This window comes from Schistocerca nitens, chromosome 3 (assembly GCF_023898315.1).
Source record: "Schistocerca nitens isolate TAMUIC-IGC-003100 chromosome 3, iqSchNite1.1, whole genome shotgun sequence".
Taxonomy (NCBI): Eukaryota; Metazoa; Arthropoda; class Insecta; order Orthoptera; family Acrididae; genus Schistocerca; species Schistocerca nitens.
This window is the reverse complement of record NC_064616.1, coordinates 72,481,329-72,625,507: the sequence shown is the minus strand read 5'-3', so window position 1 is coordinate 72,625,507 and position 144,179 is coordinate 72,481,329.

Genomic DNA, 144,179 nt, shown 5'->3' with positions numbered 1-144,179 from the left:
GCGTTCGCATTCCGTCGTCCAGACGAACGGAACACTTTTAGGGCGTAAGCGATGAAGCGGAGCTGAAATGGAAGAGGCGTGTGGAACATATCGGTGATAATAGTAGATTTTTCCCAGCACTCTGTAGCTGCTTCAAATTCTGCGGCGAAGGCAAGTCTTGTCAGGCACGGAGGTGCTCGGGACTAGGATGTATGCCTTGGGCATTGAGTAAATGTCCTAGATAGGGCAAGTCACGAGCAAAAAACACACATTTGTCCTTCCGCAAGCGAAGATCATTATGTCGCAAGACCTGAAATAATGTTCTCAGATTGGCTAAATGTTCTTCTTCCGTCTGTCTGGAGATCACTATATCGTCCAGATAGTTTGCTGCAGTAGGGACAGACTCACAAACAGTTTGCAGATATTGCTGAAACAATGCAGGGGCGGATGCACACCCGAATGGCAGTCGTTTGAATCGATACAAACCAAGATGCGTGTTAACCACCAAAACGCGCTGGGATTCTTCGTCCACCGGTATTTGCAAGTACGCATCTGCTAGGTCCAACTTCGAAAAATAATAAAGATCTTCCGTGCGGGGTAAAGGAAAAGTTGCAATCACTAGTTGTGGATTCACTGTTGCCTTGAAGTCCACACAAAGTCTCAATTTTCCGGAAGGTTTTGGCAAAATTACTAAGGGTGATGCCCAGAGAGAAACCTGCACACGTTCAATCACACCTTGTGATTATAAATCGTGTAATGTTCTTGCGACCTCATCACGCAATGCGTGGGGAACATTGCGCATTCTGAAAAATTTCGGTTGCGCGTTTACTTTCAGTTCCAAATGTGCTTTATAAGTCTTAGTGCAACCAAGGCCCGGTGCAAAAATGTCTGCAAACTCTTCACATAGACGAGAAACTCTGTCTAAAGGCACAGTCTGGTTCACTGATAGGACCTGATTGACTATAGATAAATTAAACAACTGAAATAAATCGAAACCAAACAAGTTCACTGCAGAAGAAGAACGAAGGACGTACAATGACAAGTTTGGCTTGTCCTTTGTATGTTGCAAGCAGGCTGCACTGTCCTAACACAGGGATATGCTGACCGGAATAGCTACTTATCTGAACATTTGCGGCGCGCAACGGAGGTGTGCCCAGCTGTTTGTACGTGTCTTGATTGATCAGTGAAACTGCAGCTCCGGTATCGAGCTGGAACGGTATCACTTTGCCGTTAATGTCCAAGTCTCCAAAAATTTGTCCTGTTGATGACAAGAGCGACTGTCTCGTGCAACGTGAACTGACACTGGTCTGTACATTCTTTACAATATCAATAGCAACTGATAATGGCGCCTTGCTAGGTCGTAGCAAATGACGTAGCTGAAGGCTATGCTAACTATCGTCTCGGCAAATGAGAACGTATTTTGTCAATGAACCATCGCTAGCAAAGTCGGTTGTACAACTGGAACGAATGCTAGGAAATCTGTCTAGACCTGCCGTGTGGCGGCGCTCGGTCTGCAATCACTGATAGTGGCGACACGCGGGTCCGACGTATTCTAATGGACCGCGGCCGATTTAAAGGCTACCACCTAGCAAGTGTGGTGTCTGGCGGTGACACCACACTTAGCATGTGTTATCCGTTTTATTGAACACTGATGAATTTTGAAATAAACATGAAAGTTTAAACTTATTTTACTTTTCTTGAATCTAATTTTCCCCATCATCTGTTTACTTAAAATAATAATAAAATGATAAAAAAGAGCGGATAGTGTGGGTAACTATTGAATAGATATAAAATTTATAACAGTAATAAGAATTTGTATATCAGTCACCCACGCATACTTTCCACCCTAAGTTCGGAAGGTTTTAAAAACACTAGGCTCATTATAACGCTTCTGAGCCGTACAGGACAACTGGGAGTATAAGCTGGCCCCATAGAAGAGGTCTGCGTTCCACTGTTAATACTTCACATTTCAGGGAAGAATAAAATCGGAAAGAAAGTGTGCAACCTTTGTTTCCAACTTTTGAGATACATTTATTCCAGATAAGTCGTCGATCAATTTCCAAGCCTAAATATGTTACCGAGTTATGCTAAGAGGAATTCCAATGGCCAATTGACAGTTGGCTGTCACAGAGTGGTCGGTGAAATAAATAGCTTAGCATTTTGTCAGATCAGTTTTCACCTTCCAAATGGTGTACCACTGAGTAAGTTTGTCAAGGTCCAGGTCTCGTGTAAATTCCGATGGTTGTAACAACTCTGGTATACAGTGTGATTCATCTGCATCACTCACAACATGCAAACTACACTCCTGGAAATGGAAAAAAGAACACATTGACACCGGTGTGTCAGACCCACCATACTTGCTCCGGACGCTGCGAGAGGGCTGTACAAGCAATGATCACACGCACGGCACAGCGGACACACCAGGAACCGCGGTGTTGGCCGTCGAATGGCGCTAGCTGCGCAGCATTTGTGCACCGCCGCCGTCAGTGTCAGCCAGTTTGCCGTGGCATACAGAGCTCCATCGCAGTCTTTAACACTGGTAGCATGCCGCGACAGCGTGGACGTGAACCGTATGTGCAGTTGACGGACTTTGAGCGAGGGCGTATAGTGGGCATGCGGGAGGCCGGGTGGACGTACCGCCGAATTGCTCAACACGTGGGGCGTGAGGTCTCCACAGTACATCGATGTTGTCGCCAGTGGTCGGCGGAAGGTGCACGTGCCCGTCGACCTGGGACCGGACCGCAGCGACGCACGGATGCACGCCAAGACCGTAGGATCCTACGCAGTGCCGTAGGGGACCGCACCGCCACTTCCCAGCAAATTAGGGACACTGTTGCTCCTGGGGTATCGGCGAGGACCATTCGCAACCGTCTCCATGAAGCTGGGCTACGGTCCCGCACACCGTTAGGCCGTCTTCCGCTCACGCCCCAACATCGTGCAGCCCGCCTCCAGTGGTGTCGCGACAGGCGTGAATGGAGGGACGAATGGAGACGTGTCGTCTTCAGCGATGAGAGTCGCTTCTGCCTTGGTGCCAATGATAGTCGTATGCGTGTTTGGCGCCGTGCAGGTGAGCGCCACAATCAGGACTGCATACGACCGAGGCACACAGGGCCAACACCCGGCATCATGGTGTGGGGAGCGATCTCCTACACTGGCCGTACACCACTGGTGATCGTCGAGGGGACACTGAATAGTGCACGGTACATCCAAACCGTCATCGAACCCATCGTTCTACCATTCGTAGACCGGCAAGGGAACTTGCTGTTCCAACAGGACAATGCACGTCCGCATGTATCCCGTGCCACCCAACGTGCTCTAGAAGGTGTAAGTCAACTACCCTGGCCAGCAAGATCTCCGTATCTGTCCCCCATTGAGCATGTTTGGGACTGGATGAAGCGTCGTCTCACGCGGTCTGCACGTCCAGCACGAACGCTGGTCCAACTGAGGCGCCAGGTGGAAATGGCATGGCAAGCCGTTCCACAGGACTACATCCAGCATCTCTACGATCGTCTCCATGGGAGAATAGCAGCCTGCATTGCTGCGAAAGGTGGATATACACTGTACTAGTGCCGACATTGTGCATGCTCTGTTGCCTGTGTCTATGTGCCTGTGGTTCTGTCAGTGTGATCATGTGATGTATCTGACCCCAGGAATGTGTCAATAAAGTTTCCCCTTCCTGGGACAATGAATTCACGGTGTTCTTATTTCAATTTCCAGGAGTGTATTAGTCCTCCAGAAAAAATGAACACAACATTTACGTAGGAAATTTAATGTAGTTAAATTTAGTACTGGGATACGTTTTCGCTAGAGGCTGCAGTTTTCAATTATTCAAGAAAAACATACAAAAGTGACGCTCAAATGCGTTTTTCGTGAATAACTCGAAAACCTTGGCCTCCAGCGAAAATTTATCCCAGTACAAAATCTGACGATATTAACTTTCCTATAAAAAGGTCCCTTTTCCTGTAGGACTAATAGTTTGCAAGTACCGAGCGAGAGAATATGAAAATCTCGCGCGTAATTTTTGAAGGCGTTGCGGGTTGCAAAAAAAGCCATAGGTAGGGGAGGTGAATTACCCTGGGTTGTCGTCGTAGAGGACTGCGTCACCGTCGACCTGTTTTGGAATGTCGTTTATGTACATTGCCTTGTTGTCGCTCTGTGGGCAACTTTGATCACGCTCTAGAGACCACGGGATCTCGTCACATGACGTGAGGTGGCCCGTTGCTGTGTTCTCGCTGCCTGCTGCGCGTATGAGGCGAACAACTAGTCACTGGCTACACCAGTAAAAATGAGGAATGCTAACTTTCGCCAGTATGTGGTGCGCGAGTCTATGTTTTCCTTTCTTTATAGTTAAGTTTTCCAATTAATAAATGTATAAACGACAGATTCATGTTGACAGGAAAATAAAGCTAACGAATTACGTTTTATGGGCAGCCGGCGCCAGCGCTAGCGATCCTGTTTATGCTGCAAAGTTTGTGGAAAGACTTGCTCTGCCGAGACGCCCCTTCACTGCGAAGCTGTGTGCTGATACGGCTCGCGGCCCGCATACAGAAGGCATGAATATTCAGTGCAATCCTCACAGGGCCGCCCTGGATTAACGGTGCACAAGAACCAAATGTTGAAGCGTCGTGGCTGCTGTTCCACGGCTGTAACCTGCATGTCATTAGGCCGTCGCCTGCCTGGACGAGGCTCTGGAATTTAAAGAACAGTGCGCAGAGTGAAACATACGGCACCGTTGTTAGTTACAGTCCTTAAATTTTGCCTCGAATCGGACATAAAGACTATATTTCCTAAAACAGAACTATAACTCTATTCCACCACTCTTGCAGGATGATCCTGGCTTTCTTGCTGCTATACTGTTCACGAGACCGCTGGACTTATTAAACGCGTTGGTATTGCTTACACCAGGTAGATTCCTAAAATGTACAGTCCCACGTGATTCTTCGCCTCTTCTTCGTTGCCTGGGAGGGGGGGGGGGGACTCTACACCCATTGCACTAGAAATATACCGTGGTGAGCTGCTGTATCAGGATGGTCTACTGAAAACTAGTCTGTATTCGAGGATGTTGATTTGAGAAACCGTCAGTGACGTAGTCCACACAGGAGGATTAAAGCTTAAACTTGCGTATTGTTATGGCAGACATACCCCAGAGGTAAAGCTCACTGAATATACTAGGCCAGTTCATTACTGCCAATCGCGATTCGTTACCCTTCGAAATGTTCTAAGTGCGTCAGACCACGAACAAGGTCAGTCACCTTCAAGCAACACTGTGTCATTCGCCGACGACAAGAGATCGCTCAGCATTTAAGAGAAGACCGATATGACACTTATCGAAGGTCACAATCAAGAAGTTGACACCCCTGTAAGTAAAGCAGAATCAAGTAGTATGGAACATCTTGACATGGTGTAAATGTTACAGTAAGGTATATTTCAAAGCGCTTGTACACTGAAGAGCCAAAGAAACTGGTACATCTGCCTAATACTGTGCAAGGCCCCCGAAGTGCCGCAACACGACATGGCATAGACTCAGCTAATGTCTGAAGTAGTGCTGTAGGGAAATAACACCATGAGCCTGAAGGGCTGTCCATAAATCCGTAAGAGTACGAGGGGCTGGAGATCTCTTCTGAACAGCACGTTGCAAGGCATCTCAGATCTGCTCATGTCTGGGGAGTTTGGTGGGTAGCGGAAGTTTTCAAAGTCAGAAGAGTGCTACTGGAGCCACTCTGTAGCAGTTCTGTACGTGTGGGGTGTTGCATTGTCCTTCTGGAATTGCCCACATGTAATGTCAGAGGGACCATCATGAATCGCGGTGACTCCAGTGTAATTATTGTCTTTGAACGAAAGTGTCAGTTATGTTCCTTTCATTGCGTATTTACTTCCTCACCTTCTGTGCTATACTATAGCAGTTCTTTTTATGTATGGTCATACTTTCATTAAGCTATGTTACTTGACAGTGACACATGATGGGTCCTTATGTTTTGCAAACCAGGATGTAGGTCATATTTCACGTTACTTTCCCACTCTCTAAATAGTATTGTAGGGATTGTAGAGTATATATGGTTCTTGTGTTACTTTTCTGCTATTTGTTATTGTGTGGTATTGTACACCCACGTGGTCCACGAGAGGACATTTGTGTCTGCGGCTCATGAATTTTCCTGTCTGTTTTCTGAATAATAACTGATGTTAACTCAAAACCTCTCACGTTTTATTTTCCTCCTGGAGTTATTTGTCAATTCTACAAGTTTTCGTGCTAATTGGCACATTTACTCACTTATCCTTCGTTCACACTAGCTGGAGGTGAGACAACAAAGTACTTAAATGCCTTCAGTTGCAGTTATATCTGCATGGCACGCGTATTTTCTAGAATGAGAGATGAATTTATGGTGATGGGTTATATTAAGATGGTTAAAGATCCTATTTGAAATTTATCTTCCATTAATTTATGTAAGAGGCCCCTTTATAAGTTTCTCTGGGCTACGAAACTTCGCCTACTACCTCATATATCATTAACTGTAGTCAGATGCATGGGTCAAATTTCATTCAGAGGGGAATATTTTCAGGACGTTAATACCGGAGTCATTAAATTATAACAGATGGCGGCGGCTTTCAAGTTGGCTGGTGCAAAATGCAAGCATTGATAAACATGTATCTCAAACAAATTGCTTATTCAAGATCTTGCATCGCCTGAAATATGTGTTCCAGTCTGTTGTTTGCTGATCACAAAATACTCAGTTTAGGATCGTCTACCGTCTGTATAGAAGCGTGAGACATACTCTAGACGGATATTTCTGCAAATTATAACCTGGCTACGGTATCTTAAAAATGTAATTTATTTAGAAGAAACAAACGCGAGTAACTTTGCAAATTTGCTGTAGCGTAAGAGGGTATGAAACAAGACTTTACCTGGTTCTTGTATAGTGAAATCAAAATGTGTGTGCTGATTCTACCATGTGAATGGCACGAAGCAAGACCCCCCCCCCACCATCCAACTTGTACTGAACTAAGGCGGCCAATTTTTTCAAATCCCAATGCGAAACGTTTCGAGGATGTGGATGGAGACTATGAACACGTGACTCAGTGTGTCGGTTATTCTGAAACTAGGAAAGAAATGTAGGCGACAAAAGAAATCATTTAAAATAATAGATATAACATAAATAGCGTTCTATTTTTAATTCTAGATCTTTATTACAGTTTCATTAATATTTTCGCAAGGGCCTACGTTAAATTTTTGAGTCTGGCAATTTTTGAATGGTTTTTGCTTAAGACGGCCAAGGTCAATGTAGCACGTTTTGTGCATGGGGATGGAAATTGAGGGTAAGTGACCATGTATCCTGACTGTGCTAAAATTAGAAATGAAACATAATTTATTCATTTTTCATCTATTTTTAAAATCATGTTTCTGACATGAGTGACATCTTTTTAGTAAATCTTGGTTTTCATTTAAAATTTCATAAAAATTTTCACAAGTTCCCGCATTGAATTTTACAATCAGCGTTTCATGTAGTGTTTCAACTTTAAGTGAAGTTTTTTCCAATGTCCACGTAGTACTCATCAACGAAAATACTCGTTCTGAAGGTACGTTCGTCCCTGGTACGCCAGAGTATATTGGACGATGGCCAGGCAGTTTATATGTGGTATGTGGTGTTCATTAAGTTTGTTGAACACATCTAACCACCGTTCCTCCGTGCTGCTCTTCATATCGTCCCATCTCTTCAGAACGTCGTGACTGACGTAATCTGAAATGTAGTTTACCTCGTCAAACAATCTATCTTTAGCTACTAAAGCTGCCGTCGTTGACATCTCCACAATTAATTGTTGATATGTATGCTCCACATCAGCCAATTTCGGACTATTTTCTAACTGAATACAGTCATATGCTTTGAATACATTGTACTGATGCATATTCTTCTGTAGGTACTTGATGCAGCTATCATTGAAGTTACGTGTATGTCCCATAAAATAGTTTTTGTCGATTTTTCCACTCTCCACAAGATTTCTTAACTTATTTCGTATGCTCAGGGGAATATAATCGTTTTCTAAGCGCATTGTGTACTTGTTTCTGAGATAAACAAGTGTGTAACTTCCGTAAAGGAAATTTTATCTCCTTACATCATCTTCACAGAGTCATTAAATAAAGCGGCAAATTTTAACCAAAGCTCCGAAAATTCATTAGAAAAGAAGCAGAGCTGGTCATTTTTCTTGGGACAGAAAGTAAGATTTCAGTGGTACATGCATTTGCAGGGCCGACCGTTGTGGCCGAGCGGTTCTAGGCGCTACAGTCTGGAACCCCGCGACCGCTACGGTCGCAGGTTCGAATCCTGCCTCGGGCATGGATGTGTGTGATGTCTTTAGGTTGGTTAGGTTTAAGTAGTTCTAAGTTCTAGGGGACTGATGACCTCAGAAGTTAAGTCCCATAGTGCTCAGAGCCATTTGAACCATTTTTTTGCATTTGCAGGACTCTCTCTACTGCAAGCAAAAGTGCAAGCCATCGTGTTTCACTGAATCCCAGGATTCTTTTGTATTGCATTTCCGCTTCTTCGCAAAAATGTTTGAGAGCCTCTACGCGCACTGTGTAAATATAAAAGTACGAATAAATCTTCGTAACAGTATATTCGACGTCCACTGGTAACAGATCTGCTGATGTTTGTGTAGCGTTGTGTGCAAAATGCGCCGCGCACTGCACTCCAGATATTTTTCTCCATAAGCCCTCTTGAAGATTGAAGAAAACATTACATTGTCCTTCACGTTGAACTCCACCAAAATTTGTATTTACATTATCTGCACAAATGGCTTTCTCCCTACGCCCATGTTTTTCCAGAATGTCCATTAAAGAATTATATATAATAACTGCAGTTTCACCAGTTAAATGCAGTATATCTAATATTTTTACATTAATTCCAGTCTTTGGATGAAAGTACCGCAGTAGTATTGCAAATATTTTGAGGTCTTTGTGGTTAAAAACGTCTGTACGGATACGGATAAATGGAACGTCGTTAAGTTCTGTCTGTAGGTTATGTAAAGACAAAGGCGCAATCACATTCTATATTATTGCTTCGCACTTAGTTTTCCCGCAGCGTAACTTCTTTTGAAACACTTTTTGAATCAATTTAGAAGTGCATGCCATCGATCTCAAACTCTGATTGTGACTAACCGTGTGGAAAGCCACAAACATGCTCTTGCAAGTTCTTCGTATTCAGCGAAGTTTTCCTGACGGAAATAACCTGAGAGTGATGATGTACTTGCAGTAGTCTGCGCCCTTTTATGTTTTTCAGGTGTCAAATGACATTGTATATCGTGTTTATCGCCGTGAGCAACGGAGAACACCCCATTACACTTTTTGCACCGCACTTCTGAAGGTGTTGTACACTTCAGCAAAAAAGGGAATTCCTTTTGCAAGTCCTTCGTAAATTGACAACTTCGCTTTTTAACAGTCAGCGGCATTGCTAAGTATAACAAGCGAATTTGTTCACGGACCTCAGCAAGGCACGCGAACACAAATCAACAGTGTCGAGTCTCCGCGCGGACTAATTCACAACCTAAACAATCGCCCGTTGAACTTCGGCATTACCCGGAATGCTTCGTCTGGAACCTATTGTTGGAAAAAAATTGGAAATTTGTGGTAAGGTCTTATGGGACCAAACTGCTGAGGTAATCGGTCCCTAAGCTTACACACTACTGAATCTAACTTAAACTAACTTACGCTAAGGGTGACACACACACCCAAGCCCGAGGGAGGACTCGAACCTCCGACGACGAAGCCGCGCGGACGGTGACAAAACTCCCTAGACCGCTCGGCTACCGCGTGCGGCGAATCTATTGCCAACGTCAGAGAACTAAGAGTGGTCACGCCGGGCTAACAGCAAGTGGTGCTTCACCCATTCGCGCTATATATTAATTTCTTTTTTTATTTAAACTGCACAACGAAAGGTACTGCACATAATCACACTAATAAATCCTAAGGTCTTATCCTGATTCGTAGTGCTTACGATACGTGGGAATAATCTGCAGTTGGTGGAATCTGAAAGTTACCGGAATGAGGGACAAATTAAGCATTTTGCGGAACACTTTTATTAAGTCTTTCAATGCGGGACAGTGCTGCAGAATCCGGGACGGTCTCGCGGAATCCGGGACGGTTGGTCGCCTTATACTAATCATCCAGAAATGTCACAGTTTAGCTAGTGAGTCCGTAGAGGACGGTAGAAGAGGCACAGTACGACTGACCGTGCTGTTCCATCACAGTTTTGTGCAAATTAAGACACTCCGTCCTTGGACTATCTTAGCGAGTCGTTGTGTAGGATTCTTTCTGCCTGTTTCGCCGAGAAGCTCTCTAAGTTTATGTGCCTCGCAGAAGCAGTAGCAGCGCCTTCGGGTTCTTTGTGAAGTGCAATTCTACGGGAAACTACATTATTTGGAATAACGTTCAAAAGGGATGCCATTATGTTGCATTTACTTACTAAACACCACAAACTGATAATATCAGCACAATTGATAATGATAAACTGAAAACTAACAATTTCCTGAGGACACGAACTTACGACAGAACTATAATAGATCGGAAGGTATCCCATCGCCTACTGACGACTATGCCGCACAGCCTATACCTCGTAATTACACTTGTCATGCCTAGTAGCCTTTCGTGCTTCAAAGTAATATTACTATTTCTAACGAACAGGTTTCTGTACGGTGTCACTCCTGATACCCCGGGGCTCTATTACTACAATTACGTTCATTAGTGATATCAATTTATAGGTCCACACTGAACTACTTACGTCTAAATATGATGCCTTTGACATTAAAATTTAAAAGCATGTGCTTTCTTACGATGGCAAAGTGCGTAATTGACGTTATATTCAAACTCTAATTGCCTGCAGGCTCGTCTGAAAATGAAAGAAGTATACAAAACATACGAGAATCCCAAGGCCAAACGCTATTACCCAGTTCAATTATTTTATGGGTAGAGTAGATAGATTTGACAGGGTTTTAGGGAAGATGCAATGAGAGGGAGAATAAAAAAGTGGACAGTGAGGATAATATTTCATTTTATGAACTTTTCTTTAGCTACTGCATGGATAGAATACAGACAGGATGCTATCCAAAATAAATGAGCAAGAAGGCATATAATGCAGTATTACGCATTTAAACTTGATATTGCTCAAAATATGATCTACTGCAAGAGGCCTGCTGAACAAAATGACTGCAGTTCAGAAGCAGATGATGGAAAGCTAGAGTCTAAACGTGCGAGTGTACCTCAGGCGGTGCCACCAGTTCAGTCTTGGTCATCAGACGCTTTACACTTGCCAGAGATGAGAAATTCTCACTGGAAGTGCAGATCCAAATGCAGGTTCACAGGATGTAAGGGTCTCTTACCTTCATTCGTTGTACAGAATGCGAGGTATTTTTATGCATCAAAAGTGAACGCAACTGTTTCTTGATGTTTTACAGCATGTAATAAAAAAACTTCATTAGTTGAAGATTATGCTTGAATTTGTATAGTAAGAACATAATGCGTATTTTTTCCTTTCATCTATATTATGTAATAGAGTCACCCAGGTATCAAATTTTTTATTAAAATAAAAGTAAAAAAAAAACACATATTTTGTGCCGATTTACGCATGCAGTAGCCCAGAAGAAGACTTTCATTAAAACAAGGGATTATAAGTGCCTTCAGGACACAGGAGGATATCGCAATGTCGTAGAGCAGAAGTTACGCCAACTTAAGTGGGAGACACTCGAGCACCCGCTCTATACACCTGGTCTATCCTCATGCGATTACCACGCCTTCGGTCCCAAAAAGGTCTGCAAATGTCGATGATTCCAGTCCGACGACGATGTGCAGCATGCAATTACGGACTCCTTCACGCAGCAGGACACGATGTTTTACCAAACGGGTACCTTCAAACTGGTGCGTTGGTGGGATGGTTGCCTTAACGCTCACGGCGATTTTGCCTGATCGGCATACCGATTCTGGACTGTACGGCCTTCGAACTGAATTTTTTGATCGCCCCATAATTACTGACTGAAAAAAATCGCCACACCAAGGAGTAGTTTTGCGACATAAACGAATGTTTGTAGGCTTGTTTTTACATCAAAAGATAATGTATATTCAGATTTCACACCAGTCGCTTAAAAGTGGCGCTAGTACCGCTACTGTGAGGATGCAAATCATGTTTGCTTTAAATACACGCTGTAACCGTCGTGAGCGTTACTTACCTATGAGGTTGGACGTGGTGAGTTGATGTTAGTCAAGAATGTATTTAAGGCGATAAAGACGCCATTATCAACAACCCACTGAGTTTGAAGGAGGTCGTGTAACAGGGATACTTGAAGCTGGATGTTCCTGCTGTGATATTGCAGAAAGATTTGGCACGAATGAAGCCACAGTACATGATCGTTGGCAGCAGTGCTCACGAGAATGTACGGTCGAAAGAAGACTGGGCTCCGGACGGCCACGGCCACGTGCCACTGCCGAGAGGGAAGACCATAGTGTTTTGTCCACCACGCTGACACAGTGAACTGTTACAAATCGGTTACTTCAAGGATGGCTCGGAGCCAGACGCCCTGTAGCATGTATTCCACTGGCACCGACCCACAGCCATTTTCGACAGTGGGGTCGAGCGAGAGCTCATTGGAGGGCATCTACATCTACATCTACATTTATACTCCGCAAGCCACCCAACGGTGTGTGGCGAAGGGCACTTTACGTGCCACTGTCATTACCTCCCTTTTCTATTCCAGTCGCGTATGGTTCGCGGGAAGAACGACTCTCTGAAAGCCTCCGTTCCCGCTCGAATCTCTCTAATTTTACATTCGTGATCTCCTCGGGAGGTATAAGTAGGGGCAAGCAATATATTCGATACCTCATCCAGAAACTCACCCTCTCGAAATCTGGACAGCAAGCTACACCGCGATGCAGAGCGCCTCTGTTGTAGAGTCTGCCACTTGAGTTTGCTAAACATCTCCGTAACGCTATCACGGTTACCAAATAACCCTGTGACGAAACGCGCCGCTCTTCTTTGGATCTTCTCTATCTCCTCCGTCAAGCCGATCTGGTACGGATCCCACACTGTTGAGCAATACTCAAGTATAGGTCGAACGAGTGTTTTGTAAGCCACCTCCTTTGTTGATGGACTACATTTTCTAAGGACTCTCCCAATGAATCTCAACCTGGTACCCGCCTTACTAACAATTAATTTTATATGATCATTCCACTTCAAATCGTTCCGCACGCATATTCCCAGATATTTTACAGAAGTAACTGCTACCAGTGTTTGTTCCGCTATCATATAATCATACAATAAAGGATCCTTCTTTCTATGTATTCGCAATACATTACATTTGTCTATGTTAAGGGTCAGTTGCCACTCCCTGCACCAATTGCCTATCCGCTGCAGGTCTTCCTGCATTTCGCTACAATTTTCTAATGCTGCAACTTATCTGTATACTACAGCATCATCCGCGAAAAGCCGCATGGAACTTCCGACACTATCTACTAGGTCATTTATATATATTGTGAAAAGCAATGGTCCCATAACACTCCCCTGTGGCACGCCAGAGGTTACTTTAACGTCTGTAGACGTCTCTCCATTGAGAACAACATGCTGTGTTCTGTTTGCCAAAAACTCTTCAATCCAGCCACACAGCTGGTCTGATATTCCGTAGGCTCTTACTTTGTTTATCAGGCGACAGTGCGGAACTGTATCGAACGCCTTCCGGAAGTCAAGAAAAATAGCATTTACCTGGGAGCCTGTATCTAATACTTTCTGGGTCTCCCGAACAAACAAAGCGAGTTGGGTCTCACACGATCGCTGTTTCCGGGATCCATGTTGATTCCTACATAGTAGATTCTGGGTTTCCAAAAACGACATGATACTCGAGCAAAAAACTTGTTCTAAAATTCTACAACAGATAGACGTCAGAGATATAGGTCTATAGTTTTGCGCATCTGCTCGACGACCCTTCTTGAAGACTGGGACTACCTGTGCTCTTTTCCAATCATTTGGAACCTTCCGTTCCTCTAGAGACTTGCGGTACACGGCTGTCAGAAGGGGGGCAAGTTCTTTCGCGTACTCTGTGTAGAAACGAATTGGTATCCCGTCAGGTCCAGTGGACTTTCCTCTGTTGAGTGATTCCAGTTGCTTTTCTATTCCTTGGACACTTATTTCGATGTCAGCCATTTTTTCGTTTGTGCGAGGATTTAGAGAAGGAACTGCAGTGCGGTCTTCCTCTGTGAAACAGCTTTGGAAAAAGGTGTTTAGTATTTCAGCTCACCGCGTGTCATCCTCTGTTTCAATGCCATCATCATCCCGCAGTGACTGGATATGCTGTTTCGAGCCACTTACTGATTTAACGTAAGACCAGAACTTCCTAGGATTTTCTGTTAAGTCGGTACATAGAATTTTACTTTCGAATTCACTGAACGCTTCACGCATAGCCCTCCTTACGCTAACTTTGACATCGTTTAGGTTCTGTTTGTCTGAGAGGTTTTGGCTGCGTTTAAACTTGGAGTGAAGCTCTCTTTGCTTTCGCAGTAGCTTCCTAACTTTGTTGTTGAACCACGGTGGGTTTTTCTCGTCCCTCACAGTTTTACTCGGCACGTACCTGTCTAAACCGCATTTTACAATTGCCTTAAACTTTTTCCATAAACACTCAACATTTTCAGTACTGGAACAGAAATTTTCGTTTTGATCTGTTAGGTAGTCTGAAATCTGCCTTCTATTACTCTTGCTAAACAGATAAACCTTCCTCCCTTTTTTTATATTCCTATTAACTTCCATATTCAGGGATGCTGCAACGGCCTTATGATCACTGATTCCCTGTTTTGCACTTACAAAGTCGAAAAGTTCGGGTCTGTTTGTTATCGGTAGGTCCAAGATGTTATCTCCACGAGTCGGTTCTCTGTTTAATTGCTCGAGGTAATTTTCGGATAGCGCCCGTCCTAAACATCTGAGTGTCCCAGTCTATATCTGGTAAATTGTAATCTCCACCTAAGACTATAATATGCTGAGAAAATTTATGTGAAATGTATTCCAAATTTTCTCTCAGTTGTTCTGCAACTAATGCTGCTGAGTCGGGAGGTCGGTAAAAGGAGCCAATTATTAACCTAGCTCGATTGTTGAGTGTAACCTCCACCCATAATATTTCACAGGAACTATCCACTTCTACTAAACTACAGGATAAACTACTACTAACAGCGACAAACACGCCACCACCGGTTGCATGCAATCTATCCTTTCTAAACACCGTCTGTGCCTTTGTAAAAATTTCGGCAGAATTTATCTCTGGCTTCAGCCAGCTTTCCGTACCTATAACGATTTCAGTTTCGGTGCTTTCTATCAGCGCTTGAAGTTCCGGTACTTTACCAATGCAGCTTCGACAGTTTACAATTACAATACCGATTGCTGCTTGGTCCCCGCATGTCCTGACTTTGCCCCGCACCCTTTGAGGTTGTTGCCCTTTCTGTACTTGCCCGAGGCCATCTAACCTAAAAAACCGCCCAGTCCACGCCACACAACCCCTGCTACCCGTGTAGCCGCTTGCTGCGTGTAGTGGACTCCTGACCTATCCAGCGGAACCCGAAACCCGACCACCCTATGGCGCAAGTCGAGGAATCTGCAGCCCACACGGTCGCAGAACCGTCTCAGCCTCTGATTCAGACCCTCCACTCGGCTCTGTACCAAAGGTCCGCAGTCAGTCCTGTCGACGATGCTGCAGATGGTGAGCTCTGCTTTCATCCCGCTAGCGAGACTGGCAGTCTTCACCAAATTAGATAGCCGCCGGAAGCCAGAGAGGATTTCCTCAGATCCATAACGACACACATCATTGGTGCCGACATGAGCGACCACCCGCAGATGGGTGCACCCTGTACCCTTCATGGCATCCGGAAGGACCCTTTCCACATCTGGATTGACTCCCCCCGGTATGCACACGGAGTTCACATTGGTTTTCTTCCCCTCTCTTGCTGCCATATCCCTAAGGGGCCCCATTACGCGCCTGACGTTGTAGCTCCCAACTACCAGTAAGCCCACCCTCTGCGACTGCCCGGATCTTGCAGACTGAGGGGCAACGTCTGGAACAGGACAAGCAGCCATCTCCGGCCGAGCATCAGTATCAGCCGGAGACAGAGCCTGAAACCGGTTCGTCAGACGAACTGGAGAGGCCTTCCGTTCAGCCCTCCGGAATGTCTTTCGCCCCCTGCCACACCTCGCGATGACCTCCCACTCTACCACAGGTGAGGGATCAGCCTCAATGTGGGCAGTATCCCGGGCAGCCACATTCGTAGTCCGACTAGAGCTCGGAGGATCGCGCTCAGTTCTAACTAAGCGCGATCCGCTGGAAAAAAGGCAGGAAGTGGGGCAACGCCCTTCCGGCGTGCGCTGATTGGCCCGCTTGGACAGGGCAGGGTGAAGGTCTGTTGTGTTTTCTGATGAAAGCTGGTTCCACCCCGGTGCCAGTGATGGACGTGTGTTGGAGGCCAGTTGAGGGCCTTCAAGCAACCTGTCTACGTGCAGACACGCTGGGCCTGCGTCTGGAGTGATGGCGGGGTGTGCGATTTCACGTGACAGCAGGAGCACCCTCATGGTTATCCCACACACACGGACTGCAAATTTATACGTCAGTCTGGTGATTCGACCTGTTATGCTGCCATTCGTGAGCAGCATTCCGGGCATTGTTTTCCAACAGGATAACACTGGACCATATACCGCTGTTGTAACTCAACACGATATGCAGAGTGTCGACATGTTGCTTTGGCCTGCTCGATTACCAAATCTGTCCCCAGCCGAGCACGTGTGAGACATCATCAGACGACAACTCCGGCGTCATCCACAAACAACATTAACCGTTCCTGTACTGATCGACCAAGTGCAACATGGATGGAGCTCCATCCCAAAAAAAATGGTTCAAATGGCTCTGAGCACTATGCGACTTAACTTCTGAGGTCATCAGTCGCCTAGAACTTAGAACTAATTAAACCTAACTCACCTAAGGACATCACACATATCCATGCCCTAGGCAGGATTCGAACCTGCGACCGTAGCGGTCGCTCGGTTCCAGACTGTAGCGCCTAGAACCGAATGACCACTCCGGCCGGCGCTCCATCTCACAAACTGACATCCGGCACCAGTACAACACAATGCTTGCACGTTTGCATGCTTGCATGCAACATTCTGGCAGCTTCACCAGTTATTAATGTACCAGCATTTACCACTTCCAATGGCTTATCACGTGCTGCCATTAACCTGCGAACTGGCAATGTTAATCACTTAAATATACTACCTAGACAAATGTATTCCCAAAATTTCATTACTCTGCATTAATTATTGTTTGGTGTTGCGATATTTTTTCCGTCGGTGTAGTATCAGACCAGATTTATGACTTGAGTTCGGGATTTTCCAAGAGATTGAACTCAGCATGTAATTCTTAGCGAGATGAAATCGACAAATGTAAGGAAACATCTGAGGTAACGATATTGTTGTAGTGTCATTACTGCTTACAGTGTACATAAATGATCACGTGGATAACGTCGGAAACTCCATGAGGGTTCTTGCAGATGATGCTGCTGTACAGGTAGGCGGTGACGCCAGAAAACTGTAGCGAGATGCAGGTAGACCTGTGAAGGATCGATGATTGGTGCTGCGCCTGACAATTGAGCAAGAACGTAAATAAATGTAACTTAGTGCTCGTAAATAGGAGAAGAGATTCATTTCTGTTAGACTAAGCTGTTGCTGAAAACTAGCTGCAAACAGCAACAACCGTAAAATACCTTGGAGTAACCGTCCGGCCGGCCGGCGTCGCCGTGCGGTTCTAGGTGCTTCAGTCTGGAACCGCGTGACCGCTACGGTCGCAGGTTCGAATCCTGCCTCGGGCATGGATGTGTGTGATGTCCTTAGGTTAGTTAGGTTTAAGTAGTTCTAAGTTCTAGGGGACTGATGACCACAGATGTTAAGTCCCATAGTGCTCAGAGCCATTTGAACCAGTAACCGTCCGGAACGACGTCAAGTGATAAGGTCACAGAGTTAATTGTAAGAAAAACAGATGTCAGACTGAAATTCATTGGATGAATCTTAAGCAAATGTAAGTCAGCCACAAAGGAAGTGCTTTACAAGACACTCGTTCGACCGAATGGAAAGTATTGTTCATCAGCCTGAGATCCTTCCAACGTAGGACTAACAGAAAATAGCGTTATTCGACGCGAGAACGTTGCAGAAACACTCGAGAAACTCTAGTGCCAGTCATTAAAAGAGAGGCGTTGTGTATCAAGAAGAGGGCCAATGTTGAAGCTCGTACGTTCGAAGAAGGATCAGCTAACGTTACTTCTTCCCATTTATGTCCCTCTAAATGACTGTGAACAGAAAATTGCGGAAATTAGTGCCCATATGGAAGTTTACCGACAGTCGTTCTCTCCACGCACCACTTAAGAAAAGAGTAGGAAAGGGGGAAATGATAGTGTTAACAGAGGTACTCCCGTCACACATGCGGTAAGGAGTAAAGAGATACGAGGGCTTTTCCTTTTTTTTTAAGTCCGACCGGTCGCAAAATGGAAACCACAGTGAAAATCAAAAATGTTTCATTTGCAACATTTAACAACACTTTCCAGCCACTTCCCTACATGGTGGCCACTCCGATTTCGACTTTTTCGTAGGATGGTACCAACTATCCAATACCCTCGTCACAAAAGGCAGCCGCCTGTGCTTCCCTCCAATTCTCTGCAGCTCGTTGTGCCAAAATGTTGTCCTCATTGACAGCAGTTCACGTGAGCGAAGAGATAAAAATCGGAGGGAGCCAAGTCCGGGCTGCATGGTGGGTGATCACACACTTCCCAGCGAAAGCGCCGCTCGAGCGTCTGTGTTGTAGCTGCGATGTGCGGCCGAGTATGTCATGGAGAAGGATAATGTCCAATGACAACATTCCTCTTCGCTTCTTACGAATTGCACTAGTGGACATTAATATGGTCTGTTTCCACACCTCACCTCGAACTGTGCTGGGGACGCTTTCAATGTGGGGCCTGAAAGGCAGCCCATTGACGAATTCTTCTCGGGTTATCAGCCGCGTGGTGGCGTCGTCTTGTCGCAACGTGTCAATGAGTTCCGTACCCATCATCTTCTGACTTCGCCAGAAGACAATGGGTACGAAACTCATTGAAACGTTGCGACAAGACGACGCCACCACGTGGCTGATAACCCGAGAAGAATTCGTCAGTGGAATACGCCGAGAAAGACTGAAATCGCATATAGGCAGCCCATTGTTCCACAAGCCCGAAACCAGAGAACGTAATGATGACAGATACTGGTGTCTGGAGTGAAGTCGGTGTTCTAATTCCTCCCAGAGATATTCTAGTGTGTTCAGATAGGGGCTCTGTTTTAGACCAGTAGATTGTAGGAATGTTATTGTCTGCAAACCATTTCCTAAAGAGATGCTGCTTTATGATAAGGTGCTGATACAATCATCGTCTCCGAAATGTTCGTCTACTGCGCGCATTACACAGTGGTGCAAAATGTGTTCATATTTTTACGCATTTAGCGTTTTCGTAAGCACAGAAAGGGAACCTCACAATAACCACATAAAAAGCTCTCCGACTGTAACACCACATCCTCCGTCGGTGCTTCAGTGTTGGCATAACATTCTCTGCGCATTCACCAAACCGAAACTTTTCTGCCAGATTGCCACAGTCACTCCAAATAATTCGTTTCCTGTCATCTAGTGTCCGGTGGCGTGGCTCTTGATACCACCTCAACTGTAGTTTAACTGTGACTACACAAGTCAGTGGCTTATGTGCAGCTGCTCGGCCATTCTTCTTAACTCCCTACACACAGTCATTGTGCTAGCTGGAATTCTGGTAGCACTTTGGAATGTACCGTTTACTAGGTTCTTTCTTACACTTGTATTTCACTTTTATCTTTTAACTCATCATACGCATTGAAATTTATTAGGTTAACATGTTTCTCAGTGTTTAATTTCATTGATTATTTCTATGTTATGATGGTAGAATTTCCTTAATGCTGTATCAGTGTACTAGCCAATAACTGCACATCGTGTTGTATCGTAACTGGTCTTTTACATGTAGCTACATGATATTTATTCTCTACGTTTTCTTAACTGTGCTGGGAGAACGGACAGATGTAGTGACTGTTGGCAACAAGTTACAGTATATTTCTCTCGAGTGAGACAGCTGAGGCGAGGCAGCGTAGTCCCCGAGAGGGCTGGTCGCTTCGCAACACAGCATCTTTTCCCTAAGCTTCTCAGGGGATGCGAAATTCCGAGAACTCACAGAATGCCTGTGCCCGACTTTGTCGGCAAGACAGAGCGCGCTCTTCGAAGTCAGAAGTCAGGAAGCACTGGTGAGTCCAGAAAGTGTTCGCAAGCGTGACCAGTCCGGTCTGAAGTGCGCGACGTCTCCATTTTTTACTTCCACCGCGTGAGAACTTTTCGTATTCTGGGAGCTCCATCAGTCACCCGCCACTATTTTTGGTTTACCCAATGAGCGACGAGACAGCAATCGGTGTGCCAACTTTCAGACAACTAAGGAATACACAGTGGGCGCTATTCGGAGAATTTTAGCAGTTTCTCTCCTGCGATTTGTGCTGGAAAGAGAAATCCTGAATTATCGTGATATACTTTTCCTTCGAGAACGTTGTGTTCTGGAGCGAGTGTGTGTGGTGGTAGAGCGACGCGTGTGTCCGTGAGGTCCGAGGCGCTGGTCTGCAGCCTTGCGTAAGTATGTGTCACAGTTTCGCAGCAGTGCAGTCCTATTACTTCTGAGAAACTCGCAACTTGCGTGTCCTTTAAATCGCGATTTGTGTTGCATTTGTATTAATTCAGAGATGGACTTAGTATTCAACAGTTTCCTTTAGTCGCATTTGTGAGCTACTCAGATCTGTTGGAACGCCACCTGAACTTCTGCTAGCAGTCTTTCTTGTTATTAATTTCAATTAATTGTTAATAATTGGGGTATTGTCCGTGCTGATTTGTGTGTTATTCAAACAATCACAATCAATTGTTTGGTTTGATAAATTGATATTCTTTGTGAAGAGTCTTTGTTAATAATTACTTTAACAGTATTGCACACATAAGTTTGTAACTCTTCGAACATTTTGTGGATAGTTAAGGTTCCACGATTTTTAATTTCAAGCTAGTTTTTCCTTCTTATACCACTCTTACAACAAATTTTATTTTATATGAGTATCGTTGTGCTCAGATTATACTGTATATTCTACATCAACGAAATAAACTAGCACAATTAAAAGTGATTTGTGTATGAATGATTATACGAATAGAGATCTCATGTTTTTTTAGACGTGAAATCGCCTTGAGGGTATTCCTTTGTTTTGCTGAGTTCGTGTTCGTGAGAGTGGCAGGCAGGTTGTACGAATTGCTGCCGAACCCCTGAACACCTCATTGGAAATAAAACCGACGTAAAAAGGGTAAGTCAAGGAGAGAAAATGGGCATTTCAACGTGACTACGTATGCAATATGTTCACCATTACACTCTTAGTATTTTTACGTTAGTTTTATATCATTCACATCACTGATGACAAACTGCATCTCGTGGCGCTGGGTAGGTGTGGGTTTCATTATGTTTTGATTTTATATGTGTCACCTTCGGTGGTGTTTGTAATATTATACTAATTTTCATTTTTATATCCTCTTTTTCCTTATACAACTTAGACCTGAAGGCAATGTGCAGCGCATATCGAAACCGGTACTCGTTAATAAAAGAAACTAATCCAGACGGTGTTTTGTCATTTATTATAACAGCTGAAGTCACGGATTATAAGACATGACGTCAATAAAGACTTTCGGATCTCTTTCGGATACGTTTTCTAATGGTAAGTAGTGGTTCTGTCTTCGCCTGTGTGTACTGCACAATCATAAAACTGTGATGACGTTAAAGACTGCTAAGCAGATAGCAAGTGATATTAAAAATTAACGGCCCTTGCCCACTGAGTTATTGTGTCTTCAGAATCAGATTACCTTAGCACTGGCTTATAAGTTGTGAATATCTCATGGCTTAGACACGCTTTAATTGTTTCATTGGGCAGCATGTTAGATGCTGTGATGATGTGGGACTGGTTCGTAAGTATGTCATTTCACAGGTAATGTACATTCCTTCAAAAAATCGTATTAGGTGACCTTGCAGTGAGGTGGCAAAAGTCATGGGATACCGCCTAATGCAGTGTCGGACCTCCTTTTGTCCGGCGTAGTGCCGCACCTCGGCGTGGCGTGGGCTCAACCAAGTCCCCTGCACAAATACTGAACCATGTTGCACTTATAGCCTTCCATAATTGCACAATTTTGTACACGAACTGACCTGTCACATAAATGTTCGGTGGGGTTCGTGTCGGACGATCTCGGTGGCCAAATCATTCTCTCGAAGTGTCCAGAATGTTCTTCAAAACAGTCGCGAACAATTGTGGCCCAGTGACATGGCGCATTGTCTTTCTTTAAGACAATTCTCAGCTGCATTCTGCAGGGGCAATGAAGGTGCTTCTACGTTTTCACTGGGAAGTGACTGATCACCCACGATACAGCCCTTAATTGGTTCACTCTAAGTTTCATCTTTGCTCACATGAACCACTGGCTACGAAGACAACATTTTGGCATGGAGAACGAACTGTAGAGTAGTGTAAATAACTGGTGGAAAGCACAGGCGGCTGCCTTCTGTGATGAGGTTACTGCAACACCACGACAAGGCGGAGCGGCGACTACTGACAGAGGTAGCTGGAAGGTACGGCTAACTGTTGCGAATAAAAGATTTTTGATTTTCTCCGTGGTTTCCATTTCGCGACCGATCGGACCTTACTTTCCGAACAGCCCTCGTAAATGGATAAGCCAGTTCCGACAGAGGGACGTCAGCAGGCTCCCTGAACTGGCTTTAAACAACGTATCCGTAATGAAAAGAGCCGTTACCCGATCAACGGAGAGATCAGTAGCATCCGCCACAGACATTACTGTTTAATGCTAGAAGGAGAATATCATCATCATCATTATTATCATCAGGAGCGAGTGTTGGTTCAAATGGTTCAAATGGCTCCGAGCACTATGGGACTTAACATCTATGGTCATCAGTCCCCTAGAACTTAGAACTACTTAAACCTAACTAACCTAAGGACAGCACACAACACCCAGTCATCACGAGGCAGAGAAAATCCCTGACCCCGCCGGGAATCGAACCCGGGAACCCGGGCGCGGGAAGCGAGAACGCTACCGCACGACCACGAGCTGCGGACCGAGTGTTGGAAATTAAGGTCTGATTTATTAGAGGAGTGCGAACACTGAAAGAAATGACCTATAGCCACAACTAAGGAAGAGCAAGCATCGAAAACCTGTACAGCATGCGGGCATTTAAAAACCTGCTTCGTCCGAACAGTCTAAAGTTGAACCCTATTCCTGTCGAATAAATAGTTCTAATAATGCGTCATGTGGCCCAGGCGGCAAAAGGAACTCTTTTAGGGAAACTAACCTAATTTTTCTCCATGTTTTGTGCATAAATGAAATGAGAGCACAGTGGCTAATGCTGTAATCTGACGAAATTAAATACCGTTTCGTATAGAAAATCATTTTTTAACGTACTAGAGTATGCTGAAGCGGGAATCTAAACCGGAGCTTCCTCTTTGGTGAGAAAATCTCGAATCAACTACGTTATCTAGACACGACTCGCGACCCGCCGTCACAGCTTCAAATCTTGGTAGTCCTTTAAGGTAAGGAAATGAGTATCTGTGACCCTTAGAAAGTAGGAGGCAGGCACTGGCACAAGTGAAGATGTGAGAGCGGGTCGTCAGACCACTTGTCCGCCAAAGGCAAACTTTCTGGTTCGGGTTCTGGACCCGTGTGCAGTTTTGGCATGCCAAGAAGTTGAAAAGGCGCAAACTTCGCTAAAGACTGAAAAATATTTTTCAATATACCATAACCCGATGGCCGAGACGTCTACAAATACATGTCGAATTAAGAAAGCGAAAAAAAGAGAGAGAAATAATCGATACACATTAATTTTTCCTTGCTATAGCGCAATAAAGCAAAACATCATACGAAGGAACGGGAAGAAATTCGTAAACAAGAAACAATTTAAACACAATTATGTAAGTCAGCGGCGAGTTGATTCGCAATAACTTAAAAACTACAGTAAATGCAGTGGAAACTAGTGGAATACAGACAGCCAGATAGAAGTGTAACTGTGGTCATTTCTTGCGTACGCCTTTATACCTGACGATGAAATACAGTCGAAGATGTAGAGTACGTGATGTGTTCGATCTCCGTTTTTGCCGACGTCCCTCATTTCGTTAAAGATATGTATACAAGATCTTGGTGAAATTAAATTTAGAATTGTGCAGTACGTCGTACGTTTACTAAAATTTTCTGGTGTCTCTCGTTCAGTTGACTACAAAAAGCGTCCTTCACTTTTGCAACGACTTCTGTAACGGGTTTCACGCATGCCGTATCTTATTCATTTGTGTTCATAAGTATTGCGTCCCCAGCCGTCATGCACTCACAATACCGCTGGAACAACAATGGAGCTGGTCGTGAATCAGAGAATGGCGGCGCCAGGCACTTGCGTATCGACGCTGAGGCAGGACGCACAGCAAGGGGATGGTCTAAATCACGCAGCCCGGAAAACAACGGTGCTTCTGGTGGTTGCCTGGAGGCTTTATTGATTGCTTTTGGCTGCGCGTGGCGGACGCTGATCTGACCCCGGCTCGCTGTCTGTGCCTCTCACCCGCTAGTTCTCGTTTTTGACGTCTGCGTCACAGATACCAGTCTGCACTGAGGCCGGAAGTTTAACTGCACGACGAACTATAGCACGTCTGCCCTGTAATCGCAGCCATTCCGGTGACAGAAATCTCAATAAAATACCTAAGTTTCAAATGGTATTGTTTAAAAAAGTACAGGGCGCTTCAAAACGGTTCATCTGATATCGCAAGATTGTTGTTGTGTTCACCAAACACTCTGGGCGTCAAACATAAATGTGGCACGAAGATAATGCCCTACCACCATATGTAGTTCCTGCTATTCAGTTGGCTTCCCTGCACGCAGAAACTATACAGCCTCGTCACAATGCCAAATAGGTTAAGGCAAACTACGGCAAAACTTAAGACAACACAAAGAAGCAACAAGTTACAATAATTTATTAGTGTAACGTGTGACGCCCTCTCCGTGTACGGTTGTCTCTCTTATCTCTGGAGGACACAACTGCTATCTTCTGCGTGAATGAAGACAGACACTTGGGGTAAATTTTAACCTACTCATAGGATTACAGAGCTTTTATGTTCAAGAGAACCATCTGACTTCACGAGAGTGTATCTTTTACATTCAGGCATATACATCTGTGGGTATTTTTTACGATTATTTGTAGGATGAAAGTTTTCATTTGGGTAGTAAAATGTTCAATGAGCCCTCTACCCAACTTTCGATAAACATCCAGACGATAGTTTAACACGTCCTACACATTTGAATTTCTGGAGTTACTGCATTCACTGCTATTGCCATGCAGCGTCAAAGTTTACCCAAGGTTTTTGCTAGGTGAGGCACATAAACTGATCTTTCACAAATCTCCACAGAAAGGAATCGCGTACCACGAGATGAGGTGACGTTTCAGTGCGAGGTGCTACGGTCGTACCATCGTCGTTAAGAAACGCTCTTACGTGCAGGTGCCAGTGCGGTGCTGCTCCGTCCTGTCCGAAAATGAAAACTCCGACGCGGTCTCGCAGCTGAGTAAAAGTTAGATCTCTAACGTATCCCGGCACGTGATTCCTGTAATCACCTCCTTAAAAAAAAGGATCGTAAATGTTTTCTAGAGAAATGGTGAAAAAGACATGAAGCTTTGGAGAGTCCCTAGCATTCGACTATGATATACACTGATCAGCCAGAACATTACGATCACCGACCTGCTATCGATATAAACCCGTCCAGGCGATAATAGCGTCACCTGACGAGGAATGACTGCTAGTAAGACACGCGCACTGTGCGTGTAGTATCAGTGAGCTTGCTGTGCGTGCATGGAATGGGGAAGTCTCAGTTTGTCCGAGGGCGAATTTTGGTGGCCCCGAAGCTCGACACGAGAATTTCGGCAACTGCACGAGTTGTTGGGTGTTCGAGGAGTGTTGTGGTGAGTGTGGCTGTACCAAGGTAAAACCAAGTCCACACGTCGTGCGGTTGGGCGGCCACCCCTAATTACAAATGTCGGACTTCGTAGGCTGGGCAGACTAGTAAAACAGGACAGGCAGCGAACTTTGGCGGAACAAACACCAGACTTTAATGCTGGGCAGAGTCGAGGCTGTCTGAATACACAGTGCACCGAACACTCCTAACGATGGGCGTCCGCAGCCGACAACCCGTGCATGTGCCAATGTTAACTTCACGACATCGGCAACTACGTTTGAAATGGGCACGTGACCGTCGTCACTGGACGTTGGCGCAATGGCAGAGCGTCGTGTGGTCTCATGAATCCCGATACCTTCTTCATCATTTCGATGGGACGGCGCCAATCCGTCGTGTTCCAGGGGAACAGAATCTTGCACCCGTACTGCGATACGGAGACGAGCTGGCAGCGGCTCCATTATCCTCTGGGGAACATTCGCGTGGGCACCCACGGGTGCAGTGGAGGTCGTGCGAGGCACCGTGACGGCCAAGGCGTATCGTCCACTGGTTGCAGACCTCTTACACCCCTTCGTGACAATCATGTTTCCCGACGGTGGTGGCACTTTTAACAAGATAATTAGTCATGTCACAAGGCCAGGAGTTTGATGGAGTGGTTCGAGGAACACAGTGGCGAGTTCCAATTGATGTGCTGCTCCCCCAACTCGCCAAATGTGAACCCGATCGATCACATCTGTGATGTGATTGAAGGTGGCGTCAGAACTCATCGTCCCTCTCCCCGGAATTTACGGGAAATAGGTGACTTGTGTGCTCAGATGTGCTACCAAATCACTCCAGCGATCTAATAGGGCCTCAGTGCTTTCATGCCGAGACGCATCGCCGCTGTTATTCGTGCTAAAGGTGGACGTACCGGCTATTAGGTAGGTGGTCGCAAAGTTCGGGCTGATCAGTATATGCCTGCTGTTTTCTCTGTATTCTTACGTTGTGGCATTTCACATTTGCACTTAAAAGGAACACAGCCTCATCACTTAATACTGAAAGAAAAAGGAAACTGTTATTTTCCATCCGTACGCATAGAATGAATTCGCAGAACTTGGCATGTAGGTGTTTACTACCACCGTGAACGCCCAACAGCAAGTGAAACATGTTTGATTTAAAACAAAATCTTTGCTGCAGAACACTAGGGAGACACACGAGGAACGGTTCTCTGCTAGCATGACGAGTAGCCTTCCGTAGATTAAGTGCAAAAAACTCTCGAATGCGCTCTGTGTTTTGAACGAGCACTCGAGGGGATTTCCGCTTGCATAAATAACCGACGTCAGGAAACTGCTGGTGCCACAGTCTAATGCTTTGAGCTGTAGAAGGTGCAGCGCTCTACTCTCGACGAAAATTGCTCCACACAATTGTAACTGAATTACTCCTGTTGAAACGGAAAACGCAAAACGCCTTTTGTTGCTGTTTTATTGGCAACACTAGGTCCAGACTCGATCTGACGTAGTTCAAATCGTCGCCAGCAGAGGAGGCTACTCCTGGCGCCACTGGTCCAGCGGCCACTCGGACCACGCGGGTAAAGCGGTGAACATATGTTTTGCTCGTACCAACCTGCCGATTCTGACGTCACAACGGTAGGTTGTGTATTCGTCCCTCTCACACGTTTCGCGCCAAAATTTTCGCCTGAGAGAGGAATCTTCCCCCAGCGTCACAACGGTCGGTTAGCGATCCACCACGTGGTTTCGTGGCGGACAAAGAATACACTTGGCACCAAAGTTGTTTGGTGGAGAGTGGAAACTGCCCTGGTTTCACACAACCGCCGGTCCATCACGTGGCGTGCTCGACAAAGAACGCTCTCTCTAAGTTAACTGACTCGAGATCGTCTGCTCTCTGGCGCACGCGTTATAACCGGACACGCGCCGCGCCGCCGCCCCGCGGGCGTTCGACGCTTAATTGCATTTCCATTTTAATATTATTATATAATTCAATTTACAATTTCATATAAGTATGAAAAGCGGTTCACTTATCTAATTTCAACTACTTTCAAGGTCCAGACCACCACCTTTTCCTAGGAACCAGCGCCGAGTTTGTATTCTGGCAGTAAAGAATGGTCACTTGCGCTTTCTGCACCAACCTAAGAAAACTGTTGGAAAGAAAGCACACTTCGACTAACCTCAGCCACCTGACCGTCACTTCCTCCTAGGAACCAGTGCCAAGTTTGAATTCTTCCAGTAAAGAAAGGTCACTTGCGCTTCCGCCACCAACCTAAGAAAATTGTTGCAAACCGAGCTCATCACGACTAACCGAAACCTCCAGGATGCAGCCTCTTCCTATGGGTTTTTGGTGAAAGGACTCAGCCTGCACTAGGCTCATGGATGGAGGAGCGAATGTACTTTATTTACGGATGGAATATATGTATCACAGAACACATGCACTGACATGTCCCACACAATACAGACCTGCAAACCACTCCTACATAACTCATTTATTGTGCTCCTGACACATGTTTGCTAGTTATAAACAGTTAAAAATAATGCATAGCACAGCCTACTGGCATGCGAACCGCTCATAAATAATGCAAAACATTTACGTTCAAATAGTCAAACAACTCCTAATTTTCCGAAATAATTTCAGTGCAGACATGCAAACTGCTCCTAAATAATACAACACAATGATGTGTAGACACGCTAAGTACTCATAAACTATTTAAATAGCGCATATCAAGGCCTACAGACCCGCTCCCGAAATAATGCAATCAATGCGCGCTAGCACAGTCCACAGCCTGAGGATTCCTGTCCATTGAGTACACAGAAGGTAGTGATAAGTGACGTATACCTCAGATGTCAAACCGCGCACAGCCCCTGCTCGGCTTCCGCAAGCACGAGGTTGCGCCACCTCTCATTCGTACGTAACACCTGAGAAATTCGTATCCAAATACGTGTTCACCTACACACACGTACTGACGTGATCGGGCGGGAGCGCAACCACGAGCTGAAACAGAACGCAGGCCAAAGTGGTATGCAGGCGCCGTCAATGACCGGGCGTTTATTTAGACACAACGCGCACTCCAAGCAGAGCCGCGCGCATTTGGCCTTCCTCGCTACCCTCACTCTAACTGCGGTCGGCCGAAGACGCTTCAGAATTCCATTCCACAATAGCAGAACCTGCTTTTCCCCCTTAGCCACTCTAACGGACCGAAAGTGACGATTGACTGACGCTTCACCGTGCGTGCCACAACCCCCGCAAAGTGAGGCAGCCACATCTCGGGCCCCGCACGCTAAGTCGCAGCCGCCAGTCGCCGCCACCGAACACCCGTGAAAGTTGCATTCCAAGCAGCGCTCTCGCCAGTCTCATATTCGTGGCATCTCCAGTTGCCGCTTGTCTCTGCAGGGCGTGTTGACACACACACACACACACACACACACACACACACACACACACACTTAACTACCCAACACCGCTCTCGCCTCGCCACGAAACGCTTGCATGACGACTCGCCATCTAAAACGTTCTCAACATTATTCTTACGTCAGATCTCTCTGCAAAAAATAAGAGCCAAGTCGAACTTTCGAGGACTGTATAGTGTCCCAGAAATAGTTAACACTTGCTTTCTTCATGCCTCAGCTTGTATGCACGGAAATTCTTCCCATAACAGAACCTGTTTACCAAAATATCGCCTAATCCAGTCTTCCTCCTGGACATAACGTGGTAGCCTTCCTGCTCGCAACATACGCAAATCTTCTCACCACTCCTATATCACATCACAATCAATCGAGCATTCTCATTAGCTCTTGTCGAATTTACCAGTCTCATTACTAACGCCGTCGCTATCGAAGCACCATCCACCTTTTCTTTCTGGGGCTCTCTCTCGTTATTTTGCAAAGATTGCTAATTTGCACGGACAATTCCCTCAATCTATACACCGCCAACCTTTTCTTTCTTTCTACAGAAGCTACACTCAATGGTAATAAACAATTTTACACTGATCACCATTTTTTTCACAGACAACTAAACATCGCAAATGCAATTAAGTAGGCCTACTTAGGCAATTGATAGGTTAGATGCAAGATGTGGGTGTTAGCATATTTACAGAAGACTGAGTCCGGCACATGTATGGAGGCGGCGGCGCGGCGCGTGTCCGGTTATAACGCGTGTGCCAGAGAGCAGACGATCTCGAGTCAGTTAACTTAGAGAGAGCGTTCTTTGTCGAGCACGCCACGTGATGGACCGGCAGTTGTGTGACGCCAGGGCAGATTCCACTTTCCACCAAACAACTTTGGCGCCAAGCGTATTCTTTGTCCGCCACAAAACCGTGTGGTGGATCGTTAACCGACCGTTGTGACGTTGGGGGAAGATTCCTCTCTCAGGCGAACAATTTTGGTGCGAAACGTGTGGGAGGGACGAATACACGTAGTGAACGGACAACCTACCGTTGTGACGTCAGAATCGGCAGGTTCAAATGAGCAAAACATGTTTACGCCGCTGGACCCGCGTGGTCCGAGCGGCCGCTTGACAAGCGACGAGCTACTACTGACCGGCGACGCCAGAGGTAGGCTCCTCTGCTGGCGACGATTTGAACTAAGTCAGATGGAGTCTGGACCTAGTGGCTAGTGCACTGCGTGTCGCCATCTCGAAGATGTGTACTAAGTCTGTTGGAGAAAAAGTGGTGACTGTACTGCTTCAAATAAAGACTTCAGTCCTTTTTCCTTGCAAAATCAAACGATGTGAATTAGGTTAGTACAAGTGCAGTTTATTATTTGACGCGATTTTGATAGGTTTGCAGTGAAAAAGCATAAGTGACAAACAAAGTTCGTAGGATGTGGACTTTGATACGTGTGATCGATTATGGTGTTGGAATTTGAACTTGTGAGAGATTTTTGTTATGGATGTAACGCAAATGGCTTTCTTCCCACCGAAATCAGACATCTCGAATAGATAATAAATGATAATAATAATAAATAGAAGTACAGTTTTCGAGACATTATCGTGTTGGGATTTGAATTTGGCACAATTTTCTAGTGGAGGTAGACCAATAATAATAATAATAATAATAATAATAATAATAGAAGATACAAAAAAGTGAAAATAGAAGGAAACAAAACCAAACATTCAACACAAACCAAAATAAATTTTACCAGACAATAGATAACACACACATTAAAATAGACAATCCACAAAACATAACAGACATGGAACACTTCTGGAGCAACATATGGTCTCACTCGATACAACATAACAGGCATGCACGGTGGATACAAGCAGAAACAGATACATACAAGATGATACCACAAATGCCTGAAGTGATAATTTTGCAACATGAAGTCACCTAAGCAATTAATTCTACTCACAATTGTAAAGCCCCTGGAAAACATAAAATAGCAAATTTCTGGCTAAAGAAGTTCACCTCAACACATTCACATCTATCTAAATTATTTAACAGTTACATTGCAGACCCATACACATTCCCTGATACACTTACACATGGAATAACTTATCTGAAACCTAAAGATCAAGCAGACACAGCAAACCCAGCTAAATATCGCCCTATAACATGCCTACCAACAATATACAAAATATTAACTTCAGTCATTACACAGAAATTAATGACACATACAACACAGAACAAAATTATAAATGAAGAACAAAAAGGCTCTTGCAAAGGAGCACGAGGATGTAAAGAGCAACTGATAATAGATGCAGAGGTGACATAGCAAGCTAAAACTAAACAAAGGTCGCTACACTACGCATAAATTGATTACCAAAAAGCTTTTGATAGTGTACCCCACTCATGGTTACTACAAATATTGGAAATATACAAAGCAGATCCTAAATTGATACAGTTCCTAAACATAGTAATGAAAAATTGGAAAACCACACTTAATATCCAAACAAATTCAAATAATATCACATCACAGCCAATACAGATTAAGCGTGGAATATACCAAGGAGACTCATTAAGTCCTTTCTGGTTCTGCCTTGCTCTGAATCCACTATCCAACATGCTAAATAATACAAATTATGGATACAATATTACTGGAACATACCCACACAAAATCACACATTTACTATACATGGATGATCTAAAACTACTGGCAGCAACAAATCAACAACTCAACCAATTACTAAAGATAACAGAATTATTCAGCAATGATATAAATATGGCTTTTGGAACAGACAAATGTAAGAAAAATTGCATAGCCAAGGGAAAACACACTAAACAAAAAGATTACATATTGCATAACCACAGCGACTGCATAGAAGCGATGGAAAAAACTGATGCCTATAAATATCTAGGATACAGACAAAAAATAGGAATAGGTAATACAAATATTAAAGAAGAAATAAAAGAAAAATATACACAAAGATTAGCAACAATCCTGAAAACAGAATTGACAGCAAGAAACAAGACAAATGCTATAAATACTTATGCTATACCAATATTGACCTACTCATTTGGAGTAGTGAAATGGAGTAACACAGACCCAGAAGCACTCAATACACTTACACGATCACAATGCCACAAATATAGAATACATCACATACATTCAGCAACAGAAAGATTCACATTAAGCAGAAAGGAAGGAGGAAGGGAATTTATCGACATAAAAAACCTACACTATGGACAGGTAGACAATTTAAGAAAATTTTTTCTAGAACGAGCAGAAACTAGCAAAATACACAAAGCAATCACTCACATAAATACATCGGCTACACCACTGCGATTTCATAACCACTTCTACAACCCTTTAGATCACATAACATCAACAGATACAAAGAAAGTAAATTGGAAAAAGAAAACACTACATGGCAAGCACCCGTATCATCTAACACAGCCACACATCAATCAAGACGCATCCAACGCATGGCTAAGAAAAGGCAATATATACAGTGAGACAGAAGGAATCATGATTGCAATACAGGATCAAACAATAAACACCAGATATTACAGCAAGCATATTATTAAAGATCCCAATACCACAACAGATAAATGCAGACTTTGCACACAACAAATAGAAACAGTAGATCACATCACAAGCGGATGTACAATACTAGCAAACACAGAATACCCCAGAAGACATGACAATGTAGCAAAAATAATACATCAACAGCTTGCCTTACAACATACTCTTATAAAACAACACGTTCCCACATACAAGTATGCACCACAAAATGTACTGGAGAATGATGAATACAAATTATACTGGAACAGAACCATTATAACAGATAAAACAACACCACATAAGAAACCTGACAGCATACTCACCAATAAAAAGAAGAAATTAACACAACTAATCGAAATATCCATAACCAATACAACAAATATACAAAAGAAAACAGGAGAAAAAATGGAAAAATACATCCAACTGGCTGAGGAAGTCAAGGACATGTGGTATCAGGATAAATTTGACATTATACCAATTATACTATCAACTACAGGAGTCATACCGCACAATATCCACCAGTAAATCAATGCAATACAGCTACATCCAAACTTATATATACAACTACAGAAATCCATAATGATTGATACATGTTCAAATACCCGAAAGTTCCTAAATGCAATATAACATATACCGTACAGTTAAAAGGAAGTCACGCTTGCTCAAGGTCCGCATCACTTTCAATTTTTGACCAGACATAACGTCTGAGAAAAGAAAGAATAATAAATGATAATAAATGATAATGATTGATAATAAATGATAATAAATAATAATGAATAATAATAAAGACAACTACAGTTTTGCTGGCATTATCGTGTTGGTATTTGAATTTGGGGCAATTTCTAGTGGAGGTAGGCCAATAATAATAAATAATAATAAATGATAATAAATGATAATGAATGATAATTAATAATATTAAAGATAAGTACGGTTTTGCAGCCATTATCGTGTTGGAATTTAAATTTGGTGCTAATTTTTTCTGGAGTGTTAGGTTAGTGAACATACGACAATTGTCCTATTTTCTGTCCAAAATTCAAATTGCGTGCCAATTTTCTGGGGGTTAGGTTAGTGGAGGTTGCGCAATTGGCCTATTTTCCCCACCAAAATCCGCCATCTTGAATAACGTCACAGTGGCACTCTCTGGTGACAGGGGTATGAACTAACACAGTTGGACTCTGGACCTCGTAGCGAACACATGTGCATGGTATAAATAATAATCATAAATAAAATGGCAAGACCTGTTTTGAGACATTATCCTGTTGGAATTTGAATTTCGTGCCAATTTTTTCTGGAGGGTCAGGTTAGTGGACATAGCCCAATTGACACTATTTTCCCGCCGAAATTCCATTTTCCCGCCATTTTTATGGGGGTTAGCTTAGTAGACATAGCCCAATTGACCTATTTTCCCACTTAAATCTGCCATCTTGAATGACATCATGCACTGTTGCCAAGTCTACAAGCCGCCATCTTGGATAACGTCATCGCCACCATCTTGAATAAATTTGGCATCAATGCAGAGTGCACCCATACACAGGTAGTTCCACTACTTAGTGGAAGTCGTAGGGGTTTCTCCCGATTGTTTTCGGAGTTTCCAACTTCCTCCGAGGATGTGCGGGAGGTTCCAAAACTTGGACTGAATTAATTGCCCTCTGCTTCCGTCAGATATTTGATACATTTAGATACAAGAGAGTGCTTTAGAGGGATTAGAAATGAAGAAAAGAAGAAAATTGTAAAAAAAGTCTACTGAAGCTTTTCCAGTGCACAAACACAAAATGTGGTAATTCAAGATAATGAACCATATATAAAGCTGACATTCTTAAGTTAGATATAAGCTGATATTGTTTACTAAGAGGATGAAGAATATGGAAAACGCTGAAGATCGCAACAGAATTTAATATAAAAATACTGTAAATTTTGACGTGGAAAGTAGGAAAAATAATATCAATGACATATATATTTTTTAATCCAAATAATTTTTGGCTCTCCACAGTTCTACATCTACATTTACATAGATACTCCGCAAGCCACCGTATGGTGCGTGGCGGAGGGTTTCCTGTACCACTACTAAGTCATTTCCTTTCCGGTGCCACTTGTAAATAGAGCGAGGGGAAACAACTGTCCACATACCTGCGTACGAGCCCTGATTTGTCGAATGTTATCGTCGTGGTCCTTGCGCGCTATGTATGTTGGCGGCAGTAGAATTGTTCGGCACTCAGCTTCAAATGACGGTTCTCTAAATTTTCTGAATAATGTTCGTCGAAAAGAACGTCGCCTGCCCGCCAGGGATTTCCATTTAAGTTCCCGAAGTATCTCTGTAACACGTGTTGGTCGAACCTACCAGTAACAAACCTAGCAGCCCATCGCTGAACTGCTTCGATGTCTTCCTTCAGTCCGACCTGGTAAGGATCCCAAACACTCGAGCAGTACTCAATAACAGAGCGCATCAGCGTCCTATATGCGGTCTGCTTCACAAATGGCTCTGAGCACTATGGGACTCAACTGCTGAGGTTATTAGTCCCCTAGAACTTAGAACTAGTTAAACCTAACTAACCTAAGGACATCACACACATCCATGCCCGAGGCAGGATTCGAACCTGCGACCGTAGCGGTCTCGCGGTTCCAGACTGCAGCGCCAGAACCGCGCGGCCACTTCGACCGGCGGTCTGCTTCACAGACGAACCACACTTTCCTGAAATTTTCCCGTCAATCTGAAGTCGAGCATTCGCCTTCCTACCACAGTTCTCACATGCTCGTTCCATTTCTTACCGCTTTGCAACGTTATGCTCAGATATTTAAATAACTTGACTGTGTCAAGCAGGACACTACTAATACTGTATCCGAACATTACAGGTTTGTTCTTCCTAGTCATGCCCACTAACTTACATTTTTTTCCACATTCAGAGCTAGCTGCCACGTTACCTTAAAGCAAAACACATTACATTACATTAAAACAAAACGCACCATCGCAGAACATGAAATAATGACCATTTCAGCACAAAGAAAAGTTTTGGTTCTCCGCCCTTAAAACAAATGCTACAGAGCGTATCTTCGTTTTGACATTGAAAAAAACGCTGTCTATTGAGCAGTCCACGTGTGTACTGTCGGTTCATAGTGTCCAATGGGCACAATATTTCGACGATGAGACATGCTATCGTCAGGTGCACTGACGAACTGAGGTGAGGGCGCGCCGCCTGCTAATATCTCCTGCCCCCACGCGGCACTCCCTTCGTTGTCCGCGGCCGCGTGTCGGCGTGTCGGCGTCTGTCACAGCCTTCATGTAATTTAATAAAACGTGACCTCGCGACCTGGGTGGATAGAGGACCTACACACTGAAGCGACAAAGAAACTGGCATAGGTATGCGTATTCGAGTACAGAGATTCCAGTGATATTTAAACAGGCTGAAGACAACGCTGCGGCCAGCAACGCCTATTAAAGACAACAAGTGTCTGACGTAGTTGTTACATCGGTCACTACTGCCACAATGGCAGGTTATCAAGATTTACGTGAGTTTGAACTTGGTGTTATAGTCGACGCACGAGCAATGGGACACAGCATCTCCGAGGTAGTGATGAAATGGGGATTTTCCTGTACGACCATTTCACGAGTGTACCGTAAATAAACATCAAATCTCCGACATCGCAGCGGCCGAAAAAAGATCCGGCAAGAATGGGACCAACGACGACTGCGGAGAATCGTTGACCGTGACATAGTCAACCCTTCCGGAAATTGCTGCAGATTTCAATGCTGCGACATCGAAAAGTGTCAGCGTGCGAATCATTCGACGAAATATCATCGACATGGGCTTTCGGAGTCGTAGGCCCACTCGTGTACCCTTGATGACTGCACGACACAAAGCTTTAGCCCTCACCTGGACCCATCAACACCGACATTGGAAACATGTTGAGATTAGAAACATGTTGCCTGGTCGGACGAGTCTCATTTCAAATTGTGCGGATGGACGTGTACGGGTCTGGAGACAGCCTCGTGAATCCGTGTACCCTGCATGTCAGCAGGGGACTGTTCAAGTTGGTGGAGGCTCAGTAATGTTGTGGGGCATGTGCAGTTGGAGTGATATGGTTCCTCTGATACGCCTAGATACGACTCTGATAGGCGACGCATACGTAAGCATCCTGTGTGATCACCAGCAGCCCTTCATGCCCATTGTGCATTCCGATGGACTTAGACAATTCCAGCAGGACAATGCGACACCCAACACGTCCAGAATTGCTACAGAGTGGCTCTAGGTGCACTGTTCTGAGTTTAAACACTTCCGCTGGCCACCAAACTCCCCAGACACGAACATTATTGAGCGTATCGGGGATGCCTTGCAACGTGTTGTTCAGAAGGGATCTCCACCCCCTCGAACTCTTACGGATTTATGGACAGCCCATCGGGATTCGTGGTATCAATTCCCTCCGGCACTACTCCAGACATTAATCGTGTCGATGCCACGTCGTGTTGCGGCACTTCTGCGTGCTCGCGGGGCCCCTAAACGATGTTAGGCACGTGTACCAGTTTGTTTGGCTCTTCAGTGTACCAGCCGCCGGCGTGCGGCAGCGGAGAGAGCTGCTCGAGGGGCGCGGGGCCAGTGGATGTGAGTAGGCCGCGCGCCCTCAGGTGCTCAACGTACCTGACGATGGCGACATGTCTCATCTCCGAAATATTGTGCCTGTTGGGCGCTACGAGGCAGAAATACACACACGGACCGTTCGATCAAAAAATACGCCGGAAGAAACTGAAGAATCACATCAGAAAACGCTGTCTTCACCCCTGTATCATTGTCACAGCCGAAGGAAGCAAAAAGCAACAAGAAAAATACTAGGACAAAATGGAGGTTGAACCCTAGTCCTTTAGATTAGGCTTTTGATTTCAAGACGATGACCACATCATATGTGTTTCCGGCTGAATAGCTACGGTCACATATCTTAATGTGTTAAGTACATTAGTTCGGTGAGAACTTCAGCGAAAGGGTACACTTTCTTCATTTTATGTAAGAACTTCACATAATTGATACTTGTGCTCGTACGTACAACGGCTATGCGAAGCTCTTTTAGATTCGCAATCGTGTGCTGCTGTTTGTCACACTCCTGTGCGTATCGTAAACGTGCTGTTGGCGTAACAACTTTGGTTGTGATGTAACTTCATAAAGCCTAAAGGGTAGAAATGAGCTCATAAAATGTGTCCAGTTGTTATTGATTACAGAGATACAGCTGGTTACAAACATAAATTTTGATTTCACGCGTTGGTGCTCCAGTTGCTATGGGGTTATTTATCGACTGTCTTTTTTTTAAGTTCGAGACGTGAAACTGTGCTTGTAGCTGTGATTGTGACTGTTGGTCAAATCTTCTGTATTGTTTAAGCATGCCGCACGTATTTCAAATGCTAAATATACCAATGTGGTACTTGTATAGGAGTTTTGTAACGAAAATCTGTTGGCTCCCAGTTTACGGAAGGTATGAGGACGCCGGTTGATACTGTTGTTGCGTAAAACAACTACTGATTCTCTTTACTTTGAAATTAATTCCAAATAGTTATAGTTGATGATGTTCATTTATTACGATAGATTTCGAAGCTCTGATGTCTTCACGGTCCGGTACATGTCGTGGCAATCAAATTGCTGCGTATCCGCATGTATACATCTGCACAATCATGGCACGCCATTACGTGTAGATTCACTTTACCTTTGTCAGGTAATTACGAGTTGATCGGCAAGACATTTACCCGATGATAAAGCCATCTGAGGTTCGAAATCGATCGTAAAAAATGAACATCAAATGCAGCTCTTTGGAATTAATTTCAAAATGAAGAGCAGAAATAGTTATTCGACAAAACATCTGTAATGGAAACGCTACTGCTGCTTGTAGACAACACGGTAGACCGTTTCCTATCGCAGTTACTTTCACTAAGATTGATGTGAGACTGGCGCAATGTCCAGGAGTAATATTTCATCTGAGCGTGGAAATTAATAGTGTGTGGGTGAAGTAAAACACTTTATTCGGTTGGTAGAACGTAGTCCTTCAACAAGCACACACAAAATTTCTACATGTATCGATGTTCCACATACAAAAAAATGGCGAACATCTTCGAGGATTAGTTGAAGAGAGACGACTAGAATTTTGTCGTTAGTTAATTGCAAATTCCTTACTGGTGAAGCCATTTTCACTCGTGACAGTATCAATAACACTCTTTAACTCGCATCGGTGACGTGTCTTTGTGGAGACATTCTCAAGGACGCTTCTCTGTAAATGTGTGGAGGTGGGTGAGGACTCTGACACATGTCAAACACTATACGATGATTAACTCGAGTGAGCCTACCGTGCTACCACAGCTTCTTACAGGGAACCGTTGTCTACACTCTCTTGAAAACGAGTTGAAATATTTTCCTTTGGCTGCAAGGACGTGTATGTTCTTCCAGCACAACGGGACTGTCGCACATTCTCGTCGCCAGATATAATGTAAACCTAACATTGCCCAGAAGAGGGCTCGGCACCAAAGGTCACGTTTCATGGCCACCGAGGTCCCCGGACATTACCCATTTCGATTTTTGTCCGTGGAGATGACTGAAAGGCGTAATCTACAAAGAAATAGTAATCACATGACAAGAATTAACCTTCGGATGATGAATAGTGCTCCATCTATAAAAGGCGACATCTGAAGAGCTACACGTGGTGTTGTCACGAGAGTTCGAAATTGCACTGAAATTGGAGCTGTAATTTATGAAAATCAGCTTTGAACTTAATCATTTGCCTTTGCTTAACACTTTCTGTGAGTACTTTTTCTATTACATTCTAACAGATGTGTCTCCTTGTCGAATAAAAACGGGACACGTGTTGCATGAAAAATACTGTGACCCTTTGTGTAACGAGGTGGATGAGGACTCTAAAACATGTCAAACACTATACGATGATTAAAAAATAAATGTATTTATTTACAATACATACTTAACTTTGTATCCTTGTATCTCTCTGCAGCCTCTCACTGTGTTACAAAATTCACTAACAGTCGGAGTAGCAGCAGCGTCGTTTATGTTCGTTAAGTGTCACTGCACTGTTTTCCATAAGCTTAGCGTGATCTGAGGCTTAAAAATACGCGCAGTCCAATCATTATTGCAGGCACTGAAGTGATTCGAAATCGGCGTCCTGTGACGGCATGTGTAGCGCCGGCTATAGTGGCGGCTCGCGGCAGCCGGTTTAAATGTCTTCTGCCGGGATGCGAGTGGCGCATTGTGCTACCTACGAACACTCCGTCGATACTGTATGTTTAGTTTATGTTTTGATGTACCGTTGTGTTTAGCCGCGCGGGGTAGCCGCGTGGTCTATGACGCCTTGACACATTTCGCGCAACTCCCCCCATTGGAGGATCGAGTCCTCCCTCGGGCATGGGGGTGTGTGTTGTCCTTAGCGTAAATTAGTTTTAAGTTAGATTACGTAGTGTGTAAGCCTAGGGACCGATGACCTCAGCAGTTTGGTCCCATAGGAACTTACCACAGCCGTTGTGTATATGTAATGCTTAGGACCCTTCTCAAGCAGGATTAATTCTTGTTCAGATAAATTCATGCCTATTAGATTAATGATTCTTTTACGAAAAGAGTGTTCATTATATTGATTTGTAATCGGTTAGCCTTTGTGTGATTTATGAAATGTTCAAATGTGTGTGAACTTCTAAGGGACCAAACTGCTGAGGTCATCGATCCCTAGTCTTACACACTACTTAAACTAACTTATACTAAGAACAACACACATACCCATACCCGAGGGAGGACTCGAACCTCCGGCGGGAGGGGCCGTGTGATTTATCATTCTCGTGTGTTCTAACAAATATTTAAGGCTATTTTTCTATGTACGGTACAGTTCAGTATTTAATGCTTGTGTTTTGGAATGAAGAAACCGGATTTCTTGCCTTATCCACATGATTTCAGCTTTACGTTTTCTGTGATGTGCTGCAGATGACATGTTCTTTACAGTTCTGATTACACAGCTGGGAATTATTTTATGGGGCTAAACATACTTTGTTTAATTTTATATTAAATATGACTTTTTGAAGTCTGACGGTTTTGTTCTGGAATTTGTTGAAGAGATGCGAGGCTTGGCGTAGAGATAATCACCTTTTGCATGTTGTAGCTCCTCTTATTTTTGTGCTTGCTAGGAAAAAACTGGTGAGGAATTCCGCCATAGGTAAGATACCTTTTATAATTTTGTTTTACCCAGACATTTCCGTGCTTTATCAATTATCTCCAGCGGGAGTATGTGTTAATTTACATTGTGAAAAGATTAATTTAATTTGACACGATTTCCACGTAAGCACAAATTCCAACAGAAGAAGCAATCAACACCATAGAAATAAAAAAAATGTTCAGATGTGTGTGAAACCTTATGGGACTTAACTGCTAAGGTCATCAGGCCCTAAGCTTACACATTACTTAACCTAAGACAAACACACACACCCATGCCCGAGGGAGGACTCGAACCTCCGCCGGGACCAGCCGCACAGTCCTTGACTGCAGCGCCCTAGACCGCTCGGCTAATCCCGCGCGGCCATAGAAATCTGCATGAGCAAGGGAACACACCTACAAAAAACATACAAGAAATATCAGCCATACTCAAACTCATCATAGAACGAAGGTACTTTAGATTCAACAAAAATTTTCATTCTCAACAAGAAGGACTACCTGTGCGATCCATTGGTGGTCTCCTAGCTCAGATATTCATGTATCACACAGGAAATCACATCTGCGACACAATTGTAAAACGGAAAGAGTACAAAATAAAATATTGGTATCGAGATGTGGACAAGATATTCTGCCTAGCAGATGAATCACACAATCGAATAAAAGAACTTCACGAAGACATAAACACTATCCACACATTAATTCAGTTCGCCATTGAGACATAGACAGATGAAAGAATCAGTCTCTTTGACCTCACCATGCATAAGAGAAACAGCAAACACGAGTTCACAACTTATAGGAAATGAAGAGCCCAGTTATTTCCAACCTGTCGAATCAATCAGTAACCCATAAACAAGCCAGTTTCACATACTTACAACACAGACTGAGCAGAACACCTATGTACAAACACGACTACATAGAAGGACTAAACACAATAAAGTAAACAGCACAGGAGAATGGCTGCGATGCAAGGACAGTAACTAAAATAAATAACAAAATACAGACACAGGCAACACATAGTCACGAAAGAGACACACAGACAGATACAATACAACACGCAACAAATCAGCAGACAGCAAGCAAAAACTGGTAATAATGACATACAATAACAAAGTTGCGGGCAACCCGCACGAAAAAGAAAAAAAAAACATATACAGACAAACAAATGATTACAACTTCAGAAAAGTTAGATGATTTATTCGAGAAAAAGAGCTTCACGAATTGAGCAAGTCAATAACGCGTTGGCCCACCTCTGCCACTTACACGAGTGGTTATTCGGCTTGACATTGATTGACAGAGGTGTTGGATGTCCTTTGTGTCAAATTCTGTTCTATCGGTGTGTTAGATCGTCAACATCCCGAGACTGTTGGAGGGCCTTGCCCATTATGCTGAAAATGTTCTCAATTGAGAGAGATCCGGTGACCTTGCTGAAGGCGGTGTTTGGCAAGCATGAAGACAAGCGGTAGAAAATCATGCCGTGGTCGGGGGGGGGGGGGGGGACATTGTCTTCTCGAAATGTAAGCCCAGGATAAGATTCCATGAAGGGTAATAAAACGGGGTGTAGAATATCGTCGACGTACCCCTGTGCTATAAGGGTGCCGCGGATGACTGTTATGAAAAGAAATGGCACCACAGTTAGGTTGGTACCCCACCTCAGTTCGTGGCGTCTCCACAGTCCACACACGTCACCGGGGCTCAGTTCGAAGCGTTTTACTGCACTAAATGAGATTACAGGCCGATACCGTGTCTGGAGATGCCCCGGACAGTAGATGGAGGCCATCCTGACTGTCGTCTGCCATACCGCCAGACAACGAGGAGTGATAGTGTGGGGTGGCATCTCTTTTCATAGCGGGACCTCGTTGGTTGTTACCTGCGGCACCCTTGTAGCACAGCGGTACGTCGACGATATTCTACGCCCCGTTTTGTTGCCATCCTGGGCCTACATTTCAGCACGACAATGCTCGCCCGCACACGGCTTGTCTTCGTGCTTGCCAAACGCTGCCTCGGCCAGGATGGTCGCCGAATGTATCCCCAACTGACAGCGTTTGGAGCATTACAGTCAGGGCCCTCACGACCATCTCTGGAGTTTGACGACCTAACGCGCCAATTGGACAAAATTTGGCAGGATATCCCTAAGGAGGACATCCGACAACTCTATCGAGCAACGTCAAGCCTAATAACTGCTTACGTAAATGCCAGGGGTAGACAAACGCGTAATTGACTTGCTCAATTTTTGAAGCTCTTTCTTTTGAATAAATCATGCAGTTTTTATGAACCTGTAATCATTTGTTTGTCTTTACATGCACATAACTTCTGCCAATTTCTACCCCAATCAGATAATTTCTTCGTGGTGCGTCATTTTTTTGTCTTAGAGTGTATTAAAGACACTCAACACAGTAAACAAAGACTCAACATAGATTACCGAACTAACTATACAATTCAGAACAGACTTGGAGGACTTGCGACCGACACGGAAAAATATAGCTACTCAGGTAAATACCAGTTAATCTGTAAGGGTTGGAAATCTGTGTACATGGGTTATGCATGTACGAGTTTCAGTACCAGAAATAGAGAATATTTCAGAGCACTGAAAAGTAATAGCCAACACTCAACACTTTCTGATCACATAATAGCACAGAATCACCACCGAACATCTATAACATAAATTAACAATAGAAGAAAATCATCACATCTAAGAATAAACAACTGAAGGGAAGAAGGTACTGAATGATTACACTGTACTGCGAAATAACACACTCACTGGGACAGCAGAAGAGGGGTATAAATAGCTCATCCCCCCAAACAGCATATGGTCATCCTCTAAAACCTAATTGTCTCCACACCACACACTCTAACTGTCTCTCCACAATTCCGTCGCTCCCTCTCGCTGTTTCCCGCCTCACTCTCCCCTCCTCTTTCTTTCTTTCTCTCCCTATGGGCCCCTTTCTCTCTCCCCTCCCCCCTCTCTCTCTCACACATACACACACACACAAGCTAAACATCTCAAACGTCAACAACAAATATTCCAAATAAACATGAAACGAAGCCAATGAACACCACAGAAGAACAACAACACGGGAAATGGCGACAGAAACTTTGTGTTTGACTTACAAATTGCACAAAATGCGTATTTGACAGCCAGAAATCAGAAAAGAGAGAGAAATAAATACTTTTAGACAACGCAAGCAGTTGAGGCAACACCACAACATAAAAAAACCGTAAGCAACATGTAAAATAACGTGAAATTTTGCGATTCTCATTAGGAAATGAACGACAAACGGAAGTGAAAAAAGGTTTCGTTGTTGGCAGATGACAAGCTGTGGAATATATGGTAGATTTAAGGCTACCATCGTACACAAGTTACAGTGTAATAAAAAGTGTGTAAATAAATATATTGCAGCACCGCAGAATCGTATAATTGGTGATGTGTTGGTAATTGAGGTGGGCAAGAAAGACAATGAGACGTGTACAAAAAGGTAATACTTTAATAAGTTTATTTGGAATATGTTCACTTAATAAGTGAAATATGTAAAGAATTGCTATGAATTCTTCTGCGATGTTAAGTTATACTTAAAGAGAGGAATGTTCTTAATAGTAACAAATAGTCTCGAATGCGGATATAATATGATATACTGTGACTAGTAGAAATGCTTAGTAAAATCGTGTACGTTGATGTTATTTTCTTACTACAGTCTCCTCTACTAACAAGAGAAACTCCCCATCGTAAAATAGAAACAGTGAACGGTCCAAGCTCAATATGTGCAACATCGAGCGACCAGTAAGACCTACGGCGTCGTGGTTGCGTGGTCACGGTGTCGGACTGCAAAGCGGGATGTCCGTGTTCAAATCTCCCTCGTGCCCTTCTCCTTTTTCCTTTTTTTTTCACAAATTTATGAATTGTCTTTCCGGTCATTGGAGTGTCTTTTCTCCTTCTCTAGTTGAGGCAATTTTCATACTATACATTGGTTATAGAATGTGAGTCATGTGGTACGAAAATATTACCGTCACAAGTACATGTGATAAATAGTGAGAGCAGGCGAGATGCCTCATAGACCTCTCACAGAAATGAAAACGACAAATAAACGGGTGGGAACTATGTTACAACGAGAGAATTCGAGAGTCAAAACTTCCACACCGGAAAGCAAGAGGCACAACATGCGGTACTTGTGTACAACAAGTAGGAGGTACGTACGGCTGGAGGTCCCTTCGTTACACGTCGCTGTTGCAAACGGACTTTACACCACGCTACAGGCACAAATTTGAATACGGCGAACAGACACGTCAATGACCAGACGGAGCGTTCACAATTTTGTGAGAAGAAGAAAACACGAGGGATATCCGAACCCGGATATTTTTCTGTTTTGCTTATTTTTTCACGGTTCAGCACACGTTCTTCCTGTTTTCATGCTCGATCCTCGATCAGATTTTGACGTGTTATACAATACGGCATTTTACCACTAAATCTGACGGGGGTGCGATGGGAGAGTCTCTTGTAAGGTTGATACAAGTCTGCAGATCCAATGAATCTACTGTGAAGATCTGAATGCGCTGTTGAAGAAGGCTGGCCAGTCAGATGTCGAGGCAGCGAGGTCATACGAATTTAGTGTCCTCTAGTGGCGCCCCCCGTAGGAGACAGCGAACGATGGAAGAGTGAGCTCACCGGAAATGTGCCGTCTCCTGTGCAGCACGACGGCTACAATCGACGAAGACGCCGTCAGTACCACATTCCTGTCCCAAAATTATGAAGTCGTCGCACGGTGTGCTTGCGAGCGGCCTGTGCTTGTGCTGACAGTACTGGCCGTGCCGCAGTGGCAGATGGTGCCAACCGACCTGATCTTGCGAAACGTCGGAAACATCTGCTGAAAAATCGGAGGTAGTGTAAGGCGTCGGATTTTCTGGACGTCTTACATGAAGTAATTAGAACACCACTTGCATTTTAATTGCGGTGAGAGGTCGAGTACAAGTTATTTAGAACACTGACATAAGTGGGGAATGAGGATGACGTTACTAATCGAGTCAGATTGTGGCACAATGTTTTTCCTGAGAAACGGCAGGAAACTAGGACAGGCTGTGCCTTGCGTAGCAGGGACGGAACAGCTTCCTCAGTGTGGTGTCGCTGCGGGCGGCCCGTTCCGGAGTCAGTGGAACAGCAGGGATGCATGCCTGCCAGCTGAAAGCCATCTCTAGCAGTACACGTTTATACAGGCTCGGGCGCTGGCATTTTGTGGAAGGTGGGGTGGAAAGCGAAACTTGCTGCGGCGAAATAGCTCCAGCTCAGCCGCAGTACAACAGCTGCAGGATGTGAAAAAACCGGCAACCGTTGGCTCTTCTGAAAAACTAGACTAGAGTGGGAGTTTTGCTGGAAATTTCCACTCAGCTGCTGTGTAGACTAGTACGGGATTGGTGGAAGACTGTACGACTCGAAGTAGGGAGGGAGGCACACGTTTAGAGGCGAGCCCTGTGATTGGACGGGGAAGTGTGGTCCTTCTGCTGTTCTTTTGCAACGGCGGAGCTGTTAATTCTGAATAAAGGGCAGTCGGGCCTGAGCCTTCTCCGCGAGCGGAGAGGACGTGTCTCTGTATGCGGCCTCTTGCGCACAATAGAGAGGCACTTAGACTCCGACTTATTATCGAGCAGATGTACCAACGCGTCTGTCTGAGTTGTATATTCGTCTCTCTGTAAGAGCATTAATTTTCCACCCCCCTTCCAGTAAGACGTCAATCTAACGACACACAGGTGAGTACAGCATTGGCGCCGCTGAGGACGCAGAAGGTTGTCCGACTCGTGCCGGTTCGATGTCCGACTGCCGTCGCTGCAAACGGCGATGGGTGTGGTGCGTGCAGCAGTGGCTGCGGAGGTGGCAGGGCTGCGTCGATCTCCGTGGCAGATTCGTCAGAAGAGACGTGGGCGTAGATGCCAGACACCGGGGCCAGCAGGCTGGGTTCCAGGCAGCGTGCCTAAAAAATGGAAATCTATGGCAGGATAACTATAATCACGAAAACGAATTTGGTTTTGGTGCCGTCGACAGGTGTCCAATGCAAAGCGAATGGTATAATGAGCACTGCCAGATGGCTTAGGATTCCGAGTTGTGAGGCTTAATCCAGACTCTTTGTCCTTCGAGCGGAAATGGCTGCGAAGTTAGCACAGGAAACAGAGTGACATGGAGGCTACCATGTAAGAGTTCTGCTGGCGAAGCACAATGCGATAGGTACTCAGAAACAACAACCTCTTGTGTGTAGCAGGAAGTTTGAACATCTGAGCCTTGAAAATGTGACCAAAACGTTCGGCTTCACCATTCGCTTGAGGAGAGGATGGTGCCATTTGGATACAGTTAATTCGATTTGTTGGCAAAATTTCTCAAATTCAGATGAAGAAAATTGCAAACCATTGTCTGAAACAATTGTTTATGGTAAAGTTTCTAAAACAAAACAGAAAATCGAGTGCTTTAATAATGTTAGCACCAGTAGTCGAATGCATGGGTCGAGTCAATTTAAAAACTTCTTGGCGCGATGGTGCCTGGTTATCCGTGAACGCACGGCAGTGCTTCGACACATGTTGTTGTAAGGATGTAGGTTTCATGTTTGCTCATTAGTAGAATGCAATAAAACTGCACCATTCTAAAGAAAAGAGCTGTTGCCTTGTGCATGGTATTTGTGAAATACTGCATCTGAGATTCATTTTAGATTATGAATCCAACCCATCAGAATGTAATACTTGAGTAATTGTACTAACTAATCATGTAAGGGTTGTGTGTGCAGATTCTACCTACCTACAAGAAACTATCTGTCCAGGCTACGTTAGATTATTTAATATTTCTCATAAGTAACAGAACAGCACTAAGGATTCTATAAGTTATTTACCTCTCAAAAGAGCATCTGAATATTGACAATCAACTTCAAACAGCGTAAGAAAAGGTCATGGTAGGCTGGGATTAGGCCATAAGGAAAACTGGTAGGCTGGACGAAAGATATCACTTTAATTGAATTTGACCAAAAAACTACAGGACAAAAACAAATGCTTTGACAATATTAGGCTATACACCACAATAGTAATGGGACAACCTATGTTCTGACACACTCGGCATTGTTGCCAGAAGTATCCAATATGGGGGCGATGACGTCATCCAAGATGGCGGCGTGTAGACTTGGCAACAGTGGATGACATCATCCAAGATGGCGGCTGTGACGTCATTCAAGATGGCGGATTTTGGCAGGAAGATAGGTAAACTGGGCAACCTCCACTAACCTAATGCCCTCTGCTCCCCTGTCCCAGAAAAATGGCGGGAAGTTCAAATTCCAATAGGATAATGCATCACACTATGGTTATCTCTACTAACCTAAGAAAGTCGTGGGAAGATAGATCACTTGGGCTACCTCCACTAACCTAAGTCATCCGACTGCCACATTGTCGTAGGGATTGATGAGAAATCTGAACTATGGTGGTAAAGAAAGGCCACTTGGGCTATCTCTACTAACCTAAGAAAATGGCGGGAAAGAAAGGGCATTTGGACTACCTCCATTAACCTAAGTCGCGTGACCGCCACCTCTTCCTAGGAATTGGCAGCAAATTGGCTCAGCCTGAGCTGGACTGCTGGAGAGAGAAAGGAGTGTACTTTATTTATTTTCGAAAAATTTCCTTAGGGATGGATTTTGAAAGATAGTATATTTGTCACACGCTCTTACATGCCACACAACCGACAGATCTGTAAAAATCTTGTAAATAATCCAGAGAGCCAAACAACTTGTAAATCATCAAAATAATAATCCATCTAAAAGACTCTGCAAACATACTTGCTAATTGTCAACTATCAAAATCATGCACTACTCTTTATTTAAGCATTTAGAGGCACTACCACCATCCAGTGCATTAACCATGAGGTCCAGAGTCCAACTGACTTAGTACACAGTACCACCACCAGAGGACACTGTCATCCATTCCATGACGTAATCCAAGATGACGCCCATGATATCAGCTGATGATGGAAACACTGTTATCCAAGATGGAGGGAAACAGTGTGTCCACCATGAGGTCTGGACCTAGTACACATTACTGCCACCAGAGACCACAGTCGTCCATTCTGTGACATAACCCAAGACATTGGGAAAATGGCGGAAATCAGTGTAGTCACAGCAAGGTCTGGACCTAGTACACAGTACTGTCACCAGAGCGTGCTGTCATCTGTTCAGCGACATAACCCAAGATAACTGTCTGGAGGGGGAAATGACAGCCTGCACTCGGCTGTTGGAGAGAGGAAGTAGTGTACTTTATTTATTTTGGAAGAATTTGTTTAGGGACTTTTATCACACTGATACAAAACACACACTGTGACGTGCTTGGGGTAACACCACACAGCCCACAGACTGTAAACTACACCTAAATAACGCTCTGCAGACGCACAAACAACTCCGAAATCACCAAAATAATTTCAGTACAGACATGCAAACACCTGTTAAATAATGCAGTACACAGATGTGCAGACACGAAATCAATTCTTAAACTGGCCAAATAACGCATAGCACAGCCTACAGACCTGTGCGCAAAATAATCCAACAGACACGCGAACAATGTATGCAGGCACCACCCGCCATCCCCTGTCGAGTGTACCGCACAGGAACTGTGGTGTCACCGCCAGACACCACACTTGCTAGGTGGTAGCCTTTAAATCGGCCGCGGTCCGGTAGTATACGTTGGACCCGCATGTCGCCACTGTCAGTGATTGCAGACCGAGCGCCGCCACATGGCAGGTCTAGAGAGACGTCCTAGCACTCGCCCCAGTTGTAGAGCCGACTTTGCTAGCAATGGTTCACTGACAAATTACGCTCTCATTTGCCGAGACGATAGTTAGCATAGCCATCAGCTACGTCATTTGCTACGACCTACCAAGGCGCCATTATCCTTTGTTATTTATCTTGGGATGCATGTACAGTCAGACCCATGTTCACCAATTATGGATTAAAGTTAAGTATTTCACCATCTGCATCCATTTTTCTAAGTTCTAATATCCTTGTCATTTTCCAGACCTCACGCCAGCCTGCGTGAGGTTAAACGCGTGCCTTTCGGCTTCCTCCAAACCCCGTGAATTGGCTCCTGCCAATTCACAACATATGACGACGAGTATTTTGCGTTCGTATTGATATTCCTATTTTACTTGTGTCATGGCTTCGCCACAATCTCCAGATATACTGTCCGAATTTTATCGCTTGCAGAATCAGCAGACACAGGCCTTATTGGAAGCCCTTGGACAGCTCGTCCAGGGTCAGCGTGCAATGCAAAACGATGCGGCGGCCGCCGCTCCACCGCTACCACAGCCACAACACGCTGTTGCACCACCTTTTCGTCCTTTTGATGCGGCACTGGAAAGCTGGACGGAGTGGTCACGCCAATTTGGATTCCATCTCGCCGCCTACAGAATTCAAGGTAATGAGCGGCAGCCTTTTCTCCTTTCCACCGTAGGCGTCCAGACGTACCGTGTGATAGTGAAATTATTTCCCCGACGCGACGTAGCAACGCTGTCCTACGACGAAATTTTGTCTGCATTAGATGCATATTTTAAAGAATCAGTCAATGTAGTTGCAAAAAGGTATACCTTCTTTCGTACAAAACGTACGGCAGGTCAAACTAATGGGGAGTGGGTTGCAACTTTGCAAGGCCTTACTAGGGATTGTGCTTTTGAGTGTGAATGTGGACTCCCTTATTCAGATACTATGGTATGTGATGCAATTGCACAGAACGTTTCTGATGTTCGTATACGGGAACAGATTTTGAAACTAGTCAATCCCTCCCTTCAACAAGTGATGGGCATATTGGATCGGCAGGACGCACTTGACTTTGCACAGGCATCATTTGAAACTTCACCGGCCGTGTGTCACGTTAACCGGCCCGCCGGGCGCGCTGTACGGAACAGTAAACAGTCCTCGCGCCCGTCCGCGCAGCTGCCGCCAAGCTGTCCGCCACGTGTGCCGCGCAAGCAAGCAAATGCAGTGCTAAATTCATGCCCGCGGTGTGCTACTAGACATTCGCGTGAAAATTGCCCATCACGCCAGGCTGTTGCTTTTTCTGTAATAAAAAAAAGGACATGTTCAAAGTGTTTGCCAGAAAAAGATCAGATCGGACACCCGCAACCATTCCAGGCCCCCTTTGCTTCGCGCCGGAATCGAACCAAGAATACTCAGGCTCGTGAACCTTCGCCCATGGAAATTCATGTAGTTCATTCCACTCCGCCCAGTGCCACTCTCACTAACAGTGACAGTGTTCGTCCCACAAATAGTGTGCATCGACATCGCCAGAAATCCCGTCAAGTCGCAAGTGATTCTGTACCAGTGTCAGTTCACGTTGCACGAGACAGTCGCTCTTGTCGTCAGCAGGACAATAAACTTTTTGTAGATTTGGACATAAACAGCAAAGTGATAACATTCCAGCTCGATACCGAAGCTGCAGTTTCCTTGATCAATCAAGACACATACAAACAACTGGGCACACCTCCGTTGCGTGCCGCAAATGTTAAGTAGTTATTCAGGACAAGCAATCCCTGTGTTAGGACAGTGCAGCCTTCTTGCGACGTACAAGGGACAAACAAAACTTGTGTCATTGTACGTCCTTCGTTCTTCTTCTGCAGTGAACTTGTTTAGTTTCGATTTATTTCAGTTGTTTAACTTGTCTATAGTCAATCAGGTCCTATCAGTGAACGAGACTGTGCCTTCAGCCAGTGTTTCTCGTCTATGTGAAGAATTTGCAGACATTTTTGCACCGGGCCTTGGTTGCGCTAAGAACTATGAAGCACATTTGGAACTGAAAGTAAACGCGCAACCGAAATTTTTCAGAGCGCGCAATGTTCCCCATTGCGTGATGAGGTCGCAAGAACGTCACACGATTTGGAATCACAAGGTGTAATTGAACGTGTGCAGGCTTCTCTCTGGGCCTCACCCTTAGTAATTTTGCCAAAACCTTCCGGAAAATTGAGACTTTGTGTGGACTTCAAGGCAACGGTGAATCCACAACTAGTGATTGCAACTTATCCTTTACCCCGCCTGGAAGATCTTTTTGACAAACTGTGCCTGGGTAAATATTGGACCTAGCAGATGCGTACTTGCAAATACCGGTGGACGAAGAATCCCAGCGCGTTTTGGTGGTTAACACGCATTTTGGTTTGTATCGATTCAAACGACTGCCATTCAGGTGTGCATCCGCCCCTTCATTGTTTCAGCAATATCTACAAACTGTTTGTGCGTCGGTCCCTACTGCAGCAAACTATGTGGACGATATAGTGATCTCCAGACAGACGGAAGAAGAACATTTAGCCAATCTCAGATCATTATTTCAGGTTTTGCGACAAAATGGTCTTCGCTTGCGGAAGGACAAATGTGTGTTTTTTGCTCGTGACTTACCCTACCTGGGACATGTACTCAATGCCCAAGGCATACATCCTAGTCCCGAGCACCTCCGTGCCATACAAGACTTGCCTTCGCCGCAGAATTTGAAGCAGCTACAGAGTGTGCTGGGAAAAATGAATTATTATCATCGCTATGTGCTCCACGCCTCTTCCATTTCAGCTCCGCTTCATCGCTTACGCCGTAAAGGTGTTCCGTTCTTCTGGACGACGGAATGCGAACGCGCCTTTCGCCAGTTGAAATCGGCGTTGCTTTCCAATACTTGCCTTACGCCATTCGATCCCCAGAAGCCCCTTTTGTTGATGGTAGATGCATCGGATTTCAGGATTGGTGCTGTGCTTGCGCAAAAGATGGATCGCACGATCGCCCTATTGCCTTTGCGTCCAAATTGCTCTCGTCTGCGCAAAGAAATTATTCACAGATCGAGAAAGGAGCTTTGGCTCTCGTATTTGGTGTTACAAAGTTTCATCATTTCTTGTATGGTCGTCACTTTACCATCATCACAGACCACAAGCCTTTGACATCGCTTTTTCATCCGAACAAGCCTGTACCTCCACGTACAGCACAGAAATTCATTCGCTGGTCTATTTTCCTCTCGCAGTACCGCTACGATATCTTGTATCGGTCCACTGCTAAGCACGGCATCGCCGATGCATTGTTCCGTTTGCCTGTTGCTGAGGATAGAGCATTTGATTCCTCCGAACTTGCTTGCATGTTCATTGATTCGTAAACTGATGACGTGGTCGAATCGTTTTCGATTGATTTTCGTCGTGTAGCTCTTCTTGTCCTCGTATCGCTCTCAGCCCCGAGATGGTCGCTCGCCGGCTGAGTTGCTCCACAGTCGTCCTCATCGAACCTTGATGTCTTTGCTACATCCGCCACATCAGGTTCCTGTGCAGCGGCAGACGCCTGCTTTTGCTCCAGGCGACGTTGTATACTATCGCAACTATCGAGGTTCACGGCGTTGGCTCGCAGGGCGCATTCTTCGCTGCCTCGGCCGCGCTATGTATCTGGTTTTGGGGGCCTCTGGTGAGGTGCTTCGGCATCTCAATCAGCTGCGCCTCTGTCGTCGCACGGGATCTGCCGCTCCCCGTCAGCGCCCTGGGGACCCATCTACTGGCTCGCCTCAGCCCCAGGTGTTACCGACGCTGCCTTCCATTTTGCCCCAAGGAGACTCATTAAGTCCTTTCTGGTTCTGCCTTGCTCTGAACCCACTATCCAACATGCTAAATAATACAAATTATGGATACAATATTACTGGAACATACCCACACAAAATCACACATTTGCTATACATGGATGATCTAAAACTACTGGCAGCAACAAATCAACAACTCAACCAATTACTAAAGATAACAGAAGTATTCAGCAATGATATAAATATGGCTTTTGGAACAGACAAATGTAAGAAAAATAGCATAGTCAAGGGAAAACACACTAAACAAGAAGATTACATATTGGATAACCACAGCAACTGCAAAGAAGCGATGGAAAAAACAGATGCCTATAAATATCTAGGATACAGACAAAAAATATGAATAGATAATACAAATATTAAAGAAGAACTAATAGAAAAATATAGACAAAGACTAACAAAAATCCTGAAAACAGAATTGACAGCAAGAAACAAGACAAAAGGTATAAATACTTATGCTATACCAATATTGACCTACTCATTTGGAGTAATGAAATGGAGTAAAACAGACCTAGAAGCACTCAATACACTTACACGATCACAATGCCACAAATATAGAACACATCACATACATTCAGCAACAGAAAGATTCACATTAAGCAGAAAGGAAGGAGGAAGGGAATTTATCGACATGAAAAACCTACACTATGGACAGGTAGACAATTTAAGAAAATTCTTTCTAGAACGAGCAGAAACTAGCAAAATACACAAAGCAATCACTCATATAAATACAGGGCTATTACAAATGGATGAAGCGATTTCATAAATTCACTGTAGCTCCATTCATTGACATATGGTCACGACACACTACAGATACGTAGAAAAACTCATAAAGTTTTGTTCGGCTGAAGCCGCACTTTAGGTTTCTGCCACCAGAACGCTCGAGAGCGCAGTGAGACAAAATGGCGACAGGAGCCGAGAAAGCGTATGTCGTGCTTGAAATGCACAAACATCAGTCAGTCATAACAGTGCAACGACACTTCAGGACGAAGTTCAACAAAGATCCACCAACTGCTAACTCCATTCAGCGATGGTATGCGCAGTTTAAAGCTTCTGGATGCCTCTGTAAGGGGAAATCAACGGGTCGGCCTGCAGTGAGCGAAGAAACGGTTGAACGCGGGCGGGCAAGTTTCACGCGTAGCCCGCGGAAGTCGACGAATAAAGCAAGCAGGGAGCTAAACGTACCACAGCCGACGGTTTGGAAAATCTTACGGAAAAGGCTAAAGCAGAAGCCTTACCGTTGACAATTGCTACAAGCCCTGACACCCGATGACAAAGTCAAACGCTTTGAATTTTCGGCGCGGTTGCAACAGCTCATGGAAGGGGATGCGTTCACTGCGAAACTTGTTTTCAGTGGTGAAGCAACATTTTTTCTTAATGGTGAAGTGAACAGACACAATGTGCGAATCTGGGCGGTAGAGAATCCTCACGCATTCGTGCAGCAAATTCGCAATTCACCAAAAGTTAACATGTTTTGTGCAATTTCACGGTTTAACGTTTACGGCCCCTTTTTCTTCTGCGAAAAAAACGTTACAGGACACGTGTATCTGGACACGCTGGAAAATTGGCTCATGCCACAACTGGAGACCGACAGCGCCGTCTTCATCTTTCAACAGGATTGTGCTCCACCGCACTTCCATCATGATGTTCGGCATTTCTTAAACAGGAGTTTGGAAAACCAATGGTGGTGGAGATCATGATCAGCAATTCATGTCATGGCCTCCATGCTCTCCCGACTTAACCCCATGCGATTTCTTTCTGTGGGGTAATGTGAAAAAATCAGTGTTTAAATCTCCTCTATCAAGAAACGTGCCAGAACTGCGAGCTCGCATCAACGATGCTTTCGAACTCATTGGTGGGGACATGCTGCGCCGAGTGTGGGAGGAACTTGATTATCGGCTTGATGTCTGCCGAATCACTAAAGGGGCACATATCGAACATTTGTGAATGCCTAAAAAAACTTTTTGAGTTTTTGTATGTGTGTGCAAAGCATTGTGAACATATCTCAAGTAATAAAGTTATTGTAGAGCTGTGAAATCGCTTCAATCATTTGTAATAACCCTGTACATCGGCTACACCACTGCAGCCAGCAACGGTGGCCGAGCGGTTCTAGGCGCTTCAGTACGGAGCCGCGCGACTGCTACGGTCGCAGGTTCGAATCCTGCCTCGGGCATGGATGTGTGTGATGTCCTTAGGTTAGTTAGGTTTAAGTAGTTCTAAGTTTTAGGGGACTTATGACCTAAGATGTTGAGTCCCATAGTGCTCAGAGCCATTTGAACCATTTGAACACCACTGCAATTTCATAACCACTTCTACAACCCTTTAGATCACATAACATCAACAGATACGAAGAAAGTAAATTGGAAAAAGAAAACACTACATGGCAAGCACACGTATTATCTAACACAGCCGCACATCGATCAAGACGCATCCAACACGTGGCTAAGAAAAGGCAATATATACAGTGAGAGGGAAGGATTCATGATTGCAATACAGGATCAAACAATGAACACCAGATATTACCGCAAGCATATTATTAAAGATCCCAATACCACAACAGATAAATGCAGACTTTGCAAACAACAAATAGAAACAGTAGATCACATCACAAGCGGATGTACAATACTAGCAAATACAGAATACCCCAGAAGACATGACAATGTAGCAAAAATAATATATCAACAGCTTGCCTTACAACATAAACTTATAAAGCAACACGTTCCCACATACAAGTATGCACCACAAAATGTACTGGAGAATGATGAATACAAATTATACTGGAACAGAACCATTATAACAGATAAAACAACACCACATAACAAACCTGACAGCATACTCACCAATAAAAAGAAGAAATTAACACAACTAATCGAAATATCCATACCCAATACAACAAATATACAAAAGAAAACAGGAGAAAAAATGGAAAAATACATCCAACTGGCTGAGGAAGTCAAGGACATGTGGCATCAGGATAAATTTGACATTATACCAATTATACTATCAACTACAGGAGTCATACCACACAATATCCACCAGTACATCAATGCAATACAGCTACATCCAAACTTATAAATACAACTACAGAAATCCGTAATTATTGATACATGTTCAATTACCCGAAAGTTCCTAAATGCAATATAACATATACCGTACAGTACGCTTGATCAAGGTCCGTGTCACCTTCCATTTTTGACCAGACATAACGTCTGAGAAAAGAAAGAAATAATAATAATAATAATATGCATAACTTATCTGACAAAATAAAGAATTATGTTATAGAATTTTGTTGTTATGTACATAATTAAGTACAGTTTAGGGCCATAACGAAATGATGTTTATGCCTTCGCAACTGTCCATTTCGCATTTTTGTGCTTTTCTATTTGTTTGGACAAATGTACAAGGCCCTAACATATGTGTTATTCCAAGAATTTACTTCCGGGTAGAAAATCAGATATTCTTACGCTGCAGCCACAGAGCTTGTGCTAGCTGTACACTTGCTCGTTAAATGTTTGCTTGTAGTCACACTTACGTGATTTCGTCACTCTCTCATTCACAGGATCTGTTCTCGGAGGCCGTAGTTCCTTTGCGGCTAGCTTTTCTTAGTAATTTACTCTTCTGTTCCCAGAAGTAGATTTTCACTCAGCAGCAGAGTGTGCGCTAATATGAAACTTCCTGGCAGATTAAAGCTGTTTGCCGACCGAGACTCGAACTCGGGACCTTTGCCAATTGCCGGCAAGTGCTGTACCGACTGAGCTACCCAAGCACGACTCACAGCTTCACTTTTCTGTTAGCATTTTTAAAAAATTCAGCATTGTTCACGTTTACACTGCCCATGAAACCCTATTCCGCGCAGTAAACAACTAGCTCCAAACACGAAGTGTCGTTTGTCGAAATAATTAAATTCATGTAGTTATGTCTACCAACATGGTCACTTGACTAGAGTACAAATTAGCGCTGAGATCCATAAGGGTCTAAAGCACACTGCCGTCGATTCCACATGTAAGTCAATTGCAGAGAAACCAGTGATACAGCATTTCGTGAAATTTCATTTATACAATGTTGGTCTACAGCACAGATAAACCTGACTCACCATAAGATCAACAGATTTGAGAAGCATGAATAAATGCTGCAATATCACAATCGATGGTGATGTGCTTTATGCCCTTATGATTCTCAGCGCCTCAAATGGATTACTGTAAGATAAAATTCATGACTTAATGTACGGTACCATAACTCATTCAGAGAACCACAAAATAGCTTCACTGTGACTACGACTTAAACTGACGTCCGATATAAGTTTACTATAGTTCGCTTCACGTAGAAGGCGGCCCAATTTTCAACCATTTTGCGCATTCCCCTCCATTAACTGCAAGCAGCCAATAAGATTCATTCTTCCAACAGCGGCTAACTACGAGTTACAGACTGCGAGAATCTTTGTCCCGCATAATGCGCTGTTGTACTTTGCGACAATGCAGTTTCATGCAAAGAGCGACCGAATTATTCATTCGCTGTCGATGTTACTTTCTTGTAGTAGGATAACTGTAAATGTGTCTGTGCAAATGTTTTAGAGATATTTCCAAATAAATACGTCAGGTGACAGCAATAAACGTGAGGTGCTTCACAAGCAGGCGATTAGGTTTATTTACCGCTTTTACAATTTTTTCAAACAGGGATCTGAGAGCGGGACTCCTACTTTTGACATTTTGAAAACACAATAACGAGCTGCAGAAGCATGTGTCAGCAAGAGAACTGTACAAAAAATAGCAAACGGAATTGTGAAAGCTGTAGAAATCTCAGAAAGACTTGGTTTCGTGCCGCCTGGAAAGCATCAAAATCGCAAGAAACCTGTAACACAAAGGGATGGTTTTGGCAACGATATTTTAAAGCGCTCTGTTTTTGAAATGTGTATGAGTAGTGGATACCCGACATCGCAAAAATTTGTTACGACTATGCATGAGAAAATTGGCCTCAAATGTGGCCCTTCGTTAACACAAAGAATTTTAAAAGACATTGGTTCCAAATATGTTAAGAAGAGAGTTTTTGACTGAAAGGAGTGACATCGGTGCAAGCGCACCACATCTCTTATAAAGATGCACGATACAAGAGAAGGAGGCAGCTCAAAAGTGTATTATCTTGATGAAATATCGGTGAATCAGAAGTGCTCCATGAATACCTGCTGGAAAATGAGTGGTAGTACTGGCGGTTTTAAAGTTCCCTTAGGAAACGGTTCTCAGATAATTATTCTCTTCTTGTGGTTTTGTTATTGAGAGTAAACTTGTAATTGGGTGAAAGAACAAGAGTATTGACTACCATTCGGAAACGAACGCTGTCAGTTTCAAGAAGTGGTTCACTGAACGATTGTTGCCATACGTTTCTTCGAAGTCGGTCATTATAATTATCATGCGTTATCATTCAGCTGTTACAGATAAAACATGAAGTACAAACACCAGGAAAGCGGATATTGTACCCCGGCTTAAAAATAAAAATACTGCGCGTAGTATAAGCCAGACTCGTGCCGAGCTTTTGCCGCTCGTTAATTTATACAAGTCACACGACAAAACGTACAAATTTGACTTAATTGCACGTGAATATGGTCACACTGTTTTACGTTCACCCACATATGATTGACAGTATAATCCGATAGAATTAATTCGCGCACAGATTAAAAGACATTTGTGGGAAAAGAAATAACACATTCAAGATAAATGTGGTCTCTCGCTGTAAAGTCAGTTTACACTCCTGCCAATTTTTACGATGATCTCTTGCACTAGTCTTTGCGACAGTTGTCAAGCATATATAATGCTTTAGATTTGAATTTAAAGTCAATTTTCTTGTGTATTATATTTTCACTTATAATACAGTCCAAATCACAATAAATGGCAATTATTGCAACCAGTTTCCATTATCTTGTGAGACAACCGTCATTTTGTGAAAATTGTACTTGACGTCTTCCCAAAGCTGCGCCAGCTTTTCTAGCTTTCCGACGTCACGCAGACTAAAGCCTAGTTTACACGACGACACTACGTTGCAGGCGACTGCGCCACCGGCCACTGCGCATGCGCGCCGCGCGTTTGCGCAGCTCGTTGGTGAAACTAACCCCCCTCAGATTTAGTTATAAGTTGGCACAGTGGATAGGCCTTGAGAAACTGAACACAGATCAATGGAGAAAACAGGAAGAAGTTGTATGGAACTAGGAAAAAAATAAGCATAACATACAAAGTGAGTAGTCCATGTGGAAGATATGCAGCATAGAGGATAAAGTGAGCAGAGGAGCGCCGTGGTCCCGTGGTTAGCGCGAGCAGCTGCAGAACGAGATCTCCTTGGTTCAAGTCTTCCCTGCAGTGAAAACTTTAATTTTTTATTTTCAGACAATTATCAAAGTTCAGGCACTCACACAAAATCAACTTCACTCTCCAACATTCCAGGACATGTTCAGATTTGCTTGGACATATGGAGGATTTGACGGTCTACACACGGAAAAATTTGAAAACGTTAAAAACATATGTTTTGACAGAGCACAGGGAAAACTGAGCGACTGTGAAACTGTTGCATTCATTTGTTGCAGTTTAAGTGACAAACACTTACGTTTTCATCACTTTTTTGGGAGTGATTATCACATCCACAAGAAAACCTAAATCGGGCAAGGTAGAAGAATCTTTTAACCTATTCGCAAAGTGTACAAGTTAGGTGGGTCGACAACATATTCCTGTCATGTGACGCACATGCCGTCACCAGTGTCGTATAGAATATATCAGACGTGTTTTCCTGTGGAGGAATCGGTTGTCCTATGACCCTGCGATCAAATGTTTTCGGTTCCCATTGGAGGAGCACGTCCTTTCGTCTACTTATCGCACGGTTTTGCGGTGCGGTCGCAAAACAGAGACACTAAACTTATTATAGTGAATACAGACGTCAATGAACGAACGGACAGATCATAACTTTGCGAAAATAAAGAAAGTAAAATTTTCACTCGAGGCAAGACTAGAACCAAGAACCTTTTGTTCTGCAGCTGCCCACGCTAACCACGGGACCACGGCGACACTGAGCTCATCTCTCCTAGATGTTGCGTATCTTGCAGATGGACTAGTCAGTCTGTACATTTTGCTTATTTTCTTCATAGTTCCATACAACTTCTTCCTGTTTTCTCGAGTGAACTGTGTTCAGTGTTTCAAGGATTATCCACTGTGCCAACTTATAACTAAATCTGAGGGGGGTGCGATGGGGAGGTTCCCCCGTAAGCACTTTCGGCGTGTTCCAACTTTGGCAACTTTAGTTGCATGAGTTTTGAGGTTATGTGTGTTTATAGAGTGTAGATAATCTGAAATATGAAGTTGGAACCGAAAATAATGTTCGCTTTTTGGATATCTATCCTTTGCATAGGTGTTTGTGGGATTTCAGTGATGCTGATTACAAAAACAAGCAACATATTGCTGCCGCTGAGACCGTCATGTGCGGTCGTAACATAGATGGTTTGACAATATCTGAGCTGCACGGCAAAATTTATTGAGTTAGGAGCACATATGCAACTGAATTAAGAAAATAACAACCAAGTGTAATTCTAGCTGTGGCAATGTTTTCGTCTACAAGACTAAAATCCCATCGTTCGATTTGGCCAACTCTTTGTTAAGTAATATTGTTGACAGGAGGGAAGGCTATACAAATTCAAGAAGCTGCATTCTTTATTCAGTATTCATCTATTTAAAACGTCGCTGCAGTGCTCCCCATTCACATCTGTTAGAATTTTGAAATATTCCCACTGTACAGATCTATCTTCAAGAGAGTAGTTTGCAAACCATTCTCTTCTCAATGCGGCCTGCTTCGAATAATTATTGTTGCTAATGTTAATAATTATTTCTGCTTAATGTTAATAATTATTGATGTTAATAAAATAGCGTCATCACCAACTAAAACCGTATCTTATGGCATGCCGAGTGTTCTCAATTGCAATGCACCTAATATGATATGTAATTTCAGTTTTGGTGACAGTGCTTCATGCATTACAGTACCTTTATTCCTTATCGCATAATTAACTGTATTTAGAGGAAATGTGAACAGTTCTGGTGACATTATAAGATAATTAAAAGAACTTCTTGGGTCTCCCATTATAAATTATTTCAGCAAGGATGCTGAGCAACCGAGCTGACGTCTTTTCTTTATCCAGTCGCGAATCAAAACACGTTTCTTATTTCTTCTTATCCAGCGATTCCACAAAACAAGCTTTCACTCCATCACAATTCGTGCGACGTGCAGCTGCCAAAAGTTTCATTTCAGACACGACTCAGGAACCCACAAAACGACGAAACTGATGTGTATACTGGTTTTGCCGTGTCTTCAGTCAAATATGAAACTATTTGCGTGCAACTCATTCCACGCAATGAGTGGCGCAACCTAATGTCGTCGTGTAAACTAGGCTTAACGTTGTGGAGCAGTGGATGCAACGTCGAGACGTGAAGTAAGATTTCTGTCTTGTATACCATTGATCGAAATCGCTTTTAAAATGTATTCCTCCCTTCATTGATTTGAACGTATAATACAATGTACCACAGGCAAATGAACCTGATTGTTGATCGCAGCAGTGCACTTTGGCAACGCGGACTGCCGCCACAGATGTTCAGACCTCAGCCCCTTAGGCTAATGCCACGCTTGGCGATTTTCTCCTCTGAAGGTTAACGATTTTTGCCGCGGGAAATGGAACTCCATGTTGCAAAGGGAAGGTGCCACACTGGGCTCTATTTGTCACTCCGTTAAGTTCGAGTGGGTGACTGTTGCTGTCGAATGGGCCCCGGCCCATTTGTGGTGCGGCAGTAGTCGTCGGCATCCCTGCCACACTAGACTGTTATTATTGCCAGTCATGCAGCAGCCACGAGGATGCTGCAAGCAATTCTGTTTCGTCTGTGTGTGACAATGTGCGAAAACTCTGTAAATGTCATTCCAATGGATCATTTGGACAGTGAACTGTTAATAACTGAGGTGGAGAAATATCCCTGTCTCTACAACATAAAATCGCAAGATTATAAAGATCGTCTGCTGAAGACAGAATCATGAAAAAAGGTGTGTGCAGATGTTGTTGGGGCTGAGAAGTGGAACTCATTATCACTGGATGCACAAAATGCAATAGGTATGTGATATATGTACATACATGTATATAGGTGCATGCAAAGTTTCATGACAATCGGCGTAACTTTCACCTAGACAACTACTAAAAAAGTAATTTAATTTTTATTTTTCCTTTTCCCCATAATAGCTTGAAATGCACACAGCCTGTTGTGCCAAAACAATTTAATTAATTGTGTTGAAACATTGCATGATTTCATATTATGTTTTAGAGATATTTTCAGACTATTTTCAGTATTTTAAAAAAAATCTGAAAAATAAATACTCTTAATTTGTACAAATTTTTGTTACCAATATCTTAATCCAGTGTTACCTAAGGTAAAAAAACTGTTATGAGGATCGAGTTGAAAAGAATCCAAAACTTAAGGTTTTATGAAATAAGTTATTTCAAAAGTTAAAAGGGAAATCACAAAGCATTGTTTGAAAGAATGGTATTCGTAGCATTATGTATTTAAGTCATAAACCAAATAGTGTAACATGACAAAGTGAACATGAAATGTAGCAACTGTTAATACAACTAAGTACAGCTTACGTCAACAATGACATCCTCATCTGCAGACGTCTAGTTATCTTTGACGACAATGTATGCATTATGCCAAGGAACTGTTCCTTTTACAGAGCAGAAGTAGTTGCAAAACGTTTCTCTAACGTCACAACCATGGCTGCTACCTCTTAGTTCTACGTTTTCAACAGATTCCAGAGAATAGATTAAAGTATCTTCAAACCGATAGTCATCATGCTCCCACACAAAGTTATGCAGCATGCAACAAATTTTTATAATACTTTCAGCCAAGTTCATATTAACATCTACGGCCCTGTGGGAAATTCACCACTTGTTAGCAAGAATGCCAAACGAACATTCTACTACACGCCTTGCTCTACTCAATCTATAATTAAACACTCTCCTCGAGAGTGTGAGTGATTTTCTTGCAAAAGGCTGCGCCAAGGGTTTATCAAAAGCAAAACCTTTGTCATCTAGAAATACGAGAGACACATTTTTATTGTTTTGTTCATTAGTCAAAGGTTTCGCGTCTGGAAAAGGAAACCTTCCAATATAAAGTGCTCTTCTGAAGTTTCTTTTAAAATGTTTGAATCACCATCATGTCCATATCCTCCTATATCATTGTATTGGAAGTGATAGTCACTATCCACAACTGCCATAAGCACTACGGAATGGAACTGTTTATGACAAAAAAATTCACTTCCACTACTCCAGGGCTTCACCAACTGCACATGCTTATCACCCTTGGCACATATGCAGTGAGGAAAATTTGTAATTTTCTCAAAATTCAGAGCTATTTCTTGTAAGACATCATGGAGCATCCAGTTCCAAGGTACCTGTTATAGGTATGTAGAGTATAAAACACAATATCAGGTTGTAGAAATTAATTAATTTCAATGAGCAGGTGTAAGGATAATTATTTTTAACGTTCCTACAGGAAAAGAAATAAAAAGACCGTGGAAAAATATAAGCCTGAAAGAATTACAAGAAAATAAAAAGAGTGGCAGGGCAACAACTACAAAAACCATATGTCTACTACAGACAGATGTCCTTCCTGCAAGAAGCCATGGATTGAGGTAGTAAATAAATACTTTCTTCTGCAATTTTGTAACATTTAAATGTATTTCCAATGGATATGGTTGTTAATTACCTACTCAGTACCGGCTTACTATATACTTATCACATAACACACATTTGCACAGTACAAAATGGCATGTGGGTTTTTCCAAAAATGTTTCTTTTAATTTCAGGACCTTAGGAAATATGAATGATACCTCTATTCTTGAGGATGCTGAAGCGGAAAAGCATCATGAAGACAGTGCACCGCCACTTAACACTGCTGCTAAGCCTTCCACTGCTAAAGCAAATAAAATAAAACTTCAGGACCCATTTGCAGAGAGTTGACAAGAGTTAAGACACATAGTTCAACTTGTGCTGTGTCACAAAGTGATCCTAATGAGTTGTTTTTGACGTCTCTTTTGCCTTACTTAAAAGAAATGACTACTGACAATAAAATAGACTTTCAAATAAAAACATTACAATTAATAAAATCTTACAGCCGAAAGACTGTAGAGAGCAGAGCTACTACCGACTCCTTCATAAATATTGCAGTGTCAGGTCCGTCGACATCGACAAGCACACAGTGCTCTATATCAGAGAGTCCAGTCACTTCTTTTTCACCAGTTACTCGGCTGCCGCATGAAGACTCGATCTTGACGTTTGAAGACTATTACAAGTGATTAGACAACTGACACGAACTTGTCATGTAAACTCTTTCATTGGAACCTAGTATACGTTAACGTTATGTTAAGTGTATGTTCATGTCCACAAATTACTTACTCTATTTAATTAAAAACGTACCTCAATGTTACTGCAAGTTTTTGTTTTGCACCAACACAGTCATGTAACATGGTATTCTTCTTTTGTAAGTTAGTTTCTATATTCGAGAGCAGTAAGTCGAAATATGTTACGGACATGCGGTAATAACCAAAGAATTTCTCTGCAAAACTCCCAAGTTCCTTGTGTAACAACACAAACTTTCCTTCACTTTGACGATTCATAATAATAGGATGAATCCACTATTTTCGTTGGCGGTTGCGCCTTCTGCGACGTCGAACTACATATAATGCTACTGCAGCTAAATATTTCAGTTTTGAATGATAGGTCATTGTGCATGGTGTATCTCGTGTCTGGTTGCAACAAAACTGCAGAATCCAGCGATTTTTGCCGCTAGTGTGGCACCCAGTGTCGTCGGCGCGTTTATAATCGTTAGAGGTGTGGCAGCCTAGGCGACTATTTCAGCGGCGATTATTACCGAGGGGAGAAAATCGCCTAGTGTGGCATTAGCTACGCTTGCCTATCGCTCCGCCTCTATTCGCAGAAACGCCGTCCTACTTGATGCGGGATAGATGGTGAGCGAATTAGCATATCTGAGAATCATGCTATCATGTAGCAGGATATATGCTTAGTGAACGGGGATAAAAGTCTTGCGCAGTGTGCTACCACCTGGTGGCATCGTCGTAAACTTCTAGTTAAGCGACAAGGACTAGCCATTCAGTTTGAGAATCGCGCACATTGTTTATCAAATCCGTATGTATTTGGCCCGCAAGGCAATTACGACACGTGAGTTGCGCATGCGCAGAAGCTCCTTAAAACGTGCACAACTGAAGGTGTGCTCGTGACCCTGTTGCCAAGTTTCACGGAGTCTAAAGGAGCAGTACCGCGATAGATTTAAGTGCAGTATCTTTCAGACTACAGCATCTCTCTTACGTTTAACAGCATTCAGAGAAAAATATCCAATAAAGCTGCAAGGTATCGAAAGTTAGGGTGTTCACGTGCTCTTGTGCTCTTACACAGCAGCTGCCACTGCCCAGATACATTTAGCCTCTCCTAAAAAAACGCGTAGCTTGCTTTGTTCAGTCAAAGTCTTGCAACAACTGGTGCAAGTGAAGCGAAAGAAATGGGAAGCTGCTGTTCCCTTCCACATGAAATATAGTGAGTGGGCAGCTAGATTTTACCGCCAATGAATGTATAAGTACAATGTTTACCGAACTGTGTAGCGCCACTTAGTTATGTCAATAAATATTTTGTAAGCATAGGAAAGCGACCACTAGCGTCGTCTTGCCACACACTAGCTTTGTCGAGAATAAGGGCCTCGTTTCCTATTATACAGATTAGCGCGTGACGAAGGAAGCATCTGCCCAAAAAGGAGACATGTCTCTACTAACTGCTGCCCTGACACCAGCAAGTCACTAGACTCACAGCTCCTAGATTTGCAACTGACTTGTCCCCAGTCATATAAAACGGAAAGACGTGTCTCACTGTAGCATCTTGCGCTACCATGGCATCGACTCGCCACGCCACGAAGAGTCGTTGCATTTCGCCTTTCTTTTTTTTCCTCCAGCGTTGAAGATGCAATCAACGTTTTGTGAACATGCAACAAAAGGGGGGATCCCCACCATTTCCGGCTGTGTTCGAAAAAAGGAAGGGGTTCCACTCAATAAGTATGCACCGATACCAAATTATAAGAAGAGAGTGAGAAACTATTTACTTCATGATCGATTAAAATCACTCAGTAATGCTTTCACGGAGAGTGGGATGTTGCAAGGGATTACTCATCGATCTCGTGCAATTGTTTATGTTATTTGTGATGACTGTTCTCATTTTCCCTCTACCATGGCGGCGTAAGTAGCATAATATGAAACCACTTAGTCAGTTAATTGAAAAAATCTAACTGACCAACTTCTTTCTATCCTGCTGATTAGCCTGTACGATCTGTTGATTAGCCTGTGCGATCTGTCGAGAATCAATGGGAAAACCTTGTAGAGCTTGTGAATCGGAACTGTCAGTTTGAGGACAAGAGACTTCTGGTGCGTCGGAATCCGATTCATTTCCTATAGGGAAGCTAGACAGTGACTGTGTTTGCATACTGTGCCACAGGGTGATAAAGAACTTCATACTGATGGTCGTAAAGAAGTAGTGACAAATGTTGCAGCTTTTGCACTGTACGATCAGGTACATCTTGTACTGGGTGAAAAAGAGCTGTCAGCAACATATGATGAATCACAAGAAAAAAATTTCTACCATGCAGATATTGATAAAATTTGGATATTGATGAAATTTGGTGACACCACAAATTATGGCTAAAGCTTCCTTTTCGAGTTGACTGGAGTTGACTTGGACCTCATTCAATGTATTAGGTGTGAATGCTGCCGGGCATTCCATGTTGCCGACAACTGAGATTAAACTCCCCCTATGTCATATGATGATTCATCAACTGCAATCACTTCTGATTCTTGCAGATCAAAATTCATAATACATGGATGACTAAGCAATGCATGTTTTAGTTTCTCAAAAGATTGTTCGTATTCTCCAGTCCATTTAATGCCACCTTTTTAAGGCCAGAGGCGATGGAAAGAAGAGGAGTAGTAACTGGGTCACATGAGCGCAGTTGCAGATAATTTAATGATGTTTTTTATTTTCTTATAAACTTTTTTCTTATAAACTATTTTCTTATAAACTTTCTTCCCGCATACACATGCCAATTACTTACTAAATTTTTTTATAAATGGATGCAAGCCATAAAAAACAAAAATTTTTAAAAAATTTCAACTAAAATTCTATGCTGTGAATCTTATGTCAAATTCTTTTTACCATACATTACTACATACATAAATGTATCTTTCCGAATTTTATCATTAAAATTTACACAGTTTCATTGTAGTTTTCTGAGTAGCTAACACATTCATTCTTCTAGACATATTTATAACATAGACAGGATAATTTTCAATAGAGCTGAATGGACTCACATTAACATCACCATTCAGTTGTGTAGTTCTCTTAAGATCTAAGAAAGCATCATAAGCTTTTAAATAATTATTTGGCAGATCTAGATTTCACATTTCTTGAGAAAAATCTTGTTTCTTCCATTTTTAATATAGATATTCTGTAATTTAACATCATCTAATAAGGAAGAGTCAACTAACTGATTATTTTTCCTTTTTGTCTGGAAAACAATGAAGATGAAATACAGCATATCAAATTCTGCAGAGTTATAGAAATTTGTAATATCTAACTCAAATTTTTTTATCTAATCCAGCAATCTCAACAGTCTTTGGCTCAAAGAAAGATATGGGAATTTTTGGATTTTTAATTCTATCTTGCCCTAATTCTAGCGAATATTCTGGTTCAAATTTAACAGGAACACGAATTTCCATTGATTCTACAACAATTTTACCTTCTTTTGGAAGTGTAAATACATCTTCAACTCCAGCTTGGTTACGATCTGACCAACGAAAAATAGAGTCTCCAGCACTTGATGACCATGTAAAAATAACTGTTAAATCTCCTTCCCACATTGATTCTTTATAATCTTTAAAAATCCACCAAATAATTCTAATGGGTAAAGTACTTCATTTTTCTTACTGTTTATCTTTACATTATTAAGAATATGACCTTCCATGCTTAACTCATTTGTATAGTCGAAGTCAATAGAAGAAGAACTGATGAGGAAATAAATAGGAATTCCATTCCAGACAAAATATTGTTACCTTTCTTTATTGTGATAACATCAAACAGCTTTGCTACATAATTATCAATTAATTTTTTATTAGATTTTCCATTATAATTTGGATAATCTGTACCATCAGTTCCAATAATACTGAAATTTATGTACAATTGAGTATGATTTGGATGAACCCAACCATCCCAATAAATATATTAATCTCCATGTTCTTCTTTGGGAGATTCAAATTATTTTTAGTCTTCTCATTCACAGGGAATGAGTAAAACCGATAAATTTCGACTTTGCTATGATTTATTTAAGAATAAAAAATATTAGCATCAGCAAAGCAGACCTTAGTCTGCGACTATAAAATTTCTAAAATAACTATTACACAAGCACAATTTGACTTTAATTGTGCTTGTGTAATGGTTTTCATCAGTTACAGTAATTTCTAAGTCTTGAATTGAATAAAGAATAATAATATTTACAGGATAATTTTCGTTCATGAATTATTGTTTCACCAAATTGTGCATTAGGTTTGAATGAAGCCATAATATTAGTTTCTCTGTGAAAATGCTGAGTATGCTTTACAAACATTCAATCAGCAAGGTGAATTTATATTGATTAATTAAAAAAGAAATATTTTAGGAAAATCTTTAGCTACAACTTTTACTTTAGCTTGAACAGCTTGATTACTAAATCCAAGTAAACTTCCAATACTAACTGCTATATCCATAAACAATGTTACATCACTTCAATAACAATTCTGTTTAAAATTTCGTCTGTTTTAATGTGAATATTGGCTTTTTCAAATGAATAAATTTTTCTAAATTTTTCAAAATATACTAACCTACAGGAATTTCTATCGTTTGTCCATCACAGTAAAGTTTATTATTTTTGATGTAATATTTGGAGTTATGAAACTAGAATAAAAACCAACCAATGATACACTACAAAAACTGTCCCGTATTGGAACAGTTAATCGTTTTCTCAAAGCAGATGATTTATCACTTAATTGAAGGAATCTACTCTTTTACAATTAAATTTTTTTGTTAATAAACGATTGAAACAGATTGGGAACCAAAAGTAAGAATTCCAGAAAAGAAGTCGAAAAACAAACATGGTAATCTTTTACAAAATTCTATTAGATGTGTGATAATTGGACCACGTGGATGTGGCAAAACAACATTAATGATTGATAATTATATTTTGGCTTCAGGATGGCTGAATTGGAATAAAATTAATCATTTGTATGTTTATTCAAAAAGTTTAGATTAACCAAAATATCACAATTTGCAAAAAGATATGAAAAAATTAAAGATTTGTATAGTGAAAAAATAGCTACATTCATTGGAAATAATGAAGAAATAGTCCCATTAAATCAATGCCTAGATAATTCAGTTGTTGTATTTGATGAATTCATTCTAGAAATCAAGATATTGTTAGAAATTATTTTACTAGAAGTAGAAACAAAGGAAAGATTGTTTTTACTTAGCTGAAACTTATTCAAAAATACCAAAACAGTTAGTTAGAGGCAATTTAAATTTTTAAAATATTTTTAGACAAGATGATACAAATTTAAATCATATTTACCATGAGTTTGTTGGTGGAGATTTAAAGTTTGATAATTTTAAAGAAATGTGTTGTAAATGTTGGAATGATGACTTTGGATTTTCCACAGTAGATATGTCTAGAAAATGAGGTAAGTTTAGAAATAAAATACAACATTTTGCAACATGATAAATATTTTAATTTATGTTTTTTATTCTTAAAGAAATGTTTAAAAATACGATCCAGAAATCGTTAAAAAAGCTAGACAGAACAGGAGAGTAAAAGAACAGTTAAAAGAAGAATTTAAAAAATGGAAAAAGCCTCGAAGAACAGAGTATGAAAAATTTAAAAAAGAAGATCAACCAGTTATCGATGCCATTCAACAAGTAAAACAAGGAATTGAAGGATTAGGTGACAATGTTCTGAAAGCTATTGAAGAAAATAGAGAAGTTGAAAAACAAATGATTCCATATCATCATCATATAGAAGATTTTGGAGATTTATCACCAATGAAACAATTACATGCTTGATCTAATGATACTCCAAAACAATATGACTACACACTAAGTGAATCTGAAATTCGAGATGCATTTAACAAATATGAAATAGAGAACAAATCTATAAAGGATAGAGATGTTAAGAAAATAAATATAAGTGAAAGAATGCTAAAATATATAAACCATAGTGAAGATACTACTTCTGGATGAAGAGCTGTTGGTATCTTTAAATACATAGGAAGATTACCAGTAACACTTGAAGGAGATAATTTAAAAATTGGCGAAAAGACATATGAAGGAACTGGTGGATTAATGAGTCTTTTAACTGAAAAAGAAATTACTATGGATGGCATGGGAGAAAAGTTTGATGGAGTAGATTTATCAAATTATGCAGATATATTACACAATTCATGAGCATTGAATTCTGATAATAATCCAAATAAAATAAGATCAAGTAGAGGTAAGAAATATAGATATCTGATACAGCAAATTGTTGATGACTATTTTCCAAGCTTAAGAAGACTAACTGTAGATTCTAGATCACCTGAGAAAAAAAGGTGAAGGCTTAGTTAAAAAATATACAGAACAGTCAATTGAATATGTCTGGATGAATGACGTTAGACAATTAATTGAGATATTAGCAGTAATCCAAGGTGAAGAACTAGCTGGAAATAAAAATTTTTCATATTGAAAAAGTCGGAATAATGCAAATGTTGAGAAATAAATTTAGTGACTTTCTCATCAACAATCCAAAAGGAATTCCATACTTAATTAGAATTTTGAATAATCTTCCTTATACATTTTGGAAGAGCGAAAAACATGGTAAAGGAGTAGTCAATTGGGTTTTAAATAATGTTTCAATGCCTGAGATGCATCTACCAGGATTTCATTACTGAGGAGCATTCACTAAACTTGTAGAACGACTAGGAAGAGGAGATAAAGGTATAAATCCATTAGATGAAGCTTGTAAAAACATGACATTGCTTATCATGATCATAAATATTTGTAAAAAAGACATGAAGGTGATAAAGAACTTCAGTTAGTTGATAAAGGAAGAATGCATGTAAGTGATGCTTCTTTAGGTGAAAAAGTTGCAGCAACAGCAGTTAGAGGAATAGTGTATGGAAAACGAAAATTAGGAATGGGGTTAGGTGTGGATGACAATGGATGGGGAGTATAAAAGTATAATCTTTATTAATTTTTTAATCTATATAAATGAACAATTTTACAATTGATTATACTTTGCTATGTAGTGGCAAGACTAAACCAAAATCAATTAAATTAAAGTTGAATAATGAACAATTAAATGCAATTGAACCATTTTTAACAGATGTTCAAAAAAGAAAGAAAGAATAGAAAGTTGGCGGAAATTTACTTATCACATTAGGTATTCCTGTCATGAAAAAAATTATTGAATATCTAACAAAAAATGAAGAAGGTGCTGCATTAACACAACATAAGGTGGATTTCTTCAATTATTATTAGCTGCATTACCATATTTAGCATCAATTGGTTCACTTGCTGGAGGATCTGCAGCAATGCAAATACAGTAATAAACAAGAAAAAAGTTCTGATGTAATTCTTCATGCTTTCCCAGCGATCTGTTGACATCTGGGATATTCGGGAATCCAGCCGGATGTTCGCGTCGTTCTCGCACGATATTTCAACAGCGTGCCTCGCTGTCTTCTTCAGGTGCTACCTTGGGTCGATCGAGTCCAGTATTTATGCCTGGAAGCAGCTGGGCGTTCCCTAATCGATCCGCGCCGAGTCGAGTGTTCAATCTGTGGTCCGCGCCCGCCAGACTCGGCTTCAACGGACCCCTCCAGTCGCGGATGTTCCGACCGCCGTCGCGCCCGTTTTGGCCGTCCTCAACGGTTGTGGTTGTCATCTGAGGTGTGTCAGACCCGATCTGAGATGTTGGGTACTGTATCTCATGACTGTTACTATGATTTCCACTTCTGCTTCGTGCTGGGCGCTCCCTAATCGGCCCGCGCCGCGTCGTGTGTTCCGTCTGAGGTCCGCGCCCGCCAGACGCGGCTACATTGTCCCTCTCTGGCCGCCGGTGTTCCCTCCGCCGTCCGCGCCCGGCCTGGCCGTCTTCTGAAGTCGAGTTCATGATCTGGGGTGTGTCAGATCTGGTCTCTAAAGTCCGACACCTTGTCTCACGGCTGTTCTCTCGGTCTCCACTTCTATTTCTTGTAGAATCCCGGAGTGTCCTGCGTTGAGTTTTCACAAGCTCAAGCGCTGGATTCCAGGCAGTGCTGATTTGGTATCCCGAGTCACGGTGGTGGCCAACCTATTTATGGAAAGGTTTGAAGAGGAGGGCACTCTCTTCAGCCACATATCAACCCAAGTGCTTTTTCAGGTATGTGGATGATACTGATCTAGTTGAAATGGATTCAGACAAGTTAAAAGGAATTTAAAAAATAAACAAAGAATATAAATATTTATTGACTGTTATTCATGTCTTTTCGAAATTTGCTTGTGCTCTTCCGGTTAAAGGTAAAACATGTAAGAATGTGGCTGATGCATTCGAAAAAATTTTCATAGTTAGAAAACCAAATAATGGTAAAGAATTCTATAATAAAGATTTTAAAGAATTAATGAAAAATATAACATTAATCATTATCCAACTTTTTCAGAATTAAAAGCATCTGTTGTTGAACAATTTAGCAGAACACTTAAAGAAAAGATGTGGAAGAAGTTTGCTTCACAAGGAAATTATAAATGGTTAAATTTAATTAGAAATCTAATTGATTAACACAGTAAGACAAAACATTGTACAATGTAGAATGAAACCAATAGAAGTTACTGAAAATTTTTTAAAATTAAGTAATGTTTTATATAATGAAAAAGCTAAATTTAATAAAGGTGATAAAGTGAGAATTAGTAAGTTTAATGGTCTTTTTGGAAAACGATATCAGCTAATTGGTCAACCGAAATTTTCGAAATTAAAGATGTTATTCAGTCTAAATCCAGTCACATATAAATTGAAAGATATCGAAGATACTTTTTATGGACAAGAGCTACAGAAAACGAAATATCCAGATATATACTTAGTTGACAAAGTTTTGAGAAAGAAAGGAGATAAAGTTTATGTTAAATGGTTAGGTTTTGGTAATTCACACAACAGTTGGGTAAATGAAGAAAAAGTAATAGTCAGTTGACCACAAATCCATTAAACATTTCTTCTGTATAAATGTACCAAACAGTACGAATGAGGAAAGTGACACTTTTATTCTTTCTATCTGTATGTTATTGTGATGATGATGAAGAAGATATAATCTCTACATTCATAAATCAATTAACTGATGAAATTGTGAATTATTTATATGATCTCAGTGGAGATGAAATTTGTATGGTTTATAAATACTTTAAAAAACAGCACTGACTTACATTAATTCAATTTGATGAAGAAGTTTCATTACATCATCAATTAATTCTTTTTGTGTATAGTTATCCAAAGTGTTATAATAATTTCCATAGCAAACAATTCTCAAATTTTCTTTCATTCAATGATATAAATTTATTGAATTTGGCACATAATCAATTTTTAAAATTTGTCCATTGTTTTGGTGCATATTTCTAATTATATTCATTTGTGTTTGTACATTTTTAAGTTGCACTCAGATGACATAGTATTCATATTTAAAATTATATAATCTTAAAAAAACAAATCTGGTCTTATATTTTCATTAGTTGTTTGAGGAACAACATGTGGTAATAGTTTATCTATTTCTCTACTTCTTTTGTTTATTACATCAAAATTGTTTCCCTCAAATTTTCAATATGTTTTTATCCAATTCATGTATGTCGTGTAAATGTTTCATTTGGTATTTATAAGTGTCAATCATCTCCTTTCTAATCTTATATTCGCCATGTCCGCGAATTGCTGGTGAAACCACATGTGTAATCCATTTTCTAAATTTTTTTGCTTCTTCTTTTTTAGAAGCTAATATTACTGAATATTATCCTGATTCATTGATAAATATAGTGTTATTTTATTATATGTTAGACAGTCTTCTGAGGACAGTCTAAGATTTATTAATATGTTTTTAAGATCTTCATCATCAAGTTTATAAGCTTTATGGATTTGTGAATATTCTAATATTTCTTTTGCTTTAAACCATGGATTATTATTTTCATCAGTAATTACTAAAATGTTTTGGTTGTTATAAGTGGGCTTATTATTCTTTAGATCAATAAGTGCCTCCATTTATATAGAATTAAAATACATTAGTAAATTAAAATTCTACAGCAGGTACAGTTAAAATTTCATCATAAATATTTTTCCTCTCTTCATTTACTTCATCAACAATATTGTAGGATTGGTCACATAATTTCTCAGTGAAGTAAGGTAAGGTGTTGAAGTGTATATTGTATGTTTCTTTTCTTTTACCTACTCTGTGTACACAAATAATAAATATTAAGCTTTTGCTCTATTACTTTGTAATCTGTACATTTATATTTTCTAACATAAAATATTTTATCATCTTTAGGTCTTCACTATTATAGCTTGATAATGTTTTAAAAAGATGATTTTCAGATAATACGCCACCAACTTTAAAATTATTGCTCTTGGCATACTGCTCGGATGTGGCAATGTATATAATTTGTTTTTTCTTCATCTCCAGTACATCAGATATTATATCTTTTAATTGTAGACATTCTTTTTACTTGTCTTCCAACTCTTTCTCTTTTATTTTTAATTGATTTTTTAAGTTGAGTGCAAGTTGTTCCTTTTCTTTAACCATCATTTGTAGTTTGTATTCTCCATATTTTCTAATTGAGGGAAGAACTTCATCACAAACCCAATCTTGAAATTTTCAGCTTCTTTCATTTTTAATTTCATGATTAAAGAATATAATTCATGTTCACTAATAAAAATGGAAGCTTTTTTATTGCCTCAAGGTGAACATTCATTCAGGTTAAAATTTTCGAAAGATTTGCGATATTTTTCCCTAACTTGATCACAAATTGCTTTTTGAGGATTAGTAAATTCTAATATTTCAGCAACTTCTTTAGCTTTCAACCATGGATTATTTTCTTGATCAGGAATAGCAGAAACTTCTTTATTCTTATAAACAACCTTGTTCCTTTTTGAATGAGATCAAAAATATTAAGCATAGATGATTCGATTTCCATGTAATATACAATGAAAATACATTAGTAAATTAATTTGTTTAAAATTTTCGTTATTATTCAGACATCTACAATGTCTTTAAAAGTGTGTCATTAAAGATAACAATTTCCTTCTTGTGAAATGTGTATTGTACTAGAAACTCATAAATGAAATAAAAAACACACAGTAAAAATACTAGAGATAGAAGGAAAATTAACAGTGTAAATACTTTATCTATACACTTATCAAGCCCACAGCAATATGAAAGACGATTCATTTATTATAGAACAAATTTAATTATTAATGAAAATTTGATCTCAATAAATGGAAGCACACAAGAAGTGTAAAAATGTGATGTAGAGAAGTCAGTTGATAACTTTTATTCACACAAATACTCAAAGGATACACTTTCATATAAGTGTAAAGACTGTCATAAAATGATTACAAAAAGCTTATAATAAGAAAAAATAATGTTTTCAACAGTTTATATTTAATTATAAGAGTCCTTTGGCAATGTTTAAGGATATTAAAGATTTTCTTTCTTTTAACAAACAATAACAACAACAGTTAAAACATTTAAAAATGTATTGGCTGTCAAGAAATTAAAGTTCTTGGATGTTTTTAGTTAAGTCATACATCTAGGGATAAGCTTGCAAGTAGATGTATGATTTCTCAACTAGAATATATAGACGAAAAAGAAAAATAGTGTGTGAGTGTGGAAAAGAAATAGTTACAAGCGATCTCAAAAACATTTTCAGACAAATAGACACATTAAAAATGAGAATTCTTGTTTTTTGCAAAGCTAATGGTTTTTATTCCTTAATAAATGGAAACCTCTCTGAGAGATTTTACAGTTGCTCAACTTCGTGATTATTGCAGAAGGAATAATTTATACAGTGCATTTAGAAACAATGGCCTTATCAACTTAATTAATTCAAAAAATTGCCTCTTCTCACAAGAACTCTCGAAAAATTGAAAGTAAGTGAAGTTAAAGCTAGAGCTAAAAATCTTGGTGTTAAAGGACACAGTACATTAAAGAAACCAGAGTTAATTAATGACATTGTATTACAAGAGTTTAAATTTCATCCAGATGTACTTCAAAAAACTAGATTATGACCAAAGAGTGTACCAATATAAATTAATTTTACAGATTTGATGATGATATTTGAAAAGTCCCATCCACCTAGAGAGAAAAAAATAGTAAGGTTAGGTCAAATTAACCCATTTAGTAGTAAAATTTTTGATAAAGAAAAGGAAGCTGAGCCATCTGAAAAGCATTTATTTCAGATTAAAGAAATTAAATCTAGATTTAATGAAAATTTTAAAGCTTGGTCTGTTGACTATAAAATTGTCTTTAATGATGCTAACATTGCTAAACTCGATACCGTTAGTGACAAAACAGATTATATAACGAAAGCACTCAATTCTGTGGTAAATGTAGCTAAAAAGAGGAGTAATTTCAGAAAAGGAGATAAGCTGAATATAACAGTCAATAACCCAAAAATGTTTATCCGATTTCTACATGTTATAATGCATCGAATAATACTCGAGTATCTGTTAAAGTCTTATGCAGTAAAATGAGGGACATCTTACCATCTGATGAAATAGTGGATACAGCAGAAACATCGTGTAATATTCAGATGATAGCAATTCCCAGAGGTAGTGGACATAAAGAAATAATAAATCTAGCTGAAGACAAAATGACAAAGAGATGCGTCACAAGAATTAAAAATGATGATTATCTTTGCTGTCCTATAGCTGTAATTGTGGCTTTGACATACCAAACAAATAATATTTTGGGAAGAGAATTACCTACAAACGAAATTAAGAAAATCAGAGAAGGAGATAAATACAAATTACAGAAAGAGTTAACTGATATATTATGTAGTCAGTTGGGTGAATACAATGAAGAAGGATTTACTTTAGATGATATTAAAAATGTTGAAGAATTGTTAGATATCCAAATAAATGTTATATGTGCTGAAAATTTCAATGCAGCTATCTATAGTGGTGTTGAGAAAGATATAAAGATTTATCTGTACAAAGATCACAATCATTTTGATGTAATTAACATTATGGCTGCTTTCTTGGGATCTTCATATTTCTGTGATAAATGCAAGAAAGCTTATCACAACAAGGATGCTCACAGATGTAAAATAGACAGAAAAGTGTGCATATTGTGCGAAAGTTCAAAACATGAAAGTGAAGAAAACAAGATTTATTGTGAGAAATAAAATAGACACTGTTATAATGAAGGATTACCAAGAAGTTCGTGATACAGCGTACAAGTGTGAAGGATGTTAAAAGATTTGTTTAAGATCTAAAGAACATAAATGTGGCTTTGAACTTTGTAGAAATTGTAAACAAGTAGCGAAAATTGGAAATCATGAGATATGTCTTAATTCATTATGGGAGAAATTTGGGCAAAGAAAAAATATGAGTCAAACTGAGAATGTAACCGATTTACAGCGCTTTTATGAGATACTGTTGGATGATCGATTAGATAACTTAGATGTAAATTTTATTGCGGAGCAGATGGTTGAGATGAGGTACAATTTCAATGATTATTATGTGGAAAACAATGCAACTACAAATATTTTCATAGCAGCATTCACTACATCAAATTCTAGGCTCAGATTGTATGATATATTGGATAAACTAGGAGAAACTGTAGCATATTTTGATACTAATTCTGTCGTATATATTGATAATGGTAAAAATACTATGGAAACAGGTTGTATGTTAGGTGATTGGACTAATGAATTAGGAAATAATTGGATTACAGATTGGGCATCCACAGGTCCAAAAAGTTACTATTATGAGAAAAATGATAAAAAGACAGAAATTAAGGTAAAGGGCTTCACTTTAAATTACAAAAATATTCAAAATTTGAATAGCGAATCGATGATAAGGCTAATAGAAAGTGAAGTGAAAGAAAAGATACAGTTAGAATACTATCAGATAACCAGAGATGTTGATACTAAAAATCTGGTCAACAAACAAGTTAAGAAAGAATTTTCATTTCAGTATGACAAAAGAGCAGTTTTAGAAAATTGTGATACAGTGCCTTATGGATGTTAAAAATTAAATAATTTATCTATATCTTCTAATGTAAAGAAACAATTCATACCACATGGCGTATACAAATAGAATAAATTATTTAGTGGCATTTTGTTGTGTCATACACTGTCTAACTTTTTGGTAATAGAATGATTAACTTCTAAATAACGAATAGGCTCTAATGTAATTTTGTAATTTGGTAGGTAAATTATTAATTGGCAAATTCGAATTCGCTATTTGCTTTATGGTCATAGAAAAGAGAGAATTGGAGTTTTCTATTTCCTCCAATATTTCTATATCTGCTTCCTCACAGCTATCAAAATACTTTTCATATTCTTCTCTGTAAATTCTCTTTAATGCACTAACACGTGTGGTATGATCCTGACTTCTCAAGTGTTCTATAATTAATGATGGTTTAAAATATTCTTTGCAAGTATTACACTCAACTTGTTTCTCTCTTAGATTATTACTTCTTTCGTCAAGGATGTCAAATTGAAATTCATCCCATACATTAGTCATATTTATAAGGATTAAAAATTTAAAAGATTATTAAAATTTTGTTCTGTATAAATGGACACTACTGAAGAAGCTCAATAATGCAAGCAATTATAATCTGTTTAAAAAGATTAGTGAGCTTGAGGTAATTGAGTATTACATTACTGATTGTGAATGTTTAAAAACTAGGTATGGTGAGAAAATTTCTCTCGAGCTCAATAATAGTTTTAAAGTATTATTTGCCAGAAAGGTTCAATAAAATAATAGATAACTGGGACTTACAAATTTTTAAAGATGGTGAAATTAAACTAAAATATAAAGGAATGAAAATAACTAAAAGTAATGATAACGAATTTCATGATCTGGAGTTTTTTGTGTAGCTGCAGAATCTGATATGCCTTATTTAATCTTCGTTGTTTTCCAGATGACAAGGATAAATAATCAGTTAGTTGACTCTTCCTTATTCGATGATGTTAAATTACAGAATATCTACATTAAAAATGGAAGAAACGAGATTTTTCTCAAGAAATGTGGAATCTAGATCTGCCAAATAATTATTAAAAAGCTTATGATGCTTTCTTAGATTTTAAGAGAACTACGCAATTGAATGGTGATGTTAATGTAAGTCCATTCAGCTTTATTGAAAATTATCCTGTGTATGTTATAAATATGCCTAGAAGAATGAATGTGTTACCTACTCAGAAAACTACAATGAACTATGTGCAAATTTTAATGATAAAATTCGCAAAGATACCCTTATGTATGCAGTAATGCATGGTAAAAAGAATTTGACATATGATTCACAGTATAGAATTTTAGTTGAATTTTTTTTAAAAATTTTATTTTTTACGGCTTGCATCCACTTATAAAAAAATTTAGTAAGTAAGTGACTTGTGTGTGCAGAAAGAAAGTTTATAAGAAAATAGTTTATAAGAAAAAAGTTTATAAGAAAATAAAAAACATCATTAAATTATCTGCAACTCTGCTCAAGTGACCCAGTTATTACTTAGAGGCTATTGGCGCTCTGGTCGTAATTAATTTGTAGTATTTCAGTTGCGAAGAACAGTTTGGAGTTCTCATACATTTATAAGAAAAGATAATCTCTCTATGGTCTCTAAGTGCTTAGTCGAAGGACGAGCACCTCGTTCGTCAATGACATGTCCCAAATGTTCAATTTCAGTGTTGAAAAATGAACATTTCTGTAAACTACACTTGAGTCCTGCATCAGATAAAATTGAGAAAGAAACTCCAAGTTTCTGAGATGCTTTTTCGCTGTTAAATCGGAGACAATGATGTAATCTAAATAATTTGAACGGGACTGGACTTTTGGCATCAATCGTTCAAGAAAGCGTTGATCTACGTAAGAGAAGAGGCACTTCTGAAGGGAAGGTGCTGGTATCGATATTTACCTGCGAACCACCATAAAGTTTTTCGTTTCCTCATCCAGGGGAAATTGAAGATGAGCATCGGCTAAATCAGTGTTTCAAAAGAATTGTTCATCTGCTACACGATCCGTAAGTTCGTCATTATGCAGATGCGGGAAAGGACTCAATCATTGTTTCAGTGTTAACTGCAGGTTTAAAGTCGGTACAAATTCTGATCTACCCGTTCGATTTTCTTTTGATCACAGCGGGAGATGCCTATAGGTTTCAAAACTTCGGTTTGTCCTAATTTGTTAATTTGAGAAACAATTTCATCGAGAATGGCTTGAGGTCCTCAACAAGCGTGGTAAAACTTCGGTTTTAGATTTACCTGAACGAAATGTGTGCGTGAAAATTCCTCTGCTGTTCCAGTGTGTCACTGAACAGATGTCCATATTTTTCACTGAAGTGATGAATACCTGTATAGGAAAGTTGCGTTTCAATGGCATGCACGTTGTCATGGATATCTAAACCACATGAATCAAAAGCATCCATGTCAAAAGTATTAGGACTATAACCCGTTCATCATAAGAATAAACCTGATGTAAACATCGCACATTGCACTATGTACTCTCCCGCGTTTATTGGATCCTCACTGGATTTCCGTTTCACGTGGGACTGCAGCCAAGCTGTCTCGAGAACTGTCAAGTACGATAATAAGAGTACGTTTTATGCTGTGCGTTACGCGCACATCGACTGGGCGGTAATACGTGACAACACCTTAACCGGCACTTTTAACTTTGAAAGCACTGGCCGGTCAGCTGGTACAGCTAGCCTGCAGTGACGTTGCCGGCTGCAGTTCACACGTAAAAATAATTTTTAAGCAGAATGAAATAATGCACTGCAAATATCCCACAATATGCTCCTTGCGACTAGATGAAAACCGCAACACGTTATCGTTTTTAGCTAACGTACTATTGTAATTAAAAACAAGAATTATGAAAATTCCTGACTTAATCACAGGGTAATTTTTCTGCATAAGCTGTGTGTAACATAAGAGAGTACTGAAGGATTTCACCGTATAGTTAAATACTGAAGCCACTGAAGATGTTACTTAGTCAGTCGTCTGGTAATCTCTTAGCTCCTTCCTTGTCCGAATCCGAGAAATACATTTCAGTTCTGGAAGTGTCACCTGCTACGTTGATATCGACAACAGAATCCACGAAGGCAACCAGGCGCAGCATTTTCCCTTTTTCTTTTATGACGAGCCGTTCTATATCGCGCCAGCGATCGGCAGTGACGTGTGAAGAAGCGGCGTGCGTTAGTTCCAGTACGTCTGGCAGCTTAACAGTCTTGTTACTTCTCGGGTCAAATCCCGCAGCTTGGCTCCAGATCAGTTCTGTTGGATTCGTGTTGTAATGGTACAGTTGCAAATGTAAAAATGCAGCATTTGTATGATGTGCTCGATTCTGTGAAAATGATTGTTTTTCATGTTTCTACGATACTTATATACCCCTGTGGTATAAAACGATGGACATAGTCCAAATAAAAAGGATTTGGTTTTTCATTTTTGCCTTAAAAAATTAAACTGTTATGTTTTCTTAATTTAAACAACTTCTATGAACAGTCCTTAATAAAACATTGATAATTAAGAATTTGTATTTGAAATGGAAACAAGAATTTCGCGTCCAATATGTAATTAGAAACAAGAAGACGTGCATTATTCCTTAAAAAAATGATGATGAGTTTTATAATTACGATATGCAGGTATTTCACATTGAGCGTGAAAAAACATGATACTGTGGAGACATGAAACAACGCACAAATAACGGCAATTGGTTCACATTCCATTACGCTACAGACTGCACTACACGTCCAGTGTGTTTTAGATAATGAACTGCATTATATAGAACGCTGGGCAAACTTCAAAACCGACTATCTCCGTAAATTTATGAAAAACATTAAGAACAGTCTATTTCTCGGCTCTTCTTAACCGTGTTCCACGCGCGTGTTTCACTACGGAACAGAAAGTAGCCTCAGACATTTTCATACTGCGCATTAACAGCGCGATAATCAGAGCACAACGCTACAGAGGATGTGATGGAACACGATTTTTGAAATAAAAACTACGCAGCTAAAGCGTGATTAAGAAAAACGTTGATGACTGTTAGTACATTTGAATATCTTAAGTTTCGTTTAACGTAACTTAGTAATAAGATATCTAATACATAAGTAGGACCTACTTCCAAGAGCGTAACAACACCAGGGTATGTGTGATACGGCTTCTGGCCAATCATAGCATTTGTGTTTGTTTACACTAGGTTTATTCTTATGATGAAAGGATTATAGCAGTGCGAATGGCACTGACGTACACATGTTTCTGTATTCCGCTTGCAAATTGCACCTTCCAACAACAGAAACGTACTGACTTGCAGAAGACTGTCTGAGTCTGATTTGTAATTCACGAAGCATTTAGCTGTACGTCTATGAGAGGAGAACTGGTTAGAATGAGGCAAGTTTTACACTTTCGTCCACGGTTCCTAGGTGGGTTGCCAGGAGGAGCGGGTACAGACTCACAATGAGAGAGCATATTTATTTAAATTTTATCAACCTTTTGCATGCACACTTGCTGTGTGTGTTCTAATCTATGGCAGTGTCAGCATTCCACGAGGTGGAGAAAGCAGTTTCTGCAGTCATATGTTACAGAACATTTCACACAAGACTTTGGAACGTTTGAACTAGGCGAGTTTATGCCGTATTTATGATGTTGGCTGTAAAAATGGGGCTTCTGGAAGCTATCCATGGTCAGCGTTGCAGTAACAGGCACATTCGAGACAATTTAAGCAAAGTGTTGTAGTTCCTGAGCTTTGATTACCTTTAATCAGCTCACTGAGTCCAGGGTTCTGATGCTTTAGAATCTCAGCCCGTATCCTGTTATCAGCAAGGTTTTGAATAATGACATCGCGAAGCATTTCGTCTGGAAATGATGTTCCCCAAGAGCAGTTAAATTTACAGTTCCCAGTCGTGCCCTTGAGTTCACTGGTACATTCCTTGTAAGACTGATGATCAAGATGACATGTACGAAGAAAACTGAAACAAGCAGCAGCGAAAAGGATCTGAGCTTTTAAGTTGTTAACAATGTCTTCTCAGTGTAAGGCTCGAACTGAGGGAATAACTTCCTATACAACCGAGAAATATAGGGGGGGGGGGGGGTCACGTAAGACGTAACACCCCTTTTGTTTCGGGAACGGTTACCCATATCGAAACGCGGTTTACAGCAAATGTTAGAGCGTCGAGGGGAACGTATGCTTTTGTTTGATTAATGTTTTTAGCGCTAGTATCAACTGAGATATTTAAATAATTACGTTTTATAAATGGAACAGTTTACATTTTATAACTGCATTCGATAGCAACTGAGAAGACAATTACAGTGATATAGCGTCTGTTAACGTTGACATTCAAATATGTCATTAAAAATTTGAGAAATGTCGTAGAATTTGAGAGCACAGTGGCCAGAATCGGCATTAGCAGTGCAAACACTGCAGAGCTCTCCTACTACGATGTGTCACAGTGTCAACACATTTGCCTGTTTACTTGTCTGCACTGCAGGCTGCTCATTTCTACTTCAACATTCTTTGCGTGCCGACATGTACACCAATGAGGAGAAGTTGTATGTACTACTTTTATACGGTGAATGTAAAAGAAATGCTGTAAAAACAGTATAGCGGTACAGGGCTATCAATCCGGATCGCCAATGTCCGACGCGCCAGGCAATTGTACGAATTATTAAGACGCTAGTGCGGACCGCCTGCTCGAACGTCAAAAAGAGGGCAAGAAAGAAGACTGCAGCTGGCAGAGAACATGAAAGAGCTGTTCTGGCTACGACGCTAATGAATCTGCACAGTGGTACGAGACGTTCCACGGAATGTGGAATCATTCAGAGGAGTGTCACTGGCATCCTGCATCGACAGAATTTCCATCCCTATCATCTGTCACTACATCAGCCACTCGACGACCGTGATTTCGAACGTCGTACAGAATTTCGTCGATTCGCCCTTAAGCAACTGAGAGAAGACTCCACGTTTTCCCAGTGTGAGCTCTTTACCGATGAAGCCACGATTATTAACCACGTTCATATAAATTTGCATAACATTCACTACTAGGCAGCCGAAAACCCACACTGGCTTCGTCAGGTGCAGCATCAACGGCCTTGGAGGGTGAACGGACGGTGTGGCATCATAGGAAATTACACTGTGGGACCTTACTTCGTGTCATGCGTTCTAAATGGACATTCGTACGCACACTTTGTGACGAACATTCTGCCGGTTCTTCTAGAAGAGGCACCACTGGATGTTCGGCAGTGTATGTGGCTGCAACACGACGGTCGTCCAGCTCACTCGTCACGTGTTGCATCGCAATTATTGAATGAGAACTTTCCTGGACGTTGGATCTCTGGTTCCTCTTCCTTTACGAAACCCAGCTTGTTCTTCCAGTAGTTCTGGCTCTAGACACTGCCTAAGTCTATTTTCTGAGATTTTCAGCGTGACTTTGCTCTTATGTTAGATAAGTGCGATTGTTCGGTGATATGAGCATTCCTTACAAATTCCCTTCTTTGGGATCGGGATGAATACTGATGTCTTCCAATCTTCTGGCCACTGTTACGTGCTCTATATTTTCTGACATATTGAATGCAGCACTTTCACTGCATTCTTTCCAATGACTTCGAACAATTCTGCTGGAATTCCATCATGTAAGTAGAGACAATTGTCCGGCGCATACATTTTACCTCTAGGAGGCACATAACCACGTACGGGAAAAGGTAGGTCCTTCCTTCTTTTTGCAGCGTATAAGGCATACTTATTTTTGAAGAATGAAAAATTGACTTTTCTGCTTCAGCTCACGTAAATCTGGGAAGATACACAAACGTGAAATAGTTTTTCTAAGCCCTTTATGATACGCTAGATTGTAGCCTATGTGGTATTTCCATGTACAACATTCGTATATACGGTGTACAAGTATGCAGCTTGGTCCGAGACGCCTGCTTGGATGTGTTTGTACAGCAAATGCCGTTACCGATCACCATGCTCTCACATTCTAGGACATTTCTCGAATTTTTTACAACAGGTTTCAACGTCAGCATTTACAAACGCTATATCACTGTAACTGTCTTCTCAAGAGCTATCGAATGCAGTTATAAAAAGTATACCGTTCCATTTGAAAAAACGTTCTTATTTCAATATCTCAGTTGATGGCAGCGCTAAAAACATTAACCAAAAAAAAAAAACATACTTCCCCCGTAACCCGTTTCGATATGTGTAACCGTTCATGAAATAAAAGGGGTGTTACGTAGTATGTGTCTCATCCTTATACATTCCCACACACGAAAAAAAGAAAGAGCGTAGTGATTCACCTGATATATTGTATGCTGAAAAATGCTCCTCGAGCTGAAGGTGATGGTAAATCCATCTCCTTGTTTCACATCAAATGCGCGCAAGGGAGGAGGCAGCACCTGGTCGCTGGAATCCTGTGCTTCAGTCATTGTTGTTTGCTATGTTTGTTGTGCTTCCAGCAATTTGCCAACAGTTGCAGCAACGAGTTGGTTTGCTGCCTCTGAAACTGAATGCGGGCAGTGAGTGATTGCTCTCCAGAAGTTGCCACTTGTAACGGGACATCCTCCTCTAGCATTACTTTTTCTTATCAGTAGCTGTCGATAACAGTATTATGTTTCGAATTATGGACAGATTAATATTATCTCAGTTGCTTTTCTGAAAACTTTAATATAATTTTATTCACAGTATGTTACATGCCAAGCTAAAATTTATGAAAACGAAATACTTTATAAAATATTTTAGTTTGGATGTTATAATCGATAATTACTAGTTTTGAATGTACAGTTAATTTTTTTTATTAGAAACGTTTGGAATTACAAATTATTTGCACACTTAAAATTTATGTTATTAATTACGCAATCCTGTTCTGTTTACAATGTTTATTTCTGTATTCATTTATGAAATAATAATTAAAATTAATAATTTAACAAAAACTAATAGGAATTCATGTGCGAAGAAAAATTGTAAACCGTTTTGAATATTGTTATTTCCACAGAGTGTGAGAGTCGTACGCTTGCCTCTGATGTGATCTGACGTAGTTTTGTGTAACAGATGCGAACAATGTAGTTTCAGCTTTGTTAATGTGAAAAATTAAAATACTGTATGATATACAAAAATGTGAGAAAATCAGTGGAAAATATATTTATGTAAAAAAAATCTGCAACAACAACCTTCCAATTTATTTAGTTCAAACCAACTGTGAGGACCAGATGTTAGATTTTCAATTTCAAGAATTAGACCCCTAGACAAGAAGAACTGGAGTCATCTCAACATGACAAGCTAAGAGAACTTGAACGTTTATTGTAATCTTTGTTCCTCTCAAATCTTCATAAAAGACTTTGCATATTAATTACTTGGGTCGGGCATTGTTTAATGTGGACAGTAGATAGAAGAAGGAAGGGAGGGGGGGGGGTAGATTACAAACTGCATACACATATTAAACACACTGAAAAATATATTCGACACAAAAATTTGACGAATTTCCGACAGGTACCATACTTAGGCACCAGACTTGTCGCCAGTGGATGTCTACGTGCCGGTAATGATGTGTTCCATAATAACCATCAGAAATTTTCAAAAAGGTGACATATTGATAAGTTTATCTGTAATATGCACACTTAATAATTGAGTTACACATGACTTTGAATTGCTGTGGATTCTTCTGCAGTGTTGCTTTATACACAAGAAGATTAATGATTTCGCAGAAACGCAAAGTCTTGAATGCTGATGTAATCCTATAGTCTCTGATAGTAGAAATGCTCAGTAGCGTCGTGCTGCCTTGATGTAGTTTTGAACTGCTGTCTTCCGTACTTAGGTTGATACTCGTCTGAAGATCCGCTGAATCTCAGGCAAAGCTCTGAGTGCAGCTGTTTAAAAAGACGCGCCGGTCAGAGTGACAAACAGTGAAGTCATGTGAATTCTGCGTCCGCTGGTAGCACGTATGCGTGACACCTCCTATCGGAGACATCGAGCGATGGAAAAGCAATCTCGCTGCCGGTGCGCTGGTGGGAGGTTCAGATGTGCAAAACCTGCATAGCTGTGAGTGGCCCGCCAGGTGCAGTCGACGAAGACGACGTCGATTTACACTTGGCTGCCAGACAAAATTAGAACTCTTCGCTGGTGACGTAAGAGGCAGGGCAAAACATCCCAATTGCCCGGCGGAATTCCAACGAGGAGGAACAGCTGATGTTGCAGCCAATACAGAAGTTATTTCTACAATCCGTAAGAGTTGACTGCCCAAGCCAGCAATGCAGCAGAATGACATCATTGTCAGACAGATTCTGTCATAATGGTGACCACACAAAGCGGCAATAGAAAGTCTAAGTCAGATGCAATAGTATCTATTCACTACACTGACATGACAGAAAGAGTGTCTGAAGGTAAAGTTGTGAAATCCAGAAGTGTCCAAGAAAGTTGACCAGATGACAAAAGCAGGACAAGTGATGCCATTGCTGCCTCACAGTAGCATAACAAACATGGGCCAACCTCACACAAATACTGCTCAGTCTGCAGCCAACCAGCCTGGAGGAGGAAGTTATACTAGACTGCCGACTACTCATCTAACTGTCTACAAGCTCCCACAGAAGAGCACGTCCGACTCTGGGGACTCTGATACTGCCATTTTTAGCATTATCATCCATGCTGAGACCGATGGGAAGAACTTCCTGTAGGCACCTTCGAACTGTGAGCCGTGTGGAGGGCTCAACTATAATTGCTGCTGCCTTCCACCCTGAAGATCTCCGGTGTTGAGCAAGTGCTCGTGACGCTTAAGGTATGCATTTTAGAGTTCATCTTTACTTGACCATTCGTTCTTGGTTTGGTCCATACTGTCTCCTCCAAAACACAGAAACAAAATAGCATGCAGCAGAAGAGGCGTGTTTCACAGTATCGAAGATGAAGAAGTGCCCACAGCTCTTAAGGTATGAGGTTTAGAGCCCGTATTTACTATACACTTTCTTCTTCTTTTGATCCGCCGGCCGAAGTGGCCGTGTGGTTCTAGGCGCTGCAGTCTGGAACCGCGAGACCGCTACTGTCGCAGGTTCGAATCCTGCCTCGGGCATGGATGTGTGTGATGTCCTTAGGTTAGTTAGGTTTAACTAGTTCTAAGTTCTAGGGGACTAATGACCTCAGAAGTTGAGTCCCATAGTGCTCAGAGCCATTTGAACCATTTCTTTTGATCCATACTACACCTTCTGAAAGCTGCCTACCTTAAAGTCTTAGCAACAACAGTGCAGGCACATCTCTTCCACTGTCAGAGATATCAGAGCTACTTTCGCTTATAACTTTATACTTGGCCGTTTACTGACCATGGTCTCTTACCTCAAACTGATACATTTACCCTTATCCATCATTCCTGAAAGCTTGTAACATCATCACGGAATCACACTGCATAATGTCTCAACTCAGTTAGAATTGAGTTACCTTCTAACATGGTGTGGTATTTTCATCTCTAACGAATTTTTTACATTTTCAAAAATACCAATGCAATAAAAAATTTTAATCAGTGAATCAATAACAAAGAAATGATCTTAAGTGTTCTCTTTCACAACTCATAAGAAATTTAAGACTATGAACTTTCCTTTATCTCGTTGACATATGACTGACTACTGTACAAAAAAGAGTAATGCACCGCAAGTCAGAGATGAATATACCATTCTCGGTGCTCCTTAAAAGTAAGTTACGAATTAATCCTGTGAGTAAAATGCGGTATAGAAACGGAAACAATTTTTCACGACTGTTGTTCAATTCAAGAGTTCAGTATTTATCTGATTTCACTGCATCCTTGAACACTACACCGAGATGACCTTTCAGAATACTGTTAATTCCTTAACAACAGCAGTTCCACAATTGTTCCTTTTCTTTAGTCTTCCAACTCACCAGATTCGGATTCTTCTTCAGCGTTCTGTAGCCACTCGACAAATTTTTCATTTGGTCCGGAAGCATCATCTTTCCTTTCACTGAGTGATCTTCCTTATACCATTTCAGAATTACACCCTCTGACAATAAATCAGTCTTGTAGAATAACAGGATAATTTTCTGGAAACTCTGATGAAGTTTATGTTGCCATAGCAATACTGTTGCGCTTTGAGCGTCAGTGCCAGTTCAGAGCGTACTGTGGTTCTGAGAGCTTCGAACAAAGGCGTATACTGTTTTAAATGTTTTAGTGCCTCTCCAGCTACTAGTTCTTCTTTTTTATTCCATTCCATTTGTGACATAACTGTTGTGCACACCGATGTAATTGTATCATGCTCGGGTATTCCACTTTTTGCTGCCATTTCCTTTATATCTGCGATAATTTCTTTGATGAGCGACATGTCTCAACTGTACACTCATGCAAAATATTTGGTATATAATGATTGCTTCTTTTTCAAATGTAAACACTTTTGAGCCCAAATTCAGGTACCCTACCCAAGAGATTACCACATAATAATATTTTTTCAGAAATAAAATAAAAGTAAGTCCCACTGAAGTGCTTTAGCAAGTCTGTATGAAACAAAACTATAAAAAGGTGTCTTGTATAAGGTGGAATTCCTCTCCAGGTTTTCCTTAGCAAGCACAGAAATAAGAAGAGATAAAACATCCAAAAGATAATAATATTTACATTGCCTGCCAAAATATCTGAAGCATGCGGAAGGGCTGGAGGACTCGAAATTAAACTTCGCGGTTCAGAAGGTTATCCAATGTTATTTCAGTATCGACAATGTCGAGTCAAATATACAGAGAGCTTTGCAATATGAACACACTTATCAGTAAGGCACTGCACCCCATCTGGCCTGCATGTATGCAATGATTCTGTTGGGATGGGTGTTGTAAAGTCGTTGTGTCCTCTCGTGAGGCAACCTGGTCCACAATTGTTGTAACTGGTCCTCGACATCCTGGACTGAGCTGACGTCTGAGTGATTCCCTAAAAGTTTTATCAGGAACAGATCTGTGGATCTTTCTGGCCATAGGATTACCTCAACATCACGCAGATAATTCGTAAGTGCATTTTCGATATGATGACAAGTATTGTCCTTTTGAAAAATGACACCACGATACTATCGCACGAGACGTAATACATGAAGACGTGGGAATTCAGTGACGTACCACGGTGCCGTCAGAGTCACTACCAGCCGTGACCTGAAATCATGCCCAATCGCTCCCCACACAACACCGTTGTGCCTCTCCAAAACATTGCAAGTATGGGACCTCTACCCTGGTCGTGTTCATACTCTCCTCTGATGATCAACTAGCGTAGTGCAGAATCGCGATTCTTTGCTGAATATAATTCGACGAGATTCATCAACAGTCCGTGCTTCCCAGTTACAGCACCACTCCCCGCTCCAAACACAGCCGTTTGCTCGGTACACTGTATGGTGATCCTCCCTTGTGGAGTTCAGATGTGGTCGACGGGAACCTTGACGATGAGTATGTCTGCCCTCAAGTTCCCACACAGTCCAACACCGGCCCACTGTCAAATCCGAATGCCCCACAGGTCTGGATTGCATGATTCGACCAGTAAGCCAAATGGAGACCCACAATGAGGCTCCTTTCAAACTCTGACAGGTGCTGATAGTGCTGTCTAACATGAGTACGCGGTATTTGTTTGTCCTTCCCAGTGATCATTCAACATTTGACGTTGTTCACTTCCTTCATATATCCTACTAGGTCTGGTAACCACACTGAATACAGAGAATTGCAATTCTAATTATTTACAGACGTGACGTGTACGTGAGGCAGTGCCTCTGTGAGGTTGCCACCGACTCTTCTTGAAAGATAAAAGAACGAAGACGTAAGGTATGTAGGACAGGAAAGGTCATATAATACAGAAACAAGAAAAATAATAAAGACTCGGAAGAAGCAAAAATAGACGCAGGAAATAAAAATACACTCCTGGAAATTGAAATAAGAACACCGTGAATTCATTGTCCCAGGAAGGGGAAACTTTATTGACACATTCCTGGGGTCAGATACATCACATGATCACACACTGACAGAACCACAGGCACATAGACACAGGCAACAGAGCATCCACAATGTCGGCACTAGTACAGTGTATATCCACCTTTCGCAGCAATGCAGGCTGCTATTCTCCCATGGAGACGATCGTAGAGATGCTGGATGTAGTCCTGTGGAACGGCTTGCCATGCCATTTCCACCCGGCGCCTCAGTTGGACCAGCGTTCGTGCTGGACGTGCAGACCGCGTGAGACGACGCTTCATCCAGTCCCAAACATGCTCAATGGGGGACAGATCCGGAGATCTTGCTGGCCAGGGTAGTTGACTTACACCTTCTAGAGCACGTTGGGTGGCACGGGATACATGCGGACGTGCATTGTCCTGTTGGAACAGCAAGTTCCCTTGCCGGTCTAGGAATGGTAGAACGATGGGTTCGATGACGGTTTGGATGTACCGTGCACTATTCAGTGTCCCCTCGACGATCACCAGTGGTGTACGGCCAGTGTAGGAGATCGCTCCCCACACCATGATGCCGGGTGTTGGCCCTGTGTGCCTCGGTCGTATGCAGTCCTGATTGTGGCGCTCACCTGCACAGCGCCAAACACGCATACGACCATCATTGGCACCAAGGCAGAAGCGACTCTCATCGCTGAAGACGACACGTCTCCATTCGTCCCTCCATTCACGCCTGTCGCGACACCACTGGAGGCGGGCTGCACGATGTTGGGGCGTGAGCGGAAGACGGCCTAACGGTGTGCGGGACCGTAGCCCAGCTTCATGGAGACGGTTGCGAATGGTCCTCGCCGATACCCCAGGAGCAACAGTGTCCCTAATTTGCTGGGAAGTGGCGGTGCGGTCCCCTACGGCACTGCGTAGGATCCTACGGTCTTGGCGTGCATCCGTGCGTCGCTGCGGTCCGGTCCCAGGTCGACGGGCACGTGCACCTTCCGCCGACCACTGGCGACAACATCGATGTACTGTGGAGACCTCACGCCCCACGTGTTGAGCAATTCGGTGGTACGTCCACCCGGCCTCCCGCATGCCCACTATACGCCCTCGCTCAAAGTCCGTCAACTGCACATACGGTTCACGTCCACGCTGTCGCGGCATGCTACCAGTGTTAAAGACTGCGATGGAGCTCCGTATGCCACGGCAAACTGGCTGACACTGACGGCGGCGGTGCACAAATGCTGCGCAGCTAGCGCCATTCGACGGCCAACACCGCGGTTCCTGGTGTGTCCACTGTGCCGTGCGTGTGATCATTGCTTGTACAGCCCTCTCGCAGTGTCCGGAGCAAGTATGGTGGGTCTGACACACCGGTGTCAATGTGTTCTTTTTTCCATTTCCAGGAGTGTAGACAGAAACTCGAAAATGCCTACGGAAGAACAACGAGCGTCGGGTGTGCATGGAAACACAGCTCAACTGTTATGCTTTTTGTTTGACACACAATACTGAAAGTTTGACGGAATACAGGATGGTTATAATCAAACTTAAACTACTTAAGCCAGAGTAGATGGAAAAATATTTACCATATGGCTACCCAACTTTATAAGAATGATGTACAGACTGTGCGCTGCAGGATTTGCGTTGTTAGTAGTGTTGTGCCATGACTTGCCACTACGCGCCGGTACTGGTTCGGTGACGTAGGAGGAACTCGAACCCCAAAGACCGAGAACATGAAGAGTGAATGTCACACGTCACTGTGATCTGCTTCGCCAACATGTGATCCCTGCTCTTCGGGAGAGACCTGCTTTCGACTCAACTGTTGTGATGCACGGTGCAGCTCCACTTCACACTGCTCGTAAGGTGACCCGTTTACTCTGTTACCCTTGCTCACGATCGCCCTAAGCTTCCACAACAAGGAGCGCGTACACAGCCGCACGGACAGGCTCGTAGATATGTAACCAGGCCTGTGATTTTAGTGAAGCCTTTCCCTAGATGTTTTGCTCGCCATAAAAGACAGGATTGACCATCACGTGACGCAACGTATTACACGTGTGGAAAAGAAGGTCATGTCCAAGCAGTTTGTTTGAAACGGCACAAAAACGCCAATGTTGCCCACTCCCAGAATAATCGGGCTCGTGCATATGCAGTGAACGCTGTGTTTTCAAAACCTACAACTGATTCTGACAAACGTACGATTGAGGTTGTGCCTCCTTCTCGCCCTAGTGCTGTGGAACGTCGTTCTAACAAACTATTTGTCTCATTACGAATTACTGTGTCGTCGTGTGAACTTTCAATTATACACAGGTGCCTCAGTAACTTGGTTTAATCGTGCCACGTACGAAGAATTAGGCTCACCCGCCTTTCTAAATCTTGCAAGCTCCTCACTGCTTACAACAGACAGGAAATTATACTGCTTCGACAGTGTAGTTTGTGCACACTAGAACAGTGAATTTTACTGTGTTGAAATCAAAAGACAGTGGGAACATATTCGGTTTAGGTGCCTTTCATTTGTTCGGCCTTAGCATCTAAGGCATTTACTTTCAGTATCAGCTTTTGATCCAAAAGACAATGCTCGGTTTAAGAATTTCCTGAACTATTTTCAGAAGGAATGGGAAAAACCAATAACCTTGCAGCGCATGTTACATTCAAAGACAATGCACAGCTTAAGTTTTTTCCGGCCTGCCCAGTTCCAATTGCTTTAAGATACAAAGTATCCAGTGAATTGGAAGAATCGCAAGATAATGGTGTAATTGCTCCCATTCAAGCTAGACAATTGGCAGGTCCTTTCCTTTTGTCTCCTAAGCTTTCTGGTCGCATTTGCATTTGTGTTGAATTCAAGTCTTAAAACGTATTCATATGTGAGTGAATTCCTAAGGGACCAAACTACTAAGGTCATCGGTCCCTAGTCTTACACACTACTTAGACCAACTTAGACTAACTTACGCTAAGAGCAACATACACACCCATGCCTGAGGGAGGACTCGAACCTCGGACGGGGGCAGCCGCAGGAACCGTGGCAAGATGCCCAAGACCACGCGGCTACGCAGCGTGGCACATCAAATCTACAGTCAACCCACAGACAGTAGTTGACACTTACCCGTTACCTCGCCCTGAGGAACTCATGGACTTTTCTAAGATAGATTTGCGTGATACCTACTTGCAAATTCCACTGGGTGAAGAATCATAGAAAGTGTTTGTTGTAAATACACACTTAGGACTGTTCAAGTATTTGCGTTTGACCTTCGGCAGTGCTTGCGTACAGGCCATTTTTCAACGTTACTTGGAACAGCAGGCTGCAAAAGTGCCATTTTGTTCTAGCTTCCTTGACGATACTGTCGTCCCAGGTCGTACACCAGAGGAACACGTTGCCAGTTTGTGTACTCTTTTTCGAGTGTTGTCAGAATCAGGACTCAAGCGTCGTCTCGAAAAGTGTAGCTTTACAAACTGAACTACAGTACTTAGGTCGTGTGATAAACAGTCAGTGTGTGCACCCCCTCAATCTAATTTGCTTGCAATCCGTGGCGTCCTTGTTCCTCGCAATGTGTCTGAACTGCAGTCAGTACTAGGCAAGATGGCATACTACACTCCTGGAAATTGAAATAAGAACACCGTGAATTCATTGTCCCAGGAAAGGGAAACTTTATTGACACATTCCTGGGGTCAGATACATCACATGATCACACTGACAGAACCACAGGCACATAGACACAGGCAACAAAGCATGCACAATGTCGGCACTAGTACAGTGTATATCCACCTTTCGCAGCAATGCAGGCTGCTATTCTCCCATGGAGACGATCGTAGAGATGCTGGATGTAGTCCTGTGGAACGGCTTGCCATGCCATTTCCACCTGGCGCCTCAGTTGGACCAGCGTTCGTGCTGGACGTGCAGACCGCGTGAGACGACGCTTCATCCAGTCCCAAACATGCTCAATGGGGGACAGATCCGGAGATCTTGCTGGCCAGGGTAGTTGACTTACACCTTCTAGAGCACGTTGGGTGGCAGGGGATACATGCGGACGTGCATTGTCCTGTTGGAACAGCAAGTTCCCTTGCCGGTCTAGGAATGGTAGAACGATGGGTTCGATGACGGTTTGGATGTACCGTGCACTATTCAGTGTCCCCTCGACGATCACCAGTGGTGTACGGCCAGTGTAGGAGATCGCTCCCCACACCATGATGCCGGGTGTTGGCCCTGTGTGCCTCGGTCGTATGCAGTCCTGATTGTGGCGCTCACCTGCACGGCGCCAAACACGCATACGACCATCAGTAGCACCAAGGCAGAAGCGACTCTCATTGCTGAAGACGACACGTCTCCATTCGTCCCTCCATTCACGCCTGTCGCGACACCACTGGAGGCGGGCTGCACGATGTTGGGGCGTGAGCGGAAGACGGCCTAACGGTGTGCGGGACCGTAGCCCAGCTTCATGGAGACGGTTGCGAATGGTCCTCGCCGATACCCCAGGAGCAACAGTGTCCCTAATTTGCTGGGAAGTGGCGGTGCGGTCCCCTACGGCACTGCGTAGGATCCTACGGTCTTTGCGTGCATCCGTGCGTCGCTGCGGTCCGGTCCCAGGTCGACGGGCACGTGCACCTTCCGCCGACCACTGGCGACAACATCGATGTACTGTGGAGACCTCACGCCCCACGTGTTGAGCAATTCGGTGGTACGTCCACCCGGCCTCCCGCATGCCCACTATACGCCCTCGCTCAAAGTCCGTCAACTGCACATACGGTTCACGTCCACGCTGTCGCGGCATGCTACCAGTGTTAAAGACTGCGATGGAGCTCCGTATGCCACGGCAAACTGGCTGACACTGACGGCGGCGGTACACAAATGCTGCGCAGCTAGCGCCATTCGACGGCCAACACCGCGGTTCCTGGTGTGTCCGCTGTGCCGTGCGTGTGATCATTGCTTGTACAGCCCTCTCGCAGTGTCCGGAGCAAGTATGGTGGGTCTGACACACCGGTGTCAATGTGTTCTTTTTTCCATTTCCTGGAGTGTATATTCGGCTCATACCGAATGCCGCTCATATCGCGGCTGCGGAGCATCGCTTGCGTCGCAAAAATATACCTTTTGTGTGGACTAAAGACTGTCGGAAAAACGAATTACAGAAACTCAAAAATGCTTTGCTTAGTGACAGATGTTTAGTGTACTTTGACCCTGCCAAACCAGTAGTTTTGCAAGTCGACACTTATTCCTACGGAATCGGCGCTAGGCTTTCGCACAGGACTGGTTCACAAGACAGACTTATTGCTTTTGCCTCAAAGTTGTTAATTCAGTCTCAGTGCAATTATTCTCAAATAGAAAAAGAGGCTCTAGTTATTCAGTATGGTGTTACCAAATCCCATCACTATTTGTATGGTCGCAAGTTCTGTTTATTAACAGATAACAAGCCTTTGCAGTCCTTGTTTCATCCGTCAAAGCTGGTTGCTATACGCACTGCTCCAAAATTGTTGGGCTTAGTTGCTTTCGCAGTGTCGGTAAGAAATTATATACATACTTACGGCAAAGCATGGCAATGCAGATGCCCTATCTCGTCTTCCGATTGGTCCAGACTCGGATTTTGATGCATCTACCGCCTCTTTTTGCCAAATCGATGCGCAGGACTATGAATTGCTCGAACCTTTTCCCTTGCACTACAAAAAAATTGCGCAGGCCACGGAAGCAGACCCAGAGCTCAAAATTTTGGTACATTACATTTGCACATCTTGGTCTAGTTCATTGAACAGTTTCCAGAAGTCAGTTGTGCTCCGATATTTTGCACGTCAGCATAACCTTGCAATTCAACAGGGTGTGATTCTAGTTCAAAATGACAGTGGAAAATCGCGTGTGCATATTCCCAAAGTATTGCAAAGGGATGTGTTGAGATTGCTCCACCAAGGACATTGCGGAATTGTTCGCACTAAGCAGTTAGCGCGACGGCACTGTACTTGGCAGGGCATGGACGCCCACTTCGAACAAATGACGTCACAGTGTCGCGCATGCGCGGAGAACCAATCCGCTCCACCACAGACATTCTCAGCTTGGCCTAACACTCAATCGCCATGGCAACGAGTGCACACTGACTTTGCAGGATCATTTTGGAACACTTGTTGGCCCATAGTGGTAGACTCTTTTAGTACTTGGGGGGGGGGGGGGGAGATGTGCTGGCGTAAGCTGTTGCCAGAACACCAGTTGGCAGAGATGTAGCAAGAAGATCGATAGCAGGCGCTGGATCAATCTCGCTTATCAGGAGAGAGACCAAGACAGAGACGCAAGCAACAGGCCGCCAATGCCCTCAAGTATTTAGATCGCCTCCACTGACTGGAGTCAGTCAGCCAGTCTCAGTCCCAGGCACTAGCGCAGTCGCTGAGTCACTAGCTCAGTCACTGACACACCAACTCTCACTCCAATTTGGCGTCTGTCATTCATCGCATAGCGGGACTTGTACTTCACTGGCAGTGAGGATAACGAGGACTAATATTCAAGAGCTTGTACCACAACACATGGATGCTGTTAAAGTTAAGTTGCAGCTGTCTGTTTAAGTAAATAAAAAACCCTGTTAATACATGTGTGCAGTTGTGTTGTTGATCGAGGATACCAGCCACCAGACAACATCCTCTCTCTCGAATCCTGTGGTACAAGACTCTACTGTGGCAAGGAGGACACAACAGTGGCGACGAGAATACAACAGACAGCACATATTTACTTTGAGTGAGGACGATCAATTGATCACTTCAGTGCAGATGCACACCACGCTCTAACTCCTAGGGGTATCTGCGAAATGCCACGAGTAACGAAGACAATAAGCAAATAGCATTACATTGATAGTGTGTGAGAATTTAGGTGTGACGGGAGGCATGCTAGGGTAGCCTGTGCAGTTGCGATCACCTCTGTGTTCGGATGCCGCAATGATTACCGCATCTGCCTAGTAAACACGAGATCCAGGTTCGGCAAAAAATTTCAACTGTCTCCATTGATTCGCTCTTTTAAGGTCTTCCATTACCGGTCGTGCACTAGAAACAAACAATACAATATCACTGGATAAAAACTCCTAAGTTAAATTGCCGCATCGTACTGGGATCAACTCCAAAGCTTTCGATGACTGCCTCCATCGGCGGCATCATTATCCTAGTCTCATTTATTTTATTTTTCAGTCTGAGTATTATTACAATCTGTTTATTTTCTAACAATAATAGCCCATGACTACCAATTAATTCCGAGTAAACCCCACATCAATAGCACTTTTATTTTCCGCAATATTTGCGGTGCAAGTTTTCGGTGATTACCTTGTATAATGGAAATAGTGCCAAGACGTAAGAGGTCCACTTCTTGCCCCTCATACCCTCTGTCTAGCGTTACGTTGTACGAGCAGTAGTGCTTAAACGTGAAGCCGTATGCCATTTTTGCCTGCGAAGCGACCAAGTGTTTATTCAACCGCCTGATAGGGAAGGCTTTTCATCGTTGCTCCCAAGGGGACCACACCTACTGGTCATTACCGACTTCGGACAAATTTATGGTATATGCAGGGCTTGGCCAGAAATGGAAGTGACAGAAGTGAGAGCTCTAGATGGCGAAGCGTTTAGAAAAACTAGCATTTTTGGCGTAGGTGGGGCGACGCAAGAGCCATTTAGGTTAGAGTTCTATGCAGGCGGCAGTTGGCACTGTGGAAAAAGTACAGAATACGTGTGCGTTTTTTTTTTACTTTATTCACACTGCAAATAAACCAAAGTAATGCTCAGTAATTATTATTAATACTTTCATAAAACAAAAGACGAACGAAATGTGGGATTGCAAATAAATTTTCAGGAAGTGATTGGAAGGCATACCGTATTTACCGGACTTCAAGAAGCACTTTTTTCTTCGAAAAATTCTTAAAAATTCAGGTGCGTGTTATACTCGAAATTAATATGAAAATGTCCAGTGTTTAAAATTCCCGCCTGTCTCAAAAATGGCCTGTATTCGATTCCGCGGGAAACCCATCCCTATCTGGCAACACTGGATTCAACAGGCAACAGTAGTGCACCGATGCGACGAACGTAAGCTGCGGGGATTCACGAGCTTGTTAACACTGTTACCTTCCCATCCCGCCATCACAAACCCAGAACACTGTCTAGACTAAAATGCGTCATTGCAATCTAGGGCGGCAGTGTGAACCTTAACTGAAAGTGATTTGTGTTCTCGGTAACAGTAGTATACTTTTGTTGGTAGCTAGTTTCGTAATAGAAAAAATAAAAGGCATTCATATGATGCGGGCTGTATATAAATTGAAAGTAATAGCATATGCAGAAGAAGATGGAAACGGAGCAGCTGAGCGGCATTTGGGTCTTCCACTAACAGAAAAAACCATTCGCGATTGGCGGGCTACTAAAGAAGAACTGAAACAAAATGAGGAATACTAAATGTGCAACTAGAGGACTGAATGCAAAATCGCCAAAACTAGAAATTGACGATTTTCAGGGATTTTAAAGGTCAGTTCGGTTTTATACACCAAGAACTTTTTTGGTCTGGCTTCGCAATCTTATAATGAAAATGGTAAAAATGTTATTGTTTTGCCGGCCGTGGTGGCCGAGCGGTTCTAGGCGCTACCGTCTGGAACCGCGTGACCGCTACGGTCGCAGGTTCGAATCCTGCCTCGGGCATGGACGTGTGTGATGTTCTTAGGTTAGTTAGGTTTAAGTAGTTCTAAGTTCTAGGGGACTGATGACCTCAGAAGTTAAGTCCCATAGTGCTCCGAGCCATTTGATTTTGTTATTATTTTTTTTTAAAAAATGCTTAAAAATTCAGGTTCGTCTAATAGTCCGTAGCGTCTTACAGTCAGTAAAATACGGTGCATGAGAACTTTGTATACAGAATTACATACTTTTATAACTTTACAGTTGGTAATTTACGCATTCTGGGGTGATACACATCGTATAAACAGGGGTAACCGGTATTTGTACGTATCTTGCACCCATCGTAAACGCCGCATTTTTAGAATTACATTATTCTTTTAAAATTTCTGTACAAAAACAGACTTAGTTTACATTCATAGAAGGTTCTCTCTCACAACACAGTTTGACAGCAAACCATGCGTAACACATCATTTCGCCAAATGCTTGGAAGAATAGCTGGTGATGTACAGTATAATGTATTTGATGCTGTCTTCCCAGGATGTGATTTCTTTTTCTCTCTCGACGGGATAAGAGCAGTTTCGTAGCTTGTTGCTCAAATACTTCGGTTGACGATAAAATTGGACATCGCAGTACTGCATTGGCAGAGTACATGTGGGGGGAATTGCTTTAATATTAAACGAAGGGAATCCTCCTTCATCTTTGTTTGTCCCCGCCGGGAGTCAATTAAGAGAATAAAGTTGTTCTCCGGCTTCATCACATCAGATACAGTTCACTTCTCTTTATCTCGGATTATTTTCTGTACAAGTATCGTAAAAACTAAAAAAAAAGTTTCCGCATAAGGATTCGACCTCACAACCCTCGAATTATCATTATGTATTCTTTCTGCACCGCCTACCGCTGCCTGGAAACTACGTAATCACAGATGGTTGATGCGTCGCCCGACCCGTTGCAAAATGTTATTTTTTTTTAATGCTTGGCCATTTGGAGTTCGCACTTTGGTCACTATCATTCCTGGAAAAGCCCTGGACACACCATCAGTTTGGACGACATCGGCAATGACTGTTCGGCGCGTTCCCCTTGCCAGTGGCACCTTCCCTTCACCTGTCTCGTCTCTCAGATCTGAATTTCCGATTATCCTGATGAAATCCATTGGGAACGATGGCACTATTGTGTAAAAACATATTCACTGAAGATTAAGAACAACTAATTTAATGACTACGTTCACTGTAAATCTACTGCTTAAGTATTCTGGAATATAGTTGCGCTCTGCCAAAACTATTGTTTGGTAGTTTTCGTACACTATGTAAATGACGCAGTAAATGATGTTATGGCAGAACTGGTGGGGAAGGAAAACAAATGAATGCATAGAAGAGAAAATGGGAGCCGACGACTTTTCTTTGTTTTTATGTTTGTTTGGTTGTTCGTATTGGACATAATTAGAACAGCACATCATTCATTATTAGTCCAGTGCGTATTTTATATCCTTAAGGATATAAATAGCTTTTCATAAATAATAAAAATTAGCTGATCGCGTAACTCTTGCGCAAAGAATATATATATATATATATATATATATATATATATATATATATATATATATTTGCTGATAAATGCAAAATTTGTTTTTGAATAACAGAAACATGTTTTATACAGGGTGTTCCACAGCTCATGTTCACAATTCTAGAGGTTCTAGAGGGGCCTTAGTGGATCAAGTTTTACATAGAAATCCATGTCCGTAAACGTCATTCACCTACGTTACAAAGCATTAAAGTTATAGGCGCCGGCTCCTGTAAATGCGTGGATGCACAGGGTGGTTCCGTGACGACGTTACAAACTTTCTAGGGTGAAGGAGAAGGATAAATGTATCAATTTGAGGTAAAGCTTCCTGTACCGGAAACGAACGAGTCGAAAGTTATAAGTGAAAACCGTTCTGATACCTATGACAGTGGAACACATGTACTGGTAAAGTTGTTGCTGAGATTCTAGGGTAGGCAACTTCCAGAAGTGGTAGTATGGACTAACACAAGGAAAAATGTCTATTGAACATGAGCTCTAAATTCATACCGTAAGAGGTATGAGCTCTTGTTCGATAGAGGAAGATGAACAAGTGCTCGTACCTCCTCAGGTATGCATGTCAGAGCCCATGTTTACTGGACATTTTTTCCTCTTTTGGTCAATACTTCCACCTCTGAAAGTTTCGTACCCTACAATCTTAGCAACAACAGTACCAGTACATGTATTCCATTGGCAGATGCTTCAGGACGGATTTCACTTATGACTTCCCCCCATTCGTTTCCAGTACAGCGACTCTCCCTGTATACAGAGTGGTCCATTGATAGTGACAGGTCCAAATATCTCACGAAATAAGTATCAAACGAAAAAACTACAAAGAAGGAAACTCGTCTAACTTGAAAGGGGAAACCAGATGGTACTATGGTTGACCCGCTACATGGCGCTGACATAGGTCAAACGGATATCAACTGCGTTTTTTTAAATAGGACTTCCCATTTTTTATCACATATTCTTGTAGTACGTAAAGAAATATGGATGTTTTAGTTGGACCACTTTTTTCGCTTTGTGATAGATGGCGCTGTAATAGTCACAAACGAATAAGTACGTGGTATCATGTAACATTCCGCCAGTGCGGGCGGTATTCGCTTCGTGATACATTACCCGTGTTAAAATGGACCGTTTACCAATTGCGGAAAAGGTCGATATCGTGTTGAGGAATGGCTATTGTGATCAAAACGCCCAACGGCGTGTGCTCTCTATGCTGCTCGGTATCCTGGACGACATCATCCAAGCGTTCGGACCGTTCGCCGCATAGTTACGTTATTTAAGGAAACTGGGAGTGTTCAGCCACATGTGAAACGTCAACCACGACCTGCAACAAATGATGATGCCCAAGTAGGTGTTTTAGCTGCTGTCGCGAGAATCGGGAATCTCAAAAACGTCGGTGTTGAGAATGCTAAATCAACATCGATTGCACCCGTACCATTTTACTATGCACCTGGAATTGCATGGCGACGACTTTGAACGTCGTGCACAGTTCTACCACTGGTCAAAAGAGAAATTACGGGACGATGACAGATTTTTTGCACGCGTTCTATTTACCGACGAAGCGTCATTCACCAACAGCGGTAACGTAAATCGGCATAATATGCACTACTGGGCAACGGAAAATCCACGAAGGCTGCAACAAGTGGAACATCAGCGACCCTGGCGGGTTAATGTATGGGGGCATTATGGGAGGATGGATAATTGGCCACCATTTTATCGATGGCAAGCTGAATGGTGCAATGTATGCTGATTTCCTACGTAATGTTCTACCGATGTTACTACAAGATGTTTCACTGCATGACAGAATGGCGATGTACTTCCAACATGATGTATGTCCGGCACATAGCTCGCGTGCGGTTGAAGCGGTATTGAATAGCATATTTCTTGACAGGTGGATTGGTCGTCGAAGCACGTTCACCGGATCTGACGTCCCCGGGTTTCTTTCTGTGGGGAAAGTTGAAGGATATTTGCTATCGCGATCCACCGACAACGCCTGACAACATGCGTCATCGTATTGTCAATCCATGTGCGAACATTACGGAAGGTGAACTACTCGCTGTTGAGAGGAATGTCGTTACACGTATTGCCAAATGCATTGAGGTTGACAGACATCATTTTGAGCATTTATTGTATTAATGTGGTATTTACAGGTAATCACTCTGTAACAGCATGCGTTCTCAAAAAAAATGGTTCAAATGGCTCTGAGCACTATGGGACTCAACTGCTGAGGTCATTAGTCCCCTAGAACTTAGAACTAGTTAAACCTAACTAACCTAAGGACATCACAAACATCCATGCCCGAGGCAGGATTCGAACCTGCGACCGTAGCGGTCTTGCGGTTCCAGACTGCAGCGCCTTTAACCGCACGGCCACTGATGCGTTCTCAGAAATGATAAGTTCACAAAGGTACATATATCACATTGGAACAACCAAAATAAAATGTTAAAACGTACCTACGTTCTGTATTTTAATTTAAAAAACCTACCTGTTACGAACTGTTCGTCTAAAATTGCGAGCGGCTGGTCCCGGCGGAGGTTCTAGTCCTCACTCGGGCATGGGTGTGTGTGTGTTTGTCCTTAGGATAATTTAGGTTAAGTAGTGTGTAAGCTTACGGACTGATGACCTTAGCAATTAAGTCCCATAAGATTTCACACACATTTAACATTTAACAAAATTGTGAGCCATATCTTTGTGACTAGACAGCGCCATCTATCACAAAGCGAAAAAAGTGGTCCAACTAAAGCATTCATATTTCTTTACGTACTACACGAATATGTAATAAAAAATGGGGGTTCCTATTTTAAAAAACGCAGCAGATATCGGTTTTCCCTATGGCAGTGCCATGTAGCGGGCCAATGATAGCGCCATCTGGTTTCCCCCTTCAAGCTAGACAAGTTTCGTTCTTTGTAGTTTTTTCGTTTGACGCTTATTTCGTGAGATATTTGTCCCGGTCACGATCAATGGACCACCCTGTATACATACATTTTCTGATGTCGGCATCTGTAACTATGACGGCCCGTAGCGCCGTTGGATGATATTTCCGGACATTGGTTCCTACGTAATACTTACTCTACTAAGTCCCCACTATAATCTCGAGAAGAGTCTAACATGAATTGTGAAACACACAGTAAAAGGTCAACGAAGTGCTGAAGCGATGTTTGATATATTTTTGTTTTGCGGTTATGTTTATTTTACCTATTTGTTGAGAAAATTGCGTTTCCTAGCTCTGTGCGGTAATCTGTATTGTTTTCTTTATTTTTACAACATTCCTCTGCTTCAAATTGGAAATGAACAATTTTCAGATAAAATCTGAACTAAACATCGACAATTTCAGTTTTCCGGTAATAGTCTTTATTCTTAAGTAACAGACAGGAAGATAACTATGTATAACAAAAATATTGTGTATATTACCTGGCCCTTTCTGCAGGGGATAGGCAAAATAATGTGCACTGGTTATAATGGGACGGTTGTGTCTGATGTTGAAGGCACGTATCGCGCTGGACCGTGTGTGTTCAGTATGGACTAGGCATCGGTGCACGTTGTTTACGAGTAGTGCACACTTCGTATTTGCGTTCAGAGGCCGACGTCGACGTGCAATGAAAGATCTAACAGAGCCCCAAAGAGGGCACATTGTGGGGGCCAGGTCAGCTGGAGCATCAGTAACCGAGACAACCAACTTGTTTCATGAGCAACTACACTCCTGGAAATTGAAATAAGAACACTGTGAATTCATTGTCCCAGGAAGGGGAAACTTTATTGACACATTCCTGGGGTCAGATACATCACATGATCACACTGACAGAACCACAGGCACATAGACACAGGCAACAGAGCATGCACAATGTCGGCACTAGTACAGTGTATATCCACCTTTCGCAGCAATGCAGGCTGCTATTCTCCCATGGAGACGATCGTAGAGATGCTGGATGTAGTCCTGTGGAACGGCTTGCCATGCCATTTCCACCTGGCGCCTCAGTTGGACCAGCGTTCGTGCTGGACGTGCAGACCGCGTGAGACGACGCTTCATCCAGTCCCAAACATGCTCAATGGGGGACAGATCCGGAGATCTTGCTGGCCAGGGTAGTTGACTTACACCTTCTAGAGCACGTTGGGTGGCAGGGGATACATGCGGACGTGCATTGTCCTGTTGGAACAGCAAGTTCCCTTGCCGGTCTAGGAATGGTAGAACGATGGGTTCGATGACGGTTTGGATGTACCGTGCACTATTCAGTGTCCCCTCGACGATCACCAGTGGTGTACGGCCAGTGTAGGAGATCGCTCCCCACACCATGATGCCGGGTGTTGGCCCTGTGTGCCTCGGTCGTATGCAGTCCTGATTGTGGCGCTCACCTGCACAGCGCCAAACACGCATACGACCATCATTGGCACCAAGGCAGAAGCGACTCTCATCGCTGAAGACGACACGTCTCCATTCGTCCCTCCATTCACGCCTGTCGCGACACCACTGGAGGCGGGCTGCACGATGTTGGGGCGTGAGCGGAAGACGGCCTAACGGTGTGCGGGACCGTAGCCCAGCTTCATGGAGACGGTTGCGAATGGTCCTCGCCGATACCCCAGGAGCAACAGTGTCCCTAATTTGCTGGGAAGTGGCGGTGCGGTCCCCTACGGCACTGCGTAGGATCCTACGGTCTTGGCGTGCATCCGTGCGTCGCTGCGGTCCGGTCCCAGGTCGACGGGCACGTGCACCTTCCGCCGACCACTGGCGACAACATCGATGTACTGTGGAGACCTCACGCCCCACGTGTTGAGCAATTCGGTGGTACGTCCACCCGGCCTCCCGCATGCCCACTATACGCCCTCGCTCAAAGTCCGTCAACTGCACATACGGTTCACGTCCACGCTGTCGCGGCATGCTACCAGTGTTAAAGACTGCGATGGAGCTCCGTATGCCACGGCAAACTGGCTGACACTGACGGCGGCGGTGCACAAATGCTGCGCAGCTAGCGCCATTCGACGGCCAACACCGCGGTTCCTGGTGCGTCCGCTGTGCCGTGCGTGTGATCATTGCTTGTACAGCCCTCTCGCAGTGTCCGGAGCAAGTATGGTGGGTCTGACACACCGTTGTCAATGTGTTCTTTTTTCCATTTCCAGGAGTGTATTTCAACAGTCAAGACACCCTACACAAAACGTGTAAAGATATCATCGTGTAAACGTAATAGTGGGCCCAAATCAAAACGAAATGACAGAGATCGTCGTACGCTAACACGAATTGTGTTAAAACAACGCAAACTGCTGCAGTCACTTTCAATAGCCATCTTCGAGACTCCGTATTTATCGACACTGTCCGCCGATAACTCCATAAAGCGAATATTCACGGACGAGCTGCTATACCGAAACCATCAGTATCGACAACCAACACAAAGAAGCGCAAAACGTGGTGTCACGAGCATAAATCCTGGACGCCTGATCAGTGTAAACATGTCATATGATCCGACGAGTTAACATTTTCGTTATTTCCAACATCGGGCCGGGTTTACGTCTGGAGAACGGCAAAAGAAGCCTACAATCCTCATAGTTTGATTCCAACGGTTAAGCATGGAGGTGGAAGCGTGATGGTGTGGGCAGCCATATCATGATATTCTGCTGGTCCTATCATTACTTTCAAAGGCTGTGTAACAGACAACGATTATGTGAACATTTTAGGTGATCAGGTGCACCCCATTATTCAAATTTTGTTCCCCAACAATGATGCCATATTTCAGGACGATAACGTATCTATTCACACACCCACGACAGTGCAATTGTGGTATGAAGAGCATGCAACAGAACTTTAGCGTCCTCCTTGGCAAGCACAGTCCCCAGACTTGTACGTTTCGAAACCTTGTGTGCAGTATTGGAGCCAGACTCCGGTGCAGATTTCCGCCTCCCTCGTCACTAGAGGTTCTGATCGATGAGTGGCACAACGTTCCACTGGAGACTATACAATCATTATATGCCAGTTCAAAAGTGGCTCTGAGCACTATGGGACTCAACATCTTAGGTCATAAGTCCCCTAGAACTTAGAACTACTTAAACCTAACTAACCTAAGGACATCACACACACCCATGCCCGAGGCAGTATTCGAAACTGCGACCGTAGCAGTCCCACGGTTCCGGACTGCAGCGCCAGAACCGCTAGACCACCGCGGCCGGCTTATATGCCAGTATTCCAAGAAGAATCGCAGCTGTATCACGGGGTCCAACCCCTTATTAATAAACCATTCTCAAGTAAGTACAGTTGTTTACATTATTTTCCCTATCCCCTGTATATCCTGACTCAGTTTTTAGACGGTTAACCGCTTCCGGTTTTTAGGGGAATCAAGTAATACACTGATCGCATTCGTAAAGAAAGTGGTAACGCCCGATAGGTATGCAACACCCCCAATATACTGATAACGCGTGTATGACCTTAACCGGCCGAAACTACTAAGAAAACTACCGTAGTCTACGCATACTTACGGTAGTCTACAGTAGCTGACGGTAGTTTTGCAACTCTACTCTGGAAACTACTTTGAAGTGCATGGCTTGGGGTATATAGGATTGTACTACATGTTAGGATGTCTTCCTGTTCCAGTCACGTATGGACTGCTGGAAGCACACGTGGTTAAATGCCTTTGTGCGCGCTGCAATTAGTTTAATCTTGTCTTCGTAGTCCCCGGGAGTGATAGACAGGCGGTGAAGAGCATTCCTAGATTCTTCACTTTATATGGGTTCCAGAAACTACGTGAGGAGGCTTTTGCGGAATATCGGACGTCTATCTTCACACCTGTGCCCATACTCGTTTCGTTGACCCTCTCGTTTGAGTCAAACTATCGTGTGACCACTCCATTTTCCATAAAATTCGAGACGATACCAGCTTCTGGAGCCGAGAATTTTTTCGATTTCGAAATTTCACAGTTTTCTTCCTTTTTCTAGCGCTCTCGACTGTCGCATTTTGGGTGTACACAGATGAACACACCTACCCTACACAATGGTGGTGTTCTTCAGATTTTACTAAAATTGTTGTGTCGTGTAAAACTGCACTGCCCACAGGGGATAATGTCACTTCGCGGGTACACCGAAGTGTGTGTGACTAGTATTTTCAGTTCTGCACAAGAGCGTGTTCTCGTTTGCGTAGAAAGAGAACGCGTGCGTCGCGCGTTTCGGAGCAGTAACTGCTCGGTGCTCAGAAGCTGCGCGCAACAAAGGGCGGGCAAAGGAAAGGGAACCGACACCACGTGTAATATGGATGGCGTCATTGTGCAGGGGCGCTGTTTGCTAATTGCGGAGGTAGCAGATGGCAGCTCGGCCGCCGTCCCGGGGGGAGCTACAGTCAACAGGCTGGACTGCAGACTCAATTAAACTGTTGCAGCTCTCGTGTTTGACCAGATAATGGCGAGCACATGGCCAGTGCTGCACCCTCACGCGCTCCCCGTGACTTACTGCTGCGCACACACGCGCGCACTCGCAAAAATACGGCGAATGGAAGGGGAGGGGGCCGCTGCCATCTCCCGCCTGCCAACAGCTTCGTCTACGCGGCTGCGCTGCCCATTCGTCGTAGTCTGGGAAGTTCTCGACTCTACTCCTTTACTGTACTGCTTCACAACATTCGTCCCGTCGTTTTCCATCTTCGGTTACGCGTACAGACGGGAGTCGCAGTCGTGGTTAGCACCTACGCTCCAGAACGGATCGTACGAAGTCATCATAAAACTAATGCCTTCTAACCTTGTATTCACTCTGAGTGTACGAGCCAGATACCATTAGCGTAGAACTAGTTTTTTAATCTTTCTGCTAACGTCCTATTGGTTCTGTAGCCTTCCTACAGACCGCAGCGGCAGTTATGCGTTCCAAAATGACGTCTGACGCAGGCGTGGACAAGGAGGGAAGATGGCGGGTGTAACGCCGTATAGCAGTGAGGGCTGCGAAGAATTGCACACTGACCGACCCCTCTCTATGTGAAGAGGACATAACCGCCGCCAGTTCTACAGCAGACTAGCAACTAGGACAAAAGCGTCAACACTCCTTACTTTGCTTGTACATTATATGTAGCTCAAACTTGGAATTGTTATTCTGAAGGGATTTCTTATTTTGTCTCTCGCCCTTAGCTTGCGACAGATTTGTTTAACACAAAGTTAAGTATTGCAATATTTTCCATTTTGTAATAAAACTCATTAATTCGATTTGTTTGAATGTTGTCTAGCGAACCGAGAAAGGTTTCCTAGACACCCCATATTCGACGATTAGGCAGGATTCAATAGTGGGCACTGTAGTCACGACTCTCACCACTTTTTTTATTAGATGTGTTTATATCCGCACATACCTATCAATTTCCATATTTCACAAGTAACTTTCAGAGCATAAAGTAGTGTGAAACTTAAAGAGTCTCTGAAATGGTAAGGAATGCTGGAAATTATAAGCTACATTCAACACAGGATATTTCTTAATTACACTGTCGAAAAAAAAAGTACCCCCTTTTAGAGGTTTCCAGTTCACTCAAGATTTTATGTTGCAATAGTGAATATAAAAAAAGCTCCGTCTTTAGGCCACAAGTGGCCCTTCCGGGACCGTCCGGCCGCCGTGTCATCTTCCGAGGAGGATGCGGATAAGGAGGGGCGTGTGGTCAGCACACCGCACTCCCGACCGTTAGGACGGTATTCTTTGACCGAAGCCGCTACTAATCGGTCGAGTAGCTCCTCAGTTGGCATCACGAGGCTGAGTGCACCCCGAAAAATGGCAACAGCACGTGGCGGCGGGATGGTGACCCATCCAAGCGCCGGCCACGCCCGACAGCGCTTAACTTCGGTGATCTCACGGGAACCGGTGTAGCCACTGCGGCAAGGCCGTTGCCCAGTAGTGAATATGGAGTACATAAAATGGTTACATTTACAGATGAACAGCACAAGCGATTCTAAGGTAGCACGCATCTACCCGTGCTGAAACACCAATATTACTACGTGGTGTAGCCGCCACGGCTGGCAATGGAGGCGCTCACTCTGGCATGAAGTCGCTCGCACAGATGGCGAATACTGTCCTGGGATACGGCCGCTGGACCTGTTATTTAGTTCTGTAAGAGTTGTTTGGCTGACAATTCTCACGAGTCATTTCTCGTCCCATCATATGCGGTACGTGCCCGATTGGAGACAAGTCCGGATATCGTGCCGGCCAGGGAAGCTGCTGCACGTCTTGCGGAGCACATTCAGTTTCACAGGCAGTGTGTGGGAAAGCATTAGGCTGTTGAAACAGTACATCACCTTCCCGTTGCAAGAACGGCAAAAGAACACGTCTAACAACATTCTGCACGTACCGAGCTCTGGTTAGCGCCCCCTCCAGAAACACCAAAAGTAAACGAGATTAGCACTGCAGACCATAAGGCCTGGGGTGGGCCAGTGTGTCACGGACGTATGCACTCCACGACAGTACGTTTACCAGGTCTACGTCGTACTTGCAAATGACCGACACTTAGGTGCAGGCAGAATCTACTTTCATCGCTGAAGACCACGGTACGCCGTTCCATCTTACAAGTGACCCTCTGACACCACCAATCGAGCCGTGGACGTCGATGCTGTGGCACGAGTGGAAAATGGGTTAGAGGTGAGCGTGCCCATTGTCCCTCTGCTAATAACCGTTTCGCAACAGTCCGTGTCTGCCACTGCTGCCCTTACAATACGACGATCCAGGAGGGCGTTTGCGCTGCGTGGACGTACAGAAGCTCGTTTACGAATGCGAGAATGTTCACGTGAACACTGGTACTAGCATCTTTGCACCGCTGTGCAGCAATCCTCCGACGGGACCATCCCACCACTCGGAAGGCCACGATTCGACTCCTTTCAAACTCACCGAATTGGCTGTAGGAGGCACGAGTGCGTCTCCGTGGCACCGTGGCACGCTTGCTTCACGCGTGTCAACCACACTGCCTTTTGGCTGCGAGCATTGCCTGTTAAAGGGTAGATGTAGATGACGCTCTGGTAGCAATGCCACTACGCTATCTGTTGGTGGACGCGTTGAAACCGTTATCAGTACATCAGTACAAAATCGACATCGTCTTTGCAGGTGAATTAATCCTTTTTCCGGCGGTGTGCCTGAGCACTATGGGACCTAACATCTGACGTCATCAGTCCCCTAGAACGTAGAACTACTTAAACCTAACTAACCTAGGGACATCACAAACATCCATGCCTGAGGCAGGATTCGAACCTGCGACCGTAGCAGTCGCGCGGTTCCGGACTGAAGCGCCTAGAACCGCTCGGCCACAAGACGGTGTCGTCGAACGTGTACTTCATTTCATTTTCTGAAGTTGAACTGCAGAGCAGTTCAAAAATTGGATATGGAACGGTTGTAAGGATCGAACCCGAGGCAAAGGCTGAGCAGCTTTGTGCGTTATCATCTACGCTATGAGAGCAACTGACATTAATTGTATCTGGCGGGACGCTTGAATTTGCGCGCACAACGGCTGATTGGCTAACTTCAATAGTAGTTAACTCGGAAACGGCGCAGCGTGCCGAACTTTTTTCCTTAACAATTTCTTCTCAACACAACTACCCTGCAACACCCTTACAAGCTTTTCATGTTGTTTCTGATCACCCTGTATATATAGAGCCTTTCAAAGGATTTTCATCAAAACGCCTATGGGTGAATAGTTTACGTCATTGGTAACAACTTTTTTTTTAGAGACAAAATGTTCGCTGATGCTTCCCGGCGACGCTAGATGTCCTTTAGAATTCGCCGGCCCTGGGACGACGAGATTTCATCAAACTAACACGGTCTGCTGACCAAGTGTGCTGCATATTACTTAACCCAGTAAATTGAGAGAGTGAAAAACCTAAGAATAACTGTCTCCAAGAAGAGAATAATATTTTAGAAGCAAATCAAACATTTAAATTTGCTCGCCCCAGCCCCTTTCACATGAAGCGGACGAATGGATTGTAGAAACACTCACTGCACACACACGCAGCAGAATACCTACAACCTGTGTAGCATCGAAGGGAAACGTGCGTCAGCGAATATTTTAGCACTAAAAATGTTGTTTCCCGTGATGTGTTCTATCGCCACTACACCATTAATGCAAATACTTTGAGCCGGCCGAGGTGATCTCGCGGTTCTAGGCGCGCAGTCCGGAACCGTGCGACTGCTACGGTCGCAGGTTCGAATCCTGCCTCGGGCATGGATGTGTGTGATGTCCTTAGGTTAGTTAGGTTTAAGTAGTTCTAAGTTCTGGGGGACTGATGACCACAGCAGTTGTGTCTCATAGTGCTCAGAGCCAAATACTTTGAAACACCATATATACGAAAACAATACTGACATCCCCCCCCTCCCCCCTCCCCACCCCCAGCTGGCCGGGGTGGCCGAGCGGTTCTAGGCGAGGCGCTTCAGTCCGGAACTGTGGTGTCACTGCCAGACACCACACTTGCTAGGTGGTAGCTTAAATCGGCCGCGGTCCATTAGTACATGTCGGACCCGCGTGTCGCCACTGTGTGATCGCAGACCGAGCGCCAACACACGGCAGGTCTCGAGATACGTACGAGAACTCGCCCCAGTTGTACGACGACGTTGCTAGCGACTATACGGACGAAGCCATTTCTCTCATTTGCCGAGAGACAGTTAGAATAGCCTTCAGCTAAGTTAATGGCTACGACTTAGCAAGGCGCCATTAGCCTTAAATAGCTTGTATATAAAGAGTCACTTGTATCGCCGCAATCTCCAGATGTCTCATCAAGAACGATGTATACAAGGATGTATTAAAAGTTAAGTATATTCCAAAGATACGTATTTTCATTATCACATTCATTAAGTCTCCTGTTTCAGACCTCACTCCATCCTTCGTGAGTTAGCGCGTGCATCTTGGCCGCCTCTTTCAATTAGTGTGCGTAGTGTTGGCAAGTCTGCCGACACTACAATTTTGGCGACGAGGATGGGATCCAAACTGGCGTGACCATTCTGGCCACGTTTCTTGCGTTGAATCAAAATTACGGAAGGATGATGCAACGCAATTATTCCCAGATAGAGAAAGAAGCTTTAGCTGTCGTGTTTGGTGTTACTAAGTTCCATGATTTCTTGTATGGTCGTCACTTTACCATCATCACAGACCACAAACCTTTGACATCGCTTTTTCATCCGAACACGCCTGTACCTCCACGTACAGCGCAGAAATTCATTCGCTGGTCTCTTTTCCTCTCGCAGTACCGCTACGATATCTTGTATCGGTCCACTGCTAAGCACGGAAACGCTGATGCGTTGTCCCGTTTGCCTGTTGCTGAGGATAAAGCATTCGATTCTTCCGAACTTGCTTGCATGTTCATTGACTCGGAAACCGATGACGTGGTCGAATCGTTTCCGATTGATTTTCGTCGTGTAGCTACAGCCACAGCTGCTGACCCTGTCCTTGCTACTGTTTTGCGTTTTGTTGCTACGCAATGGCCCTTGTCAAAGTCACGGATCGAGGATCCGCTGGTTCGCCGATTTTTTGCTCACAAGGAGAGACTTTTTGTACGACGTGGTGTTTTGTTGTTGCGTTCGGATAATGATCAATCCAGAGTCGTGGTCCCACGTTCGTTACAGTCCTCTGTCTTACGGCTTCTTCACCAAGGACATTGGGGTATAGTGCGCACGAAACAACTTGCTCGTCAGCACTGTACTTGGTTCGGAATCGATGCTGCGATTACGAATATGTGCTCTTCTTGCGTGGCGTGTGCCGAACAACAATCCGCCCCGCCGCGGAAATTCTTTGCATGGCCGACAGCCACTTCCCCTTGGCAACGCTTGCACATCGATTTTGCTGGTCCATTCTGGAATGCTCGATGGTTGGTTGTGGTGGATTCCTTCAGTAATTTTCCTTTTGTTGTCCGGATGTCTTCCACGACGTCATCTGCCACCATCCAAGCGTTGTCCGCTATTTTTTGCATTGAAGGTCTTCCCCAGACTATTGTTTCCGATAATGGCCCACAATTCATGTCCGCAGAATTTCAGTCATTCTGCAAGGCCAATGGTATTCAACATCTGACATCCGCGCCGTTTTCGCCTCAGTCAAACGGTGCCGCTGAACGATTGGTCCGGCCTTTCAAGTCACAGATGTTGAAGTTGAAAGAGTCGCATTCTAGGGAAGACGCATTGTTGCTCTTTTTGTCTTCGTATCGCTCTCAGCCCCGCGATGGTCGCTCGCCGGCTGAGTTGCTCCATGGTCGTCCTCATCGAACCTTGATGTCTTTGCTGCATCCGCCACATCAGGTTCCAGTGCAGCGGCAGACTACTGCTTTTGCTCCTGGCGACGTTGTTTTCTATCGCAACTATCGCGGTTCACGGCGTTGGCTCGCAGGGCGCATTCTTCGCTGCCTCGGCCGCGCGATGTATTTGGTTTTGGGGGCCTCTGGTGAGGTGCGTCGGCATCTCAATCAGCTGCGCCTCTGTCGTCGCCTGGGTTCTGCCGCTCCCCGTCTGCTTTCAGCGACGGTGCCGTCCGGTCAGCGCCCTGGGGACCCATCTACTGGCTCGCCTCATCCCCAGGTGTTACCGACGCTGCCTTCCATTTTGCCTCATGGCAGGTTTTGAAGACGTCCTTGTCACGCTCCGAACTTGGCAACACCTCCCGGCGGGCCACCGACACGTACGTCATCGGCAGTTGCGTGGGAACTTCTCGCTGTGACGCTTCTCCATGTGGCAGTTGCACGACGCAGCGTTGTATGCACTCCGAGCGGATATGTCCTTCTCCACCACAGCCAGAACAAGTGCGTGGCTGGCCATCGTAGATCACAATAGCCCGACATCCGCCAATGTATAAATAAGACGGGATATGTTTAGTAAGGACGATCCGCACCTGTCGCACGCCGTTTAGCACAGGATAGGTACTAAAACTTGCCCAGCGTTCAGGCGTATGACTAAGTACCGTTCCATATGGTCGCAGCGATTCAGTAACCATCGATTCTGGCACCTCAAACGGCAATTCAAAGATCCGAATGACCCTCACACCCAATCCTGAAGGAGTTACTGTTACATCGCTGATATGGCCATCAGAGTGTCGAAATTTGAATCCTCTTTGAGCGGCGGAGAGAGTTCTTTCACACGCAGCTTCATCGGTCATCTTTACGTACATTGTACTGCTTACAATGGACAGGTGTGTTCCAATTATGTCTGCAGCAGGTAAACGAAATTCTTCCCTCAAGAAACGCTCTATTTCGAAAGCTTTGGGTTTGGCAAATTCGTTGTCGAACGTAAATTGGAGCGTAGTCTTTCGAAAATTGTGTGCCATGGCGATCGAGTCATACAACAACACACACGAGTACTGGTGGTGTAAACACTTCCTCGTCCACGCGCGCCCGCGGCCGGGACAGCAGGTCCGTGCCGCGCTACCGCCTAAAGCAGACTGTACCATCTGAGCTACCGAAGCACGACTCACGCCCGGCCCGCACAGCTTTACTTCTGCCAGTATCTCGTCTCCTACCTTCCAAACTTTACAGAAGTTCTCCTGCGAAACTTGCAGAACTAGCACTCCTGAAAGAAAGGATACTGCCAGGAAGTTTCATATCAGCGCAAACTCCGCTGCAGAGTGGAAATCTCATTCTGGAAACATCCCCCAGGCTATGGCTAAGCCATGTCTCCGCAGTATCCTTTCTTTCAGGAGTGCTAGTTCTGCAAGTTTCGCAGGAGAACTTCTGTAAAGTTTTGAAGGTAGGAGACGAGATACTGCCAGAAGGAAAGCTGTGAGGGCCGGGCGTGAGTCGCGCTTCGGTAGCTCAGATGGTAGAGCACTTGCCCGTGAAAGGCAAAGGTCCCGAGTTCGAGTCTCTGACGGGCACACAGTTTTAATCTGCCAGGAAGTTTCATATCAGCGCACACTCCGTTGCAGAGTGAAATTCTCATTCTGGAAACATCCCCCAGGCTGTGGCTAAGCCATGTCTCCGCAGTATCCTTTCTTTCAGGAGTGCTAGTTCTGCAAGTTTCGCAGGAGAACTTCTGTAAAGTTTGGAAGGTAGGAGACGAGATACTGGCAGAAGGAAAGCTGTGAGGGCCGGGCGTGAGTCGCGCTTCGGTAGCTCAGATGGTAGAGCACTTGCCCGTGAAAGGCAAAGGTCCCGAGTTCGAGTCTCGGACGGGCACACAGTTTTAATCTGCCAGGAAGTTTCATATCAGCGCACACTCCGCTGCAGAGTGAAAATCTCATTCTGGAAACATCCCCCAGGCTGTGGCTAAGCCATGTCTCCGCAGTATCCTTTCTTTCAGGAGTGCTAGTTTCTGCAAGTTTCGCAGGAGAACTTCTGTAAAGTTTGGAAGGTAGGAGACGAGATATTGGCAGAAGTAAAGCTGTGAGGGCCGGGCGTGAGTCGTGCTTCGGTAGCTCAGATGGTCACAGTCCGGCTTTCGCCGCCGTGCAGTGCGGACGTGTTGTTGTTTCCGCCTGCGGAGCGCGCGCGCTCGCTGTTGTTTACATTTCCGCGGCCGTCACTTACGTGTCGCTTACGTGCATTAGAACCATGGCCAACCGTTTTAGAAAATCAACATTACGATTCACCTTCTGCAACGACTACGCACGACCAAGGGCCTTGGAAGTGGAACGCTTCCTACGCGACGTTGCTAAGATCCCAGCTTCCGACATCTTGGGCATCCATTTGTCCTTATTAAGCAGTACTGTGTACGTCAAAGTCGTCAATGACGCGGTATGTGAAAGAATACTTCGTGACACCAACCATGGATTACGCTTTTGCCACGCCGACGGCAATGTCGGAGCGGTCACTGTCGACCACGCCGGCTTAGGGATGCGCAACATACGAGTTTTCGAACTCCCGTTCGAGCTCCCGGCGGAAGACGTTATCGTGGCTTTCCGCCCATATGGCACTGTACGTGGCCACACTGCCGAACGCTGGGTGCAATTCCAAACGTACCCCGTTCTTAACGGTGTACGGCAGATCACCATCGATCTCCATCGCCACGTGCCATCTTACCTGCAAATTAGCGGGTGCCGCGCGGTTGTCATATACGAAGGCCAACCCAAGACCTGTTCCGGGTGCGGCAAAGAAGGCCACCTCAGATCTGAGTGTCTTCAGCGACGAATCACCCAACTGCCAGCCGCTACCGTGGCACCTCCGGCTCCGACGACGGTTTTACCGATCACCTACGCATCGGCGTTCTCTTCTCCTCCCACCGGCCGCCGCATGTCGGACCACGTACCGGTGACTCTTCCAGCTGCTACGGATACCGCCGGGGCCGACACGTCGCGCTCACAGCCTGGTGCTACTCCGGCGCCACTACCAACAGCGACGACTTCCGACCCCCACCCGTCCGACCATATGGACGCCCCTTCATTTGACGTTCCCGCGACGACCTTCCTCTCAGAGCGACGCGACTCCCTTCCGTCTTCCGACACGGAGGGACGAACCCGCCAACAACGTTCACCTAAGAGGCGCAAGAGGAAGTGCCATACGGTCTCGGAACGAGACGGATCACCTCCCCCTGATGCTCCAGAGGCCGTCCGACCCGACGAGGCCTCGGAGAACCTACACGACGATACGAATGAGGACAACATGACGCCGACTGTGGCTGTGTCGATGCCTACTCTACTGACTCGCCCAGGTGGTCCTGAACCAATGGACTCCACCGCTGCGACTGCCGCCGAGACGTCCTCCGCCCCTACGACCGACGTGGAACGTACGACCATCGCAACGACAGCGCCTTCAATGGTGTGGAGTGAGGACGTCGATGAGGACCCGGACCACACGCTGGGGACAGAGTTACCCCAGACGGAAGCATCGTTACGCCGCTGATAACGTTGTCAGGTGGCGTACGGCACGACTCGCCGCTACCTCGCCCCTCTTCATCCTCCAACGGTGGAGTTCCCCTCCACGGCGGGGTACGGCTCCAAACCTACCGAATAGCGACGATCAACACTAGCACCATTAGCTCACCCGTGAAACTTCAACTGCTGCGAGAGATGATATGGGCGTCGGACGTCGATACCGCACTACTACAGGAAGTACACTTGGCCACACTTCCAGACGTCGCGGGATATAACACTTATCCTTTTCCTGGTGACCACCTGGGACGCGGCGTAGCCATCTACGCCAGAGAAGGCATTCCAGGGACCGATATCACATACCTTCCATCTGCCAGAGGCATGGCCGTCACCGTCATGGGGACGCGTATCGTAACATTTACGCTCCGTCAGGCTCCACCCGCAGACGCGACAGGGCACTCTTCTATTCAGAAGAAATCGCTCCTTTGTTTCTTGGACGCTGCGACCATTACTTGCTTGGGGGTGATTTTAATTGTGTCTTGCACCCCAAAGATCAAGTGCCCCACTACAACACCTGTCAAAGAACTGCGTCTTGTCGTCCGAGATCTGTTGCTCTGCGACACTTGGGAAGTTCGGCACGGCGACGCGCCTGGATATACTTACCAGACGAGTCACTCCGCGAGCCGCCTTGATAGGATTTACGTCTCTCGGGAACTCACACCTGCAGTCCAAGGTGCAGAACTTTGGCCCCTGGCATTTGCGGAACACTGTGCCTACATCTGCAACATTCTCTTCCCCAAGCAAGTGGTCTGGCGTAGTCGTGCACCGTGGAAGCTAAACACCACCCACCTTCATGATCCCGAATGTCTTCAACGTGTTACCGAGACATGGGCCACCTGTGAACGTCGCTTACCTACATACTGCACGAGCTTGACCTGGTGGCTGGAATGTGCCAAACCTGCCATTCGACGTACTTTGATTCAGTATGGAAATGAAGTAGCTGCGTGGCGCCGGCACACTACCGACTATTTCTACGCCGTTCTCCGCGACCTGGACGCCCAACCGCCCACCCCCGACACCCAGAGGGAACGCAGTAGGATTCAGGCGCAAATTATAACGTTGACACTCCATAGACTGCAGGGGGCTATAGTGCGAACCCGATGTCAAGATTCGGCGGAACAAGAACATCCCACCATGCATCACATCGCCTCCGATAGGAAACATCGACGACAACAACTCATCACCGAGGTCAACACCTGTCACGGCCAGCACGTCACTTGCTAGGCCGAAATCGTCAGTGCCTTTGTCGACCACTACCGCACAATGTACCAGGAGGAGACTACCGACAACCACGCTGAGGAGTCTGTGTTACCACACGTAACTCGCACCCTCACCAACGACGAAGCGGACGAAATGATGGAGCCAGTTACACGTGACGAAGTCCATGATGCAATCAAAACAGGCGCGCTGAATAAGTCACCTGGTGTCGACGGATTGCCGATAGAATTTTATCGCGCTTTCCTCACACTAATGGCGTCACGGTGGAGAACGATGTTTTATGAACTGCTGACGATGGGGAACGCCGTACCGCCGTCCTTCGTCACGGGAATTGTTATACCCATCCACAAACCGACACCAGGTGTAACGACAGCACATTACCGTCCCCTGACTCTGCTTAACGCAGACTATAAAATTTTTACACGTCTACTGGCAACGCGATGCCGCAAGGTCCTGCCTAGCATTCTATCCCCGGAACAGACAACTCCGGGCGGCTCAGTTAATATACAAACGGCCACAGGAGAATGTCGCGATTTAATTGCATTGGCAGCGGCGTGCAGACTCCGCGCCGCAGTGGTTGCCATTGATTTTGACAGCGCATTCGACAAAGTGCGGCATCTTTTTCTGTTCTCGGTGATGAACCGCATGGGTTTTCCACCAGCCTTTATCGACGTGATCCGGCGCCTGTACGGCACCGCCGAATCGCTGATTCAGGTTAATGGCCGTGTGGTGGGACCAGTGGCAATCCGGCGTTCCGTACGGTAAGGCTGCCCACTTTCGACCCTACTCTATGCCATAAGCCCCTGGAGCCACTCATCGGGAGTCTGACGAGCCACCTTTCTGGTCTCACTTTGCGACAGCACAGTTTTCGATGTCGTGCGTATGCGGACGACCTCCTCCTCTTGATCCGCTCACGGAGTGAAACACACACGGTACTTGATCTGATATCAACGTACGGCGCTGCAGCGGGCAGTAACATGAATGTGGCTAAATCCGCGGCGATGCCCATTGGACGCGGCCTCTCACACGACGACTTAGCACCTCTCCCGTGTGTACAAAAACAACGATACCTTGGTATCATTTTCACCTCCACCGTGCGCCGCTCCGCTGCCATCAATTTTCGGCGTGCACTCCAAACTATCCGCACGACGGTGCGACAAAATCTTCTCCGACGACTCGATTCTTTACAACGTGTCCAATACCTCAATCAACATGTGGCGTCCAGAATGGTCCACATCGCACAGGTCCTCCCGCTGCCATCAACAATTGGACGCAGCCTCCAAGCTGCCTTCGGATACTTCCTTACGGCCGGTACGCTCTTTAAGGTCCGCTACGACACGCTCACCCTTCCCATGCGAGCGGGAGGCCTCGGCCTTGTCAATGTGCGACTCCGAGCGGCGTCCTTGTACATGTCCACCATGCACAAGCAGTGGCACGGGGGCATCTCCCTTACGCGCAGCTTGCTGGAAATTCTTGTGCCCGCGACCATAACACCACCAGTACCAGTCGGACACATCAAGCACCATCTGACGCACATTTCTGATTTCATCGTCGACTTCAGTTATGCTCACACACACTTACCGACCACGCGTTCTCCTCGACCTAAAGATTTTTACACCCCACTGCTTCTATCCATATCCAGCAACAATATCGAACTCAGACATCCGTCCAAGCGGTGGCCCACGGTTTGGCGTCATATCCACCAGCCTTTTCTTCCCTCCAACGTCCGGGCAACATGGCACCAAGTCGCAAATGAAAAATTCGCCACAAATCATCGCCTTCACGCCATCGGACTAATGGACTCACCACTTTGTTCCATTTGCCACCTCGTGGATGACGATGTCCATCAACTGACTTGTGCTGCCACCAGTGACGTCTGGAAACTAGCCCGACAGTTCGTTGCCTGTTACCTCCGCGTTCTGCCGGACTCGATTGACCCGTGGACTTTTATCCATCCTGAGAATACTTATTTCCCCGCCGCCAAAAATCATGCGATTGTATGGGTCAAGGGGATGGACGATCACCTACATGTATAACGATGGCGACAAATCACGCCTTGATTTCTGGCAGTACTTACAAACCGCCCACAGTCAAGTCGAACACCGACCGCGCTACCGCGCCTTCTTCGCCAATTACCTACATGCGATCTTTACGTCACCCCCGCTCAGTTGGATGGTGCCACACGCCCACAACACTCCCCCCCCCCCCCCCCCCTCCTGACATCTGAGACTCCTCGCGCTACTTTCTATATTGTAACCCACAGTGGAGTGGACGCATGGACACGCGCCTCCTTTCTTTTATGCAACATACCAGAACACACTGATTTTTCCCTCACTATTATTATTCTTTTTTTCCTACACCTTGTTCATAAAAACAAAAAAAATTGCTCGCCTTGTACGAGTATAATGTCTTGTGTTATTTTCGCCGGAAGGATGGCATTTCTGTTGTATTTCAATTTGTACCAATAAAGATCTTTTGTTAATTTCCCTGTTCCTGGGCCGGCCGCGGTGGTCTAGCGGTTCTGGCGCTGCAGTCCGGAACCGCGGGACTGCTACGGTCGCAGGTTCGAATCCTGCCTCGGGGATGGGTGTGTGTGATGTCCTTAGGTTAGTTAGGTTTAAGTAGTTCTAAGTTCTAGGGGACTTATGACCTAAGATGTTGAGTCCCATAGTGCTCAGAGCCAACCTGTTCCTGGTAAAAAAAATCATGATAATAAAATACAAATAAATATAAAAGCTACTTTGAGGGAGTGATTCAGGGACGGGAGGGGGGAGACATCGCGGCCAGGCCTCGGGTTCCGACCCCTGCCCGCCTTGTACACTCTTAAAAAAAAAAAAAAAAAAAAAAAAAAAAAAAAAAAAGGTGGCGTCTAAAAAAAAAGATGGTAGAGCACTTGCCCGCGAAAGGCAAAGGTCCCGAGTTCGAGTCTCGGTCGGGCACACAGTTTTAATCTGCCAGGAGTGCTAGTTCTGCAAGTTTCGCAGGAGAACTTCTGTAAAGTTTGGAAGGTAGGAGACGAGATACTGGCAGAAGTAAAGCTGTGAGGGCCGGGCATGAGTCGTGCTTCGGTAGCTCAGATGGTAGAGCAGTCTGCCTTCGGCAGGGCAACAGAGCGGACGCGTACGTGTTGACTTCGTGTGGCGCGCGAGCTCGCCTTGTTTACTTTCTGACGGCCGTTGCTTATGTGCCGGCTTACCTTGTACGATCCATGGCGAACCGTTACCGTAAATCAACACTCCGATTTACTTTCTGCAACGATTATGCCCGACCCAAAGCACTCGAGGTGGAGCGTTTTCTGCGAGAGGAAGTGAAGATCCTGGCGACCGATATTATCGGCATACATTTGTCCATCGTGAGCAGCACGGTCTATGTGAAAATCATTAACGACGCGGCGTGCGAACGCATACTACGTGAGACCAAACAGGGACTCCGCTTCTGTCACGCTGATGGCAATGTGGGGGAGGTAACCGTCGACCACGCAGGCTTAGGTATGCGAACGATACGCATTTTCGAATTGCCATTTGAACTTCAAGCTGAGGAAGTCGTCGCGGCACTACGCCCGTACGGCACAGTCCATGGCCACACTGCGAAGTGGACACAGTTTCGGACGTATCCTGTCCTAAACGGGGTCCAACAGGTCACCATAGATCTCCGAAGCCACGTCCCGTCCTACTTACAGATCGGCGGATGCCGTGCCATAATTATATACGATGGCCAGCCTCGGACCTGTTCCGGGTGCGGCAAAGAAGGCCACCTTAGATCCGAATGCCTACGACGGCGTATTACGCAACTTCCAGCTGCCGAAAAACCACCCACGTCGCAACCTACAGTGCTACCGGTGACCTATGCCGCTGCTCTGGCTTCTCCTACCACTTTGCAACGTCGTCCGGTCACCACAAACGACGCCACCAACGAGCCCGACCAGACACCGCCGGAGAGCGCCCCGGACGACCCGCCGCCTCGGCCGGCCATCGACGCCGCTCCGAAGATGCCGACGCAACCAGACGCTGACCCTGATCTCGGAAACACGATGGAGATCGACTCGCTCATCGTTCCTACAGCGGCCTTTCTGCCAGAACGACGCGACTCCCTTCCGTCGTCGGACACGGAGGGTCGCACAAGGAAACAACGTTCCCCGAAACGTCGCAAGCGAAGACGTCGCACCGTTTCCGGCCAAGAGGAGACGTTACAAGTCGAGGAGGACGTACCCGTCGACCAGCACGAGGCCTCAGAACCCGCTACTGCTGACGAAGACGTAATGAGCGCGGAGACATCTATCGGTGGGCCTGCGCCCCGTGCTGACGCTGAACTAAATCATGAACGTCTCACCGGCGACACTACACCACGCACAATTACAACATCTTCTGCAGACAAAATGGACGATACACCTGTTTCCGCTTCCACGGCGTGGCACGAGGAGGAGGTCACGGAGCAGGAGCCGTTACGGGACCCTGCGCTGTCACGGCCGCACCACTAATCATACTCCAGACTCCCCTGCGGCCCAGCGGGATAACGTTCCGCTGCGACGCCCACACCTTTGCGCGGACGGCGGAGTGGACCAGCCTCCAGCAATCCGACACCAGGCCTACCGGATAGCAACCATCAACACCAACAACATCCGTTCTAGGGTGAAAATCCACCTTATGCAGGAGATGTTCTGGGCTTCGGATATTGATTTCGCCCTTCTGCAGGAAGTTCACTTGGCTAGTCTCCCGGATATTAATGGCTATACCGCCCACGCCTCCGCGAGTGATCCTATGGGCCGCGGGGTGGCCATCTACGTCCGCCACGGCATTTCTGTGACCGACGTCGCCTTCCTTCCATCAGCTCGGGGCATGGCACTCACTGCCATGGGGACACGCATCATTAATGTCTACGCTCCCTCAGGCACCGACCGACGGCATGAAAGAGCACAGTTTTATTCCGAGGAAATCGCTCCCCTGTTTTTAGGGCGTTATGACCATTGCCTACTAGGAGGTGACTTTAACTGCGTTCTGCATCCTAAAGATCAGATTCCCCACTATACTACATGCCAGGAGCTACGTATAGTGGTGCGAGACCTCCTGCTTCACGATACCTGGGAAGTACAACACGGCGACCTTTCTGGCGATACCTTTCTTACAAGTCATTCCGCAAGCCGACTAGACAGGATATATGTCTCACAAACTCTTAGATCTGCGATACGGGGCGCCGAACGCTGGCCGCTGGCCTTTTCCGACCATTGCGCTTACATCTGTACGGTCCTCCTTCCGCCGCAATCAGTATGGCGCAGCCGTGCGCCATGGAAACTCAATACCTCACACTTGCATGACCTAGCGTGTCGCCAACAAGTCACTGAAACGTGGACAGCCTGCGAACGACGCCTTTCCCGCTACCACTCGACATTGACATGGTGGTTGGACTGCGCCAAGCCGGCGATCCGGAGGACACTGATGAGATACGGGAAGGACATGGCCGACTGACATCGCACCACTGTTGACTTCTATTACGCGATTCTCCGCGATCTGGATGCTCAGCCGCCAACCCCGGACAACCAGTTGGAACGGCAAAGAACTAAGGCGAAGATAATTGCGCTGGCACGCCGGAAATTGCAAGGGGTCGTGATACGGACGCGGCGCCACGATCACGCGGATTTAGAAATTCCATCCATGCATGATATAGTGTCCGACAAACGAAGGCGTCGTCGGCAGATCATCAGCACTCTGACCACGCCTCATGGAATGCAGGTGACCACTCAGAATGACATCGTCCGCGCATTCGTCGAGCACTACCGTCGTACTTATAGTGATGACGACGCTGAACCTGCAGCAGACGACTCCATTTTGAATTACGTCACGCGCACCCTCCCCCACACGGAGGCGGATGCTTTGACAGTGGCGGTCACGCTAGACGAAGTCAACAACGCAATCGCCAAGGGTGCAGTCAACAGATCGCCCGGCATTGACGGCTTACCGATTGAGTTTTACCGTACCTTTCGGGACATCATGGCCCCACGGTGGACGACTATGTATCAAGAACTGATAACATCTGACCAAGCAATCCCACCCACCTTTGCTGAGGGCATCATTATACCAGTCCACAAACCAGCCCGTGGTACGATGGTCACGAGTTACAGACCGCTCACCCTCCTCAATGCCGATTACAAGATTTTCGCGCGCTTACTGGCAATGCGGCTCCGACCTACACTCCCTCATATCCTCTCGCCAGAGCAAACGACGCCTGGCGGACAGATTAACATACGGACTGCCACAGGGGAATGCCGCGACTTAATTGCGATAGCGGCGGCCTGCAGGCTCCGGGCAGCGGTCGTCGCTATAGACTTCGACAGCGCCTTCGATAAAGTGCGTCATCGTTTCCTGTTTTCGGTGGCAGCCCGAATGGGCATCCCCCCTCCGTTTCTCGACGTCATCCGGCGTCTTTACGACAGTGCCAGTTCACGTGTCCAAGTCAATGGACGTGTAGCAGGGCCGGTACCTATCTGCCGTTCGATACGGCAGGGGTGCCCCCTCTCTACCCTCCTGTATGCTATTGCCCTTGAGCCCCTTATTGGGGGCTTGACGACCAAGCTCTCTGGCCTCACCCTACGCCAACACACTTTTCGCTGTCGGGCATATGCTGATGACCTCCTCCTCCTCCTCATTCGCTCCGGCTCTGCGATTCGGGATGTCCTCGAATTGATTACCCGTTATGGGGCTGCCGCTGGCAGTGCCATGAATGTCGCCAAATCTTCTGCAATGCACATTGGACGAGGCCTCCAAGAGGGTGAAGTGGCACCACTGCTGCTTGTACGGACTTTCCGGTACCTGGGCATTACCTTTACCCCCACGGTCACACGCACGGCGGCAACGAATTTCCGTCGCCTGTTACACGTCATCCGCAACGACGTCCGCCAGAACCTCTTGCGCCGCCAGGACACACTTCAACGGGTTGCGTTTATTAATCTTTATGTGGCATCAAAATTGGTTCACATCGCGCAAGTTCTCCCTCTGCCAACTGCAATTGGGCGCAACTTTCAGGCGGCTTTTGGCTATTATCTCACGGCTGGTTCAATGTTTAAAGTCCGTTATGAGACACTTACCCTGCCCTCACGGTATGGTGGCGTCGGGCTCGTCAATGTCCGTATGCGAGCTGCAGCCTTGTACATGAGTACCATGAGAAAACAGTGGATGGGCCAGGGTACATCTCTAACACGCAGCTTGCTTGAGGTCCTCCTACTTGCTTCCACCTCACCACCAGTGTCTGTCGGCCATATCGTGCCTCATTTGTCCCATATTTCGACCTTTTTCGTCGACTACAGTTACATACATACCAGTCCCCCAGATACACGCCCACCTAGGACTAAGGATTTTTACAGCCTGTTGCTGCGCTGTGTTCCCCGGAATGTGATGGAGACCAAACACCCCTCCATCCAGTGGCCCATAGTGTGGACTACCGTCCACCAGTCCTTCCTCCCTACGAACGTCCGGGCACTGTGGTATCACATAGTCAACAGGAAATTTGCCACGAAGCAGCGCCTGCACAACATTGGCTTGTCAGAATCCCCTCTTTGTCTCCTTTGCCAGCAACTGGACACTGATGAACACCGTCTGACATGCGCCTCATCGCAAGATGTATGGCGCTTCGTGCAGCAAATCATTGCCTGCTATCTCCGGGTGCCACCAGACACAGTCGAGCCTCGAATGTTTCTATACCCGGAGGACCGAAATTTTCCCGCCGCCAAATGTCATGCTATTACGTGGGCGGTCGCTTATCTCTTTAATGAGGGACCTAAATCCCACCTCGACTTCTGGACCTATTTACGAACAGCCCATGCAGCTCTCGAAAACAGGCCACGTTACCGAACATTATTTGCTAACTATCTTCGAGCGGTCTTTGTTAGACCTCCACTGAGTTCGGGGGTGCCTGGCACAGAGGGCACCCACCCCTCCTCCCCCGGCGGTGTCTGAGTTTCAACCGCCTACGATCTATTCTACTTCTGACCTCCGCGGATGGGAGAGCGCGTCGCAGATTGCGCGGATTTTATTTCTTTTTGCTTTTCCTTTTTCCTTTCTTTTTCTTTACCCAGAATTTATATTTCTTTTCTCTTTCGCATATGTGTTCCCATAATTTCATGCTATTAGTGAATATTACAAAAACACATGCACATAAATAAATAACAACGCCTTCCACTACTGTTGATTCCTGTTTCTCCCACTTACCTAAGCACCACAGGCTCGGTGGTGGTGAGGGGGACACTGTGGCCAGGCCTCACGTTTTCGACCTCTGCCCACTTTGCCCCCCGAGCCCCCATCGGTCCACTAAAAAAAAAAAAAAAGTCTTCTCTCAAGTGAAAAGTTAAATTTTTTTATTTATAAAAAAAGAAAAAAAGAAAAAAAGATGGTAGAGCACTTGCCCGCGAAAAGCAAAGGTCCCGAGTTCGAGATATAAAAAAAAATAAATAAAAAAGGTCCCGAGTTCGAGTCTCGGTCGGGCACACAGTTTTAATCTACCAGGAAGTTTCATAACAGCGCACACTCCGCTGCAGAGTGATAATCTCATTCTGGAAACATCCCCCAGGCTGTGGCTAAGCCATGTCTCCGCAGTATCCTTTCTTTCAGGAGTGCTAGTTCTGCAAGTTTCGCAGGAGAACTTCTGTAAAGTTTGGAAGGTAGGAGACGAGATACTGGCAGAAGTAAAGCATTGAGGGCCGGGCGTGTGTTGTGCTTCGGTAGCTCAGATGGTAGAGCACTTGCCCGCGAAAGGCAAAGGTCCCGATTTCGAGTCTCGGTCGGGCACACAGCTTTAATCTGCCACGAAGTTTCATATCAGCGCACACTCCGCTGCAGAGTGAAAATCTCATTCTGAATAGCTGAACTTAATTGTCTGAAGAGTTCACTATATGCTTTTTCAAGTTTTCATTGATATGCACACCCAAAAAATATGGAGCATTCTGCCCTACTTACTGACTCCCGTTCATGTCCTAAATCAATTGTTGGCGTGAGTATTTGACGTAAAAAGAAAAGAATATGGTGTTGTAATGGCGACCAGAACGGTCGGGGGTAGTAGTGACGGAAACTCGGCGGGACCTGCGGAGCGGCCCGCGAACAACACAAAGGGAGAGGACGGACACGGCCAACGGAGCACCTTACGACACAACAAGAACAGACAACAGAGTAACGAACCAAACAAGACAACCACGTCCACTGGAATAGAAATATGAAGTCAATACGCTGTCTGAGACTATATGTCCTGAGACGCAACGCAATGTCAGACTGCTGGCTGAGCTTTTTCTTTTTCTTTTCTTTATTGTGATTCCATTCCCCTGCCCCATATGGGCAGGGGAGGGCTGTCAGCGGCACAATCCGCCGCTCTTCAGCCGAGTGACATGACAACTTAAAATAAGAATAAAATGTTACATACATAAGGCGATAAAAAAGGGGAACTTAAAACAGAATAATGGGAGAAAATGGAGGTGAAAATAGACTGATATGGAGACGTTCATGGAGGACAGTTAAAAAAGTCAACTGAAAGTTAAAAAACACAGTTGGCGATTCTTAAAACACAGAGAAGACACTGAATGGACATGCTGTAAGTAGGCTGTTTAGGTTTTTTTATTGGTAACGCCACCTCTGTATGAAAATCACTGGCTGTGCTGTGTGCAGTCTGTGGCTGCTTTGCATTGTTGTAATACTCGCCATTGTAGTGTTAGGCAGCTGGCTGTGAACAGCGCGTAGCGTTGCGCAGTTGGAGGTGAGCCGCCAGCAGTGGTGGATGTGGGGAGAGAGATGGCGGAGTTTTGAAATTTGTCATTAACTGCTATATATATTATGACTATTGAGGTAAATACATTGGTTGTTCTCTATCAAAATCTTTCATTTGCTAACTATGCCTATCAGTAGTTAGTGCCTTCAGTACTTTGAATCTTTTATTTAGCTGGCAGTAGTGGCGCTCGCTGTATTGCAGTAGCTTGAGTAGCGAAGATTTTTGTGAGGTAAGTGATTTGTGAAAGGTATAGTTTAATGTTAGTCAGGGCCATTTTTTTGTAGGGATTTTTTTTGAAAGTCAGATTGCGTTGCGCTAAAAAAATACTGTGTGTCAGTTTAAGCACAGTCCTGTATAATTGTTCAAAAAGGGGACGTTTCATATGTCGACCCTTAGCCTAGGATACCTCACTGGAATCTTCTGATTTTTTTCTTGTAGTTTGTGTAATTAGTGTAGCTATTGTTTATTGCTAGCGCGTAATCATAGAGGGAATTTCCTTTGTAGTTGTAGTTTTTCATTGTTGTACAGTAAAACAGTTCTGGCATGCATGTAGATTTGCACCAAGTATTTCGCAGCTGCAATTAACTAGATATTATTTTCAGTGTTATGTTAATGTGTTCTCTTATTTTTGCTCTTCAAATTGTGCTTTTCTGTGTTGTCATGTGAAATATTGTGACAATAATGGCGTGTGAAAAACGTAATACTAGGCTCCAAAGTAAACTGAGAAATGACAGTGAAAACGAAAGCAGTGTGTTAGCGCCACCGAGTAATGAATTAACTGATGTTCAAAGTAGTAATTTGGTAATTGTGCATAGGGAAATGGAGCGGGCGTCAAATAATGGCGTAGACAGTGAAACAGGTAGTGAACAGGGAAGCATTATCGATCGATCGGTCGGCAACAGCTCGCCTCAGGAATCGGGAATGACACAGCACAATATTGCAAATACTGTAGACTCAGGTTTTGGGTTCTCACCGTTTTCTCAAATGAGTCAAGACACATTTTCTGCTTGTCAAAATGTGAATGTTGCCGGTGCAACTTCACTGCCTAAAAGCACTGAGGAACATGTTTCAGACACCAGTGCATTGTTATTACAATTAATGCAACAAATGGGACAAAGGCTACAAAAGTTAGACACAACGCTTGAACAAAATCAGAAACAAATGGGACAAAATCTTCAAAAGTTAGACACAATGGAACAAAATCTTCAAAAGTTAGACACAATGGAACAACACCAGAGACAAACACAGCAACAGTTAGACACGATGGAGCAAAATCAGAGACAAACACAGCAACAGCTTCAGAAGTTACTCATTGGAACAAACTCTTGAACAAACACGTGAAGATTTAACTACTGAGTTACATAACATTGAATCGAAATGTCAAAAAGTCTGTAATGACGTAAAAACTCAAATTTGTGAGCACTTTCAACCTATTTTTTCGCGGCATGAAAATGCATTACAGAATCACGAAGCAGCCATAAAAGAACTGCAAACTATTGTTCATGAAAATCATGAGACCTTGCAAGCTAAAATTGACTCAGTTGCATCTACCGATTCGGTTACGCAACTTGCAAAAACTCAGGAAAACTTAAAGGACACAGTAGATACTCTGAAACTTGGTTCAGAAAAACACACTGAGGAAATAAGTACACTATCGGATAAAGTAGCCGAACTTTCAGATCAGTTCACTAACTTATCTACAAAGGTAGATGATGATCTGAATGACACAACACCTGTAGCCTTCACTGACACTGAAGAGTATGAAGAAATTAGAAAATTCAAACAAAATCAAAATCAAATCAATACACAGTACAAAAGAGAAATCCGGGAAGTGCAAGATCAGTTGGCACAAGTAGTACAAGAATTACGTATTTCAGAGGACACTCGCGCCCCAATACGGGAAGAGGGACATAGAAATACGGAACAGCCACAAAATAATAACACAGCGCATTTCGGAAATTATGAAAGAAATTGGCAATGTGCTCCGAATTTTGAGATTGAACCGCCGACACGACGTAACAATGACCGACATGCGACTCGCCGACACGATGATTTTGACTATAAGCTGTTCATTACTACACGTAAATTCAAAACGTTTAAGAATTCTGGCAACGACATTCATCCACAAGCGTGGCTCCATCAATTCTCTCATTGTTTTCCTCCCAACTGGTCATTGCAGCACAGATTAGAATTTATGTGTGGCTACTTGGAGAATGAACCAGCTGTAAGAATGCGATCGGTCATTCACGATTGTCACAGTGAAGGAGAATTTTATCATGCCTTCCTCTCAGCATATTGGTCTCAAGCTACACAAGACCGAGTAAAACATAGCATCATAATGATGAATCATTTCGAACAATCTGAATTTTCCAGTCTTGTGAAATATTTTGAAGACATGTTGCACAAGAATCAGTACCTGTCAAACCCATACAGCCCCTCAGAACTCATCCGCATTTGCTTAATCAAATTGCCTGAACATTTACGACACATTATTTTGGCAGGACGTTGCAAAGACGACATTGAAGCTTTTCAGGGACTGTTACAAGAATTGGAAATTGACACTGACAATCGGGGAACGCGGAAACAGGAGCACAATTACAGATCACATCCGTCGCAATTCCGCGATGAAAGAAATAATAACTGGACGCGACTAGGCTATTCTCACAACACAAATCGTGACCGAAACAGACACCACCCGTATAACAACCGTTGGCAGAGTAGTAATAATTACAGGGAAAGATCACCTCTCCGCGGTAATGACTATCACAGAGACAATCAGAGAAACAGACAATATGGTAACCAGAACTATTATTATCAAGGGAGACAGAATACTTTCAGACGCAACAGTTCAGCGCGCAGTTACGATTCAGGAAGAAATTCTCCACCACATGACCGACAAACAAGAAACTATGTAAACTACCGACATGACGACAGACGATATATTCGTAACGACAGACCTGAATTGCATCAGAACTGGCGGGATTTAAACAGGGCAGGGCCTTCTCGTCAAAGTGAATTTGTAGAAGTTAGGTCTCCTAATCCCAATAACGACGCGCGCCAACAAAGGGACAGACAATGACTCGCACCGCAGGCAACGGCGTGCGCCGGCTGGCTCAGACAAAAATAACATAGACGCTAACCTTGAGAAAAATTCCAGTATTCTTTACCAACGTATACCGCATGATAATTGCATTCAAGTTCAAACTCTGAGTACTATGAAGAGTAAAGAATTGCACCGCATTTCACATGTAAAACCGTTTATTGAAAAATAATCTGCTTTTTAACTTTGTCTTTGCCATATAACTTTTCACTTTACATTACTAGTATGCTTTGTAAGACTTAAGAAACTGTTAACATGCAACAATGTTTGAAGTTAAATATCCAGTCATGAACCAAGAGAACTTATTTAAACAGAAATTACGAATGCATTGTTATTGTGAACAGACGACACAGTGTTATTGTGTGTGTGCATTCTTGCTTGTTTGTTGCACGATTACGTAACGACTATAAGGCTCACATACTTAGAACATTTACCAGTACTGCTAATGAGATTTTAATGCAACATTTTGGTTTACTTGAAAATACATTCTGGATTTAAAGTACTTTTTGTGAGATACCAGATGACACAGAGGTTAGTTTATGTGACAGCTACACAATTTTATCATGACACTACTAATGAGTGACAATTTACAATGTTGCTTTTGCGGTGTATCTGTTTTATATCTGCACAGTTTTCCTGTATTATTCTGGAAAGTAAAACATGTTTTAGTAGTAACTTTTGTGGTATAGCTACAATGAGACTGCCTTTTCCGTAGCACAACAATACGTCACAGCACAGTACTTTCTTCATCATGGCAATAAGCGTAATAACTAAGATATCTATACGCAAAGCATTTCACTTTTGTTTATCATGAGGTAAGTACATTGACTTCAGCAGAACTTTGCTTACAGAGGACGATAACTACGACAGTTCCACAGAATTATCTTACAGCATGACGCACATTTAGCGCTACAGGACACGCATTTGAGTGATTAATTTTGTACTTAAAACATTTATTTTTTAAAGATATTTGAAGTACAATGATACAAAGGTTTTCCGTGATACATTTCATTCCGTTGCTGTAATCTGTAACACCTGAGGGTATAATTACATTAATTCTCAGGGGGGTACACGCCTACTTTGTGTACCATGTGTTTGGCAAGCACAAGGAGCCCTAGCTAATATGGTATTTGCTTATACAACTTTACACATCGGTACCATGTTTCTCTAACACAGAATTACACAGCTATCTGATTATTTAACAGAGAAACAAACATTTCTTTACTACATCAGTGACAGATATTTATGTAATTACACAGTTGGATAACTTCACACTTATGAAATTGTATTTTGTCTGTACTTTGTGAACTGTTCATATTTTTTCGGAACAATTGTGATACTATGAGAGCTTTGAATGATGTATTTGGTAAGGGAGCATGATTTTTAAAGTAAGTTTGAGGTAAATGACACTACTGAGATGAGCAGAGAATTTTTTTAGGTTTTGAAACTATTGAAGGAAGCTACGACGATTTTGAGATTTGGCTGAGGTTTTATGATGTTATGATAACGATGTGTATTACGCTGTTGCGGTATGTTTATGATCAATAAGCTGATGCTGTATGAGTTATTTGATTATGCTACGTATCTGTGATGATGAAATATTGAAGAAGTGTCGACGAATAAGGTAAGGAATAATGAGTAGTGGTTGGGGACTCACTCTGGTTTGTAAAACAGGTTGTTGGAAACCAAGAATCGTACTTTAAGAGTTATGAAATGTATGTAAATGCGTGAATGTATTACAATGCCGACGAAAACTTTTTGGACACTGTTATATCAATAGGATTTTGTTTCTGCAGATTTGTAACGCAAATTCTTGACCTGTGAAATATTTTTATACGAGACTGCCACTGTAGCAGAAACTGTTGTAAATATTTCGGTAAGAAAGGTAAGTGACCTTGACGTAATGCGTCTTGAGTGGCCACCTGTGCCAGCCACCTGGAGAAACAGCCATTAGGTGAAAAAAAAAGAGGCCATTAACTTCGCTATTGACATTCCTCTGTAGAAAGCATCGCAAATACGACACGCTCATTACTTGGAAACATATGATTACTCGTATTTTGTGCTACTTACAGAAATGCTTATGAATTGATGGGAAATATTCGTACAACTGCACACCTGATTAGGACAAGTGTCTTTCTACGAGAGTTGAGAGAATTTCTACTAACTTATGAAATGTCACATGACTATTGAATGATATTTTTATGCTTTGCTTTTCATAGTTGCTTATTTCATTTGATATCTAGTTTCCAGCTGTGTTGCAGCATTGCTTTTATAAAATAAAATGCATTTGCTGATGTGAACACTTTCTGTCAACAGATCTATTAAATAATAATTTTGTAATCCACATTCTTAAAAAAAAGGAGCTCTTGGAATGGAAAGAACAATAAGAAGGGACTAATAACAGTAACAGCATATATAATTTTCTTTTTGAGTACTTGGTAATTTCTTTTGTAGAATAAATTGTGATGCATCACTCTAGTGTTAAGATGTGACATAGGTATTAGACATGGTCATTTTTAGTTAATACTTTTTCTGCTTGAACTTTGTCATGTTTAGGTATAAGTTATGTTGTTTGCTAGGCATAGTGTTACTGAATTTAACCTTGTATTATTCTTTTAAGCCTGTTTTACTACTGATTTATTTTTCTTGTTTGCTGCTCATTGCCTTATATTAGTTGTAATTTATGCTGCTTGCTTTGCCTTTTGTATATTTTTGTCATTGCTATTTGTATTAATTGTTTTATGCTGCTGCATTGCCTCGTCCTTTAGTTTAGCATCTGAGCTCAGTAGATTTAAGTTAGCTTAAGAGGGGGTAGACTATATAAGAAACTAACTATGATGAATTGGAAGAAATGCATTGAGAAGCTATAAGAAACAGATTTGGCAAAAATGAGTATTGTGCACTAAGAAATAATTATTTTGAAAGAAATATGAATAGAATACAGAAAGCAGGTATAGATAGGACTTTTTGGGAATAATGATGCATGAAGGGAGATCTCCAAGAAGTAAAGAAGGTTTTGTTTGCAAAATACTGCAGTAAAACAAACCCTGTCCTTTCCTTTTGTATTATTATGCTATGTGTTTGTGTACCCTTGTGTATTTGTGTGCTTCCTGTCTTTATGTGTTTATCTGATAAGAGTTATGTTGTAGAATTTTCTGATAATATGTTATTTTCTTTGTAAAGATGTTTAGACATTATTTATTCTGTTTTTTTTTAATGCTCATGTGTGAAGTTGATGTTTCGAAAGTTATTCTGATCTTTTATGTATGTACTCATGTCATAATTCCTGTAACACTGACGTATATGTTATTTCGATTCTTTTGTAAAGCCTGTATTACAAATGTTCTCTGTATTGTTATGTTCTTTAATGATGTATTTTGTACCTTTGTAATTGTATTCTTATGTTATAAAATTGTAATTGAAACCAGGTCATCAAATTACTAACTTGTAAGTTACATTTCACTGCACACGTTTCTGTTGGTCATAGTATATGGACAATATGTGAGAAGTAGGGACTGTTAGTGTTTGCACGTGTGTTAATAATTCAGCGAGGGACTGGATAACAGCATTGCTGGTTCTAAGGACATTTCAAAAAAAAAAAATTGTCAGTGCACAAGTGGTGGTTTATGGACTTGCTATATTGTCCGCAAGACTCTTCGATGGTGATTGTGCACCTGCACAGTCACAACAGATGGCTGCTGGCCATCTCTACAAGGACTACAGTGGGTCTGCATCTTTGATGACCCACCAGTACCATTATTTCTACAAGGACTGCAGTGGGTCTGCACCTCTGGTGGCCCACCAATACCGTAAACTCTACCAGGACTACAGTGGGTCTGCTCTGTGATGACCTACCTACCAATACTCTTCAAAATTTCGACTGACTCTGCTGTGGGTTTGCTCTGTTGTGGCCCATGACCTGTCTGCATGTCGAGAGTCAGCACTGTCTTTCCGTTGGAAGGACAACGCTACTTCTTCAAGACTGCATGGAAATCCACTACTTCCGTGTGCATTTTCTTTTACTGCTCAGACTTTGAGAAAAACACGGCAATTTTAGTGTGATCAACGATCAGGACTGTCTTTATGGACTGTGAGAAAATTTTAGCTTTTGACCAACATTGTATCAATAAGTGTGTGCATTTGATTTCTTTGTTATTGTAATTGTGAAAAAAATTTTTAACAAATATGTATTGGCCAGTGCCCAAAAAAATTTGTAAAATTTTTTGTGGGTAGCGTGGGGGCTATGTAAGTAGGCTGTTTAGGTTTTTTTATTGGTAACGCCACCTATGTATGAAAATCACTGGCTGTGCTGTGTGCAGTCTGTGGCTGCTTTGCATTGTTGTAATACTCGCCATTGTAGTGTTAGGCAGCTGGCTGTGAACAGCGCGTAGCGTTGCGCAGTTGGAGGTGAGCCGCCAGCAGTGGTGGATGTGGGGAGAGAGATGGCGGAGTTTTGAAATTTGTCATTAACTGCTATATATATTATGTCTATTGAGGTAAATACATTGGTTGTTCTCTATCAAAATCTTTCATTTGCTAACTATGCCTATCAGTAGTTAGTGCCTTCAGTACTTTGAATTTTTTATTTAGCTGGCAGTAGTGGCGCTCGCTGTATTGCAGTAGCTTGAGTAGCGAAGATTTTTGTGAGGTAAGTGATTTGTGAAAGGTATAGTTTAATGTTAGTCAGGGCCATTTTTTTGTAGGGATTTTTTTTGAAAGTCAGATTGCGTTGCGCTAAAAAATACTGTGTGTGTAGTGGACTGTTAAGGCAGCCAGTCCACAGTGAAGTAGCCGAAAGGGCACACGTCAACTCACGCCGTCTGGCGCGAAGTCTGGAACAGGATACATTATGAATGCGATAAAGAAAAGAACGTAGCTACTAGAACACTTAACTTTTATATTGTCCTTTGGTATACAGCATTCTTGATGATACAAGTGAGACTATCTTGAGATACATGCAATGGTACAAATGGCGCCTTGCTAGGTCGTAGCCATTAACTTAGCTGAAGGCTATTCTGTCTCTCGGCAAAATGAGAGAAAGGCTTCGATCAGTGTAGTCGCTAGCATTGTCGTCGTACAACTGGGGCGAGTGCTAGTACGTCTCTCGAGACCTGCCTTGTGGTGGCACTCGGTCTGCGATCCTGACAGTGGCGACACGTGGGTCCGACATGTACTAATGGACCGCGGCCGATTTAAGCTACCACCTAGCAAGTGTGGTGTCCGGCGGTGACACCACAGTGTGTCAGTTTAAGCACAGTCCTGTATAATTGTTCAAAAAGGGGACGTTTCAATGCACAGGTTAAAAGTCGGCCATAGTATTAAAAACACTCCAGAACAACACACTTAAAACCCCACACTGGACTCGCATTCGGGAGGACGACGGTTCAATCCCGTCTCCGGCCATCCTGATTTAGGTTTTCCGTGATTTCCCTAAATCGTTTCAGGCAAATGCCGGGATGGTTCCTTTGAAAGGGCACGGCCGATTTCCTTCCCAATCCTTCCCTAACCCGAGCTAGCGCTCCGTCTCTAATGACCTCGTTGTCGACGGGACGTTAAACACTAACCACCACCACCACCACTTAAAACCCACTTGGAGCACACACGACGAAGAATAAAACCGCCAGGTGGGAGCTGCCGAGGGAAAGGTCAGAGAGGATGGAAAAGGAGGGGAGAGCAAGGGGAAGCAGGGGAAGCGGCGGGATGAAGAGAGGAGGGGCATCAGCGGGTACACAAAGAGGCAGGAGACACATGGGGCGAGAGATGAAGAGGGAAGACAGGGCAGGGGGGAGTGCAGAGACACTGAAGGGGGTACAGGAGAGGGAGGGGGAGTAGGAGGGACAAGCCGCTCAGGAGAAGGGAGGGGGAGGAGAGGGAGCCCTGAGGAGGAGGCAGGAAGATGGGGTTAGAGTTGGTAGGAAGGGTAGATGTCAGGGCGAAGCTCATCATCCGGGAGGGGTAGATGGTGGAAGATGCGTTGGGAAAGGAGATGGAGGGTGTCGAGATGGAGAGAGGGTGGGACACAACAGTAAAGGCGTGGCAACAGGTTTGGGGTGGAGAGGAAGGGAGACACCGGGGGGTGAGGGGGATCAAGGCGGCGGACAATATATAGTGTTCGGATGTATTCAAGGAAAAGGAGAAGGTGGGGGAAGGGGATGAGGTCGTAGGGGATGTGCGTGGGGGACAGAAGGCGGATGCGGAAGGCGAGGCGGAGCGCATGGCATTCGAGGATTTGGAGGGCTTTATAGAACCGGGGAGTGGCGGAAATCCAAGCTACGCAGGTATAACAGAGGATGGGGCCAATCAAGGATTTGTAGGATGGTGGAAGGATGCAGACCCCATGTCCAGCCGGACAGGAGTTTCAGGAGTCGGAGTCGGTTGTGAGCTTTGTTTTGGATGGTAAGGAGATCGGGAGTCCATGTGAGATGGCGGTTGAGGGTGAGGCCAAGGTATTTGAGGGTAGGAGTGAGGTGGATAGGATGGCCATAAATGGTGAGGTAGAAATCATGGATGCGGAAGGAGAGGGTGTTGCGGCCTATGATGATCGCCTGGGTCTTGGAGGGATTGATATGGAGGAACCACTGGTTGCACCAAGCAGTGAATTGGTCAAGGTTGGTTTGGAGGGTACGTTGGGACTGTTGAAGGGTAGGATAAAGGGCTAGGAAGGCGGTGTCATCAGCAAACTGGAGAAGATGAACAGGTGGGGGGAGGTTTGGGCATATCAGCAGTGTACAGGAGATAGAGGAGAGGGGAAAGGACAGAACCTTGGGGCACGCCAGCAGTGGGATAGAAAGTACGGGAGTTGGAATTGTGGATAGTCACATAGGAGGGACGATGGGAGAGGAAGGAAGCAATGAGATGGACGAAGTTGATGGGGAGAGCGTAGGTCTGTAGTTTGAAGAGGAGCCCTGGATGCCAGACACAGTCATAGGCGTTCTGGATATCAAGGGAAACAAAATAGCAGAGCGACGGGAGTTAAGTTGGAGGGAAAGAAGATTGGTAAGGTTAAGGAGCTGGTCATCAGCGGAGAAGGAAGGTCAGAAGCCACATTGGGTAAGGGGAAGAAGGTGGTGCTGGTTAAGGTGGAGGTGAATACGGTGAGAGAGGATGGCCTCGAAGACCTTACTGAACATGGAGGTGAGGCAGATGGGATGATGGGAAGAGGTATCAGAGGGGGGTTTGTTAGGTTTAGGGAACAGCAGGGTACGGGAAGTCTTCCACAGGTCGGGGTAAAATCCAGTGGAGAGGAGGACATTGTACAGGGTAGCAAGGATGCACAGAAAGGATGGGGGGATTCCTTGAGGTGGCGGTAGGTGACGCCATCATGTCCAGGGGCGGTGTTGCGTTTGGAGCGGAGGACGAGTGTGATGTCTTGTGCGGTGATGGGAGTGTTGATGTCTGAGGGGGGTAACTGATCCTAGTACTGGAAGCTAGGGGCGAGTGGGGGGGACAGAGATGTCAGTGCAGACAAGGACGGTGGGGAAGAGGGAGTAATCAAAATGGGGATTGTCAGGAATGGAGAAGGCCTCGGATAGGTGGGAAGCAAATTGGTTTGCCTTACTGAGGTTGTCAGGAAAGCGTCGATCGTCATGGAGGATGGGGTAATGTGGGATGGGATGGCTACCAGTAAGGCGGTGGAAGGCTGACCAGTACTTGGAGGAGTTGACACGGAGGGTGGAGTTAACGTGTGTGCATGTCTGGCGCCAGTCCCGGGGTTTCTTTGCTGTAAGGAGTTTCTGGATGTGTCACTGTAATTACCGGTGGTGGGTGAGAGTATCCCGGTCACGGGTGCGGAGGAAAGAACGGTAGAGCCTGCGGGATTCACGCAGAAGAAGGACAGCCTGTGGAGGAAGTGTAGGGCGGTGAGGGTGGATGAGTTTGGTAGGGACATGAGCGTCCACAGCGTCAGTGATGGTCTTCTGAAGGAAGGAAGAGGCATGGGTGATGTTATCATGGTGGTGAAAGGTGACGGGGTGGCTTTCGACCTGTTAGGCAATGGATTCCTGATAGACATCCCACTTGGCACAGTGGTAGTCAGAACTTTGGAGGGGCAGCTGATCGGGTAGCTGCAGGGGTGGGACGGGTAGAGGAGATGGTGAGAAGGACATGGAGATGGTCACTACCAATGGGATCGAGGACATCAATGGCAATGCGACCAAGGAGGTTGGGGGAAGCGAGGAAAACATCGGGGGTGGAGTTACTTTCAGGACGGGTGTGCTGTGGGAGAAGAACAAGGTCACCATGGAGGGTGGCAAGGAACTGATGCCACCACCGAAGGTGGCAGGGTCATGGCTGTGGATGTTAAGGGCAGCAGCGATCACATAGGTGCAGAAGGTATGGTCAACATGGGAAATGAAGTCAAAGGGGAGAGGAGCTGTGGGGCAGATATAGATAGTGGCACAGGTGATGGTGAGGGAGGGAAAAAATAGGTTGAGGAGAAGGTGTTCGGTCGGGTCATTGAGGAGGGGTTGTGGCCGGACAGGGAGATGCCTGAGGTGGCCTATAGAGACCTCGCCTCAGGCTAGAGGAAGGGGATTGTCAGTGCGGTGAAGGAGATAGGGGGAGGTGCAGACAACAGGGTGGGGTTGGAGGAAGGTTTCATTAAGGATGAAGGAGTCAACCTGGTGTTGGGAGAGGGTATGCATGAAGAGGTATTTGTTTGCAGGGAGCGAGCAAATGTTGAGGTAGAGGATACGATACTGTGTGACATGCCAGGAGGTTGGAGGTGGGGAGGATGCGGGAAGGGAAGAGAGGGGCTTAAACGAGGGTATCGAGGCAGGTGAAAGTAAAGTGGGCCTGGTTGTGGGAGTAGGTGGCGTAGGTGTTTAAGTGGAAAACAGAGCGGGCGACAAGGGAAATATGCTGGAGTGTGTGGGGGCACTGTAAGGGGTGGACGTTCTGCAGGACAATGGTGAGGAACCCGATGATGTCTTCTGCTGTAGGGGGAGGGTGGAGGGAATTGGTAGGGTGGATGGGTGAGTTGATGGGGTGAACGGGGACAGTGAGTTCAGGGTTGGTGGGAGGGGGTTTGGCTTTGCATTTGGAGGAATAGGTTTGGTGAGGTATATTGCAGGTGTTGGAGGAATGGGGGGGGAGGCGAGGTTGGGGCACTGTTTAAGGAAGTGGGAGGCTCTACAATGGGGGCAGGAGGGTGGGTTCTTGCAGTTTCGGGTGAGGTGGTTGCGGTACAGGAGACAGCTCTGGCAGAGGTAGGATTGAGGAGGGGAATGAGACCGGTCGTCAGGTTGGCGGCGGTTGAAAATCGGGGCTCCCCGCGTGAGGAGGTGGTCAATGGAGGAGGCGGACTCTGTAAATATACGAACGAGGAAAGTAGGGCCAGAGGAGTCGTAAATACGGTGGGCCGAGCGGACTTCCAGGGCAAGGTGGGCGTTCAGTTTCGCCAACACCTCAGCCTCCGCAACCACAGGGCCAAGTTCGGTGACGACGGCAGCGAGGGTCGGCGGACGACGAGGCGGTCGAGGCTGACGAGGAGAGGAGGATGTAAGGACTGGGGTGAGGCACGCACGGGGCCCAAAGGCGAGGCGGGGAAGGCACCGGAGGAGATCAGTACGGAAAGAGGGAGAGGGAGACTCGACGAGAACAGAGTCTCTGCGAGGGATAAGTTGGGTGACGGGTGCACAGTACTTCCGGATTTCGAGGGTGAGGGTGCGAGCATCCAGGAATTTCGGATCAGGGGCGGCTAGGACGAAAGTATACAGGGAGGGGGCTGGAGAGGAGGAAGTTGGGGGGTACCCATGGCGGGGTCAGAGGGAGGTGGGGTGGGCAGTGGCTTTTTGGATGAGGGAGTAGAGAAGAGGTCGCCACTGGGCCGTTTGGAAGATTTTTTTGCTGGTGTCGCCTGGGAGGAGGGACGAGGGACTGGACGGATGGGGAGGTGGTGGGAGGCAGGGCCCTCTTGCGAGGCAGTAGCACCTGGTGAGAGGGTAGGGCGCTCTGTGGCGGCGACCGTGGCGTGGCGGGCGGTGACTCGGGCAGGGGAAGCAGTGTTAGCTGCAGGGGGAGGGGGGAAAGTCGTCTCGGCGGGCAACTGGAGCGGGAGGGGTGGTGGGAGCAGAGGCAGGGGCAGGAGCAGGAGCAGCAGCAGGTGCAGTAGCAGGGGTAGGAGCAGGAGTGACATGCAGGTGGGGATACAGTGATGAGGAGGAGATAGGTGGGGAGGAGACAGTGAGTAGGGGAGGTGGATGACACAGGTTAATCCCAGAGGAAGCACTCCACAATGTTACAGTGGGGGCAGGTGAAGGGGAGGTGTAGATGATGGTGGTAGTTGGGGTGTCCACAATTGCAGGCAGTCCCCACGGGCGACAGGAGTCGCCGAAGTACAAAAGGAACTAAAACGGGGGGCGGCGGCGAGAACTGGGCGGCGACGGCAGTAGCAGCGAGCACCGAGAGACGGCGACCAGGCGGGCAGCAGTGACGGCGTGCAGACGGGCGACAACACGACAGGCACGGATGGGGCTCTTCCACGCCAAAGATACACCCTGACTGTAGCCCAGGCACTGTGAGTCCTCGATCAGGAAGTGAGGGAATCCAACCCTCGAATCTTGCTGGCTGAGCGCGAGGCAGGCGCTTACGTATGCTGTCGGGGGTGCCGCTATTGGCCGCTGGGACCACGTGTTCCACTGTGGCGCCCTCACACTAAAAGCGGGTCAGGATGCGCGCGCCGCCACAGCTTACGGCGCGATGGTGCAGAGACCTCTAGGGGTCTTCGACGACCGTGACGTCTGGCGCGGATTCAATTTCCGCGGCGCGCTGTACCACATATAGTGTATTTTTTTTTAAATTTAGGGCAGTCAATTTTCAGAGAAGCACTTAATAATTCTTTGATAATCGACATTAACAATCTCTTCTGTTGCTTTCTCTCTAATAGGATTTACTGTAACACTAGTATCGTCAGCAGAAAGTGCTACTTGTCGAATGTTAAGTGGAAGGTCATTCACTTACATAAGAATAGTATGGATACAAAATTGAACCCTATTAGACTCCCTTCGTGCTTTCTCCCCTCTAACTAAAATTTTGCCGGCCGGAGTGGCCGAGCGGTTCTAGGCGCTGCAGTCTGCAACCACGCGACCACTACGATCGCAGGCTCGAATCCCGCCTCGGGCATGGCTGTGTGTGATGTCCTTAGGTTAGTTAGGTTTAAGTAGTTCTAAGTTCTAAGGGACTGATGACCTCAGAAGTTAAGTCCCATGGTGCTCAGAGCCAAGTAAAATTTTGTACCCTTCCAACACTGATCTTTTGGGT